At 52.9% G+C, this 142,139-nt stretch overlaps 2 protein-coding genes and 2 long non-coding RNA genes across 9 annotated transcripts; 3 read left to right on the top strand and 1 right to left on the bottom strand.

Annotated features, from left to right (window-relative positions):
- Positions 1 to 27,224: 27,224 nt before the first annotated feature.
- Positions 27,225 to 97,298, bottom strand: CSK (C-terminal Src kinase). Of its 6 annotated transcripts, none has more exons than XM_037910928.2 (13): positions 96,630 to 97,298; positions 42,460 to 42,534; positions 41,651 to 41,764; positions 39,777 to 39,889; positions 37,173 to 37,392; positions 34,423 to 34,516; positions 34,250 to 34,315; positions 33,579 to 33,678; positions 33,183 to 33,273; positions 32,153 to 32,226; positions 30,942 to 31,137; positions 30,173 to 30,259; positions 27,225 to 28,367 (listed from the first exon to the last, which is right to left on the bottom strand). In XM_037910928.2, exons 2-13 carry the CDS (start codon positions 42,472 to 42,474, stop codon positions 28,185 to 28,187), a joined length of 1,353 nt encoding a protein of 450 aa, XP_037766856.1. In that variant the 5' UTR covers positions 42,475 to 42,534; positions 96,630 to 97,298; the 3' UTR covers positions 27,225 to 28,184. The 6 variants fall into 6 exon arrangements, with proteins under 6 accessions (XP_037766856.1, XP_043380148.1, XP_043380147.1 ...); XM_043524213.1 differs by lacking the exon at positions 96,630 to 97,298 and adding an exon at positions 96,217 to 96,472; XM_043524212.1 differs by lacking the exon at positions 96,630 to 97,298 and adding an exon at positions 90,643 to 91,171.
- Positions 65,233 to 82,014, top strand: LOC122462088. Its single transcript, XR_006284434.1, has 3 exons — positions 65,233 to 65,352; positions 67,243 to 67,249; positions 82,004 to 82,014. It is a non-coding gene; the product is annotated as an uncharacterized LOC122462088 (long non-coding RNA).
- On the top strand, positions 97,128 to 99,720 carry LOC119567189. The gene is made up of 2 exons (XR_005227090.1): positions 97,128 to 97,263; positions 97,589 to 99,720. It is a non-coding gene; the product is annotated as an uncharacterized LOC119567189 (long non-coding RNA).
- Positions 99,721 to 109,081: 9,361 nt separating this feature from the next.
- LOC102936514 (collagen and calcium-binding EGF domain-containing protein 1) lies at positions 109,082 to 141,023 on the top strand. The gene is made up of 11 exons (XM_037911620.2): positions 109,082 to 109,408; positions 115,029 to 115,109; positions 130,557 to 130,609; positions 131,616 to 131,750; positions 132,130 to 132,267; positions 132,441 to 132,547; positions 133,396 to 133,516; positions 135,368 to 135,516; positions 135,987 to 136,022; positions 137,637 to 137,672; positions 138,697 to 141,023. Exons 1-11 carry the CDS (start codon positions 109,326 to 109,328, stop codon positions 138,904 to 138,906), a joined length of 1,149 nt encoding a protein of 382 aa, XP_037767548.1. The 5' UTR covers positions 109,082 to 109,325; the 3' UTR covers positions 138,907 to 141,023.
- The last annotated feature ends 1,116 nt before the right edge of the window (positions 141,024 to 142,139 follow it).

Raw genomic sequence — 142,139 nt, 5'->3', positions numbered from 1 at the left:
AAGGGAAAGAAGGAGGGAGAGCTGGGGAAAGTCAGCAAGGGGTGAGTCACTTTCCACTGATGTTTTCCCTCTCTGATGGAGTGAGTAAAGGTTCCACAATGCCCATGTTCCTTTCAGTGACAGCAAACACCTGGCCCCTGGGGCCAGTACATTAGCGAGCAGTGAGGATTGAGGACAGGAGTGATCCTCCTACTCAGGTGGGTGCCCGGGATTCCCAGATCTCACTCGCCGACACTGCTAAGTTGGCCGCAGAGCGGAGCGGCCTAACCTTGAGAACTCACAGGCTTGCAGACAGGTTGGTCTGCTTGGTAATACCATGCCTGTACTGTCCCACCCATGCTGGTCCCGTGTGCCATGCAATCCATACAAACCCCACATTGGCCTCTTTCCCCCAATCCTTGGAGCATGGACAGACTGGGGTGGAGGGTGAAGGGGACAGGGTGGACCACAAAGCGTGTGTGACATCTTCAATGTGGCTGGGACTTCTCAAAGTGAAATGTAGCCCAGGCTGCAGAAGCCCCTCCAGAAGGATGATCACTCCGGCATTTATTCTAAGTCACCACACAGGACCCCAGCGAGGCTCCCCTGAGCAAAGTTACTGAGCCACAGCGAACAAAGGAGCGAGGATTCTCCGGAAGCTCCAAGCCTTCTCCGGTGATGCCATGTCACGTAGACACCAGAAAGAAACAGGACACACCACCTTCTTGGGGCTCTCCCATCACCGCCACACACGTACCCTTGGCCACAGGAAGGCCCAAAGCTGAGCTCTGCTACAAAAGGAGATGCCAAGATAAAGCTAACTGTCGCTACAGGCATCGTCGCTGACCCGTGCTGACAAAGTTTTACCCCTTTCAATGTGAAGAAATTCATTTGAATTACAACAGCTGTCTGAGCAAGGACAAGCATGCACAGTAATCCGCACTGCAAACAGCCAAGTTGCCTTTTCGGCTTTCATGCGGCTGCCTGACCTGCACCCTTTGCAAACAGCATCCCCGGGGGCTCTTTGCAGGGCACTGGGCATGCTGTCAAAGGCTGAGCTCCAAGCGGGCAGGAATGAACTCAGGGACACGACACACACGAGGCATACGCATGCACAGCAAGTGACACAAACATGCATGGACAGACACATACAGCAGTGGATCGAGCCATGTAAACAGGCACATGGGGGAACATGTGCTCCCTGAATACCCAGTGGCAGCTAGCAGCTCCTGACCTCAGAGGAACATGAACACACACACACACACACACACACACACACACACCCCCCCCAGAGGTTTCTCCATAGGGGAGCTTTCCATAGTTCTAGTTTCACCTCTCTCTCTCCTAAGACTCAAAGAATGTGACCTACCGGGGATATGGATGTCTCTGTACATCACGGTAGGTAAAAATATCCTCACATGCTGTGGGGACATGTGGAGGTATGGGAGTGCACAGACGCACGCTCGATCTGAGAGGGTTTTGCAGCATGGGCACAGAGGACGTGACAGAACAAGTCGGACTCTTCGATTGGGCCTAATTAGAGCCAGCAGTATCTGCTGAACGGTGAATAAAAATAATTAGGCAGGCAGATTGCGAGGGAGCCCTGTGAAATTTACAAAATTCTTTTCTCTGGCAACTGTGACATACTTAACCCCGATCCACATCACAGGCATTTCCAATAGATGACTGGGATAGCACCTTAAGTGGACGCAGCACTTTATAAGAGAGGAGCAAATGGGCTGCATGCCCTCAATGGGTTCGCAAGTCTAAAAAAGGCAGGAGCTGGGGGGAAACAAGCAGGACAGAAGAAACAGAAAGCTGCGCACAGTCCTTACAGCTGGAATTTCTCACGGAACAGATGGGGTTTCAGACATTTTTTCAAAGAGGGAAAGGGAGGGAGCTCAGCATACATCACTCAGCAGGCTGTTCCAAGCATACGGGGGCAGCACGGAAAAAAGCAGGAATTCAGGAGTGAATAAAGAAGACAAAGGGGGCAGGTAGGAGATCAGTTGGGTTAGGGAGATAAGGAGTAGGAGGAGATAAAGGTAGAGATGGTGTCAGAAGTTGGGTCCAGGAGAGCCTGGAAGGGAAAGAGAAGAGGAGAATTTTAGAGTGGAAGCCAGTACCGAGATAGAAGAAGTGAGCAGCAGGGAAGAAAGAATTGGCATTCTGGGTGGAATGGGGAAGGATAGGAGATGGGCAGGCTGGAGAGAAGGAGGATGGAATAGTTGAGACAGGAAATTAGTAGAGTAAGAACTAGAGTCTTAGCAATGGGGGTGAAGAAGAGACAGAAAAAGAGATGGACTTCTGGCAAAAGCCAGGATGGAAGATGAGTCCCAGGCTCAAGCCAGGGGGCCTGAAAGGCTGATAATGATGCTGACAGTGATGGAGAACAGGGAAGTGAGAGCTTGGGTGGGAAGATGAGTAAGGGCAAGACATCCAAGAGGAGATGGCAGAGAAACAAGTGGAGATGCAGGTCCAGGCAGATGGTGGGAGGCTGAGGGGGTGTTTATCACATGCATTTAATTCATTCCTGATTTTATGCTGTCATCTGCGCCTGTCTCAAGGTGCAATATTGGTGCAGGATCCGAGGTGCTGGAGTGGCACATGCAAGTAATTTTAGAGGATCTAATATAAAAATAACTAAAATCATTGGTGTCTAGCGATTTCAGTACAGATTTGAAATTATTTCTGTTTGGAATCGCCATGACTTTTTGGTCAAGCCTTTCACCTACACTGTCCCTCGCTACCTGGGACTGAAGGCAAAGGTCACAGGGAGGGGAAGCTAATCCACCATGTGGTGGTCCATCTCCTGAGAAGGATAGTCTAACACTAGATATCCACCGCCTCCCCTGGCTTCCCACCCAGATGCTCCTCACCTATGGAGTCCTTAGTGGGCTAGGCCCAGGCTATAGAAGGTATCATCCTCTCTCTCCATGCTGTGCTGATACTACAGCTGATGGAGCCCAAGGCCAAGCTGGTGGCAGGTCTTTCACACACCAGAGACCTGCCTGCCAGACAGAAGGATCAGCCCCTCATCTTTATGGCCTCCCCTTACACCTCTCTGGCAGTGTGAAGGGACATTCAAGTGAGTGTCACTGTAATTTCCTCCCACCAGAGGGGTGTAAAGGGGCCATGGTGCAATGAGAATCAGGCCCATTTTTGTTCAGAGAGCTGATGCAAAACTCTCCACAACATGTAGGGCTCCCCGAATGACAGAGCTGAAGAGAAGCCCAGAAGCCCATTGGTACAGAGGGCTGCTTATACTGAGAAGAAGGGAAGGGCAGAGGTGTCTGGTCCTACTTCAAACAGACTCATCATGATTCTCAGGCCCTAGGTTCAATGGCGATAGGCACTTTAGAAATGCTGAAAAGGACGGGATGAGGGAGGTTCAAAACATAGCCAGCACATTGGTCCCTCATCTCCTGCATTGACTACTACCCTCCCCTCCCTTCCAGCCCCCTGGAAGCCACATTACTCCCCTCCAGCCTCACCGTGCATGTAGCTGCTAAAGTACAGTTCCTTTCCCATGGATCCCGTTAGTCCTTAAAGTAACACACTGAAACGCAGGGAAGCACCGAGTGAGTGCACGTGAAACACACGGTCAGCCCGTTCAACCTCACACCTATCTCTGAGTGATAACTGATGCTGCGTCATCACAAGCCATGGTGTTATCATCTCCAGATCCTGGACCACTGACTATGTGAGGAGGATAAAAGTGCATGCCCTTGGCTGTGCATTTAAAAGCAGCCAGACAGCTGAATGAACTGGAGTTTGCTATTTTTAAGACTCATCCTTTAAACAGGGGCTTTCCCCAGTGATGGAGTAGCAGGCCCAGAAATGATTGGGTGAGTTTCTCTGGTTTGTGTGATGCAGGAGGTCACAGTGGTCCCGACTGGCCTTAACATCACTGAACCTATGAAAACATTTCTTATGGAAAACCCACCTCTGAGATGAATCCCACTTGAGAACCCAGCTTCAAAAAGGGAGGAGAGCCCTGGTTCCATCTTCAGACACACATGACCGTGACCCTTAAATTTTTCTGTGGCAGCTCGACCCTGCAGTGATGGGTAGATAGATGAGCCGGGATAAAGGCTGTCTTCCTATTAAAGGGTTGGGTCAAAACCATAGGCTGAGCCTTGGAGCTGCGCACAGCAGGGAAATGAAAATGTTCCAAATCAAACGACAGCATCTCAGAGAGGCAAACTCTCTGCCTGGTGCCAAGGTGCATCGTTGGGGATTAATTTACCATCACTGCCTTGAGAGCCTTTCTTCTGCTGGGAGCTGCAAGCCAGGAGCCAACAGCAATTGCAGCACACTCACTGGACCCTACTTGGTCTCTATAAATCAGGACAACTGGACAAACCGGAGAGAGTCAAGAGGCGAGCAGCAAAAAGGATAAAAGGTTTAGAAAGCCCAACCTGTGAGAAAAGGTTAAAAAACCCGGGCATGTTTAGCCTTGAGTGAGGGGGGGACCTGAGAACCGTCCTCAAATAGATTATGGGCTGTGATAAAGAGGACGGGGATCAATTGTTCTGCACGGCCACTAAAAGTAGGACAAGAAGTAAAGGGCTTAATGTGCAGCAAGGGAGATTTAGGGTAGTGTAGCAGACTGTGGACTCACCAGTGCGGGCGCCTCCTGCTGGTTGCCTTGGGGATTAGCTCAATTCCAGCTCTCAGAGCGCCCTCTGTTGGCTGGTGTCTCACCTGCCTCAGGCCCTCGTGTCCCTCCTGAACCCCGGTGCCCTTTACCTCGGGGTTCTGCCCCCAGCAGTGCCCCCACACTCTGCGTCTCCCCTCCCAGGGGAACCCCTCATCCTCTATACCCACCTTGCCTCAGTGGCTACTGCCAGTCATCATCTAGCCCCCTTTCTCTGGAGCAGACTGCAGTCTCTACTGGCCACTCATCACTGGCAAGGGGTTTGGACCAGCTGCCTCTGCCTATCCCCGGGCTGCACCTCTGTAGCCACAGTACCTGCTTAGATCTTATAGTCAATTGTTTGACAACACTGGTTCTTTATGAAATGTATTCAAGAGACCTACGACTACACTACATACAAATAACCAGTGTCAGTCAGCTTTATTACTATGGTATAGGAAAAGGTTCTGTAAAACACCAGTCTCTGAGGAGCCGTCCAGTGCAGTAATGTTACATTCACCTTACGCGGAAGGTGGGCTCTCCACGTTACACATTTCAGCTGGTATCATTTGTACAATTTTACAAGTTACACATCTATTTACTGGTCACTAAATCCAGCCCATCCGTTTGCCCCAGTTCTCTAACTGTTCTTTCCTCATCTTTGGTTTGGATACCAGTATTCAAGGTACTGGTTCATGGAGGTACTTCCCTAGCTTGTACTTAGACATAGAACGAAAGTATCTCGAGTTTGACAGGTGTCCTATCTGCTTATGCCAAATGCTTACTTCAGCAAATGCAAGGAATTACGGGATACTTAGCTTATGTGACCAGGAAGATGGTATAAGCCAGTTTACGCTATATGACTGTTACAATATTCGTGCTTAATGTTATTGGTGCTTAATGTTTACTAACATAGATGGTGTGGATAATGCATATTATTACTAGGATATATATTTATATGCTAGCCAGCATATATTAGGGAATAAGTTTAATATGAGACTATACAGGGGGAAATTAGAGCCTGTGATATACAGGAGGTCAGACGAGGTGATCTAATGATGCCTTCTGGCCTTAAACTCTATGAAACAATGCAACCTGCCATATAGTTTGGGGTGGTTACCCTCGCTGGGTAATAAAGTCGCAGCCTCTTTATTTAAGCATACTATGGTACCTGCATCTCACTGTTTCTGTGGCCATTTCAACACTTACTTTAAATATTTTCTATTAAGAAAGATGCACTCCCCTGGTACAGTTGCTTTTTATCCCCCAAGGTCACTGGATCATGAGTTAATCAAAAACTTAGTGGGCAACTACATGAATGGCTTTTTAACTGACTCAATGGACGTCACAGCTGATGGCCAAATGGTGGAACCCTTCCCTGGAAACTCACAAACTAATTCACTCAGAGAGAACAGGGGCATGGTCAGAGAGCACTGGAAAAACTACACTAAAACATTAGGTCTTCACTAAGGGATGTGAAAAATCCATCCCGCTGAATGACGTAGTTAAGCCAACTTAACTTCTGGTCTAAACAGTGCTCGATCTACAGTAAAATGCTTCCATCAACCTAGCTACTGCTTCTCAGGGAGGTGGATTAGCTACAAGGATGGGAGAACCCTTTCCGTGGCTGCAGCAAAGCTTCCCGCTGCAGTGTTGCTAGTGAAGACATACCCCAAGCAAATAAAGTCCAATACATTTCATATGAGCAGCACCAAATTCAGCCCATACCTGTTGGCTGCAGGCAGATGACATTAGCTCGTAGTGAATAAACAAAATAGAGGAAAACTAAATGGATCCAAATGCGCTGGAGATTTGCCCGCGTACCTCTCTCTGCTGGTACTTGCTTAAGGAAGTGTGCTATTGCGTGTGGATGGAAAGGTGAGTGGGTAAACAGTGTTATGGGCTGGTTAAACCTCATTGAAATTGGGGGTGCAACAGCCCCTCTTCATTATTGACAAATATAAGAAAGAAAAAAAAAGAAAAAAAAAAGCTCTTTTAGTGAACCACATAGTTGAACTAACAGCAGCCTCCACCGAAAACATAGGCACAGACCGCCATCCAGAACACAGACCAAGCAAGGCACATGAAAGGTTTGGTGGGTATTATTTGGTTCAGGGGGTGAGAGAGAGAGAGAGAAGCTGGAGAAACAGCAGAGCAGCTGAGAGGAAAGCAGCAGAAAGCCAAGGACACAGGCAGAACAAGCACTGGGAACGTGCCCCTGAGAAAAGACCAGAGAAAGAGCTTTTGGGCTAAGTGCTAGATGGAAAGAGGCTTGGAATGGTGAGCAAAGAATTAGTCTCCTGCTGTGCTCAGGGAACCAGAACAGCCTATATTCTTTGTATGGAAACAGGATTGCATCAGAGATCCCTGACGCCATCATCAATTTCTCCTCCTAACTGAAACAGTCCACAGGAGTCCAAATTTTAGCTAATCAGCTGGGTCAAAAAAAGGGGTAACCACAGGATGCTGGGGACATGCAAGAACCGGTGTGCGCTCAGACACGCTGGAGGCAAAACGCTGTGGGGTGGGGTCTCCAGTGGGCCATCTGATACGCATTCCTGCGTTACGTGTAGTCTGGTCTACACGTAACGCTTCGGAGGAGATCTCTATGGCGCTCAGTGGCGCACTGCTCAGGGAAGTGGTGCTTCTACAAAGATGGGGAAAAAACCCCTTCCAACACTGTAGCCTGCATCTACTTGGTGGGGTTACAGTGGCATAGCTACAGCACTGAGGTTATGCCACTGTAGCACCCATTGCGTGGACGTGGCTTGGACCTGCATGTGAGTGTGTACGTAGACCAGAGAGCTATGTACATGTGCACAGTACATGTGCACAGTAAGTGTGCGGCAAAATTACACGCTAGACCAGAGGTGGGCAAACTACAGCCCGCGAGCCACATCCGGCCAGCGGGATCGTCCTGCCCGGCCCCTGAGCGCCCGGCTGGGGAGGATAGCCCCCGGCCCCTTCCCCCCGTCCTCCCTCCCCCGCAGGCATGCCCCTGCATGGGCAGCACAGTTTGCACCCGCCCACCTCCCAGGCTTTCCAATAAGCCTGTCCTGCCGCTCTCAGTGGCCTGGTCGGGGGTGGGGAGCAGGGGGGTCAGATAAGGGGCAGGAGGTCCTGGGGGGCAGTCAGGGGACAGGGGGCGGTTGGATGGGGCGGAGGTTCTGGTGGGGGGGGGGGTTGGATAGGTGTGGGAGTCCTGGGGGGCCTGTCAGGGGGTAGGGGGTGTGTGGATAGGGGTCAGGGCAGTCAGGGGACAAGAAGCAGGGTGGGAAGGTTGGATGGGTCGGAGATTCTCAGGGGGACAGTTGGGGGTGAGAAGTGGGAGGGGGTGGATAGGATGTGGGGGCCAGGCTGTTTGGGGAGGTACAACCTTCCCTACCCAGCCCTCCATGCAGTTTTGCAACCCTGATGTGGCCCTAGGGCCAAAAAGTTTGCCCACCCCTGCGCTAGACCCTGCCCTGTGGAGCGTGTACCTGATCAATACTGGGCATTACATTTGTGTTTGCAGATGTGTGTTACTGCCTCTGTGCCATGGTATCATCTGGAGCTAAGGGAATCCAGCATTCGCGGCCATTCAAGCAAACAAAAGTGGCCGTGCTTTGATGGTTCTCTATTTATTTGCTTTCTGGGACCATTTATACGAATGAACTTTTGTTGACAAGAACCTTCACAGAAGGAGAAAAGAGTCACAGTTCCTTGGTGAATATGTAGCTGCATAAAGATTCAAGCCAGAAGGCATCACCCACCCATCTGTGGATCTGGGAATCACCCACTCAGGGAGCAGAAACGAGACTGTGTGACCAATTGGCACCTTGCAAAGAGCAAATGCTCAAGCTGCAGTTGTGGGCAACAGTCTGAGAGCAAATTTAGGTTTGTAGGAACCACTGTGGACTATTTGGGCACAATGAACAAATTAGTTAAGCTCAAAATCTACGCCTGCATAACCGAGCAGAGCACAAAAAAAAAAAAAAAGAGGGAAACTAATGCCCATATGCGCACTGAACTTTGGGCACACACACATCTATGCAAGCAGGTCGGTTGAGGAGTACGGATCTAGAGGCGTGTCCACGTGCAGCGGAGTCTGGGAATACTTGGGGTAGATATTGCTGTGAGGAAATATTTCCTATAGCTCCGGGGAGGCCCCTTGAGCCTTCCTGCAAGTGAACATTGCCCACAGTGACACCCCCTGCTCCGAACCTCCCTGGGACCTTTCCACAGCTGCAGGAACAAAAGCTGGAGCCTGTCAGTGGAATGAGGGTGGAGGTTTCAGTTACCCGGGGGGGGGGGGGGGGGGAAACGGGACCCTCATCAGCATGGACCTGACACCTCAGAGCAGATTTGAGGGTTTTATGACCCATTCCCAGTTGAGGAGGGGATGAGTTACAAAACATGCTCCCCAATCCCCCCCACCCCATCTCCCCGACGCACCCCACAGGCCCAGGGAGTTAAGAATACATCCTCAGCCTTGCTGGTAAATGGCTTCTTGGCTTTAACCCAGACAGGTGAAGCAGCCGGGGGAGACCTCTACTGCACTAAACAGGTGGCACGTCCTCCATGGCCCCTGTGCTTGTAGCTTAGCCTACGGCCTGGTGCCTCAGCTGCTCCGCTCCTGCCCTCACCGTCCAGCTGAGAGTCTTAGTGCTCCTGTGAGCATCACGGTAACACCTAGATGCCTCAGCCGAGCCTGGGGCTCCATCATGCTCCACGCTGTACAAACACCTAGCGAGCAGCAGCCTGACGGTTGGTGGTTGCCACTGCTTGACGGGCTCCGCCCCGTGGAGCATAGCAGAAGGCAGAGCTAGAGCTGGGAGGAACAGCCAAGCACCCAGGACAGTCACAAGTGAGGAGGAGCAGCTGGAGAGAGATGGCAGCAAGGCGTCGGGAATCAGGGCAGGTAGCAGGTCTTCTTATGTGACTGGCATATTGGTGACATACCCAGTATATTGGCTACAGCTTGCACAGTTTGGAGTGGGCTCTGGAGTTCCAGCAAGCAAGACGGGGTTTGGATCCAGAGTCCCTTGTGTTCTCATTCCACCTTCTAGAGCCATGGCCAAGCTGTTTACAGTGGCTTGGGCGGTGCTGCATCACGACAGGGCACTTATAACGCCATGCTCCTAGGTGGGTTGTTGGCAGGAGAGATTGAACGTAGGACCTCTGCAGCTAACTGCCTGAGCTCTGCTACCTGTTAGCTGAGGCCATAGCAGGCTCCTCAACCGCTTTCTGTGGCCCTGCCACCACTAGGGGGAGACAGAGGGCCACACCAAGCGCGACACATACAATACGTTGCCTGGCAAATTGGCTGCCGAATAAGCCAACACAGACGTGTTTAAATGAGTCAGGGTCAAGCAGTAGATGCCCAAAGAGTTCTAGGCCCTTTTCCCTAAACGCTCCCTTCTGCTCCAGTGTCCATTGAGAATCTGATGGATTTGCGATCCCTTGGCCAAATCCTGCTTTTGTTTAGGGCTGTAGAACCGAATTGACATCAATGAGCCAATTCTGCTGTTACCCCAGTGTAACACTACTAGTGTCAGTGGGGGAAGCACAGGGTGTGAGCCAAGGCAGAACTGGTCTCAGTGGACTTGCATGATGTCACTGAGAGCAACAACGTGGCTCCCAGGGCTCTACAAGTTCTCAGTCTACCTTTCGTCAGGCACATCCAGAACATGGCACTTCACAGGCTTAGCACTGCAGCTTCTATTCTGTGGCCTGTACGTGTCTGGTAGTGGAGGTGCAGGTCCGATGTGACTAGAGCTGGGCAAATAACTGATTTTGAAGTCTGTTGTCAATTTTAAAAAAAAAATTAAAAAATATTTTGGTTTTGAACAAAAATTTTAGGAAAAAAGAAAAGCTTCAGGTCAATATTTGATTTCGAGTTTGATCATTTGGAAACATTTTTGAATGTTTAAAACAAAATTAAAAGGAAATTGACCCAAAAAGTCACTTTGAACCAACCTCCCCCAAAACATTTTATTACCTTCAGATTGTTGTTGTTTTTAAACTGATGAATGAGGCAGAATTGACGTGAATTTGCAAAACAATTCAGTGTCACCAAAAGAAGTTTTGGTAAAATTTTTTTGACCAGCTGTGATTGTGACTCCACTCATGGCTTGACAGTTTGTGCAGCAGAGACCTCTGGCTGTTGAGCAGAACACCTTAACAAGTCAGTGCCATAAGGAGAGTGTGGCACTCTGTGCTCCAAGCAGCACCCTGGCCCCCCCATATTCACCCCCTCATATAATTCTGATGTGCCTTGTGAGGTATCATTCTAAAGGTCTTGATCTGTTATACATTAATATGCTGTTGGATAGTATGTACTATCCTTGTATGTGAAGTTATGAAGTTTTGCTATGTATGTGTTACTGAAATATATTGTAAGATTGGGAACACCCACAACCAGCCTTTCAGGTGCAACAATGGAGCAGCCAGAGGATGTTGTGAAGGCCAAGACTATAACTGGGTTAAAATAAGAACTAGATAAGTTCATGGAGGATAGGTCCATCAATGGCTAGTAGCCAGGATGGGCAGGGATGGTGGCTCTAGCCACTGTTTGCCAGAAGCTGGGAATGGGCGACAGGGGATGATCATTTGGTGATTACCTGTTCTATTCATTCCCTCTGGGGCACCTGGCATTGGCCATTGTAGGAAGACAGGATACTGGGCTGGATGGACCTTTGGGTCTGACCCAGAATGGCCGTTCTTATGCTGGTGGTCCATTAAAGGGAGTTCACGCTCACACCCACTATCCCAGGAACCACATACAATGGAGACTTCTCAGAGATAGCACATAAACAATGAAGACTGCTTGACCCACCTCATAGCAAAGGCTTTTTCCAGCAAGCTGGAAGAAGCTATAAAAGAGGGGGAAGTGACATCATCAGTTGGCCTCACCCCCCACACAAGTCAGCTCCTCGAAACACATCTGGAGGACAAAGACTGAGCTGGGGAGGTTTACAGCTTGTCACAACATCACAATGTGAGAGGGAGCCCAGGTTGGTAAGCCAGAGGGTCCAGTGGTACCCCAGTTCCAGGCTGCACCCTAGGGAACCTGTCACAGAGAGAAAAAGGAAAGGCATGGACTTAGGCCCTGGCTACACTAGAAAGGGTTTGCTGGTAGAGCCATTCTGATGGAGATAAATTGGCAACCCTCTAAGTGAGGATGCAGTGTATACCAGCAGAAGAGTTCTAGCTAAACTGGTATAGCTTTTAGCAGCTCCCAGAATGAAAAGAGATGCAGCTATACTAGGGCTGTTGCCAGTCCACCTGTATCAGATAGGAGGTGTGACCGACAGCTACGCCAGCAAAAACTTAAATGTAGATGTGACCTTAGACTTGTAAACCCTTTGGCCCAGGGACTGTATGTGTGAGGTCCTGACCCTTGACTGGGGCACACCTACACTGCAATAAAAACCCCATGGCGCCAAGTCTCAGAGCCCGGGGCAATTGACTTGGGCTGTGGGGTTAAATGTAGCAGTGTAGACATTCAGGCTTGGGCTGGAGACTGGGTTCTGAGACCAGCTCCCTAGGATTTCAGAACCTGGGCTCCAGCCTGAACCCGAATGTCTACATCACAATTTTTAACCCTGAAACTTGAGCCTGAATCAGCTGACTTGGGCCAGCTGCATCTGGGCCATGGGTCTGTAATTGCAGTCAGTGGGCGTTGGACAAAACCCACGGCTATTGTTAAGTTACTTCCTTTCCCTTCTCCCAGCCTGAGAGGAGAGATTGCCCCACCCCCCCGTCTATTTCTCGTGCTGAGGCCCCAGCTGGGTTTCACTGGGAAGTGGAGAATGGCTGTAACCAGCAAAAAGGCACAGGCGGCCCCATCAGAGCAGGGTGTTGCACAGACAGCATCATCCTAATAAATAGTTACAGAGCAGCCAAGGGAAAGAGACACACAAAAAGGTGCAAGGAAGAGAGTGACCGAGGGTAGGTCTACATTGGAAACTTTAAAGCGCTGCTGTGGGAACGCTCCCGCGGCGGCGCTTTGAAACGTAAGTGTGGTCGCACACGAGCGAGCTCTCCCAGCGCTCCGGGTAGTCCACCTCCACGAGGGGATTAGTGCCGAGTGCTGGGAGAGCAGCTAGATAAAGCACTATAAAATGTAAGTGTAGACATACCCAGAGCTTTTCATACACAAGACGTGGTGGCTGATGGAGCAGATAGAGGCAGACCACATGGGCTGCACTGGAGAAGGCTCTTGCGCTGACAGAGGTGAGATTGTGGGGAGGGATTGAGCTGAAGGAGAGCAGTGGAAGACTGGGGCCCAGAGGTAGGTCAGAGCAGACCAAGGCCATAGACACGGCTAGGCACAATGGTAATTTGGAATCAGGTGCTAGAAGGCCTGATCTGTATTTGGGGGAGGCATGCGACTCCATATGCACCTACTGTTCAAGAGGGGGCAGCGGGGGAGGGAGACTGGAGCTAGCAAACGTAGAGGATTTATATTTGTCCTTAAATCTGTGACTTGTTCTCTCCCAGCTGACATATCTTCCTGTTACCTGCGCTAAATGAGATGATTAACGAGGATAAAGGCAGATGTAAAAATATTTTGAGAGAGAGACAGACTCACACACAAAGGAGAAAGGGAAAATATCTTATTTTTATCCACAGGGTGAAGCTGCCATTGAATATTTTGCATTTTAAATGTTTAAAGCATCACTCCTGTGGCTTTGACTTTAAATTATTTTAATCTTCATAAGCCCTAAAAGTAAGCAGCTTACGGACCTGCGGGCTGCTGGAGCGAAGAATGAATTTGTGGGATGGAGGGGACCTATGGGGGGCTGGAAGTAATGCCATGAGCAAATCAGACCCCCAAACCCCCTGGCCTAGACTCCTTTAGGTCTCAGGAAGGCTGGGAGGGAAAGGGAGCGGGGCCCACGGAATCAGTTGTTGTAACCTGGGCAGCACCTTAGCAGATTTCTTTCTGGACAGTAGAAAGGATTCTGGTTTCTCCTAGGAAGGTGCTTGATTTCAGAGGCTCATGGGAGCTGCGGGAGGAGGGAAATGTTCCACTGGCCTCCTAAGAGAGTGGGAATAGTGGTGGGAAATCTCTTTGTTAGCCAAGGAACACTCCCAGGAGCAGTGCTGGCAGCCTTAGGTCTGGACAGCCATCCAGCCCCCCTCCCCCCGGGGTCCTGCCCCCACACACCTGACCTACCCATGACACCACCAGGGGCTGGGAGATGGATGGAACCCCACACGTATTCTTTTCTGAGGAGCCCTGGGTCAGCCAGGATGATCAGGAGCTTCCTGGGGGTCCGCCTCGGTGCCCCATACTGTGGCTGGAGGGTACTGTGGCCACACAGTGAGTCTGTCCAATTGGGGGTGGATTTTCCTAACCCGCCCCCCACCCCTCTCCCAATGCCCCTGACTGAGCCTCCGAGTGGTGTCCACCCTGCTTGTGTCTCTCTGAGATAAGGCGACACATTCTACCGCCCGCCCCCGATCCACGTGAGGAACCGGTCGCTGGGCTGCCCATCTTGCTGACTGCCTCTTTCCAGGATGCCAGCTGCTGTCTCTCCTCATCAGCGAGAGCCAAGCCCTTTGGTGAACTGCTCCCCAGCTCACTCTGCAGCCAGGATCCCAGGAGCTTCCTCCCGCAGCACATGGGCAAATCAAAGCACCAAGCCCAGCAACAAGCTCCTGGGGGGACAGTGGAGGATGCTTAGGCCTGCTCCCTCTGGGGAGCGTGCCTGGGACATACCCCAGGCCTGGCTGGAAATGGTTTCATTAGCACCTCGTCATTCCCACTGGGATTTGCTGCTGCACAGCACAAGAGAAACCGTCGTCTCTACGAGCAGTGCCCTGGCACCGTCCCAGTTTGATAAGCTGTGAGGAGCAGTGGCATGAGTTCTGCTAGGAAAGTGTCCCATTGCTTAACAGCAGGGAAAGAGCCCTGAACCATCAGGACTGGAGTCCTGGCTGCTAAGGTTCAAACCCTGCCACCATCTGGGGGTCACTGCCTGCAGACCCAAAGCTGGGCGAGGCAGGATTATGGGAGCCACTGCACCTGCTACACAATGCAGAGGTCAAGGTCCTTCCGGATTCCAGCCCAGCAGGGCCTGGGAGCAAGTGCAGAATCAGGGATGGCTAGGATGCAGAGCCATGCACTGCCCCGGGGGGGTTGGAGCCGAGAGGGGGTTTCTGCAGCCGTAGCAGCCTTGCAGCTACTCTGTTTCTCTGTGAGGGTTGGACTCTCCTCCACCTTTCTCCCTATCCCTAAAGCTCCCTGCGCAGAACCCAGCCCAACTCTCCTAACACAGCTCTGCACTTGCACAAGCTAAACATACTTAAAATCCGGCCTGATTTCCCTTGCCCTGACAGTTCCGAGGCTGAACTCTGCTCTGAGTCGCTGGCGAAGCAGGCAGGATAGAAATAAGAGCTTTAGGCCACAGAATATTTGTTTAACACTGAATAATTCTCCCTGGCGGAACGGAACTATTTTAAACCTGCCGAGCTCCGTGTGAGAACAGGCTCCAGAATGCATGGCGCCCTCAAGCCGATTCCCTTAAGGAGACAGGCAGAGCTGCTAAAACCTCTGTGTCAAACCCTCTTCCATGTCAACCATTCTGAGCTAAGAACCCTCTACAGAGATAAACCTGCAGGGCTGGATTATGGAGCTTTATGGGGGTGGATGCTATCTGGTCTCAGCAGGCTGGATTCTCCCCTCTCAGTGGCAGGAGCTCAGTTCTAAAGGGTTCACAGCTCTGAGATGGTGTCCTTACCTTGGAAGAGGCTAGGAGCTGGAATGGACCTGGGCTCAAACTCTGATCCGAGACCATAAAGACGGGCCTCTTCTGAGCCAGACGATAGCATCACACTTGGGTAACGCCACCGGCTTCAGCGGAGGTGCTCTGGCTTTATGCGGACTCCAAGCAGCTGAGGGGTTTTATCCTTTACTCCCAGAGAGTCTCCAGCTCCCAGAGGAGTCAGCCTGAGGCTCTTCTCAGCTGGCTCAACTGTCGTTCCAGGGCGGTTGCCTCCTGAGAAGGTAATGGCAGCAGCTCCAAGACCCGCCCTTTAGAAGAGACGCAGGCCGTGTGACCGGGTGCAGAAATCTGGTAACGGGATCCCAATAGGAGATACCTGGGACTTGTACCACCAGCAAAAGGCACCGGAGCCTTCTCAGGATCTTCTCCCTGGAGAGCAGAGGGAGCGCATGGAGAGCTTTCTGTTCATAGCAGCACTTGCCACTGTAAAAACCAATCTCTACTTTGTGTGGGCAGGAAAGAAAGGGCACATGGAGATCGCTTATGCGGACAGCTGTGAAAGGTCCATATTCTCCAGCTATCCTGTTCCCAAGGGTTCCAACCCATTCCACAGCAGCAAGCCCAGCTAGCTGAGAAAGGCACAAGCTCCTGTGGGCTCTAAATACGGCCAGCTCAGTCACCTGGTTAACACTGCAAGACAGGAGTAGGTGTACAACGTGCTCAGTCCTTGCTCCTTATCTACCCATTATAGACAGGAGCAAAAGCAGAGTGGGCACCTCTGAAGGCAAGAAAGTTCGACTGACGGAAAAAGATTTGCCCCCCCCTTGAAATGTGGTTTCTCAGTGGGGAATCTTGTTTGCTAGTGGATAGAGCACTGGAACTCAGGAGATGTCGGTTCTATTCCCATCTCTGCCACGGTCCTGCTGGGTGCCTCAGTTTCCCCAGCTGTAAAACAGGGATAATGACACTGGCTTCCTTTGTAAAGCACTTGGAGATCTACTGATGGAAAGTGCTGTGTAAAAGCTCAGCAGCTCCCAGTTCGTTCACAGCAGCAAGGGGCACTTCTTGCTGGTAATAAAAGGTGAGATAGAATTGGAAAGCGTGTGAACAGCAGCCACCTTTGCATTGCTCCCTGGGTTCTTCCATAGCCCCATCACTGCAGTATTGGCATACCTCACAACCAGTAATGTATTTATCCTTGCTCTTCCCTGGGAGGGCAGGAAGAATTGTTATGTCTATTTTACAGATGGGAAACTGAGGCATGGAGAGATTACAAGAATTGCCCAAGGTCACACAGAAAGCTATGTTAGAGGCAGGATTAGAACCCAGATCACTTGAGTCCCAATCCTGGTGCTCTTATGGATGGAGTCTCTTAGGGGGCCTGTCAGGCATAGGTAGGTAGTATTGTCTCTCCATCCTTCTCTCTCTTGGCTTCTGATGAGACCTGGGCAATTCCAATGGGGTTTTTCTCTTTGCCTCATGGGTTGGGAAAGAAATTTGCATTCCTCAGTGCTTCTCAAGAGCGGAGGTCTCCATTCCTGATCTGCCTAGAATCAGTGGGACGTGGAGGCAGGGGCTGAAACACAGTTGCTCTCACACTACTGGAAGTCACCCGGTGGCGCTGTCACACGGAGTATTATACCTTCTGATCATCAAAATGTATGGGAGTTAGATCTTGAAGAAATGCTTACTGTACACTGTGATGCAGTTCTTTTTAGAAACTGAGCATCAACACCAGTGAAGTCTTACTTTCCTATCTTCCGAGTGAAAACACCCTTTCTTTTCAGCGTAGCGCTGTTGCCTACAGCTGTACCCATGCGAGCAAACAAATTACAGTGCAGGAACATGACCGTCTCATAACCACACGAAAATCTGCTGCCAACTTGCTTTCGGGTCTCAGCCACCAGGATGAGAATGACTGCTCTAGAGAAGCGTGGCTTTGGGACCGGACCTAAAAGCAGAGGCATATGAAGTAGACACATCATTTGCTAAGCAGCAGCTATTCCATTGCATTAAAATTTATTGCAGAATTAAGCACATACTTTGAAGTGTCATTTCCTCTCGCCACCAGATTAGAATTAAGTGATAACAACCTGGCAGAATAAGCCGGCTCCAGAGTGGATAAATATCCAGGCCACAGGCAGAGCAGTTTATCCACATGACAACCAGATTGTCGCCAAGTAACACATCATGGCAGCATTGTTATGACTGTTACATTACCTGGGCTTCAGCGAGTGGCTTTACCCTCTATGGGAAGCACTGGGGGCGAGGAGGCAATTGGAGGAGACAGTCTAATCATCCCATGTGCAAAAGGGCCCTGTGCCAGCAGTGGAAATGTTCTGAAATTAAAGATGGTCTCATTTGGGGCCCAAGTCCAAGTCCTGCCACGCTGATGGATAGTAGCAGCAGTTGCAATTGAAATCCACAGGAGTGGGTAGAAATTGAGTAGGGGCTTCACAACTGGGCTCCTCAGCTAGGGAGAACCGCAGTTGCTTTCATGCTAGGATAGCTAAAATAAAAATGACCATATAGAGGACCAGCTCCTCAGCTGCTGTGAATGGGAGCCATGCCGGTTTACGTCAGCTGAGGTGCTGGCTCATTATTTTAGCAATCTGAGATCGAAACCAGACTGGAGTCCTGGAAGTTGGCGATGGACGGGACTGCTTAGGGTCAATGCAGGATTGATCCCTGCAATACAGTCTGGAGTCCTTTGTCCTGCTCCAAGTGACAGAGCTCCAAATGCTGCCCTGGGGAAGCTGTTCCAATCAGACAGAGAGCGTAAGTAGAACTGGCTGTGATACGGATCTCCAGTTCTGTGACAAATTTTGAAAAAAAGTCCCAAATGGGGATGAAAATCCAAAAACTTGGATTTGGCGGGGGAGCGTGGGTGGAATTTTAACTCTGCAATATTTTACTGCAGGTAGGTTTTGGCATTTCCAAAATGAAATATACTCCCGGACTTCCCAGCCCGCCAGGCGGGGGGCCAAGGAGCCAGGCAGGCTTGCAGGAAACCAGGCAGGTTTCCAGCAACATCTTTGAAATCAACGTGTTCCCACAGTCCGTTTCAAGTCTGACGAAATTGGCATTTTCTGTTGGGAAAACCTTTCCACTGGAGAATTTTCCACCAGCTGGAATCTTAAATGCTGTCACTTTAGGAAATATTAATGAAAGAGGCTCACCCTTCCCCCTGCCAGCAACGCTCACAACACCATGCTGATGCCCTACGTAGGCTCCCAGTATCCTGTTCCCCACACCTATTGGGAATCGGGGGATGCGCCCGTGCTCACGGTTCTGTGAAGGAGCCGCCAGCTAATATCCCCAGTGGGCTGTGGGACCAGGGTGGAATACAGACTAGCCCACTGGGACTCCTCATCCTCCACAGGTGGTAAGAGGTCCTGCCACTTGGTGTCGGATGAATGGTGGGATGAATGGCGTGGAGCATGACCATGTAAGCTGTTTCCTGGGCGCAGTTCAGAAATGGACTAGCTGCAGGTCACACAGCCAGCTTGGGTTTTTTCGGGTGGGAGGGGGTGGAGCAGGGGCCCAATGACAATGTCCAGAGGGACAGGAGTGAGGGGTGGGTGGGGAGCACTCTCCCGCAGGACCCACTCAAGGAAGGCCCAAGAGGTGGGCGATAACAGCATGACCACCATGTGCAGCAGAATTGTGCCTTCCAAGCCTGGGGGGAAGGGCAAGGTTTGCTCTGTCTATGTGTACACATCTGTGTATATCCTGTCTTGCATACTGCACCAGCCTCCTCTTTGACTTCCCAGATGCACACAGCCCCCCCCACTCCATACATACCAAGTGCAGCTGCTAAACTAATTTTCATTGACTATCCATTGGAAATACTGCGGTACTGTTTTACAATGTACTTTCTTTCCAGGGGAGCAGTTGCAAACATGGGGGAGATTGTTCTCTGCCTCAGTCTCTCTAACTAGAGTTGTCTTGGGGTACAGTTGCTGCCTAGGAACCAGACACTGATCTTTGAGCTGAGCTTGTTTAACGAGGGGGCTGGCTGTGCACCGTTTGTGTCCACCTCTGTTCAGGGACTGGTGTAAATAAAGCAAGTCACACACAGGCAATACCTGAACTCGGCCTTAGTGATGTCTCCACCACTGGAAAACCAAGCTGCAGGATCCCAGCATTTGCTATCACGTGGCAGAGAGACAACACTAATAACGTGATGTGTATTGATTTGAATTTCATGCCTGCTGGATCATAAAGCACCATGCTGCACACCTAAATAATATTACACAATGCTATTAATGGGATTTACCCCTGCAGAAGAGATCAGATGAGTCTCTAGCGCACCCTGGCAAATACGTCCCAATAGTGAGTCAGAGAGGGGGATAAAAGGGGTGGGGTGAAAGAATGGCCGTTTTTTAGCCCCATCCAGCAGCTCTCACCCTGTGCCTCATGCCCCCCTAGTGCAATCCAGCCAGCACTGATCGCTGTTTCTAGTAGGGCAGGGCTGTGAATTCCTTTGCCACCTGACAGCACTCTCTCTTCTTTTTGACACCTGGTCCCTGATTTCGCTCCTTGATTAGTTTTGGCTTTCTACCTGATTTCTCTGCTGGCAGCTACATCACTGCACCGGCCTCTCCCCTCAGCCCCACCAGCTCTCCTCTTGCTGCCCTACGTCTTTGCTGGCCTCTGGCTGGCGGACACTGCTCTTATGTTGCACCGCAGAAATTCCCTAAGGCTCCTCGTTCACCTGGTGCCAGGGACGTGCACGGCTCTGCTACTTTGCTGCCATGCGCAGGATCTTCAGGGAGGGCTTCACCCACAGACCTTAGCTCCCCGCAGAGCTCGGCTCTCTGACAAGCCCAGCTCAGCCAGAAGGTAGGTGCTGAGCAAGACAGAGCCTGGACTTTGACTAGGCAATTGTCAGTAAGGGAGATGGATAAAGAGGCAGGAATCCCCTCCCTGGAATTTACTAAACTAGTTTAACAAGGGGAATAACCTTGCGAATTCAGGGCTGTTTGCCTCGTGAGCAAGACGGGGCCTGTGTGTGGCGGACACAGAAGAAGCGTGGGGACGCGCATATGTTGCCTTGGCATTTCTGCTGCACTAGAAAGCTACAGCAGCACCCCCAGCAGCCCACGCTCACTAACAGGCACTGCGTACGTTGTAGCTCTGTTTCGCTTGCAGGCCAGGCCCTTAGGCCAGCACCTGTTCTGCCTCCAATCATGCTTAGCGCCTCCCATCCCCAAAGAGCTGTGCAGACACTGATGGACTAACCCTCACAGCACCCCGGGATGGGAGTTGGGGGAGCAGTCTCAGCCCCCCTTTAGAGGGGGAAACTGAAGCATGGAGAGGTGAAAGCCCAGTCCTCAAAGGGCTTCAGGCTCCTAACTTCCATTGAAAGGGGGAGGGATAGCTCAGGGGTTTGAGCATTGGCCTGCTAAACCCAGGGTTGTGACTTCAATCCTTGAGGGGGCCATTTAGGGATCTGGAGCAAAAATTGGGGGTTGGTCCTGCTTTGAGCAGGGGGTTAGACTAGATGACCTCCTGAGGTCCCTTCCAACCCTGATATTCTATGATTCTATGTTAGGAGCCTAAATCCCTATGAGGATCTGGGGCTAAATGACTCGGCCAAGGCCATCCAGTGAGCCAGAACTCAGGAGCTACTCACGCCCCGCTCAGTGCTGCAGGGCTTCCGGGACGTGATGTGCGGAGCTTGGGCGGGATAGGCGTGAGCGGGAAGGCACAGTGTGCGCGCCACGGTACGCTGTGGGAGAGCGAATGAACCAGACGCAGCCCTTCTCCCACCATGCAAAAGGGATGGAGAGCCGGTTTGACCAGCCAGCGGGGGAGTGCCCTGGGGCAGGATCCCCAGCCCCAGCTCTGGGCTAAGGGGGCATCTGGGCACAGCCAGAGCCTGTGGAACAATCTCTAGGGGGCTGCGATGGCTGGAACAAGCTGGAGTAGCTCGGAGGCTGGAACTTGCAGCAGTTCCGCTTCTGGGTGCCCCCAGTGTTGTGTAGGTAGAAAGATGCTGCAGTCTCCCCAAAGGCCTGGCCCGGTGGGGGTAGGGATGGGGTGCATGCACACAAGAATGCACTGCAGCTGGGGGCATGGGCAACAGAGCCCGGTGGAGCAGTGGGTATGGAGAGCTGGGGTGTGTGTGCAGGGGGGTGTATTTGATGAGCATGTGGGGGTTTGCATGGGGCAGTGGGAACAGGACCTCCCCTCCCTCGAAAAGCAGCTTTCAAAAGACCCCCATCGTTTGATGCAATAACGGTGCTGGGCCAGTGTGCTGAGGCTGAGCCCACAGGCAGGTCACTATTAGTGCTAATTAGAGAAGGCCAAATTAGTCAGAGACTGGAGCCAGTGAGTCACTGAGCCAATGAGCCCATTCACAGGGAAGCTGGAGAAGAGGTCACGAGATGGCATGCATGGGGGGAAGAGACGGACTGAACCAGAAGACTAGGAAAACCTGGCCAAAAGGGTCCTCTGAGTAGACACCCTGCCCCCCTTTGGAGATACAGGGTGTAAAGGCATGGAGACGCTGCTCTGGATTGGCGGAGGGCGTAAAACCCTGTAAATAAACAACAGCGGGGTGTTTGCCAGCACAAGGGCTCAGAGCAGTCTGTGCTCCTGGAAGAGGTGGGGTGCAGCAAGGCCGGACACATCACAGGTGCACAGAGACAGGCTCCCTACCTGCAGCCAGCTCTGAGAGGACGGGAAAGTGCCCCATCATTCCTTAGGGCAGGAAAACCCTCAGCATCCTCTTAGGGCCAGGGTCGGCTTGCCGGCTGATGGAGTTCAAGCTCTGTCTGGGGAGGAAACGGCCCTGGCCCTGTCTGTTCTTACTGCAGCCGGGAGAATCAGCTCATCTCCTTCCACGAGCGATTCAGAATTGGGATCTAAAACAAACAGCTGCGAGGCCGGGGGCGGGAGCGAGGCGCATGTGGACAAGACAGGCCCACGGGCCTTCTGCATGGCTCACTTGCTGCAAGGATCCTACGGACGCCTAAGCGAAAGGGGATTACTTTGGTCTCATAAGCAGCAGAAGGCGGCCCTTCCCCCAGCATGCAGCCACAGAGACACCCAGTGGTCACGCTCATATTCCTCCCTTACTCCTTGCTGCCCTGCATGTTCTTCCAAAAGTGAAGAGGCCCAGCTCCCGGCACAGCATCCCTTGGAGGTTCCTCCTCCATTCTCTCAGCCCAGCCCTTTCTACAGGGATGTTTCTTCTGTTCTGGCCCCCCTGCTAGAACCTTGCCCCTATCTCAAGCGGAGGGCTGGATTTTGAAACGACTGCAGGAGGTTCCAGCTTCCCCAAGGCGGTGCCGGGGAATGGCTGGGACTGGTTACATTCACCAGGGACAGACCTCAGGAGGAAGCAGCAGTGTTGACTGTGGTAGGAACACGCTTGCTGGCAACTCGGCCAGCACCGGAGCAACCAGGCTGGCCTTCTCCAGCAGCCCCTAATGCCCTGAAGCATGAGCTGTGAGGAGAGCCCCAGGGCTTCTGAACCCCCTGTTGTAACCAGATGAAGATGCCAGTGTCAGCTCAGCACCCACCGATCCTAAAACGTGACAGCTGCTGGCATGCTGAGACCATTCGACTGCTCATGCTGACCAACAGCGTCTCATTGGGATCTACCATCTTCGGTCTCCACCCGCTGCCTTGTCTCCTACTGGAGCGGTCGCTCTTCGGGGCAGGGACCTGTTCTGTGTTTGTTCTGTCGTGACGGGGATGCGGAGGTGCTCCCACAATACAAATAAAGCAAGACACCAGCACATTCAAAAACAGAAATTCACCAAGCGTGGGAGCTGCTGCAGGGCGGACAGGGGTGACCCAGACCGTGGCTTTTTAAGGCAGAAACGTCTAAAAAAAAAAAAAAAAAAGTTTTGTCACAGCAGGCAAAGCTGTGACCCAGCATCCTGAGAACACCCGGGTGAGAACTGTTCCTGCCTTGTATTCCTCTGGCCCAAACAGATCTGTACCATTACCCTGCTATTATCTCACCCAAGGAGGGATCCACCTCAGCTCGGAGAGGACCCGCCCCATGGGTCCAGGGGGGGAACAGGGTTCCCTGCTTGATCTCCAAGCTGATACCCGTAAGCAAGCGGCCACTGGAGGCCCCACGGTACAGTGCCAGGTGCTACCACTGGGCTAGCAGCGTATGTCTGCTCAGCCAGGGGACTGAGCTGATTCCAGGCACCCACAAAGCCTCATGCCCTTAGAAACCTGGTAGTGTCTCCCACCATCCCTCACCAACATGGGCCCCAGGGGCGTCTGTGCCAGTCCATAAGGCACATGGATTCTGCAGCCCTGAGCCCTCAATCCTGCCTCCACACCAGCGCTGCTTCCTCTCAGCCCAGAGAGCCTCCCGGCAGCACAGCTGACCCACATTTTTTCACGAGCCCCCGACTCCAGCAGCTCCCGACGCTCCCCTCCATCTCTCCTGCAGCTTCTAACTGAAGCCAACATGGCCGCAAAAAACAAGTGCCTTAGCCCAGATTTCCTAGCCCGTCAGTGCATCTACACGGGACGATCCCCTGACCTTGCACAGTGTTCTCTCAGAACCCAGCTGCAGGTAGAGACCTGGCTTGGCCTAGCTTTGCGTTTCCCCTGGTTATAAGTTCAGCCTGAAGCATCAGGAAAATGAGAAGGGAGGGGGAAGATCATAGAGTAGAGGCTACTGGGAGAGTGCATAGGAGGCAGGGATGGGATTGGCTCAGGGTTTCAGCAAGGGGATATGGTGCTATTCACCTGCTTGGATCAGGCCTCTCCCCTTTGAGCTAAAGACCTTCCCTAGCTAGCACTAGTAGCTTCTTTGTTGATCAGCCACTAGAGGGCACCATGACACCACAAACCAGAGTATCACACTGGGTTCCTCCAGGCTGAGTTTGCAACATAGCTGAGGAAACACTGGGAAGGTGTTTATCGATTCATAGATACTAAGGTCAGAAGGGACCATCATGATCATCTAGTCCGACCTCCTGCACAACGCAGGCCACAGAATCTCGCCCACCCACTCCTGGGAAAAACCTCTCACCTATGTCTTAGTTTGTTATGTTATCCCTGCCCGGGCAGCGTTTCCCTTATGTATAAAGATGCCAGTTTCCAGGCGGGTTAGCTGTGTCCCTTTTATGATCCCTAATGTACTTCGTATTTAAAACATCATTCAAGTGAAAAGCTCCAAGGAGACAAGCTAAAACACGACCCAGGTGCAGGAGAGCCTAACATAAGGCAGCTGCAAAAATACAGGCTAGATGGTTAGCTTTCTCCAACCCCTCGAGCTAGCAGTCCACTGCCTCACGCTGCCGGCAGCCAGAAAGCTGCAGAGGCATCAGGTCAGGAATTTCCCAGCTAAACAATTTTCAGCAGAAAATGCCAATTTATACAAAACAGAACCCGCTCGGGAGAAAGGCGTGATGGTGCCAAATCTCCCCCTTCAAACACTTTTTGGAGGAAAAAAAACTGGTTTCGAAATTGACTGCCCCATTTTGACATCTTCAAACTGCTACGTTTGGTTTTTTTTGGTTTCAAAACTTTCGTTCACCATTTATACTAAAAAGGTTAAAAAAGTGTTAAAAGGTGAAAACTGAAAGGAAACATTTTGGTTGATCTGATCTGAATTCCCTCCCCCTGGTTTATCAATTTACAACACTTTTTGTGCTGGATTTCCCCCCATCCCCACGCCACCCGAGTCAGAATGGGAACAAATTTCAGAATCTTGAAAACTGGTGGAACGAGAAAACCTTTCCGCACCCTGCTGTAGCTGCTGTTAGTCACTGTACCACTGCCACAAGGAAGCAGGGAAACCACAAGCTGAGACGTGGCCGGGGAGATGTACATGGGTAATTCCTGCAGACACGAATGAGCAAAACTGGAGAGCTTAACCCGTCTTTAAACAGCCCCCTGTCTTGCACATGGGACTATGGGTACAAAGCCAGACCAGAAATAGGGGGGTTCAAACTCCCACAAGAATCTGGCTCAATCTCACTGCAGCCATGGACAGGTGGTGGAACAAGTTGGTCATAAAATGGCAAAGCTGTTTTGGTCGGTCCATTTACCTGGTGTGAGCAACGGGTGCAGCTGAGCTGGGGACAGACACATTTTCGCTGCTCCCCGCAGCTATCCCATTGCCCACACATGCAGCTAAACCACGTTCAGCCTTGATGCAATTGCACCTATTGCTCATGTATTGTAAACGACAGGTAACTTTATACCACAGACAAGGCTTGAAGGTTTAACTAAGAACAAGCGTGGCTCAGTGGCTAGTGCACTGGACTAGTGCCTCAAAGACACAAGAGTTCTAATCCCAGCTCTGCCTAGGACCTGGGGCACCCCGTGGAACAGCTGTGGTCCTTGTGCAAGGATATGGAGTTGTTATCCCTTGTGAAAACCCCACTTTTAATGCAAAGAACACAGGCACGTCTCTGGCTCACTTTGTTCAGCTGTGAAATGGGATTAATGACAACTCCTTGGGAAAATACTTTCAGATCTAGGGCTGAAGAGAGCAAAGTATTAATATTCATTCCCGTCGCACTTGCACTGGCCTATGCCAGGATTAACACCAATGAAGTCAGCACTTACCCTGGTGGGAGAGAGACCAGAATCAGGCCCCGGGGTCACAGAAAGGGGTGAGTGTAGCAGAAAAGCAACTAACCAGGGGTAAAAATAAAAGCAAGCAACACTTCCCCACACCCCCCTTCTTAATCCTACCCTCAATATACCTGCAATATGGCCATTCCATGGACAATCACCGTCACCGATGTGCCAGACAAGGGTAGATTTGCACAAACTTCTAACCATATAGAACTCAGAAGGGAAACTGGTCTGGCCTTGTCACCAGAGCTCAAGACACAGCCTTTTATCTGACTGTAGTTGAGGTGTCAGTGTTACCTACCTGGGAGACAGGGAGAGAAACACCATCCAGACGGCCAATACTTCTGCGATGTATAGTTTTCTTTAGAGCTAGAGCCCAAACAGGTGGACTTGCTCCTAACACAAGCCCCTACAGCTTGCCCACTCTGCTCCTAGATGGCGCAAGTAATGGCCTGATCCACCCATTGCCATCAGTTATCATCTTGACTAGCCAGCTTGATCATTTCCCGGTCCAAATGGAGTCCTTTGCCACCTCTGCGCCAGATTCCTTCAATGCTCATTCACTGGGGTTAGCTTCAGGGCTGCAGCAAGATGCCGGTTCCGTACACCCTGCTCGCTTCCTCTTCTGAACGTGTGGAGTATGTTACATTGCCGTGCGCTCTCTGCAATCCACGGCACTGCTGAAGAGCTAACCCACCCCAAGCAGCCTGGCCCCCCCACCTACGATGCCATCTCCCCCTTCCCAGACACCTGCCGGACCCCACTGGAGATTACATTACAAGTCATCAGGTCTGATCTTTCAGGAGCCATTTTGCTTCCCCTTGCAGGATCGTTCGGACCCGAGTCTGATGACCTCCCAGGGACAGTGCAACACCCAGCTGTTCACCCAGGATTTTGCTTCACAAAGGAATGGCCTTGTGGTCAAAGTACCGGATCGGCACTCTAGAGCACTGAGTTCAAGGGCCAGATCTGTCTCAGACTCCCTGAGCAAACAGGGCAAGTCAATCTCGCTGTGCCTCCATTCCCCATCTGTAACCCCCCCCCCGCCACCACCACTTGCAAAGCACAGAGTTTTGCCGCTGAAAGGGGCTATATAAGAGGTAGGTTTTCGTATGCCTGGAGGTTCGTTACAGGGAAAGATTCGGCAAGCCATGCAGATGGCGGTTGGGTCCCTAGGGTGGCAAAATACCAGACGTGGGACACATCCCCATCATGACTCACCGTCAATGTCTGGCAGTGCAGAGCCCTTCTCCCTCAGGCTGGCCTCTGGCTGAGCTGCGCCCCATAGTGGGGAGGCAGAGAAAGACACGCCTGGAGTTGTGTGTCCTTATGGAATGGTTTTATTACAGTTTAATCTCACAGTTGGCAGCATTACATGAGAATAAAGCACTGGACAGGACTGGAAAAGGCCTCTGGAGACGGCATGCAAAACACTGCAACAAGTTAAAGCGAAACAATTCAACAATCGCCCTTGGTTTCTCAGTTATTTCACCCAGTCAGTTAGCAGACTTGGGATTTTCCTTCCTTTCAGGTGGGTCGATTTGTTTCTTTCTTTTTTAAACCTTTTTTTTAATTTTTTTTTTCAATTACATTAAAAAATAAGAGATTCGTACTTTAGTAAAACCCCAGCACTCGGCTGGCCCGTTTCCATTTGAAATAATAAAAAATAACCCAACAAAACCCAGAGAAAACAACTGAATCGGAAGTTTTTAAGCAATCGCAGGAATCGTGTGAGGAGCGGGAAATACCCCCAGCAATAGGACACCCCCCATTTATCCTCTCTCCCCTCCCCCACCCCGGCTTCCCTCCTCGTGCTGCATCAGTTGTCCCCACCCTGTGCCCTGCTGTCGCGATCCTGTGAGCTGGAGAAACGGAGATGTGATCGCAGGGAGAAATCGAGGAGGAGAAATTCTGTGGGGAAGGATCAGTGGTGAGGAGCAGGGAGGGAGTGTGGGGGTAACAACATGCCGTTAAATTTCCCAGTTTGATTTCTACAGGGACCAGGTGGTGGGGGCAGCCTCGATCAATCCATCTCATTCCCGCATCTCCAGCCGGCCCAGCCTAAGGGACCCGGGGAGGGGGAGGCAGACCCAGGGCGGGGATATGCACAAGTCCAATATGTCTCTCTAGGATAGTTCCATGAGTGGAGCAGGTCCAGCAGCTCGCTCAGTCCTTCTCCCCTCCCCCATCTGGCCCCTCCCCCACCCCGCTACCTGCGCAGGGGGGTGGGGCGGGACCGAAGGCAGAAGGGGGGTGTCTTCAGGAAGCCCCGCCCCCCCGTCTCACAGGTAGAGCTCGTTGCCTTTGATATGCTCTAGCTGTTCCCGTAGTTGGTGGAAGGATGGCCGGATGACGGGGTCCAGGGTCCAGCAGTTTTTCATCACCTCGTAGACGACCTGGGGGCAGCCGTCAGGGGCGTCCATCTTGTACCCCTTCTCCACACGGGGAACGACGTCCTTCAGAGGCTGTGAGGGAGAGGGAGGCTGGGAAGATGGCTCCTTAAGCCCCCGGTCCCTCAGTCATACTGCAGTAGCCCCCAGGGACCCCCACCTACCAGGATCAGGCCCCCGAGCGCTACCGCTGAACACAGCCCACGTTCCCTGCCCTGGGAGCTCACACGCTTTCACCCCCTCCCCCCTTCGAGCCTCTCCACTGGCTCCCCTCTCACCAGCACAGACAGAGGGGTGAGGCCCCTCCTGGCTTAGCCCCCAGATCTACTCTCTTAGCCAGTCATCCTCCTCTGCCTTTGCCCGGCTAACACTTCCAGCCCATCAGTCTGCTTCTCCCTGGGCTCCTAGGGAGCTTAACCCTCCCTGCTTCAGCCCTAAGGGCAATCTCGACAAGAGGTCCGGATGGATCTCTGTGGGGGGCCGGTTCTGGCCCATCTCCTCCTGGGGGGGTCTGAGGCCTTCCTCTGCAGCAGTGGCAGAGATGGGACGCGTGCTAGATGGACCTCAGAGCCGAGCCCAGCTGGCCACGCCTAGGAAATCATCTCCCTGAAGCTACGTGTCAAGCCAACCCCTTTCTCCTCTTTCAGACACACCACGGCCATCCAGTAACAGCTCGGGGCTGGGGAACTACACCTAGTCAAGCTAGTCTATAGGAAAACGTGCTTGTGGGATAGACACCTTGGCCTCTCTCTCTCTCCCCAGGCCCTAATATTTGCGTTCTAGTAGCACCCAGAGATCCCCAGGCAGGGATCGGGGCCTCATTGTGCTGGGTGCTGTGCGGACACCCAGGGAGAGCGAAGAACTTGCAAGCAACAGATAAGGCTGAAAAGGGGCAGGAGAAACAGGGCTAGTCTCCTCACTCACGGCACCTAGCACAACAGGACCCCGATCAGGGCCTCTAGGAGCTCCTACCACAATCTCATTTCAAGCAAGACGTGGCCAGCCGCTGTACCAACCAAAAGGAGAGCAGGTAGCTGGGAGAGGCTGCGTGTCTCCCCAGACGCCTGCCCCCCAGGAAAGCTGGGAGCACCAAACCCTTGGTCTCCACACCGCTACTTGGCCGACGTCTTGTCGGCGCCTGAGGGGAGGGATCTGAAGAAGTGGTTCTGTGGACGGCGCTCCACGGGTACGAGGCAGAGCAGGAGGAGGGTGGATGGGCTGGGGCAGCAGTGGCCCGGTGAGTGGAGGCGGCTGGTGCTGCTGGTGGCGGTCAGGGAAAAGAGCAAAGCAGCAAGGAGGGGCAGCCTGGATCTGGAGGGGGCGCTGGGCCTGGAGGGCGATCTCAGCAGCACAGTTGGGGGCGGGGAGAGGTCGCAGTCACTGAGGAGGGGTTCCAACAGGGAGAACGAAGATGAAACAATGGGCAGGGCCTGGGCTGCCTGGATGGGCGGGGCAAGAAAAAGGGAGGAGCCAGAGACCTGAGTGACAGGTAGCTCTCCCACTCAAGCAGGTCTCCACCCCCACCCCACAGGCGGGACTCCCACCCCAAGAAGTGGCTTTCTCCACTCGCCAGGGCTCCCGTTAGCCCCCCACACAGAGGGGGCTGTCACCACCCCCGCAAACGCTGCACAGCCCCCGGACAGTGGGGGGCTGAGGGCTCACCCCCCTTCAGACCCTGTGCCTGGCTGCTTTCTGCACAGCGTGTCCAGCGGGTGACACCTGCACTTCCAGAGGGACAGACGCTGGGCAGATTGTGAAAACCCCAGAGCCTCCCCTCCGCCCGCCCCCCCAAGATCAGGCCCAAGGTGGCTCAAGCAGAGGGGCTGGGGGAAGGAGGGAGGGAGCGGGAAGCTGCCCCCTGGGGCTTTGCCCTCACTTACGATTCTCGGATAAGGCACTCGCCCGAAGGAGTAGATTTCCCAGAGGAGGATCCCGAAGCTCCACACGTCCGACTTGGTGGAGAATTTCTGCAGGGGAGAGAGCCGGCAGCAAAGGGGTCAGGGGGATGGCACAGGGGGTGGTGGGGCTAGCCAGCAGGGGAGGACCCACAACCAAAACGTCAAACCCTCCCGTTTAATTCAGCGCTGCGTTGCCTGCCCGCACACGCTGGCACGAGTGCCCTGTGCTGGGAGGAGAGGAGAATCCAGGCTCCACCCTGGCTTTCAGCTAACCGCCTTAATTGCAGCCAGCAGCGGTGCTTTAATCTCACCATCGCAGCTCTCCAAGCAGCCTGCGGCCTCCTGCAAACGCTCAAGCAGCTTCCCCAAAATCCACAGAGGAGGGGAATTAAGAGACTGAGCTCCCATCTCCCTCCCTGGGCAGCAGCGTCCATAACAAGGGAGGAATATTTCCTCCCATAGCCCTGGGGGCAGCTCTTCCATGGACCCCTGCGCTGCATAGGGGCAGGACTGTTCTGCCTTGCACAAGCCTGTCTGGCCCTGCAAGGGGAGGACACATCTCCCCAGCCAGGCACACCCAAGAAGGAGTAAGCCCATGGGCAAGGCAGGTGACCAGCTCTCCTAGTCACTATGGAAGGCAGAATCTAGCCACTTACATACAGAGCACAGGACTGTGGGCACTTGATCACTGGGGCAGCGCTTGGGGAAGGTAATGGGGGGCGTTGGGGAGCCTGCCCTGCCCTCCACTCACCTTTTCTCTAAGTGCTTCCGGAGCCGTCCATTTCACCGGCAGCTTCCCTGTGTCCTGAGTGGACGACGCCTCCTTCGTCAGCCCAAAGTCGCTGACCTTGGCGATGTTGTCCTCTGAGACCAGCACGTTCCTCGCCGCCAGGTCCCGGTGGACGAAGTTGTTGGCTTCCAGGTACTCCATGGCTTCACAGACATCTCTGGTGGGTGGGGGAGAGCGCGGCAGGCTTAGAACCCAGCGGGGTTCGGGGCTGATTGCTGGCTGGCTGTTTATCCACAGCAGTTACAGAGTGAGGGTGTCCCACCCCTGCTGGTGAGGCTGGAGGGACCCCTTTTGAGGAGGTTTGTCCCTAGTGATCATTCAATCCACAGCCCCCAAGGAAACAAGTTCATGCCAATGACCGTGGCGGTTTGGTGCCTTCTAGGAACTGGCCTGAGACCCACCTCACTCATTTCACAGAAGTCACTGACCAGACATCCAGTCATAACAACTAAGTCACTGGCTGGATTTGAACCTGTGACCTAAGGGAGAATGTACACCAGAATCCCATCAATGGTCCCCAGGTGGTACGGGCCCCCTGTTCGCTGTGAGCCCTCCCCCATCCCTGGGTCCGAGTCACTCTACATCACCGGAAACCCACCAGGCTGCTTGTGAAATACCCAGCCGGCGGGTGCGAGGGGGAGAAGCTACCAAGGAGCAGCAAGCCCTGGGCAGGACTGGGCTAGCGGTGGAAAGGCAGACCTGGAACGTGACTGCAACGTCACGAGCTATCCTGCTGATGGAGGAGATGGGACAGAATGGGGCTGTACTGACTCTGCGGGGCCAGGAGGAGGATACTGCAGGACAGAGATCAGACTCCAGGCATGCCCAGGGGGCAGATCTGCTGTGCGAGAAAGTGCCATTCACGCACGAGAGCGAGATCCTCACAGGGCAGAGTCAGGAGGGCTGGTTGGGATTCCCGGTGCTGCTACTGGATTCTTCACGTGGCTGTGGGTCACCTAATTCCTGTTTGCCTGAGCTGCCCCATCACCCCCCACAGGAGGCGGGCTCGGAGGCTAAGCTCATAACATCTGTAGAGCGCTTTGAGATCCTCACACGGGAGGTGTGAGGAGAAGCACAGTGTTACCATCACCAGAGGCTCTGATGTAAGAACCCCTGGCTACCCCACCATGCGCTCTGGGACCTGGGTCATGGAGGCCCAGCTGCGTACTTACAAGCAGAACTTCAGCAGGCAGTCGCCCCCCAACACAGACCTCCCTCGGGATCGTAGGTAATCGACTAGGCTTCCCTGGCGAGAGAGCGAGACAGGACCATCAGAGCCCACCTGCTAACCCCCGACGCTGCCTCGACAGCCCCCAGCCACCCTGGCGTCCTGCTAAGCAAAGCAGAGCCTGGTTGGATCCGGAGGAGGATGGGAGACTCCTCGGTGGTGCTGGGGGGAGCAGATGGCTCTCTTCTCCAGGTCAGTAATGGACCAACCCACACAAGGCACCAGGGGCGCTGAGTTACTGCAGGGGCCGTGTCAAACGGGCAATTGCCCACGGTGCCTGTCACAAGCCAGGGCCTCCCAGCTGAGCTCCCCCTGGGATGAAGGCATCCTGTATCGCACCTGGTGTAAGCAGCTGTGGGGACCAACCCCGAACCTGCCCCCAGTGGGTGCCCGTGCCGGGGCCTCCTGTTTGTGCCCAAGCACTAGAAACACCAGGCCCCATCTCTGAAGCGCCTGTGGAGAGACAATTGCAGCCAGCGCTCCAGGGGGTCCCACCCTCCCACTGCAGGGAGGCTGCCAGCTCCGTTCACAGGACCCATAATGCACCAGGAGGTGCCCAGGATCTGCCAGGAGTCTCCGAAGCATCTTTCCCAGTGCCGGGCAGAGACGCCCCCTGGGGTGTCCAGTGACTCACGGACGCGCTCGGCGTAGGGCGCAAGGGAAGCGGCTTGGTGGGGTGCTGTAGACGCAGGCATGGGCCAGGATCGAGTGACACTGACCTGGGGAAGGGGCAGCTAAAGGGGAGGGGGATTCCAAGCCTGGGCAGCTTTCTATTGGCTGCACTGCTTCCTGCATGCACTGGCAAACTTCTGGGGGCAGGAGCCGGGGCAGCCGGCGCTCAGCAGGCCAGTTCTACTCTCAATGCCTGGGAAGGGGGCTGTTGGATTTAGCATGGAGCCTGTTTGATCCCTGCTGCCAGGCCTCACACAGGGCCCCCAGGGACCGGCTGGCTCCCCCCGGCTGCAGAGCCTCACCTTTGCCATGTATTCGGTGACGATGTAGAGGCCGCTCTTCTCCTCCACGATCACCCCCAGCAGCTGCACCAGGTTGCTGTGTCGGAGCTGCCTGCAAAGCCATGGGGCACCAGCTCAGAGCCAGGCAGCAGCGGGCAGATCTGCGCTGGCCCCAGGGAACCGGGACACGGCTGCAGACACAGAGCTGGCGCCGGGCAGCTCGCCGTTCCCACGCACCATCCACCCCAAGCCCAGTCACACCAGTGGGTGCGCCTTCCCCCAGATCCACCCCACCCCACTGCCCTAGGCCTGCTCTCCTCACGCCCCTCCCCACCCCGGCAGTGCACGGAGCTCCCAGCCTCCCCTTGCCCCCCCTTCCGTCTTCCTGTCCCCTGCCCCCCCCGCCCCGACACTCACGTCATCACCGAGGCCTCCGCCAGAAAGGCCTGCGCCGTGGCGTCGTGTTTGATGCACTTCACGGCGACCTTGTTGCCGCGGTAACCGCCCAGCATCACGTCTGAAAGGAGGAGACATGGGCAGAGGGCGCCTCACAATGCCGCCACCCCCGCCCAGGGAGACCCCCCTCCCCCCGTCCCCTGCGGGTTTACTCGCTGGGGCGGGGAATCAGTTTGGGATTCAGGCGCAGATTGAGGAGTCCCGAGTTCTAAACCCAACTACGTGACCTCAGCCACGTCCCCTCTCTGCACCTCAGTCTCCCCCACCCCGTAACGTGGGGACAAGACCAGCCTACGATCTCGGGGCGGTGCGGGTGCAAGAGCTGAGCCAGCCTGCCGCACCGGTGGGTCAAGACACTGGGCTCTTCACGGCCCCGAAGAGCTTCGGGAGCCTCAGCTGGAGGTGCTGGGCATGGGCAAAGGGTCACTACAGCCAGAGCCAGGGAGCAGCCGGACACCCACTGGATTCCTGTTGCCCCCCAAGAGCATCACCCCCTCAGGGTGGGGAAGGAGCCGGAGGGAGCCCAGAGCTAGACTGGCCTGAGGCTGGATCCCTCCTCTAGGGGAGGGGCTCAGCCCCCAATTCCCCTCCCTACCCCTAACGACACAGCACAAGAGCCGAGCCCAACTGACCTCCGAACTCCCCTTTGCCGATGATCTGCAGAAGCTTCAGGTCCTTCATGTTGAGGGCCCAGCCGCCTGGAAGGGGAAGGGAGAGGTGAGCAGGCAAACAGACCAGCTGGGATGGATGGGGTGGGGGAGGGGAGTTGCTGACCGTGCCGCCCCCGGCTCGGGGATGCACTCACTTCTGGAGAACTCGTCCTGAGCCGCGATCGTCCCCTCCATGAGTTTGGGTTTGATGAGGCGTGTGCAGAGCCCGTCGGCGTCTGTGGTGTAATGCTGGCGGGAGGAGAAGGCAGGAGGTGAGACCCCTCACCCAGCAAGACCTCTGCAGGGGCAGGCGGGGCCCTGACTTAGGAGACCTGGGGTCTGATTCCGGCTCTGCCACCGACTGGCTGTGTGATCCCAGACACCTTTGCTCCACCTGATGCACGGTTTGAGGCCTGATGTAAGGCCCAGCTCCTGCCATCCCCACGCAGGGCTGAGGGGAGCGGATACCCCAGGGCACGTCTGTGGCTCCAGGGGAGAGTCCAAAATGGGGAGGGTGGGGGGAGGCCAAATGAACCAGAGAGATCTCCAATTCCCCTTCCTATGTAAAGGATGGGATGGGCCAGGCAGACTGATTCTCCAAGGGAAACAAACTGGGTTCCTTCCCCCCCGGCCAGGGCAGCAGCGCTGGGCTGCAGGGGCTCACTGAGGGAGGCCCCCCATTTAACCCAGCTCTGCCACCACAGGGTTTGTCTGATGTTCCTCCCCAGTGATTTTTAGTGCTCACAAAGGCAAAGGAGCGATAGTGGGGGGTCTGGCAGAGAGCACCATGGGGCAAATGCCTGATCCATCTCCTAGCTCCAAAATCCAGACTGACAGCCCCCGCCTGCGTCTGGTCCCGACCCCCAGCTCTGCCAACACCCCCCAGTCCTGATCCGCAGCCCCTCCCCTGCCCTGCCAACACCCCCCAGTCCTGATCCGCAGCCCCTCCCCTGCCCTGCCAACGCCCCCCTAGTCCTGATCTGCAGCCCCTCCCCTGCCCACGCCCCCCTGTCCTGATCCACAGCCCCTCCCCTGCCCTGCCAACGCCCCCCGTCCTGATCCGCAGCCCCTCCCCTGCCAACGCCCCCTCGTCCTAATCCGCTGCCCCTCCCCTGCCCTGCCAATGCCCCCCTGTCCTGATCCGCTGCCCCTCCCCTGCCCACGCCCCCCCGTCTTGATCCGCTGCCCCTCCCCTGCCCTGCCAACGCCCCCCTACTCCTGATCCGCTGCCCCTCCCCTGCCCACACCCCCCCAGTCCTGATCCGCAGCCCCTCCCCTTCCCTGCCAATGCCCCCCCCCATCCTGATCCGCAGCCCCTCCCCTGCCCTGCCAACATCCCCCAGTCTCACCCTGCAGCCCCCCAGTATAGATATTCCACCCCTTCCCCCAACAGTCGTGCAAATGGCTCCTCATTTCGGACCTGTGTTTCCCCTGGCTATTTGAGCCTTGCCGGTCTGTGCCAATTTCTGTGGCCGGGGGGGGGAAGGAATTGGCAGAGATACCAGAGGAAAAAATGTGGGTTCCAGTGTTGCTCAAACGGTGCAGTGGCACAGTCTGCCCACCAGGGGGTAGCACGAGGACAAGAACTGACCAGCTGGCCTTAGCGCAAGGGCCTGCAGAGGAGCTTGTCCTGCAGGCTCCTGTCTGAGCCCCGGAAACAAGGGTGAATTGGGGAACACACACACACACACACACACGCACATACTGGGCAGACGACCCCCTGCTCCCCACGTGCACCCAGCCCAGAGCTGCCTGCCTTCCTTTACAGCACCAGGTGTTGGCTACAGCAAGGATTCTGGGCTAGGCTGATCTGGAGGGTCTGCTCCAGCCAGGAGACGGCCACATCCTCTCCCCTCCACCCCCCAGGGCCATCTCTGCCCCAGGGAGTTCCAATGGGCACTCAGAACCAACACCAGCAGAGCCCAGCCCCCACCCCAGAGCTAACCAGCTGGACAGGGGATCACAGACAGATGGGACCCTACCAGCTCATGTCCCTTCACCCCCACGTGAGCCTAATGGAGCCCTGGTGACCTCAGATCTGCCATGTCCGCCCTAACCTGGAGAGCACAGAGTTGTTCCTGGCTGTGAAAGATCAGGGTGAGAAACCAATGCAAATCTCAAGAGAAACCAATGCAAATCTCCCTGGGCTACTCCACCCTCTGGCAGGCTCCCCACCCTCTTGGAGCCAGCCCCCTGCCCCAGTGCACTCGGCTCCCAGGAGAGGCACGAGACTTTCGGATTCCATCACACAGCGAGGAGCCTCTTCCTGCCCGGGCTGGGGGCGGGGCGGGCCCCTGAGAGGCAGGAAGTGCTCAGCAGGTTTGTCTGAATCATTATCAGGGCAGAACCAGGCTGAGCCTGGCTAACCGCAGCCTGCACCGAGCGCTTTGGGGGGGGGGGGGGGGGGGGGGGGAGGCTGGGCTCCTCAGCAGGGGGAGGGGAGGGCGCAGCTACTTGAGTGCAGATGGGAGGTATCTAGCCCAGCGCTGGAGAGACTGGTGGCCTGCGTTTGCCTCTAGGGCCGGTGCAGCGGGAACTTCCCCATGACCCACTGCCCTCCTGACACACCGCCACCCTGAGTGGCAGATGCCCTCTCTAGGGCTGAAAGACAGGAGTTGAGTCTCTGTGATCCCCTCTGCAGAGTCCTGCCAGCGCGGGGTGGTGGGTGTGCGTGAGACAGAGATCACCATGCGCCGCGGGGACAGAGCGGGGTGCCTGGAGAGCGACACATGGAGAACAAAGGATTTGGAAAGCAAATCTTTATGCAAACTCAGTGCTGCAAGGCAGGCAGCTTGGGGCGGTGACTGCACGGAGCGGGTGCTGGGAGTCCAAGGCCGTGGGCCATTTTCAGGGAGGACTGGGAGACCTGGCCAAGCTTTTGAGGAGCCTCTCCCCCACAGCTCACCTCCACCAGCTGCATGAGGTTCTCGAAGTAGACCTCCTCGTCGATGCTGAGCTTGCTGGAGGAGTAGATGATGCGGTAATGCTCCACCTTCCCCTCGCAGCTCACACACAGGGTGTAGTCCCCCGGGTAGTTGGTGCTCTCCCGCACCAGGAAGAGGCCCGTCTCTGGGGGGTACAGCAGCCGCTCCGCCTGCTCCCGCGTGATCTTCCCATGGAACCAGCTGGGGCAGGGGGAGAGACAGCAAAGGGGTAAATTCACTGCCCCAGTGTGTGAGGGACACAGCAAGGACAAGGGTTCTTACGCACAGCTCTGCCAGTGCCCCTCAATCCAGACCTGCAGCCCCCATGCTACCTCAGCCTGGCGCCCCCACAGCTCTGCCAGCCCCTCTGCGATCCCAGCCCGGTGCCTCCACAGCTCTGCCAGTGCCCCTCAATCCCAACCTGCAGCCCCCGTGATGTCCCAGTCCCAATCAGAAGCCATTGTCCAAGGGGGAATTGTTCAGCGGACATTGCCAGTGTGGGCGTCACTCAAGCCATGGGGAAGAGCTGGGGCTGAAAGGGGAGGGTCTGTAAGGAAAATGCAGGAGGGTGACAGCACAGCTGTTGAGAACAGAAACAGCTTCCTGGACACGCAGGGAAAATGGCCCCTTCCCCATCTGCTTTGGCCACGTCCCACCCTCGGTGCTGCCCGTGTGAACACGACTGACTGTGCCCCTCACACGTGATCAGGAACATGCAACTTCCTGTAAGGCCTCAGACCAGTTCAGCCACTGACACTGAGCCTCGGCTGCAGGACAGCAAGGTGCTGAGGTAGGCAGAATGTGCAAGCCAGACACAAGACAAGAGATGATAAGAAAGGCACGCACACAGGAAATCCTCTGAGAAAGTAGGAAAGGGACCTAGATAGCTGGCAGTGCAAGTTTCCTGCCGGGGTGCAGGGCATTGCCGGGGGCCAGAGCATGCACATGCTCCCAGGCAAGGAAGCAAGCAGATGCATGGAGCCCAACAAAGGCCTTAGGGTGCTAGCACAGTGTGGAGGAGCACCCGGAGGCAGAGAGACTGCTGGCACCCAGACTGCATGAGATGAGTACAGATCCAGGGGGAAAAACACCAGCAGAGAATTGTAAACCACACGGGCTCGGGGTGCTGCTGATCCGCACTCATCTAGTGCTGTGTAAAACCCCGCAAGTCCCAGGCCTGTGGGTGCTTCCTCCATCTCCAGAGACTTGTAACTGCCTTGAATGGCGGGACCAGCTGCTGAAAAGTGACCCCAGCTGTGGGGCATATATCTAACTTCACAGTGCTCCGATGGGAGGAGAGGTCAGCGTTCCTGGCTGGGAGACGTGTCTGCAGGACACTGGGAGAAGGAGACCCAGGCACCCCGAACAGACGTCCCAACCCCACATGCATTTCCCTCTGCGCGAGGTGCTCCCGATCGGCCACCCCCAGCGCCTGCAGCCCTTACAACCAGAGCCTCTTGTAACAATCAGCCAGGCCACACACAAGCATTCTTGTGCGTAGAGCCCCAGGAAATACACACACACACACACTCTGCTGAGACCGACCCAGCCCCAATAGGTGTGAGCACCAGGAAGTGCAGAAACGGAGTCACCAAAGCACGTGCAGATCTCCCGGCTTCAGCTTTCACTACTGACCCTCCCCTTACACAAGACACCGCCCCTCACTTCGCCCCCCAGGACTTCCTCTGTCCTGTGTTCCACACACTGCCCACTGCGCCCAGCGTGAGCTGGTCTGCGACAGCCATTTGATGCAGACACTATCACCACTACATCAGCTCCTCTGGATTTAAGCCCTCATTAATTGCTCTGGCTAACTGGCCTGAGCGCCCTCTACTGGTGAATGAGAGTATAATCCACCTGCACACTGCCCCCATATACCCAAAGGAACACAGTTAGGTGCAAGTCCCATACGAGAGTGGACTTGTATTTGGCAGCTATGAGTTAAGCAAGCCTAGGATGAGGCCACTGGACTGGTGACCCATGAAATGGGAGGTAGCAGGCATGAGGGGCAGCATCACAGGGGCGTTTTCCCCCACACGCTTGGAACATTAGGGGGATAAGGGCTCAAAAATCCCACGTGCCTTCTCTCTTCTGGCTGGTGGGAAGCCTTTATAGCTGCAAAAAAACCTTCCAAATGTGACCCGATGCTGCATCTGTCTTCCTTAGTCTGCAGACAGATAGCTCCAGTGCCTCTGTAGATGCTCATAGCTCTCGGAAGCAGCCACAGAACAAAGTTAACAAGATTCTGGTCAGTTTCTCTGCTGTTACTCAGAGCCCTAGCAGAGAAACTGACAGAAACCAGGTCAATTTCCCTCTGCAGCTGGGAAAGCCATGAACCCAGGTACTGATGCTGTTGCATCTTTTTGCTGGCTCTCTCTCTGGTACAGCAGCTTTAGCCCTCTGGTTTGCAGGTCTCCAGTAAGTTTTTCAAGCCCTGTGTTAGGCAGCACTCAAATCATCAGTCTAGCCTTGCTCCAGATCCACCGTCCTGCTGCCCATGGCCACCAAAACGCAGCACAGGATCTGAGTGGCAATTGGTAAGACAGGTCTTGTTCCTAGTTCTGCCCCTTCCTCTGGATACTCACGGCATCAGACTGAGTTTGGTTCCGGCTTTCACTCCTTCCCTCTTCTGAACGTAGTTGGCAGGGATGATCCCCTCACGGCCCACCTTGTTTTTGGCTTTGTACCAGTTGGGATCCTGGGAAGGGAAAGCAGAAGTGAGCAGAGCCCCCCGTGTGTCTATGCCACCCACAATACTATCCCCTTCTCTCCCACTGAGCAATGTACTGCCATAGAGAAACTTACAGCTACACAGTGCCTTTTATCTTGGGGAATCCTAAAGACATTATGCATGCAGCCACCTCTGAGCTGTCACATGGCAGTTGTTTAACAGCTCACAGTAACACTACACAACAGTTTAGCTCGGGCACTGAAGACGACAAGAGTCCATTTACATTTGCAGAACGTAATCCCCGGGGCTGGAATCCGATCAAGGCAACAGGGTTAACAAGCCTGTCCTTTTGCAAAACAGAAAGAAAAAAAATGCTCTGGCACCTCGAATGAGCTGCAGTGTTTAGTGCGTCAGCTTTTCACCCCATCTGTAGCAAGGCACTGCTAGTAGCCCAGCATCTCTTTGCACTCCAAGGCCCTGGCTTCCGACTGATGCAGGAAGAGACGTGCCTCCGCTCCGACTGAATGCCTGCGTCACTGCCTGCAGCACCTCTGGTTTTCCCGGAGGTCCCCCACCCAAGCACTCACCCAGCCCAACCCTGTTTAGCCGATGAGGCAAGACCAGAGAAGGCCTGGGCCTACACAACAAACCAACCAGCGCTGCCTGCTCACTACGTGCTCTAGCTCATGGCCAGACTGCCATCCCGCCAGCCTGTAGCTCTGAGCTTGGGAACACCTGAAATGCGACAGCGGCACGGCTGCACTTCAGCGTACACACAGCCTACACCGACGGGAGGGGGACGTAAGCCACCTCCCTGAGAGGCAGCAGCTAGGCCAGTGGAAGAGTTCATCCCTCGACATAGCACTGTCTGCACTGGGGGTTAGGTCGGCTTCACTACGTCGTTTGGGGCACGGATTTTTCAGAGTGACGTCGCTGGGTCGACCTAACTTTTTAGCGTAGACCGGACGTCTGCCTGCAAGGGACATGCTGGCCATGCCATAGCTCCACCGTATGACTATAGAGGCCCAGCTCGGGGGCAGCAGACACTGGTCAGCCCCACCTTCCCTCATGAAAAAGGCCCCATCAGATTTATCACCTGACTGCCATTAACTGCAGACCAACCCCCTGGTCTCCAGGTGTCACTGCTCAGACCCTGCCCATGGTAGGTCTAAAGGAGACACCCCGGCCATCTCTTGGGCATCTGATGGGTCGCAGCATTGTCCATGCACACAGAGTCACTCCTGGCAGAGTCTCACTTTAAACCCACGTGACTGCCTCCCTGGGACCCGCCTGAGCAACTTACATTTTGGAGAGGTTTAAATAACGATCACGTTAATTAAAAAGGCAGCCGGGTTTCCTGTCTCTTCTGCTCCCTTGGGGAGGGAATCCAGGCAGGGCTCCTGCATAATGAGCGTACCCCAGTGGGTACTGGCGGCATAGCATCTCTCTGCAGTGGGCCCCCCTCTGACCCCAAAGCCAGCAAGGGGGTCTCCCTGTTTTTCAATCTGCGGATCACTTTCTGATCAAATTAAATCACCCTCCCTCCCCTACCTCCTACTATTTGGGTTCCCAAAACTTTCTGTCCAGCAGCTCACACCCCTCCTCTGGGTGTCTGATGGCGGGGTGGCTATTCCACCCCTCCTTTCTGAACCGTAAGCTGAGAACCAGCGCTGTGAGGGCACTCCAAAATGGGATGCAGAGATGCAATCCCTCCAGCTGCCTTAGGGGTTGCCCCAGGGAGGGCAGGGAATTGCCAGCACCCCTGAAGCGAAGGGCAGGGCGGGTTACCTTGGTGACGGCGACGATGGTGAGCACATCCCCTTTACTGAACGGAAGGTCCTGCTCGGCGGTGCCTTGGAAGTTATACTTGGCGATACATTCCGTACCGGACGGCCAAACGGCCTGCAAGAGGGACAGAAAAACAGGGCCTCAGATGCTGACTGTACTCGGCTCCCACCACCAGAAGGAGCCAAACCTCAGATTCCACCCCCGGGGGTGGAAAGTCACACATGTGGGATCCCATGTGCCCAGTGAGTGTGCAAGAAATGCTAGCGGAGGGATGGGGGTTATGGGCTGGGTATACGTGCTGGTTAATACATACAGCCATCCTTAGCTGTGGGCTGACCCTAGCCCCATCGCTTGGCTTGAGAACTCCCAAGGGCCCTCGGCTACTGGCCAGGAGGTTTCATTAGCAAAGCCTTTCAGAGCCAGGGGAGGTGCCATGGCTGAGCGGCCTCTGGTCTCTAGAGCCTCATGTGGAGCTCAGGGCTTCTGCCCCATGGAGGGCACAAAAGGAAGGGGGAAAAGTCCTGATTTAACCCTTCGGCTCCTGAGGCTGGGAGGACAGAACACACCATGCTAGTGCCCTTGGGGGTGTGCAGGCATACTGGTGCCAAGCAATTTACACTGGGTTCCAGAAACCAGTGAGCGCTGCAGAAAGGAGTGGCCTGCACCTGACCCCCAGACATGGGCCCCGCCAGCCAAAACAGGGCTCCAGCCTTTGCCTGTCTCTCCTCCCACCCCACACAGGCCTCAAGCAACTCTGGCCTTTCCCTGTCCCCAACCCCCACCAAAGCACTGGTGACTCTGGCTGTTACCTGCATTCCTGACATCGTCTCAGGCGGGTCTGGGGATCAAATCTCACAGGAGGGACACGTCACTTGGCATGAGATCTAGAGAAGTGAATGAGAGAGGATGTGCTGAGAACGAGCTATGTCACGCACCCAGCCCCATGGGCAGCTCCAGAGGCCCCCGCCCACCCCAGGAATATCCATCTTATTCTTCAACACACAAAGCAGGGCTTGAAAAATGTTGCCAGACACCTACTACCCTGAGGCAAGGCGGGAGCGGCATCCCCAGGGAGGTTGCAGAGCAACACCCTGGCGGAGAAGGCCAGTCCCCACCCTCCGGCTGTGGGGAAGGTAGTATCTACACTCCCTGCATGGGGAGCTCCTTGTTTGGATCAGTCTCTGCCTAGTGGGTGCCTGATGAATTCAAAGGCCTGACCCTCCGGCTCCTGGGTTATTAGAAGGAAGGATCTTGTACTCTCTCCCTTCCCCCAGCCATCTCACACCCATAGCCCTGACTGCTGTACGCACAGAAGCTTTCTGCTGTCCTACCCTGACACTGCCTCCTGCACGCTCTGTGGGGATAGCTATTCTGCCCTTGTTTCATGAGTCCTTCCCCTAGAGACAGCTCTAGGGCCTGTCTCTGCACCTAGGAGCTGCAGCAGAGTGAAACTGACACAATTCTTCCAGGCTTCCCCCAGGAATGGGACAGCAGTCCTGAAACTGACCAGGCACGTCAATTACATGCTTCTGCCTCTTGTTGGAAGGGCAGGGCTGCATCAGGACAGATTCTGACCGTGGCAAAGATCAAGAAGGGCTGGTTAAGTTCGTTAGGAATGGTGGCTTAGCCCTGCCTCCCTCTTTTCCACACATGCCAGGAAAGCACCTTGCTCACCGCCAGGGAGCAGGTGAACGGATTTCCCAAACAGCTTCTCCCACTGCGGTGACACTGGGGGGGAAGCAAGGGCAGAAGCCGTAGCTTCATGCAGGCGGCTGAAGTCTCGGAAGCCAGCCGCTAGCATCGAGCCCTCCCCTCACCCAGTCTCCGTGCTGTCGGTGGCAGGAGATGTGATGCTGTGAGTACCCCAGGGCACCAGTGTAATTTGACAGAACAAACAGGAAGCGGTTGGGGTAGGCGGATGAGGCTGCTGAGCGCCATTCAGAAATGCAGAGGCCCAATCTGCACCCAAGCAAGCTGCGACTGCTGGGAAGAAGCCTCCCTTGTGTGCTAGCTGTGAAACAAACCGGGTTCTTTGGCGCACAAGCTGCCTGGTGGAGGTTTCTCCCCACTCTTTGGGATGCTGCGGGGGGACAGACAGGGTGGGGATCATGCACATTTCACTGCCCCTCCCCCCGATCTAGGTCTCAGCCAGGCCAGGGAGGGGAGGGCCGCGTGTCTGTGGGAATTAGCCCTGTCCCCTGGCTCAGCCTTTCAGACCATTGCTGGCCTGATGGAGCTCTGGGAAGGGGCATGGCATGGCCTGTCTCAGCCCAGCTCTGCTGCAGCAACTTCCTCTGGTGGGGGGAGGATCCAAACCTGAGTGAGGATTTTAGTTTCATCCACTTTCAGCTGCTGCAGGTCTGGGGGAAAAGGGACGTGGTTTCAGTCCCTGACCTCCCTGGCTATCCATTGGGGGGTGGGGCCAAGACCAGCATAGGCAGTAGAGGGTCTCAGCTCAGCTTAACCCACTTCCCATTCAGCTCTTGGGCCAATGAGAGGAACAACTGTCCCCATCTGGCGGGGAGGAAGGAATACGGCCTCCACCTGCTCCCCACAATAGTGCTCCAGTAGGTCACTGTGCCAGAGCCTCGATACAGCAATGATGGGCACGTTAAGAGTGGCAATGGATGCCAGGTACGTTGGCAGGGCAGAGCCCAAGATGGCAGGAGCTGACCGATAAAACAGGTTAGTGTTCTCCAACTTTCCATGGGGGTGGGAGGTGTAAAGGAAGGAGATGGGAGAAAACAGTTTAATTTGAGGGTAGGTGTTGTATCTGAGTTTGGCTGGCTACGGATCCACTTCACTGGTTAGACTGGAAGCCCATGAACTCGGACTCAGGGCTGAAAGATTCCCCCCCTCACCCCCCAGAGAGATTCCTCCCCCAAAGCTGGGCAAAACTAACTGATCCAAGTGTACCCAGCTCCCGCACTAGGAGCGGGCTACAGAGCACACTTTAAGGCAGGTCAGGAAGGGGAAGGACACCCCCCGTCCCACAAGGGGACACCACTTACACACTCATAAGAGATCAGAAAGTAGCAAAACGCATTTTTAACCAAGCCAGATACATCAATTAAATTCCAAAGCATCCAAACAGTCTATGAACTGCCACCTCCAGCTGACAGGTTCCTAGTCACTGAACCATAGATATGAAGGCTAAAGGGATTACTGAGATCCTCACTTTTCTGCACGGCACAGGCCAGAGAACCTCGCCTAGCAATTTCTGCACCAAGCCCATAACTTCAGCACTTCTGGAGGAGCCAACAACCCAATTCACAGCCCTCCCCTCTATGGATGGCGGTGATCAGCATTCCCAGTTTGGGCATGGAGGGGATGTCCACGCTGCATTGTACCCACGGCACTCAAGCCCCTGCTTGACCATCCCACTCTGCATTTACAGTTGCTGGACCCAGGTCTCACAGCCGTGCTAATGCGTCCATATTGCACTACACTGACCTTCTGACTCGCATCTGCAGCTTGACCTGCCTCCACACGGCAAAATGACAGGGCTTGGGCAGGACTTGAGCTTGGCCCCCATCCCCCCCGGCGAGTCCTAGGACCCCCGTGCTGAGTGCTTGCAGACCCGAGTCAGAAAGATGTGTGTGTGGACAGTGGGAAGGGGGTTTGGGCTCAAACCGGAGTCTCGGGGCGTGGCTACGTTGGAAACTTCAAAGCGCCGTTGCGGGAACGCTCCCGCGGCAGCGCTTTGAAGTGCGAGTGTGGTCGCCCGCGAGCGCTCCCAGCGCTCCAGGTACTCCACCTCCACGAGCCAGCAATCACACTCCTGAGCCAGCAAGTTAGAGCACTACAAAATGTAAGTGCAGACAAGCCCTCAGCCTTGGTTTACAATGCAGTGTAGACAATCCCTTAAAGTAACAAGGTCACTCCTATGGGAAAACCACGCTGGGGGAACTTCTTAGTGACGTTGCCCGCAGTGGTGCACCTTGGGAGGTATTTTTGCAGGTAGCTGGGTGTAAACAGCAGTTCGTTCTACTGTTTTGAGTGCAGCGCAGCACAGCACACAGCCCCATCTCCTGCTTCCTGGCAGCAACGGATCCCTGGATTCCCCCAGAGTAGTGGTTCTCAACCCGTGGCCCGCTTGCGGCCCAATCAGCACACAGCTGCGGCCCACGTGACATCCTCAGGGCCATACAGGTAGCATTGTTATGCAGCCCACAGTGGTAAATAGATTGAGAACCACTGCCCCAGAGGATACACGCTCACGTCCCCCCCACTTCCCCCTACAATTACCAAGTGTAGCCAATCCTCTGTGCTACAACTGATGTTGCTGATTAGCAACAACCAGCCACCATGTGGGCTTGGATCCTTCAGAAGCTAAAGGCTGGCTCTTCCTTCCCAGGGAGGAGGGATAAAGCTGGCTGTGTGTCCTCCCTTCTCCCTGTTCCTGGCTCGGGGAAAGTTATTACAGCAGGGAAGGGCTGTTCTGGGGACCTTTCTCCCCAATCCCCACCTCAGTTATGTCCAAGGAGTTGGGGTTGTTGGCGCAGTATCTAAGCCCCAGTACACGTCTTCCTGCTGTTTGCCAATTCCATTACTTCTTGGGTGTGTGGGTGGCTGAGTGATGACCAGTTATGTAGCATTAAAGCATCATCCAGGCATCAAATCATCCTGCAAGGCAAGGAGGTATCAGCCCCACTGTTCACAAGGGGAAACTGAGGCACAGAGCGGGAGCCCTGCTCGAGTCAGTGGCAGAGTCGGGATCAGAACTCGGAAGCTCCCAGTTCCTTACCCAATCCACTAGGTCACAACACCCCCTGGCCCACATCACACGCCAATCAATGGAGCTGGACTCCAAGCACAGCCCCTCATGCACTGTCAGCAGCGCCAACCAGGAAACTGCTCGCATGCACACGCTCCAGACACACTAATGCTATCCACTAGCTAAAGGCTCAGCTGACACAGGTACCTGTGCGGGCAAGAGGCATAGGCAGCTACTGAAAGGTGTGTAACTGGAGACCAGACAGGAGAACATTTCTCGGCAGGCCCTGCTCCAGAGCGGCAGGAGGTTGGTTGAGAATCATCAGACTGGGACAGGGAGGGCTTCTATTAGAATGAAGGAAACTGAGGGCACAGGCAGCCTTGGGGGGCTGAGAGCCACCTTCGGTTCATGGGGGCTCTGTTGCCAGCCTGTTCTGTTTTTCATCAGCATTTGCAGAGGATGTGCTGTTCTAAGCAATCACTCCCAGTTCACCAATTCACGGAGCCACAGATGGTACCTGTTAGGCAACCCCCTTCCGTTCCATTGCCAATTGTTCACACTGCAGCACTACCTAGGGACTCCCTGATTGAGATCAGCGCCCCACGGTGCCAGGCACCGTATGGACGCACAGGAAGAGACACATAGAAAGGGGAAGTGGCCTGCACACACCCATCAGTGGCAGAGCCCTGGTCTCCCGAGCAACAGACCAGTGCCTCATCCACAGGATCAGTGCAAGATAGAACCCAGGAGTCCTAACTCCCAAATCCCATCTCCCACCCCACTGGTGCTCTAACCACTAGATCCCACTTCCCTCATGAAGCCAGGAACAGAACCCAGGACCATGCTGCCTTCACGAAATATCAGGTAGGTTTCCTGGGCTCCCTTTTTCACCATGCCTGCCTACTAGGGATGTACATCTATACTAATATCTCTGTCCTGTATGTCCCAAACTCCCCCGTCCTGCCCAATTGACGGATGCTGTAAGCCAGCCTGGGTGGGGTTGCCATTTGGCTTAAAAAAAATAAAGGAGACATTTGCTTTGGAAACGCAGTGCCTGCTTCTGGACGCTCCCCCGACATACACTTTATTTTATGATGCCCCGAATGGTGTTCCTGTTTACAGATCAGCCCCTTTGGGGAGCACTGAGGCTCGGCAAAAGCATCAGTGATCCCGGTGAAAGCCAGAGAGAGGAATACTGTAAGTTGCTGCACCCTTGGTGAGAAGTGCAATTCCACAAGCTTTGCAGAGCAACATCTCTACAGAGGTGCAGCTGGAGTCCACCACCAGCCAGCAAAGGATGGGAAAAGGAAAAAAGAGAAGACTTGAAACACCCTATTGTTCTGGTCAGATGCTCATTCATTCCAACACCAAGTGGAAAAGAGAGGGGAATGATGGTCCAGTGGTTAGAACACTAGCCTAGGAGACCTAGGTTCAAGTCAGTGCTCTGCCACAGACTTCTTGTGTGACCTTGGGAAAATCGCTTAGTCTCTATCCGTCAGTTCCCCATCTGCTCAATGGCCCACAGGGATGTTGCGAAAACAAACACGTTAAAGATCAGGATGGGCTCAGATAAGCATTACAACAAAGGGCGTAGCAGGGCTTTCGATTCAATGCCTTGGGCTCCAGTCACCCAGGCCAGTTCTCCATCCCAAGAGGAAGCACTGAATTCAGTTTCACCAGTCCAGGCCTTCACAATCACCACAGTTTGTCTGATATCTAAGCAAGAGTAGGACAGGGCACTTCTCATACCTTAACCGGGGACCTTCACCTAAGCAAAGTCTGGCTAATGAATATTTCATTTATTAAAGCTTTTCTAAAACCCCAGAGATCACACTTCTTTTTAACTCACGACCAGCCACTGAAAAAGTTCACTGTCCTCAAACCACATGTACTGATTCCAACACTATTTTTAGTCCTAACAGGTCACCATTGTTAAATGTATCTATCTGTACGTTGCTAGCAGCTTGATTAACAGATCTAGATGCGATGGTGCGAGGCACTGTACAAACATATCACAAGAGACAGTCCCTGCCCAAAGAGCTCACAGTGCAAACAGACATCACAGACACATGGCCGGAGAAAAGCACTATCCTCGTTTTCCAGATGGGGCTCTGAAGCACAGAGAGAGGACGATTCTGAGGGCTGAAAACTTGGGCATTATCTTAATTTATTAAAGCTTTATTACATGCTGACGTGTGACTGTGATAATGCCCTTTTGTGATTCAAGGGTTGTTTTCTCTCTAACTGCACAGCTTGGTTCCTTCTAAGTGCCAGCCCCACACAGTTAACTTGGGTCAGGCTGGCATCTTCCATGCTCACGCGTCGCCAAGGATCCAGATTCTACAACTGGCATTTAGTGAACAATGTTGCAGCCGATGCAACAGAATCCAGAATTCTGCAACAGAAGAGAATTCTGGTGCCAGCATAGAACCCAGCTCCCCTCCCACTGCTGTGTCCGCTCTATGCTTGGCACCAACATCATTCGTCACTCAAGTCAGCAGAGGGTGATTCTGAGTTCACCCAGAAAGCAGATCTGGAGAGTGACAAATAAAGGGAGACAATTCTACTGTTAAAATCATGTCCTTCTGGCTGCCATCTTGCTTCGCCAACTCACACTTCAAGGCTGGCATCATTTTGGCAGCTAGTATCTTGTGACCACTTGAGCTGGAGATTGGAATTTAATACCATTTGAAAGCTATGAATCCCAGCTGCTTTCAGATGACATAAAACACCAATTTCTAGTGCTACTTGTTCCCTAGATAACAGTTCCCAAATTCAAGCTGGAATTAAACTGGTGGAGAGATAACAGACAAGAAGATAACCCAGGGTTTGTCTACATTACCTGCAGGATCGAGGGGCAGTGATCGAGCCAGCAGGGCTCGATTTATCGCGTCTAGTCTAGACGCGATAAATCGACCGCCGAACGCTCTCCCGTGGACTCTGGTACTCCACGGGAGTGGGAGGCGCAGGCGGAATCGACGGGGGAGCGTCAGCTGAAGACGCCGCGGTGAGTAGATCTAAGTACATCAACTTCAGCTACATTATTGACGTAGCTGAAGTTGCGTAACTTAGATCAATTCCCGCCCCCCTCAGCGTAGTCCAGGCCCCAGAGACCATTTAAGATCTCGTGTCTTACAGTATTACAAGGGCTGCACCACTGAAAAGATACGAATCCCAGATCTTCAATGCTGTACGGCATTTGTTTCCAGCACGGGAGGGTGGGAGGATTCACAAGGTATCAGAGCTTGAACTGTCACTGGTCCCTCAGAAGTAGCAGTGCTATTTGAAACCAGTCCAGGACTTTTCATAACAAGTCCCAGAACTCCGAGCCCCACCACCGTAATCCCGGCTAGAACTGATAAGTAGAAATCTTTTCGTTATTAACACGACACAAACCAAACCAAAATAAAAACAGGAGTTTACTCAGTTCCTACAATGTCTGCAAAGATGGAGATCATCCCTCCTTCCTCCCATCCTTTGTCTTGTCTATTTAGATTGCAAGCTCATCAAGGCAAGGACTGTCTCTTACTAGGTGTCTGTACAGCACCCAGCCTAGGTAGGGCACCGATCTCATTCCAGCCTTGAGGTGCTACAGTGCTAATAAGTCATCATCATCAACCCAAACCCTGCAGCACACAGCTAGTCCACAGAACCGGGAAGCGTGAAACTGACCAGCTGGATGTCAGTACTTGGAATGACTCAAGGGCAAAGACTAAAGGAGCTAAGTGATTAACTGCTCAGTAAATGTTTTAAACCCTTCCGTTTAAACCATCTCCGGTGTTGCCGGGGCCAAAGCACATTAGGGTTTCTAAATACGATTTTACACCTGGCAGCGACACTTTACGAACATTTCTGAGCCTTTTACTTTCCGTTCAGATGCCGCCAACGGCTCTGTTTAACCTTTAATGACTCAGGCTAATGCTGAGGGGCCAGATCCACAGCTGCTGCAAATGGGGAGCTACGGTGATGTACACATGCTGAGAATACAGCCCGTGGTGTTTAACACTCTGGGAGCTAAGCCATTTCCAGTTTGGGGGCAGCCGCTGGAGGACGCTGAACTGGAGCGGAAGGACTGACAGAGCCCCATCTGCCCATGCTCTTGGCATGACTGCTTCCATCTGGCCATGGAGCAGCAGGGTGGGAAGAGGCTTCCACGGGGAGCAGGACCCAGAGCACAGAGGAAGCAGCCTCTGCTGGCAGCAGAGCAGAGGCAGACAAGGAAGACAAGCATAATGTAGGTGGTGGAGTGAGGCAGTGGGCTTCAGCCTCTGCAGGCAAGCGTGTTTAACAGAGGTGTCAAAGGGGAAGCAGACTCACAGATGGCGTGGAAGCAGGGCAGCGGGGTTTGTAAAGATCACAGGGGAAGGTAACCCAAATACACACAGTTCAAGGGTTCATGCTACAGCCTGCTGAAGTGAAAGCTGGCAGGGGGCCTCCGGCAGCATGGGGACATGGATCTCTTCTGGCCATGGGAGCTGGGGCCTGCAGAAAGGTCTCTTGGCAAAGAGCAGGGGCGTGTTTTCCCATCACTTGGTGGGGGTGGAAAAGCGCACACACAAGCCTGCGTGCTCCCACGCCAGCATCACTGCGGCAGACACAGGCAGTTCAAGCAGCATGCGGGAGGCCAGTGTTTCAACAAGCTCAGGGGGTTGGATCCGTTTCTCCTCCTCCTCCATTTGTTGCAAAGAAGGCGGCAACAAGGCAGAGAATAACGCCGCCCGCTCTTGCGGAGCGCTTGTGCCTCCATAGATCGCAGAGCACCTCACAGACGAGGTCAGCGTCATTTGGCACATGGGGGCATGGGACGCTGAAGCGACTTGCCTGAGGTCGCCCAGCAGGCCAGTGGCAGAGCCAGAAACAGAACCCAGGTCTCCTGAGTCCCAGTCCAGCTCTCTCCTCACCAGGCCACACTGCCTGTACTGCTCACTCAACGGAGGGCTTGAACCCAGCAGCCTGAGAGTGAGTCTCATGCTCGACTGACAGAGCTAGTCAGGTGGAAAGTGAAATAGGCCAACAAAGCCCAGGCAGAAGTCTCTTCCGAGTTCTACCCACATAGTCTTACTCCACCCTCACGTGCAAGGGGTGCTCTGTTCCAGCTGGGGGAACCCCTGGCACTCTATCTGTTGGCGCATTTCCCTTCCCTCCCGAGAGTGGCACGTTATTGGTATTTCCCTCCCTCGCAGCTTCAGCTGGAGCATGAAGGTTGCCTGAGAGTTTCCATTATAACCCCCATTTCTCAGTCACTCTTAACTAACCCAAATTCTAATCTTTTGGGCTGAAATTTTCCAGGCCTGGTCTCTGACTGAGGGGGAATGGTCTTGGGAAATTTGAGTCAAAACCTATCTGGCTTTTTGTGAGATCTAGACATAGGTGACAACTCCAAGAGTCGTCCAGAAAAAAATTAGCAGGTGCTTAGCATCATCTGCAGCCAGCTCCCGCCTTGCCCACAACGACTCCCGCCTGCGGCCCTGCTGATCAACTCCTCCCCCTCCCTCCCAGCGCCTCCTGCACACCACAGAACAGCTGTCAGCGGTGTGCAGGAGGCGCTGGGAGGGAGAGGAAAGAGCAGGGACGGGGTGCGCTCAGGGGAGGGAGGAGGTAGGGAGGGGGTGGAAAGAGGCGGGGCAGGGGTGGGGCTTGGATGAAAGGGGGAGTGGGGGCAGGGCCTGCGGTGAAGGAAGTTGGCACCTATGGATCTAGATGAGCTGGGATGGGGATGGTGGGAGACACTAGTTTTCCCACAATAAAGAAATGATCATCAGCTTTATAGGGCAGAGACTGGTCTTTTTGTTCTGTGATGTACAGCGCCTAGCACAACAGGGGTCTGGGTCCATGTCTGGGGCTCCTGGGTGCTGCAGGAACACAAATAATAAATTCTAATAAACGATGGCAGCTCTGTCTATCCAGCCCTACGCACATGCTCAGGGAGCGACTGCTGTAACCGACGTGGCTCAAGGCTTTGTGGCCCTGACTCTCCACTCCTTGGATCCGCAGTGGATGCCCGCATGGCAGGAGAGCTCCGTCACAGTGGGGGGGGCTCTATCCTGGGAAGCAGCGACTACGATTTGGGGGTCGTGGTGGATAATCGGCTGAAATGAGCTCCCAGTGCGACACTATGACCAAAAGGGCAACTGCAATCCTGGGATGTGTAAACAGAGAATCTCGGGAAGCAATAGGGAGGTTATTTTACCACTTGTAAATTGTGGTGTGACCGTTGCTGGGATACTCTGTCCGGGTCTGGTGCCCACAATTCAAGAAGTGATAAACTGGAGAGGGGGTCAGAGAAGAGCCATGGGAACGATGAAAGGATTAGAAAACCTGCCTCACAGTGATAGACTCCAGGAGCTCAATCGGTTTAGCTTAACAAAGAGGTTAAGGGGTGACTTCGTTACAGTCTAAGTATCTACATGGGGAACTAATATTTAAACAAAGGGCTCTTCCATCTAGCAGAGAAAGGTCTAACACGACCCCATGGCTGGAAGCTGAAGCTAGACAAATTCAGACTAGAAATAAGGTATGTTTTTAACAGTGAGAGTCATTAACCATTGGAACAACTTGCCAAGGGTCACGGTGGATTTTCCATCACTGACCATTTTTAAATCAAGACCGGCTGTTCTGCTAAAACCCTGCACTCGGGATTATTGTGGGGCAGGTCTCTGGCCTGTGCTGTACAGGTCAGAGTAGATGGTTCCTTCTGGCCTTGGAATTCGTGACTATGAATCTTGCTGTGTCTCAGCTAACCAGCACCCTCCTCCCCCTTCAAACCTCCTTATCCTGGAGAGAGCGGGGCTCCACTGTTGTGAGAGGCCGGTGCAGGATTTCAGTGTAATTGGAAAGGGCTCCCCAGGGCACGGCAGTTAGTGCGTGCAGGGGAGAGATGTTAATGACAGCAGCATATGGTCCGTTAGAACAAAGGGAGGCAACCACGCCACTCCCTGGGGAAGGGCTCAGTGAGGGGAGAGGTAACGCACCACCCCCATGGAGAGGGGCTGAGGCAGGATCTGGACCCCTTTCCATGGCCACTGGGGACTAGAGCTAGGATCTCCCTTTGTCCTGGGCTGCAGCAAGCCACTTGTAAACAGGCAGCTGGGGGTGGGGTGGGGCGGGGCTGGACAGGGGATTGGAAACTCATGCCCCCAGTCCAGCCACATTAACGTTACCCTCCCATCACTATGTAGCACACCTCACTGCCTGCAGCATGGGAGAACCCTCCCTCATAATCAGCTCAGTCCAGTCCCAAACCCACACAGGCCTGGCAGGTCCCCTCACATGTCAGGGCAGACACTCACCCCCAGCAGACCAGAGCTCACGCTGCCCGGCTGGAGGGAGCCATCAGCTGCTGCATGGGGAAAATAAGAGACTACCCCCTGCTGGTAGCAGCCAGAACTACAGCCTCCATCTTATACCTTGATTCCACCATTGTCCACTCAGCACAATGGGGAGAAACAGCCACCTCCTTCCAAAAAGAACAGGAGGACTTGTGGCACCTTAGAGACTAACAAATTTATTTGAGCACAAGCTTTCGTGAGCTACAGCTCACTTCATCGGATGCATTCAGTGGAAAATACAGTGGGGAGATTTATATACACAGAGAACATGAAACAATGGGTGTTACCATACACACTGTAACCAGAGTGATCACTTAAGATGAGCTAATACCAGCGGGGGGGGGGTGGGGGGGGACCTTTTGTAGTGATAATCAAGGTGGGCCATTTCCAGCAGTTGACAAGAACATCTGAGGAACAGTTGGGGGGGGGGGGAGAGGAATAAACATGGGGAAATAGTTTTACTTTGTGTAATGACCCATCCATTCCCAGTTTCTATTCAAGCCTAAGTTAATTCTATCCAGTTTGCAAATTAATTCCAATTCAGCAGTCTCTCCTTGGAGTCTGTTTTTGAAGTTTTTTTGTTGAAGAATTGCCACTTTTAGGTCTCTAATTGAGTGACCAGAGAGATTGAAGTGTTCTCCGACTGGTTTTTGAATGTTCTAATTCTTGACGTCTGATTTGTGTCCATTTATTCTTTTACATAGAGACTGTCCAGTTTGGCCAATGTACGTAGCAGAGGGGCATTGCTGGCACATGATGGCATATATCACATTGGTAGATGTGCAGGTGAACGAGCCTCTGATACTGTGGCTGATGTGATTAGGCCCGATGATGGTGTCCCCTGAATAGATATGTGGACACAGTTGTCACCTCCTTCCACTATCCTGCCTGAACCAAGGCAACTCAAGAACTAAACCTGGAAACAGAACCTGCCACCGATCAGGGCAGCTTCGGTGGTTCCCCCAGCTCCCAGCTATTAACCCTAGCCTATCTAGCCCTGAGCCATGCTAGAGAGATCGCGCCCTGCTGGCACCTGGAATTCTTTGAGCTCTGCGATCACTTTGTCCAATGGTATCATCCTCCACCCACTGCCTCTCCACTGTCACAGACTGGTGTACGGGCGCGTGTGCACGGAGAAGCAGCAGGTTTCAGAGTAGCAGCCATGTTAGTCTGTATTCACAAAAAGAAAAGGAGTATTTGTGGCACCTTAGAGACTAACAAATTTATTTGAGCATAAGCTTTCGTGAGCTACAGCTCACTTCATCGCTACGGAAGAGAAGAAAGGACAGACCAGAGCAGAAAGGGTTTTCCCTCGCAAGCCCCAAGAGCAAGGATGGCCCAGCAACTTGGCCTGGGGCGAGCGCGCTGGCCAGGTGACCATCAGAAACCACAGCAATGGGCTGAGATTATACTGGGGTGTGTACGTGGGTGGGGGAAGAATGGGGATCTCTCAGAGAGATTCCTTCACACAGAACTCTGGGAGACTCAGCAGGTGCGGGAACAGCCACGCAAACCGATTGGTTCCTGTAAGGATCCCTCTCCCAGCCCCTTACACTCTGACTCCATGCCCTGGGAAGCCCACCTGCCCCCTCAGCCTCCCAGACACCCCTATACGGACCCTTCCACGGCAAAGCCCAGCACATAGCAGAATCCCGAGACTCCAGTTTGCTGGGTGTCAACTGTGCAGGGGTTGAAACCAAACAAGTTGGGGTGCCAGCCGGCTCGGGATCCCTTCTCCCACCCCCAGAGATCTGTGCACATGAGAGATGCTACAGGCCTCACACCCTTAGAGCTCCAGGGTAAACGGCCCTCGGACCCAACCTCACCTAGAAACGCACCCAGCAGCCTGGCTGTGGGAGGCCAAGGGGACGGTGACGTCAGCTATACTCTGGCAAGCCTGAGGCTATCGCCTGCCAAATACAGCTGGAGAAAAATCCGCTCCTCGTAATAGAAGAAACAGCTGCAGGAACTGGAGGGGGGGCGGGAGGGGGTGGGCTGATCCATCAGGGGAGGAGGCCACTCCCTATAACCCCTCCCCCCAAAGCCTACTGGGGAGAGGAGGGTGAATCCATAAAGCATAACTCCCTTAGGCAAGAATTTTCCAGTCTCCTGAGCCCCCCACCTCACTGACTGCCACCACTGCACCAAAGAGATGCCCCATAGATTCAATAACCAAAGCTCACAACACCCCAGGAAGGGGGTGGGCTATCACAGATCAATGCCATTACTCCCACCCCCATCTTCCAGACAGGGAAACTGAGTCACGCCTTGTCAGACTGACATCCTCTGCACGACCAATCGCACAACTGGAAATAGAATCCAGGTGCCCCAACTCCTAGCTCCCAAATGCAAAGCAATACTACGGGCCAGTCCCCTTTATGATGCCTAGAGGCAGCCTCAGGGGGGTCCCCCCAGCTCCGCTGCTTCATTTTTAACCTCAGACTACCTAGTCCTAGTGGCCCTCCTCTCTTGGTCCTGGGGGACCCCGGAGGCAAGCACAGAGCCACCAGTAGTTTGAAATCCCCTAGGTCACTGGGGGATCTCCTGAGACGGGGACCGGGAGAGCCACGTCTCAGGTGTCAGCTGCTGGCCCCCCATCACTGCCGCATCTGAGCGCCTCAGATCTTTGACGCGTTTCCCCGCACACAGCCCTGGGAGGCAGGGCACTTCCAGTCCCCCCCATCGTACAGATGGGGAGCTGAACCGCAGGGAGCCAGTACGCTGGCTCACCTTGAACTCCCACACTGGCTGCTGGGGCAACTTCCCCTTCCCTCCTCTGCTTGGGCATATCCCATGGCACCTGCCCTCCTTCTGCATCTCTGAACCCAGAAGGTAGATCAAGCTTACCCTGCCGCTGGCTGAAAGCCACCTGACCAGAAGGCACAACAGACTTGCCAGCTGCTTCTTCCCATCCCACCCACGACACCTGTCCCTCTGCCCCCAGTGGCTATACTTAGCGTCTCTGCAGCACGTGTGCCGCTCATCGAGGGGAGGTCCCCGGCACAGCGGAGCTAGAACCTGCTATAAATAAGCCTGGTGCTAGCAGGCATCTGCTTCATCCCCCAGACAGCTGGGAGGAGAGCTCCCCACTGCGGCAGGTGCGTCGGCCCAGGGGCTGGACGCCGGGTGCTACTGACAATCAAACAGCAGAGCAATTGGCATCTCGAGCGCGTGGAGCCACCGAGCTTCCCGAGTGAAACGGTACGCACATGGAAATGCGGCTTCGTGCCTGGGAGACGAGGTGACTGCGGTTCGCAATGCCATGGACAGCAACAGATGGGGCACCATCTTAGGCTAAATCAGCTCCTGGGCTGGACGCCGGCTTGCTGTATTCGACTGCACTGAGCCAATGCACAGCTAAGGAAGAGGGGCCGCTGGGCCAGGAGATTAAATAGTCTATGCTACCCAGCATGCACCAGACAGGGACTCCTCACCATGTGGGATTTCTCCCTAAGCCAGAGTGAGCAGGCAGCCCTTCAGGGGGTCCTGATTCTGCATGGCGGCATCGGCTGAGAGAGGCCCCGCACTAGGATAAGTCCCCTACTGCGTGGGACTCGTAACAATCCTCGCTTTGTTCTTGCCGTCTTGACCCCCTGGAGATGCATGATGTCATTGGCCAAAGCATCAAATGAGCCTTTCTCGCCCAGGCCCATATGCTCAGGGCGGGCGAAGCGTGGGTGCCGAGCAGCAGACTATTGATTTAACACAGCCAATGGCCCTGGAGCAGGGAGGAACAGAAGACAGACCCTCTCTGAAATCTCATTCCCAGGCTACAAAGGGCACAGAAATTACGAGTTTTAAGGATCTACTTTAATATGAATCCTGCTAATTAACGACATACGCACACACCCCTCTTGCCGTTTCATATTTTTGAAGCATTTAGAGGCAGTGCCTTTGAAATTCTTGGCTCCAGGATTCACGCCAACTCCCACAGCTGGCCACAGCATGCCAGGAACTTTGCCACAAAGAGGGGCAGCAGGCAGGCGGCCTGCCTGGCTTGAGGGCTGGGCCTAATTTGCAAGTGCAAACAGAGGAGTTTTAAGCAAAAAAAACCAAAACCCTCAACATTTGCTTGTGCTCCTATCTTCCTGGAGAGAAGACCAGGGATCAGCCTTTAGAACCAGGTGCAAAAGACTCTGGGGCATTCTCACAGCCATGGCTAGGAACAGCAACAAGCAGGACTGAAGGCAGAGGAGAAGGCGGAGAGACAGTGTGGACCAGTGGTTAGGGCACTGGACCGTGCGTCAGGGGTCGTGGGTTCTAAACCCAGCTCTGGCTTGCTGGTGAGTCACTCCTTTCTGAATGCATCCGATGAAGTGAGCTGTAGCTCACGAAAGCTTATGCTCAAATAAATTGGTTAGTCTCTACGGTGCCACAAGTCCTCCTGTTCATTTTACTCCTTTCTGTGCGTCTTCTGCCCCCTCGCCCTTTGTCTGGGGACACTGACACACAATACGCTGCAGCTGCATTGCTGTAGCATTTCAGCATAGACACTACCTATGCCAAAGGAAGGGGTTCTCCCATCATCATAGGTAATCCAGCTCCCTGAGAGGTGGTAATTAGGTCTCTATAGCTCGGGGTGCAGATTTTTCACACCCCCGAGAGGTGTAGCTATGCTGAGGTAAATTCCTAGTGTAGACTAGCCCTCGGCCTTGTCTAGATTGTAAACTCTTTGGGCCGGGGATTCTCTCTCATTATATACATTGCCTAACATGATGGGGCCCTGACCTCAGATGGGGCTCCTGGAATACACCTAACAACAGGGTTGTGGCAGGAGAAAGGAACAGGGGAAGGAGAGGGACGAATATCGAAAACCCCTCGGTGGCAGCGGGGCTGGAGGAATATTAGACCGCTGGCCTTTCTGGGTTTTGAACTCTGCCACACTTAGATACCATAGTGAGGGGGCAACCTACAAACCCGGCAAGAGAGTGTGTGTGTCCCCCTGGGCCTTGCCTGCACTAAATACAGCTCTGAAAGCCTAGACAAAGCCTGGTCTTTAGACAAACACCTCTCAGGGCTGGTCTAGGTCCACTCAGTCCTGCCTCAGTGCAGGGGGCTGGACTAGATGACCTCTGGAGGTCCCTCCCAGCTGTACATTCCTATGAGTCAGAGTCTGTGGTCATCAGCTTCAGTGCCCCCATCCAGCAAAGCACCTCTGGATGGCCACTAGCCACGGTTCACCTCCAGGGGGCAACAAACCCATCACCATAAAGGAGATGTCACTATCCAGAGAAAGGCGGTGAGGAGAAGGACCCACCTGGGCCCAGAGAAAGAGAACCAGCAGCACCCAGGGAGCAGCCAGATGGAAGCCAGCTACTGAGCACTACTATCAGAGGGGAAGAGGAAGCTTCCAGACAAATAAGGCAGAGGGGCACTCACTGTAGACTCAGGCGTCACTTCCCCTCGGTGAGTCAGTTTCCCCCATCTATAAAACAGAGACGACTCTGCAAGCTGCTTTGAGATCTAGGGTGAAGAGTGCTACGCGGGTGCCATGCAGAGCTATATTCCGAACTGGACCCCCAGCTTTACGGGACCCCCATTGCATCAATCATCCCAACAGGTGTCTTGTTACACGCTAGAAGAACACTGTGCAGTGCCAAAACCACTCAAAAGCCTGGCTCGTTCCCTAGTGCGTTACATGCACACAGCATACCTCGCAGGTTGTGATCCTGGAACACACATGCCCAAGGGGCAGGACTGAGACAGGTGCTTTAACAGCACTTTGCCCTCCTGCCCCCCTTCATCAGCAGCTCTCCAAACACTGTCACAGATACTCACTACGGGTTTTTGCGCTTGGGAATATCGACTGGCTCTAGGAGAAGAACTGTCTGTGAGCAGAGAAATTATTCCAGAATAGTGTGTCTACCCAGGAAGTTAGTTCTCTATAGCTAGAAAGTTAATGACACTGACCTTTCACATGCCAGACTAGAGAATCATAATGGTCTCTTCTGGCCTTAATCCATGGATAGTTATTCTAGTACATGTAAATCAGTCAGTTTCCCTCTGTAGACAAGCCCTAGTTCTCACAGCAGCCTGGGGACGTTGGTAGATAGCACCCTTCATTTTACAAACAGGGAAACTGAGGCTAAGAGATTTGCCCATGGTCACACAGCGAGTGGGTATCAAAGCTGGAAATAGAATCCAGGAGTCCTGGCTCCTCTGTCTCTGCATTAGCCGGACAACACCCCCTTCTCCGTCGTTTGGCTTGAATTAAATGGAGTTTTTTGAATAAAAGAGCTGAGAATTTAAAGATGGTTTTTATTGGGAACTAAAGTGGAGACGGATGGGGAAACGTGGATTCAGACAGCCCTGCCTGGGTGTCACATGCTCACGTGGCTCAAGGTGCTCACACCAGACCGACATGGAGAGCAGAGAGGTGTCAGGCTCTTGGGCAGTGTAGGGAATGGGGTGTGGAATTACCCCGGGGTTAAATACAAGCTAATGCCCTCTTCCCGGATTCTGGTGACCTCAGTGGGGCAAAGCTCAGGCCACACATCTTTCCATGGAATGACAGGATAACCCCAGGCTCCAGAGGGGACAGGACACGACAACCCCAACTGCCCCAGAAATGCAGACACCCCCGTTCTCTTCATGCTGCCTGCTGTGGGACAGTCCCCGCCCCCGCCCCCCGATTGCTCTGGCAGCCAGCGAGGTGGGGAACAAAGGGCAGCGGCTGCACAAAAATAGAAAAGTCTTTATTAATTTATAGGGCAGATTTAGGGCAGTTTGAAGCCTCCATGCAGCAGCTCCTCCTCACGGCCCCGACAACAGCTGCTCTTGAGGACTAAAAATACTAGGGAAAGGGGAACTGAGACAAGAGTTGTGTGTTGGGGGTGGGGGGGGCTGCACCGCAGGGAGGAAGAGCCTGGAGCCAAGATGCAGGCGTGTTACATAAGAGCCCGGTGCCCAGCAGAGACACTGCTTCATTGCTCGCCCTGCTCCCATGCAAGCACCCCGCAGGGCCAAGACGGGGCCCCCTCATGGCAAGGCACCCCGGAGCCAGCTGCACCCAGACACGGTTTCTTCCTGCTCTGGCACCCCGCCGCACCGAGATGCAAACCCATCCCGCACACCACCTCCCACGCTGCGTCACAGCACGGCACCCAGGAACTGGCAGTGCCAAGAGGCGGCTCCGTCACCCCGGCAACCGCAGCACGCAGACCCGGCGGCATCGTCTGTGTGGCAGCTCAGCGCGCTCCCCAGGACTGCAGCCTTCCGATCCGGCCGCACCGCCTGCTAGGAACATAGGAGCAAGCACAGCGCGGAGACGCCAGCCCGGCGCAGGAGCAGCATGGGAGGGAGAGGCCTGGAGGTGGTGGCCAGGCTCCAGCAGGGAGAGATGGAGCAGCAAGAGACGGAGCAGTGAGAAGTGTGGCGGGGGGCACGCTCTCCCTCCCTTCCCAGTGCCTCCTCTGCGGCAGGCGGCCCAGGCTGGCCCAGCCCATCAGATGCTGGTCAGGTGAAACAACCCCTCCCCATTCCAGTGGCTGTTCTAAGGCTGTGGGCATGTCTCGGAGCCGGCCTGGGGGAAGGGCTGTGTACACAACTCCGGACTGAGAACCAGGCGCCACAAGGCTTCCCAAGGGGGACCAGATTCTCAATGGTGGGTCGATCCCCAGGAAATGCTCCTGCCCTCCTAGTACCAGTTTGGAGCCTGCAATTACTGCCATAACACTCAAGAGCTGGTGCAGCATCAAAGCACTTAAATTAACCAGCCTTTCCCCAACTTTGCAGTGCCCCTATGCGGGGGGGCAAAGTGTAATTATCCCCACCCTACAGGCATGGAAACCAACGCACAGAGGAAGAAGCGAAACCTCCTCAAGGCCCCAGGATCCTCGCACCCAATGCTGTTCTCTCACCATTGTTCAACACTGCCCTTCTGGTGAACAGCCATTTTGGCCACTTCCAATGTGCCTCCTGCCTTGGTCTCCAAGTGCCGAATGCAGGCAGCGTGGTCCGCCCACACCCCACGAGCTGGAAGGCTCCAGCCCAGCTGCCGCCGCCAGACTCTGGGTGCATTTTGTGCTGACGGGACCATTTTCGCCCAGCGCTCTCCTCTGGAGATACAAATCGCGCCCGCCAGCCCTCACAGAGTCTGCGTTCAGAGCCGGGGCAAGGAGCCAGGCAGCAGCTTCACACCCACTCCCCCAGCCAAGCTCTCATCCCAGCCACACGTCTCTGCCACGGTTTAATGCATCAGCCAGCAGCTCTCCCCCTCCCCCACTCCACGGCTATCCTGGGCAGCCTGGCGTGCTAACCTGGGCTCGTTTAACCCCAAGGTTGGATTTTTTCTGGGGGCAGGGGGGTGGGAGAGGAAATGGGAGAGGCTGAAATTTCTGCAGCTGAGCAGTGAAGTTCTCAAGCTCCTCACCTCCCCAGAGCAGGGCAGGCTCTTCTCAGACACCAGTTCCCAGTGGATCTCTCCCCCCCTAAGGCCTAGAACCCCCAAGAGACAGCAGGTTTGGGAGTCTGGAGAGGGAGGGCAGAGGGGCGTCAATGTGGGGGCACAACCCTGGTCTTGGCATGTGGAGGAGTCACCGCTCACAACCCTTCGCACAGGTGAGACGATTTCCCTCCATCCCAAGCCCTCTATGCATTTCTCCTCTCCCCAGCAGCGAGGAGCAGGCTCAAAGCTACATGCTACCGACCCACAGCAACTGATGCTACCTGAGGCAAGCTTTCCCTGCCGTGCGATGGAGGAAGCAGGGAGCTCAGAGTCTGGGGGAGAGCAAGCAGGTTTCTGAAGGGAAACAGAGCACAGGGAAGGCGGCAAAGACCTCTTAGTGGTGGGTGTCCAAAAGAAATCCAGGAACAGAAGCAGCAGAAGATGCGAAGAGGAAAGAGATCAGCTGGAGGAAGAAAGGTCACAGTTGCTGGGTGGGATGGGAAGGTCTAATGCTGAGGCCCAATGAAGCTTGTCAGACAAAATGGCAGAGTCAAGCAAGATGTGACAGCCTGACTGGGGGAATGTGGGGAGCCATTAATCACAGCTGGGAGGGATCACGACCTGACCCGAAGAGGAGGAGAGATTGCGCTTAACTAGCCAGGGAGAGGCAGGCAGAGAATGCGCCGTTCACAGGCACCTCCAGCTGGAGTCTCATGGATCTGGAGAGCCCGTGACACGAGCCACGAGGGGCCAAAGGGCTCCTGCGCCAAAAGGCCCATGGAACACGTGCCCCAAAGCAAGGAAAGAGCACAGCAGGGAACCCGACTGCTTCCTGGAGGGAGAATGGCAAGGGACGCGATGGGGACTGGGGGGGATTTATCAGAGAAGATTAAAAGAGCTGAACGTCTTAGCTGCATGCTGCAGCTAAGTGTGTGTGTGTGCGGGGGGGAATCATTTAGTGGGCTACGTTGGCGTGTTACTTAGGTGCAATGGGATGGAATTTGTTGACTCTTGGGGCGGGGACGACTTGCTAGCTGCTGTGATGTGGAAGCCCCGTTGCTTGGGACTTCAAGCCCAGAACATACCCGGAGGGGGACGATCCCACACTGGCCCGGAGACATGGTCTGGCTGATCTGATGTCTCTTCTCTATAGGAAAGTCATGAGGATTTCAGCCCCCTTTCCCCATGCGGGCACAGTACAGCTGCTGCTAATCCTCTGGGAGATTTCCCAAGCATTGCTCGTAAGGCTTTGCGTCTACCCTCCTTCCTGTCCAGTCTCTCGGTATGGGCCAATATCAGCACAGAGAGACCAACAGGACCATTAACCCACCGCTAACCTCCTCCTGAGGCTGGGGTCATTGCGAGGCATCTGCTGCAGCTGGAAGGCAAGCAGGCAGCTCTGGGGACTCGCTGGAGCCACCAGCTGCTAGGTGCAGCAGCCGATAGACAAAGGAGCCATTTGCCCCTCCCGCTGGCTGCTGGCTGGGCAGTTACGCTACAGCCAGGCAAAGGATGGGACAGTGGGAAACGCCCAAGGATGACGGAGCAGGTCTCGGTCCCTTTCCAGACTGATCTGCGTGGGTGGGGACAGGATGGGGAGAAAGGAAGATCTCATACTAGATAGAAAGAGAACATAAAAATGCTTCATTGAGCAACGAGTGCCTGGGAAACCAGACACCGCCTGGGAGGGGCCATACCTCAGCCAGATCAGGAGACCCATTGCGCTCGGTGCTGTACAGACATACAGGAAGAAATACCCTTACTTCAAAGAATTTGCAAGCTAAGGCCCCCCATCCTACAACCAGGTCCAGGCCTCGCACCTGGGCAGAGCTCCAGTGAATTCAGTGGGGCTCTGCAGAGGCTCACCTCGGGGATCTGTGCACAGGTGCATGGCCTACGCTTGTCAATATAATGTATAAACCCCGAGGCCATGTTTACACAAAAAGGTGCATTAGTTAACCTGCGTTAAAACCTCACCATAGATGGGCAAGTTGTAGTTTTAACACATTAGCTAGTCAAGGAAAACCTTAGGCTCCCCTCTAGCACTGGCCGCTAACTGCTAACAAGTGCTAAAATACAGATCGTCCTGTCTACACTGCTAGCGAACACATGTTAAAAAATCCACCATTTTTCCTAATGCAGACAAGCCCTAAGACTTGAAGAACCCGGAGGCTGCGAGTTTGGCAGGAATCTCTGTCACTTAATGAGTCTAGAGGAAATTCCCTCTGCACTTCAGCAAGTGGGAGAAGACAGAGACTAAGAAGAGGTTGTTTTTAGTGTGTATTTAAATCTCTCTCCCCGCCCACAAAAAATGACAGCCACTGTCAGAGACAATCTGTGCCTGCCAATGGGGAGGTGGGGGGCAGAGAGAGGGCAGCCGGCTTCAGCAGTGTTACGGAGCATGCTCAATCTGTGTGAGCATGCTCAGTCCAAGCCAAGCAGCAAATTGGTGTGTGGGGGGGGAGAACACGTGACCCTGCATGCCCCCCTCCCCATGCATCACCTCTGGCCACTGGCACTGTATAAATGGGAAATATTGCTTTTCTTTGCAGCCTGTGGACAGGATTTTTCAGCTCGAATTCACGGACTAAAAGCCCTTTGTTAACAAAGGGGTAAAGTTGCCCTATCACAGCATCCAGCTCAAACTTCAGAAAACAAGGAAATGAAGAGTTACAGTACACGCCCACACAACCTTACCTCTGCCCCACTGGAGCTGGCAGTGCCACTGGGAATTATTTGCATGCACTGCAGCTGCGACGGCTACGTTAGGTGTAGCTAGACTGCGTGACGGAGGAATTAGCTGGAGCATCTTGGAAGAGCTGTGGCAGTGATCTGAAGGGCTGTGCCCCTCTAGGGGCAAGTGAAAACCCCTCTCCCTGACACCTGTGTGTGTGATCATGGAGATGCACCTGTACCTTGAGAAATGCAGACGGCCTCTTTTCAGCACTGTGCTCTGGAGTAGGTTGAAGGCTGCAGAGTGCAGTGGTTTGAGGAAGTCACTGCAGGCTTGGTAACTTAACAGGGTGCTAACTGAGTGACAGCTGTAGATAAACAGGGAGCACAAATGGTCTACCTTTTCCTATGTATTGAAAGCAAGCAGTGACAGAAGAGCAGTGAATGTGACACTCAGAGCGTCCTGCCATTAGGGTACTACCAGCCAGTTAGTAATATAAATGATTGCCAGTTACTATCTTTGTACACAGCCATATTGGTCCCAAGATACTAGAGAGACAAAGTGGGGGAGGCAGTATCTTTTATTGGGCCAACTTCTGTGGGTGGACGTGACAAGCTTTCGAGCCACACAGACCTACTATTCTGGGAGAGAGCAACAGGGTGTGGAAATCTGTGGAATCAGACAGAAGTGAATTTCAGCCCTTCCGGCTCACTGGTGCCGTTTACATTAACGATAGCTGAACTCATCTCGTACTCCTAACGTCAATCATTTTCCTGAAGTTTCGTCTACGTCTTCCACCTGTTTAACTTTCAGTTAGTTTAAAACCAGATTTTAGTTAAACCAGCCCCCAAACTCTATTGTAAACACTTAACTTTAACTGGACTTGTGCCGAGTTAAATCAATAAGGAATCCATTTAACCTAAATCGATATATGCCAGGTTTAAATCAGAGTGTCCCCAAAGGTCTTGCACTGGTTTAAAATTAACTGGTTTAAAACCTTGCCTTTAATTAAACTGGTGCAACTAAAGGCAGGTCTTACTTGCCTCTATACTTCAAACATGGGTGTAAAGGAAATTAACTGCCCCAAAACTGCAGTAGACTCAGATCTACACACTACTTTGGAAATATGCAGATTGCAACCAGCTGTTCTCCAAAAAATGCTATTTAAGGAGTTAAAAAAAAATAACCCACAGAAAATCTAAATATAAGTCACTGGAGTTTCTCTATTTTAGTGTATCCCTGCAGCTATAGCAACCCAAACATTACAACACGATGAGATGCAGGAAGGAAAATTGACCAGTCTAGCGTCCCCACCCAGGCAGCAGCATGAATGCAAAAACCACCACATTATCACCAGTGCAAACACTAAGGGCTTGTCTATGGTCTGGTCTACACCTAAAACTTAGGTTGATCTAGCTACATCGCTCAGGGCTGTGAAAAATTTAAAGCCCTGTGCAACCTAGTTACGTCGACTTAACCCCCGTGTCTGTAGACGCAGCTAGGTTGATGGAGGGATTTTTCCGTTGACCGAGCTATCACTTCTTCAATAGCTGGATTAACTGCATTGATGGAGAAACCCTTCCGTCGATGGAGGAGCTGTGCTGCTGTATTACAGACAAGGCCTCAACTTAAAATGTTTCACGACAACAGCAATGTCAGTAAAGGGTGTGGGGTTTTGCCAACAGAGCAATGCCAGTAAAAGCCCCACTGTAGAGACAGTTATACTGGGATCAAAGCACTTTTGCTGATCTAGTTTATGTCACTCACCAAACTGGTAAAAGCTACACTAGCAAAAGCACCGATATGCTGGTACCACTGCAATGTTTAAAACTTATCACCAATTTATAAAAACACCACCACCACCACACCCCTGAGTCAACAAAGCGATGCTGGCAAAACCCCCAGTGCAGACGCAGCTACGCCAACAGAAGAGCGTTTGTGGCATAGTTAATGTCATTTGGAGAGGTGGGGTTAGAAACTCCCGCGGCATATGCTGCGTCTATCCCAGGGGCCATACTGGCACAGGCTGCAGGGCAGACCTGGCCTGCGTCTACACTGGGAAGGTTTGCCCCGTATAGTTATACGTGCAGAACTCAAGTGTAGACAAGGCCTTAGAGTCAGAGTCTAAGGACAGAAGGGAACAGCAGACGATTCTATCTCACCTGTCTATCACAGGCCACCAACGCCAGACCCAGCACCTGCACACAAAACCCAACAACGGAAACTAGACCAACAGGAGACTAGACCAGGGGTCAGCAACCTATGGCACACGTGCCAAAGACGGCACGCGAGCCGATTTTTAATGGCACGCTGCTGCCTGCCGGGTCCCAGCCACCGGCCCCGCTCAGCCCGCTGCCAAACCCAGGCTGGCAGTCGGCTGAGCGGGGCCAGCGGCCGGGACCCCGGCAGGCAGCAGCGTGCCATTAAAAATCCTGCCCTCCCCGGCCCGCTCTTCTCCGCCCCCCTCACTGTGGGGGCAGTGTGAAGAAGCTTGGTCCTGCCGGCTGCTGCTGCAGGGCAGGCAAGCTCCCCCTCCCCCGCCTCTTCCCCCAGCATGCTGGGTTCCTGCCCCTCCTCCTCTCCCTCCCTGCCGCTGAGCCGCAGCACACTCGCTGCTCCAGGGTGGAGGCGGAGAAGCGGGGTGGAACCAGGGCATATCCCCTCCAGCCCCCTGCCGTGAGCCACTCTGGGCAGGGGGCTGGGAGCACCCCCATGACCCTAGCCCACACCCCCAGTCCTCTGCCCTGACCCCTACACGCCCCAGCCCTGACCCCTGCACCCTCCACACACACTCCCAGGCCTCTGCCCTGACCCCTACACCCCCCTTCACACACCCCCAGCCCTGTGCCCTGACCCCTGCACCCTCCTCACAGACCTCCAGCCCTGTGCCCTGATCCCTGCACCCCCCACAACCCCAGCCCTGACTCCAGCACCCCCCACACATACCCAGCCCCCACACATCCCATGCCCTGACTCCTGCACCCCCTCACATGCCCCCAGCCCTCTGCCCTGACTCCTGCACCCCCCACACATACCCAGCCCCCCACACCCCATGCCCTGACTCCTGCACCCCCCACATTCCCACCCCCACCCTGAGCACCAAACGGGAGCTCCTGCACACACACCCCACATTCCCACCTGCACCCCTCGCACCAAATGGGAGCTGCCCAGGTAAGCACTCCGCACCCAAACCTCCTGCCCCAACCCTGAGCCCCCCTCCCTCATTCTAGCTCCTGGCCAGACCCTGCACCCCAACCCCCAGCCTGCTCCTTCACCCCCAGCCCTGTGCTCAGTGCACTCCCACCCTCAGCTCAGTGCAAAGAGAGAGAGAGGAAGAGAATGGGCTAGAACCAGGGAAAAGGTAGGTACCCACTCTGTGTGGGCAGGGCCGGGATCCCAGACCGGCAGCGGGCTAAGCGAGGCCGGCAGCCAGGACCCTGGCTGGCAGGAGCCAGCGGATGGAACCCCAGACCGGCAGCGGGCTGAGTGGCAGTGGGCTGAGATGCTCAGCGCACTGCAGGTCTGGGGTCTCGGCTGCCGGCCCCGCTCAGCCTGCTGCCGGCCTAGGTGAACGGAACCCCAGGCTGGCAGCGGGCTGGCGGCCTAAGATCAGCATTTTAATTAAATTAAGCTTCTTAAACATTTTGAAAACCTTGTTTACTTTACATACGACAATAGTTTAGTTATATAATATAGAGACTTATAGCGAGAGACCTTCTAAAAAACGTTAAAATGTATTACTGGCACGCAAAACCTTGAATTAAAGTGAATAAATGAAGACTCGGCACACCACTTCTGAAAGGTTGCTGACCCCTGGACTAGACTATTATGTACCACAGGCAGAGAGTAGGAGGGATCCGGGTACACCAGTCCCCGCAATGGCAATGATTATGTGAGAGACACTCAGATAATTCTGGCAAGTGACTAGCACCCACATGCTGCAGAAAAAGGCAAAAATCCCCCCGTCACTGCCATTCTGGCCCCCGGAGGGGGAAGGGGGGGGAGATTCTCCAGTTTTAATCACTGCAGACATCAGGCATTACCCCACAGGGTCCCTAGAACTACCCCTGGGGCCTGCCCGCAGCAAGAGGATCACACAGTTCGACTTCCCTCTTATTATTTGCACTGCAGCAGCACCTACCAGCCCCAGCCATGGATCGGGATCGCATGGCGCTAGGCACTGTCCAAATACAGAACAAAAAGTCCCTACGCCAAAGAGTTTACAATCTCTGAGGTTTTGTTCTTTCCATTACCAGTGCTTAAATAATGTTGCCATTTAAATGCTCCCCCATCAGGTGTGGGCATTAACACCCGTAGTAGGAGCTGTATGCCCTCGACTCCTGCAGGGGTTGGGCACTCAGCACCTTGCAGGATAAGGCCCTGCAGTGAGTGAGGAAAGAAGAACACAGAGCATGCACGTCTTTTGCTGCTCATGTTTGGAGACAGTCTTCTACACGGCCATCTCACCAAGCAACGGTTACAACAGCCAGCTTTAGGGGAGACCAGCTCCTCGGCTAACAGATCCACAAACATTTGGGTGGCATTTACAGAAAGATTCATTCTGTCAGAAGCAGGAAAAAAAAAATGCAAAACATTTGGAATTTCTCCCCTCCCCATATCCAGGACATTCCAACCACCAGGCTCCTCGGCAGGTTTTCAGAATAGCTGCGCAGTGTTTGATTGCATAGCATCTTCTCTACTGCTCTCATTCAGCTCCCATAAGCCCTTGCATCTGCAGTATCTGAGATCATGGCATGGAGCAGGCCAAGAACTGTCACTATTAAACGGTCCAGTCCCATGACTTTTAAACTGTGCTCATGGACAGCAAGGTGATGGTGTAAAACCAGCATCTTTACTGAACAGGTCTGCTCCTTGTCCGTATTCAAGGTTACATCCAGTTACTGCTGTGCCCAGAGTAATTTTTAACAGCAAGCTGGACTGTCGACAAGCTTCTGTCTGCAGCATCTTTCTAACTAGAGACAGTGCACAAGCTATAAAGATCACAACTTGAATTTGCAAGTTAAAAAAAAAAAGTTTGTCTAACTGCAAGCCCTGCAAACTCAACCTGAGACCTCAAACTGAGCAAGCTTAATCTAAAATCACGTAGGCACGATCATTGCGGAAGCCCATGGTGCCTTTTGCACAGAGCAGAATGGCTCTTTGAATGCAAACATCTACGTTGAGTTTACAAATCTGACCACACAGGCATCAGGAAATGAAAAGTTAAGTCTCCCATAACAGCACTAACCTCACCCACGCTGCAAGTACTAAATATATTCAGGGTGTCCTGTTTGCAAGGGTTTCCCCCGGATTTTAGGCTAATTATGGCTCATTTTTATGAGTTAAAAAAAGCTGTTAATTTTTTTAAAAGTTGGTTTCTTTAAAAGATTCCAAATCTGTCACTCAGCCCCCTCTGAAGACATGAATTCCCCCAGATGATCTCCTGGTGAAGGTGATTACAGGAGCATTACTATGGCTTGGTCTACACTACGGGGTTAGGCTGATGTAAGGCATCTTACATTGACTTAATTACGTCAAAAGAAAAGGAGGACTTGTGGCACCTTAGAGACTAACCAATTTATTTGAGCATAAGCTTTCGTGAGCTACAGCTCACTTCATCGGATAATTATGTCAGCGTCTACACCAGAATGCTGCTTCTGCCAAAGTCAATGGCCTGCTACGCTGACATAACAACTCCGCCTGCACTTATGTCGGTGTAGTAAGGGCGATGTGTGGTTGTGTAGAGTCTGTGTTGCTTACATGGCTGTTGGCTGTCATTCTTGTCAGTTTCACAGCTGCCTCTGGCTCAGAGCAGCAGGTGGGGCTCACAGCTGGAGCTGTGAAACTCACAGGAATGTTAATTTCACTACTGGTAGGCTACCTGATGGGGAAATGGAGCTGGGGCTGGGCTCACAGCTATCCCTCCCAGCTGTCAGCTAGGCACTGGGCTCACCCCCACCCCGGGATCAGAGCCCAAGCTCAAGAACTTACACAGAATAGATTCATAGATTCATAGATATTTAGGTCAGAAGGGACCATTATGATCATCTAGTCTGACCTCCTGCACAACGCAGGCCACAGAATTTCACCCACCACTCCCACAAAAAAACCTCACACCTATATCTGTGCTATTGAAGTCCTCAAATTGTAGTTTAAAGACCTCAAGAAGCAGAGAATCCTCCAGCAAGTGATCCGTGCCCCATGCTACAGAGGAAGGCGAAAAACCTCCAGGGCCTTCCAATCTGCCCTGGAGGAAAATTCCTTCCCGACCCCAAATATGGCGATCAGCTAAACCCTGAGCATATGGGCAAGATTCATCAGCCAGATACTACAGAAAATTCTTTCCCGGGTAACTTGGATCTTGCCCCATCTAAAACCCATCACAGGCCATTGGGCCTATTTACCATGAATATTTAATTACCAAAGCCATGTTATCCCATCATACCATCTCCTCCATAAACTTATCGAGTTTAATCTTAAAGCAAGATAGATCTTTTGCCCCCACTACTTCCCTCGGAAGGCTATTCCAAAACTTCACTCCTCTGATGGTTAGAAACCTTCGTCTAATTTCTAATCTAAATTTCCTAGTGGCCAGTTTATATCCATTTGTTCTTGTGTCCACATTGGTACTGAGTTTAAATAATTCCTCTCCCTCTCTGGAATAGAATCAGGTCACGAGTGAGTCGGAGTCTCCTCAAACACAAAATAAAAGGCTAGCCAAACCACCAAGCCACCAGCCCCACCACAAAAAAACAAAACCAAAAAACAACAATTTGTCCACACAGCAAAAAGATTGGAGATGTTGGGTATTTGACAAAAACCTTCTCTTATTTTTTTGGCTGCAGGCGGGGAGGTATCCCTGTTTTAACATCAGAGTGAAAATCCTGGCTTGGGCTTTTCAAAAGCAATCAGCAATTTTTGGGTGCACCGCTTCGGACACCTCGAAGAGGCCCGATTTTCAGGAAGCACTGAGCAGCTGTGGTCTGAAGTTCAAATTAGAAACCAGGCACAGAGTTTGGAAAGGGAGAGTGATTAACCAGCGGAACTGACTCCCAAGGAAAGTGGTGGATTCTTTCTCTCTTGATGCCTTCAGATCAAGACTGAATGCCTTTCCACCAGATAGGCTTCAGCCAAACACAAGGTATTAGGCTCAATAGGGGGTGAAATTCGATAGCATGTTTTAGGCCAGATGAGATGATCTAATGGTCCCTTCTGGCCTAGTAATCTATGAAATTATAAATCTATGAAAATCAGGCTCTCAAAATCACTGGTCACAGTGGGGACAATCTCGACCTCTGCACCCATTAAAGCAATACCCTTAAGATGAGAGTTTCAAAAGCGCTTGGCACTGTGGGTTAACGGGGGGTTTACCACAGACTTCAACGGGAGCACAGTCTGGCCAGGCTCGAGCACCTCTGAGAATCTAGTAATCTAACATTCACAGAGCACACATGGCTACAAGAACGTTCACTTTTGTACAGGTGCTCAAGTGTGGAAGCGTAATTCATCACAGACTATGCTTTGGGCATTTAATTTCCTTGTATTTTGTTGCAACTGAAAGGACAAGCAGAAAAAACCCTGTGATAACTGCAGGAACCCGATGCTGTGGGATTGTGTCTCACCCATCACTGCAGCTTTCAAAGCACTCTGCTCCTTAGAAAGGCGCACAAACCCTCACTGTGACTCACATCAAAAACAGGGAAGCAGAATACAAATCTAAAAGCTTAACTATTGCCAAAACTTTGCTATACCCACTCCACATTCAGGTTTAGACCTAGGCACGCAAACATCACTAACCTTTCATGGCAGTGGTTTTTAAACTTTTTTCTGGCGACCCAGCTGAAGAAAATTGTTGATGCCCATGACCCAACGGAGCTGGGGATGAGGGGTTCAGGGTAAGGGAGGGTGCTCAGGGCTGGGGAAGAGAGTTGGGGTACAGGGGTGAGGGCTGCAAGGTGGGGCCAGGAATGAGTGGTTCAGGGTGTGGGAGGGGGTTCTGGGCTAGGTCAGGGGTGTGGGAGGGGTTCAGGGCTCTGGGCTGGGGATGAGTGGTTTGGGGTGCAGGAGCGGGCTCTAGGTTTCGGGGGGGGCTGAGGACTGGGCTGTGGGAGGGGGGTCAGGGCTCTGTGCTGGGGGAGCGGGCTCTGCGCTGGGGGAGCGGGCTCTGCGCTGGGGCCAGGGATGAGGGGGTCGGGGTGCAGGAAGGGGCTCTGGGTTTGGGGGAGCTCAGGGCTGGGGGATGGGATAAGGGCATGGGGTTGGGGCGTGGGCTTACCTCCGGCGGCTCCCAGTCAGCAGCACAGCGGGGGTGCTAAGGCAGGCTTCCCACCTGTCCTGGCACCACGGACCACGCTGTGCCCCGGAAGCAGCCAGGAGGTGCGGCTCCTAGGCGGAGGTGCGCAAGTGGCTCCGCACAGCTCTTGCCCGCAGGCACCACCCCCACCCCAGCTCCCATTGGCTGGGAACCGGCCAATGGGAGTGTGGAGCTGGTGCTCAGGGTGGGGGCAGTGCCTACAAGCCAGACCTGCTGTTGGCTGCTTCCGGGTAGGGATTACTAGTTTTACTACTAGTTTTTACTGGCCAGCTGCCAGGATCCCTGAGTGCTGAGCAAGGCAACCCAGTGCCTTCCATTCCGCGACCCAGTACTGGGTTGCGACCCAAACTTTGAGAGCCACTGTCTTAGGGTATGTCTACATTGCAATTAGACATCCACGGCTGGCCCGGGCCAGCTGACTCTGGCTAAGGGGCTCGGGCTAAGGGGCTGTTTAATTGCAGTGTAGCCATTTCAGCTCAGTCTGCAGCCCAAGCTCTGGGACCTTCCCATCCGAGCCTGAACTTCTGCACTGCAATTAAACAGCCCTTAGCCCAAGCCCCAGTAGCCTGAGTCAGTCGTCACACGCCAGTCACAGGTTTAATTGCAGTGTAGACAGACCCTTTGTAGGATATGCCAAGGGACTGTATTTCCCTTCCTTGCCCCACTCCTGCCGCTTTGAAGGCTGTAGCAGATGAGTGCACTGAAAACAGCTAGGATAGCTGGAAGTAACACAATCTGCCCAGATCCCCCGAGATTCTGAGTGCTTTCAACTTTTGGATCTAATCTAATTTACTCCGCTATTTTCTGACATCCCTTCCCCCCAAAGCAGACTCTCTTCTCATCCCACTCACTGTGATCCACAAAGCAGCAGCTGTTTATAGCTACTGCTAGGAAAAGGATAACCTATGCAGGATGGGGGGGGGGGGGGGTGGAATGGACACAGAGGGCAGAGTAGTTGGATTACCAGCTTGATTAAAATTGAGACTAGCAACCCTGCAGCCCTTCTGCCCAAGCTGTGAGCTAAGCAGGATCAGAGACCAAAATGCTGCTGGAAGTGCTACTGATGATTTGTAGATAGGGTCCTGCTTTCTGAATAAGCACAGAAGCCAGAACACTAGGGGGGTGCTGTGCTGTGGGAGGTAATATCTTCTGAAGACTTAAATCTGCACTTCCTTTTGACTGTTAAGATCCCAGAGCGCTTTGTAGAAGAGTTCATCCATTTTGCCTGCTTAAAATTCCCATTACTGAGGAAGAGGAGGAGGAAGTAAAAATGTTTTCAACAGAAACCCCCAGTGCTGCATGCTTTTGTTGGTGCAAAACGACAGCTGCATGACAGTGGCAGGTGATGTCGTACAGGGTCTTCAGATCGATCCTCTGGAATGAAAGTTATTACTGACAGCAAGTGAGACCTCCTCCCAGCCCGTCCTGATTCCCATCAGTTCTCTCTGCTCTAGTCTCAATGCAGGTTGGGGGGGGGGGGGGGCCTACAGATGGAGCAGGCTCAGAATGATCCAATAGCCATCTTCTGTTGTGCGTAGGGTGGGGCGGGGGGGTGTGGAGAAGAGAAACCCTGGAAGAAGCTGCTGCCAGAGGATCAGGGCTCAGCTAATTTGGGTGAACAGGGGGCATTAACTTGATCTGTGCTTTCTTAATAACGGGACCCTAAAAGATAACAGAGGGATTTGGTGCGGGCAGGACAAAGAATGCAGTTAAAACACCTGCACAAATTCAAGGCAAGTGGCCTTAACCAACATCATCTTGTGACTAAGGCACTGGACTAGGTGTTGGGAGATCTGGCTTTGTTTCCTGCTCTGTCACATCCCTAGGCAAGTCACTTAGCCCTGGTCTACACTAGGAGTTGAGGTCGAATTTAGCAGTGTTAAATCGATTTAACCCTGCACCCGTCCACACGACAAAGCCCTTTTTTCCCGACTTAAAGGGCTCTTAAAATCGATTTCCTTACTCCACCCCCGACAAGGGGATTAGCGCTGAAATCGGTCTTCCCGGGTCAAATCTGGGGTACCGTGGACGCAATTAGACGGTATCGGCCTCCGGGAGCTATCCCAGAGTGCTCCATTGTGACCGCTCTGGACAGCACTCTCAACTCAGATGCACTGGCCAGGTAGACAGGACAAGGCCCACAAACTTTTGAATTTCAATTTCCTGTTTCGCCAGTGTGGCAAGCTGCAGGTGACCATGCAGAGCTCATCAGCAGAGGTGACCATGATGGAGTCCCAGAATCGCAAAAGAGCTCCAGCATGGACCGAACGGGAGGTACGGGATCTGATCGCTGTATGGGGAGAGGAATCCGTGCTATCAGAACTCCGTTCCAGTTTTCAAAATGCCAAAACATTTGTCAAAATCTCCCAGGGCAGGAAGGACTGAGTCCATAACAGGGACCCGAAGCAGTGCCGCGTGAAACTTAAGGAGCTGAGGCAAGCCTACCAGAAAACCAGAGAGGCAAACGGCCGCTCCGGGTCAGAGCCCAAAACATGCCACTTCTATGATGAGCTGCATGCCATTTTAGGGGGTTCAGCCACCACTAACCCAACCATGTTGTTTGACTCCTTCAATGGAGATGGAGGCAACACGGAAGCAGGTTTTGGGGACGAGGAAGATGATGAGGTTGTAGATAGCTCACAGCAAGCAAGCGGAGAAACCAGTTTTTCCGACAGCCAGGAACTGTTTCTCACCCTGGACCTAGAGCCAGTACCCCCGGAACCCACCCAAGGCTGCCTCCCGGACCCGCCAGGCAGAGAAGGGACCTCTGGTGAGTGTACCTTTTTAAATAGAATACACGGTTTAAAAGCAAGCGTGTTTAATGATTAATTTGCCCTGGCATTCGCGGCCAGTACAGCTACTGGAAAAGTCTGTTAATGTGTCTGGGGATGGAGTGGAAATCCTCCAGGGACCTCTCCATAAAGCTCTCCTGGATGTACTCCCAAAGCCTTTGCAAAAGGTTTCTGGGGAGGGCAGCCTTATTCCGTCCACCATGGTAGGACACTTTACCACGCCAGACCAGTAGCACGTAGTCGGGAATCATTGCAGAACAAAGCATTGCCGTGTATGTTTGCTGGCATTCAAACAACATCTGTTCTTTATCTCTCTGTGTTATCCTCAGGAGAGTGATATCATTCATGGTCACCTGGTTGAAACAGGGTGCTTTTCTTAAGGGGACATTCCTGCTGGGCTGTTTGCCTGTGGCTGAACAGAAATGTTCCCTGCTGTTAGCCACGGGGAGGGGGAAGGGGCTAGCCACGGGGTGGTGGGAGGCAGAATGCGACCTTGTAACGAAAGCACATGTGCTATGTATGTAATGTTAACAGCAAGGTTTACCGTGAAAGAATGTACCCATTGTTCTATAAAATGTGTCTTTTTAAATACCACTGTCCCTTTTTTTTTCTCCACCAGCTATATGTGTTTCAAGGATCACAGGATCATCTCCTTCCTAGAGGCTAGCGAAGATTAGAAGGCGAAAAAAACGCACTCGCGATGAAATGTTCTCTGAGCTCATGCTGTCCTCCCACACTGACAGAGCACAGACGAATGCGTGGAGGCAGACAATGTCAGAGTGCAGGAAAGCACAAAATGACCGGGAGGAGAGGTGGTGGGCTGAAGAGAGTAAGTGGCGGGCTGAAGAGACGACTGAAGCTGAAAGGTGGCGGCAGCATGATGAGAGGAGACAGGATTCAATGCTGTGGCTGTTGGAGGATCAAATTAATATGCTCCAGTGTATGGCTGAGCTGCAGGAAAGGCAGCAGGAGCACAGACCGCCGCTACAGCCCCTGTGTAACCAACCGCCCTCCTCCCCAAGTTCCATAGCCTCCGGCCACCCAGCCACTCCACCCCAGAGGATTGCCCAAGCAACAGAAGGCTGGCATTCAATAAGTTTTAAATTTTTAAAGTGCTGTGTGGCCTTGTCCTTCCCTCCTCCACCACCACCCCTCCCCGGCTACCTTGGCAGTTATCCCCTTATTTGTGTGATGAATTAATAAACAATGCATGAACGTGAAGCAACAATGACTTTATTGCCTCTGCAAGCGGTGATCGAAGGGAGGAGGGGAGGGTGGTTAGCTTACAGGAAAGTAGAGTGAACCCGGCGGGGGAGGGGGGGTTCAATCAAGGAGAAACAAACAGAACTTTCACACTGTAGCCTAGCCAGTCATGAATCTGGTTTTCAAAGCTTCTCTGATGCGCACCGCACCCTCCTGTGCTCTTCTAATCACCCTGGTGTCTGGCTGCACATAACCAGCAGCCAGGCGATTTGCCTCAACCTCCCACCCCGCCATAAACATCTCCCCCTTACTCTCATAGATATTGTGGAGCGCACAGCAAGCAGTAATAACAGTGGGAATACTGGTTTCGCTGAGGTCTAACCGAGTCAGTAAACTGCGCCAGCGCGCTTTTAAACATCCAAATGCACATTCTACCACCATTCTGCACTTGCTCAGCCTGTAGTTGAACGGCTCCTGACTACTGCCCAGGCTGCCTGTGTATGGCTTCATGAGCCATGGCATTAAGGGGTAGGCTGGGTCCACAAGGATAATTATAAGCATTTCAACATCCCCAACAGTTATTTTCTGGTCTGGGAATGAAGTCCCTTCCTGCAGCTTTTGAAACAGACCAGAGTTCCTGAAGATGCGAGCATCATGTACCTTTCCCGGCCATTCCACGTTGATGATGGTGAAATGTCCCTTGTGATCCACCAGTGCTTGCAGCACTATTGAAAAGTACCCCTTGCGGTTTATGTACTCGCCGGGTTGGTGCTCCAGTGCCAAGATAGGGATATGGGTTCCGTCTATGGCCCCACCACAGTTAGGGAATCCCACTGCAGCAAAGCCATCCACTATGACCTGCACATTTCCCAGGTCACTACCCTTGATATCAGCAGATCTTTGACTGCGTTGGCTACTTGCATCACAGCACGCCCCACAGTAGATTTGCTCCAAATTGATTCCCGACTGACCGGTAGCTGTCTGGCGTTGCAAGCTTCCACAGGGCTATTGCTACTCGCTTCTCAACTGTGAGGGCTGCTCTCATCTTGGTATTCTTGGGCCTCAGGGCAGGGGAAAGCAAGTCACAAAGTTCCATGAAAGTGCCCTTACGCATGCGAAAGTTTCGCAGCCACTGGGAATTGTCCCAGATCTGCAACACTATGCGATCCCACCAGTCTGTGCTGGTTTCCCAGGCCCAGAATCGGCGTTCCACCGCATGAACCTGCCCCATTAGCACCATGATGCCCACGTTGCCAGGGCCCGTGCTTTGAGAGAAATCTGTGTCCATGTCCTCATCACTCTCGTCACCGCGCTGATGTCGCCTACTCGCCCAATTTCGCTTTGCAAGGTTCTGGTGATGCATATACTGCTGGATAATGCGCACGGTGTTTAATGTGCTCCTAATTGCCGAAGTGATCTGAGCGGGCTCCATGCTTGCCATGGTATGGCGTCTGCACAGAAAAAAGGCGCGGAACGATTGTCCACCGTTGCTCTGACGGAGGGAGGGGCGACTGATGACATGGCTTACAGGGAATTAAAATCAACAAAGGGGATGGCTTTACATCAAGGAGAAACAAAAACAACCATCACACAGAATGGCCCCCTCAAGGATTGAACTCAAAACCCTGGGTTTAGCAGGCCAATGCTCAACCCAATGCTCAACCCACTGAGCTATCCCTCCCCCTGGTATTTCAGGCAGGACTGAATCACCATTAAACTTTTAAAGGTGCCCCTGACAGACCTCACCGAAACGATTGTCGGCCATTTATTTCACAGAGGGAGGGAGGGAGGGAGTAAATGAATACAAAACAAATCTGGTGTATTTCTTGTTTTGATCCACTCCATCTATCTTTTACATCTTTGGCTGGCAGCAGACGGTGCAATAGGACTGCTAGCCATCCTCATCTCCTGCCTGCTCGCCAGAAGACGGTGTAATAGGACTGCCGGCAGGGCTAAAGAGAATGACCTGGTCGAGTCACTCCTATTTTAGTCCCTGCGCCCATGTCTGCCCAGGTGCTCCTGACCGACCTTACCGAGGCGGCCAGGAGTACCTCGGACACGATGACGATGGCTATCAGGCCTATAGCACCATCTGCTGCCAAAAGGCAATGGGTTGCTGCTGTGTAGCAATGCAGTACCGCGTCTGCCAGCACCGAGGAGACGTACGGTGACAGTGAGCTGAGCAGGCTCCATGCTTGCCGTGCTATGGCGTCTGCACAGGAAACTCAGGAAAAAAGGCGCGAAATGATTATCTGCCGTTGCTTTTATGGAGGGAGAGAGGGAGGGCCTGACGACATGTACCCAGAACCATCCGTGACAATGTTTTTGCCCCATTAGGCATTGGGATCTCAACCCAGAATTCCAATGGGCGGCGGAAACTGCGGGAACTGTGGGATAGCTACCCACAGTGCAACGCTCCGGAAGTCGATGCTAGCCTCGGTATTGTGGAAGCACTCCGCCGAGTTAATGCACTTAGAACATTTTGTGTGGGGACACACAGAATCGACTAAATAAAAACGATTTCTAAAAAACTGACTTCTATAAATTCGACCTAATTTTGTAGTGTAGACATACCCTTACTTTCTCTCTGCACCACTCCCTTTCTCCCACCCTTTGTCTGTCTTGTCTATTCAGACCGTAAGCTCACTGGGGCAAGGACGTGCTGCAGGTCTGGACAGCACCTTGTACAATGAGGCCCTGACCTCAGCTGGAGCTTTCAGGCATTACCCTACCTACTGCAGATAAACAACAGGGTGGAAAAAATTTAACTCACTTGATTTATTTATTTTTAAATCATTGATCTGAGTCAGGTCAAGGCCTTGTAAAACCAGTTTGAAAATCTGTGTCACCGCAATTATTTTACTGCAAATTTATAATGAACTCACTGATAAATGCTTTATTTTTATATTTTTTTACCACCACTACTGTTAGGGTATCTTAACTGAATTTTACAAAAGCAGCTTAGGTGGCATGTGGACCGTCGGCTGGGGGAGCCTAGCCATCAGCCCCTTCCCTTCCGTCCGAAGTCCCGCCCCCTTCTGCACCCGCCCCCCACTTCACACCCCCCGCCCCGGAGCCCAGAGCTCCCCCAACCGCAGCCACTGGCTCCCGCCCCAGGCTAGTGCCCCAGCCCTGGAGCACCCCCAGCCCCTGAGGGCCAGAAGGGCAGACAGCGCAGTTCGAACCAGGGCCACCCCCAGGGAAACTGGACTCACTGGAGCCGCGCCAAGCAGGGGGGAGGGGAACCTGGGGGTGGAGTGTGGGCGGGGCCACACCTGGCTGTTTGGGGAGACATAGCCTCCCCCAGCCTATGATACCCGCCGCCCATGAAAAGCAATATAATTATGTTACTGACATGACCCCCACTACCATAGTAGGTGAACACCTCTCAACCTAACGTATTTATCCTCACACACCCCTGGTCAGCAGGCCAGTGCTATTGCCCCCCATTATACAGATGTGGGAAACTGAGGCACGGGCAGATTGAGGGTATGTCTATATTGCAAGTGAAGGTGTGGACTGCAGCACAAGTAGGCACATCTGTGCTAGCTTTCATCTAGCTAGCACCAGTGACAACAGTAGTGACAATGTGGCAGCCTGGGCTAGAAATCATAGCACATACCCCTTGTCCCCAGTGGGTTTGTGCTCTGAGCATGCTCACTTGTGCTACAAGCATACCTTCACTTGCAGTGTAGACATATCCTAAGGGATTCAGGCCCAATTTCTTAACAAGGGAGGATGATTAACCACTGCAACAGACTACTCAGGGAAGGTGGATTCTCCAGCTCTAGAGGTCTCCAAATCCAGACTGGATGCTTTACTGGAAGAGACAGTTTAGCCAAACACAAGTTACTGGGCTCAGTTCAGGGGTATCGGGGTGAATTCTCTGGCCTGTGTGTTATACAGAGGTCAGAGTAGATCTAATGGTCCCTCTGGCCTTAATCTCTATGAATCTGAGTCACTCAGTTTGTGGAGTAGCAGGGAAAAGAACCTGGGTCTTCCCAACAAAATCTTGACAGTAACGGCCCTGATCCTCTGAACACTTCAGCCTTTAGTCATGTGAATTATCCCACTGATTTCAAAGGGAATACGCGGGTGCTTAAAATAAAGCATGTGTATAAACACTGGAAGCATTAGGGGCTAAAACTGTATTTGTATTAACAGCCTCTCACAGCAACATAAAATCTTTGTCATTTTCAAAACAAAATTGAGCTATTTAGACTTTCCGTTGGCACAGTTCCTGGGAACTTTTTTATACACACAGGCTGAAATTTCAAAACCAAGAGCCTGAAGTTAGGATGTTATGCTCATATTTAGGTTACCTATGTGCTTATGAAAATGCCACCTTATGTAGCGTGTAGGAACAAGAGGCCCATTGACTTCAGACCGCAAACCCTACTGGAGGAGCACAGTGCAATCAGAGCATTTCACCTTTCGCGGCTTGGGGAAATTCAGTGTCTCAGAAGATGATCTTGGTTACAAATATAGCACGGGCTATTTGCTTCTCCATTTTGTGCTTGCATTTATGTAGTTCTCACACTAAGGTGGCTAATGAGGCTCTGGGCTTGTCTTTTTCAGCACAGTTGAGCATGTAAAGTGTGAAACTTCATAGTAGAAAGAAAAACCTATGTAAAATCAAAAATCCCCACCCGTGGTTAGGAAACTAATTAAAGAATCAAATACAAAACATCCCCTGCAGCCATTTAAGACTATAAAATGGGAAGAAAGCAAAGACTTAGCAAGATATACATTTGAAAAAATCTGATTAAAAAAAAAAAAATCAAATCACATTTTTTTCAAGAATCACTTTAAAAAAATTTAAATATCATCAATTATTTGTACCCACCCTGATCAACAGCAGCAACACCTTACCGCAGAGTGGGGACTGTCACTTTTAGAGCTAGCTAAATACCAGCTAATATACTGGTGCCTGATCAAGTCTCTCTCACCGTTGCCGCAAGAACTCTAAACCTGTCTTCTTATTCACACCACAAGTTACTCCTTTGCTTGGGCTACGAGTGTCGCTAGCTTGCTCCCCCCTAAAGGCTGAGGTGTTTGTAGAGGTGTTACAAAAGGGTTCAGCAGCTTTTTTTTTATTTTAAACTACTAATTTACATCAGTTGTGCTTGCATTCCCCTTTGCATTTGCTTTCCGTTATCATGGCTGGGACTGAGTTTTACAAGCACAAATCCTTGAAGAAAGTGAATTTTAAGCTCACCTGCTCGGAGGCAACTGTAAAAATCACATTCTGTCCAGCATTTACATCAGAAGCCTGATTATAAGAATTACGCGGCCAGTGATTGATCAAGAACTATACAGCTCGAATAGCAAGCCAGAGAATCAACGAAATTCATTACACATTTGGAATCTTTTCTAATACCGGTGAGAAAAATCATGACCTGCTCATTGATATTCTGTGACCGGAATAGGTGGCAAAACTGAATAAGCTCCTCATTATGAATTATTTGCTCGATTCAAGCTATTTTAACACATCATAACTCTCCTCACATGTGCCCCTCACAGTGCCGGCTCCCAAAGCGCTTTACACTTGGGATCACCTCATCCGTAGTGAAATGCAGCCACCTCAGAAGGAATTACGGATGCTGTTTATAAGGACACACTAGCACCGAGTGAACAGTTCAAGAGAAGGGGGGAATACAGTGTCCAACAAAATGGGGAATTTTAGCAGGCAGAGTTTAATTACCCATTTTCTTACAGAAGTGCCATAGGAACTCTTAGGGTATGTCTACATTGCAAAAACAAATAAACCCCCATGCTCTGAGCGTCCCTAGCCTCTGCTGGCCAGAAGCTGGGTGTGGACGACAGGGGATGGATCATTAGATGATAGCCTGTTCTGTTCATTCCCTCTGAAGCACCTGGCATTGGCCACTGTCGGAAGACAGGCTACTGGGCTAGATGGACCTTTGGTCTGACCCAGTATGGCCGTTCTTCTGTTCTAACCCCAGGGCAGTGAGATTCAGAATCCAGGTCTACAGACTCAGGCTCAGGGGCTCATTGCAGCAATGTAGACATTTCGGCTCAAACGGGAGCTCGACCTCTGAGACCCGCCCCCGCTTCCTGGGATTCAGAGCCCAAGCGGGAACATCTACCCTGCTATTTTTAGCCCTGGGGCGGGACCCAAGCCTGGAGACCTAGGATCTGAGCAAGACTTGCTGCACTGGGGATTTTGGGAGGTTTTTCTGCAGTGGAGACAGCCTTGATGGGCAGAACGTGGCTTTTCTGGCTCATCTCTAAGATGGTGCCTCTAGCTGCACATCACCCCCTGACAAAAATGCTAGGGAACTGCTTCTATACGGACAAAGAAAAGAGAGCCACCCGACTGACTGACTGCAGCAGCTCTGTTTTCCACCAATGTCTCCCCTGCAAGCAGCCCCCATAAATGATCCCATTTAGCTTAAAAGCACTGATGTGATCACAACTTGGCTGCAGGCAGATGCACCTTCCGCTGTGTCTCCAGCAGTTCTCTTTTCTTTTCTCTTCCAATTTTTATAACTGTTCTTCTTTCATCCCTGCATTTATTTTCAGGATGCACTGTGGCTCTTATCATTACTTAGCAATTTCATTTTCAACCCTGCAGCTCAGAATTTCAGGAGGGCAAAAGAGGGAAACAGCAATTTAACCCTAAGATCAGAAAAGGTCGCAGCTCTGGGAGGGGTTAAATTGAAAGATCAGCCAACCATCAGCACCCTCTATGAAAACTGAAGCCTCCCCAAGACACTGGAGCACAGACAGAATTCATAGGATAAAGGATCAGAGATGGAAAGAGAATCCAGTTCAGTTCCACCGCCGCTCTACAAGGTATATGTCCCAGACAGACCTGCAACCATGGTTCTGAATTCCCCTGCTGCTAATGCGGCAGTGCCACTTGCAAGCACCATGTCACCCACTCTCCGCACCGAATCCCCATGCGGTCCTGCCGGTAAAACCCCCCAGTAAAATTAGACGTAACCCATTCTGCACTGAAGCTGTGAGAGCCACTTCCCCAAATGTAGAAATTGCAGTAAAAAAGCCATGACTGGCTCAACCGCTCCTGTCTAGTGCGGTTGTGTCAGCTTTGGATAAAATTTCCCCCACATATCTGGCCCTACTATTCTTGGGCCTGCCTCAGTGGGAGAGTCCAGAGCTGTGGATTCCATCTGAGCTCATGTTGGAAACTCCTCTCCACTGAAACACAGCTCTGCTGGATTCAGAGGAGGGGAACTCAACCTACAAGGCACTGCTGCAGAAGGAAGCAAAAATATAGCCAGGGCATGAAGAGGAAGTTATCGACCTTTTATCTTGCTGTGCCAAGGCTCAGCGCCAGTTGCCTTCTCTCACCCACCCTGGGAGAACATGACAGGTATTTCGATCCCAGAGGGAACAGTCCTGTCAAATCTGTTGCATCCTGGCATTGGGGAGCAATTCACTCTATAGCAAAGCAAACGAATTATCTGCCAGGCAGCTCAGCAGCCTAAAAAGGTTCCTTAAAACTCATTGGAAGTGGATTCCCTGCTAGCGAAAGGTTGACAGCCCTGGAGGGCAAGTCCCAAGAACAGGTGCAGCATGGAGATTGGCAGAGCAAGCATCCCCCCCAAACCATTCCCTGCCTATATCCCTCACAGTCCTGACCTGTAGAGGGGAGCTCGGTCTCCATAGCCCATTCAAGTTCTTGGCCTGTATGAGACAGCTAGGCAGGAGGCCAATTGTGACCTGGACACCATAGCTGGCTTTGATAGAGAGACAAGACACATCTCTTGCACATGGGTGGCAATCAGGTTTAGAGTGGGAAGCTAGCGCCATCCTTAACATGGAGAGACGATCCATCTCCATGACAAAGGGGATTCTGTTTAGAGGCTGAAGGACAGTGGTTAGCACCTGTGATTGTCCCTAGCTCCTTTGCTGTCTGCTCTCACCAGATGGAGCCTAGGCAGTCGTGGAGCCAATAGGAACTGGACTTCAACTCACCAAGTATCCCCACAGCCTCTCTAGCGGATCGGAACTGCCAGCTGGTAATCGATGCTGGCAGGACTGCCAAACGGTATTCTCTGTACTGCACGATGGGCCCAGTCCAAGGCCCAGTTAACAGAAAGCCCCCCACTGATTTCAATGGGCATTGGATAAGGCCCTCTGAGAGCAGAAGGAAACGTGGGACTCCCATCAACACGGCTGAACTGAACAGAACTAGCTGCTCTTCCAGACTTGAAGCATCCCCCAGGGGCACCCAAATTCAACCCAACTTGCTTTGGGAGCTAAATCCCTCAGCACTGCACCCCAGCACCTTCCCCTCTTTAGGGCCCGCTCACCCATGTGGGAGAACCCAATAGGATCACCAGGTAGCAGACTGGGGCATTTTTCCTCGCAGCAATTTGAAACTGACAGGACTCAAGGAACCCTTGTCAGTTTCACACCCTCACTCCCCTTCTCCCCCAACCCCACCCCAGCAGCTCCCCTAGAAGAGCAAGAAGGCAGAAGAGCACAGACCCAATCGCACAGTACAGTCATTTGGACATAAAGGAGAGAGAGAGACACAGGGAAGTTGAGGACGGGGGGAGAGAGGATGAGCAAAAACAGCTACTGGTGATAGAACTGGTAGCTGGAGGGAAAACGCCCTTCAAAAATACAACCACCAGCAATTATTTTGGAGTCTCTATGCCCCCATTAGGAAAGGGGATCTGTCAGACCAAAGGGGAAGGGGGAAAAAAACAACAACCCAAAGAACAAAACCAACAGACACTGTCAAGATGAAAAAAAGGCAGCAGGCAGCATGAGCTAATGCACAGAGCACTGGACTGGAACTCAGGACACCTGGCTCTTATGCCTGGCTCTGCAACTGATTTGCTGTTTGGACACTGGGCAAGTCACTTCCCCTCTCTGTGTCTGTTTCCTCACCCATCCTTTGTTTTGTCTATATAGGTTGCACGATCACTGGGAAAGGGACTGTTTCTCACTGTGCATCTGTACAGCAACGGGCACAACAGAGGCCCAACCACTACTGTAGTATGAATATAATAAACCATTTAAAAAACTAACCCTTCCTTTTAATTCTGCACCACAACCCAAGATTATTAAGATGGAATATTCAGGGAGGATTTGATTTAAATCAGTAGTCAGGAAGACTCGATTTAATCATGGATTTCTACATAAAAGTGCATTCTTGTTGGTTGTTTTAACCTTTATACATATTCTTCACAACTCAGAGATCGATGTAGGTTTCATTTTTAGAAGGTACACACTGTACATTTTTAAAGTGATTTATTTTGAAAACTTTTCAGATTAGTTTTACAGCTATATCAGAAAAGGAATGATTGTTTGGTTATTTCATTTACCAAAGGTAATTGAAGCAGATATTTATGAACTCATTGGGAGGTAAACTATCTCCATTTCAACAAGTTAATCATTAATATTTGGAGGATTTTCTTGCCATGCTATATTAGGAGGAGATCACCACCAGACAGACATTTAAATTGTTTTATTTAACTAAAACAACAATGTTCTGTATTCTGGATTTTTTTTCTTCAACAGCAAACATAGAATATTTTAACAAAACAAGCACATGAATTTTTTAATTTAGTTAAACATTTAAGTTTTTTAAAATCAGGTTTGTTTTTGTTAAAATTGTTTTTAACTAAAATAGGTAAAAAGATTTTTTTTAAAAACAAAAATTAAATTGACTAAGTCAGCAGGTCAACATGAGAAACTTAAAATATTGGCTTCTGCAGCCAACTCTGTCGTCTTCACCTTCGTTTTCCTGTTTGTTCATAATCTGGAAAAGAAAAACAAGCTTTCCTGCTTTTTCAGGTCCCAAACGATTTCTCAATTTGGAATGAATTAGTCCAAAGGAAGAAAATATTCTTTCTACACCGGCAGAAGAAGCTACTGCTGTTAAAAGTGAGATTGTCACTTCAACAGTCTCTGAATCCAAGCGCTTAAGTGACTTCCACCAGTTCACTGGTGTGACTTTCTTTAAAACATCATCAGCAAACATATATTTTGTGAATGGTTCTTATTCCCAAACTGGGTCTCTTTTATGGCCTGCTGCCATTATAGATTTTCCCTTCTAGTGAGAAAATGGTATGGTAGATCTCAAATCAATGAAGGCTACACTCAGAAAGACCTCAAGACTTCTGAAATATGCTGCTCAAACAGTTTCACTTTTGTTTCTACGACCAGTCACTCCCTTCTCACATTCATCTCCAGACTTCTTCTCCTTGTCCAGATCTATTCCACCCCCAACAATCTTCTAGCCATTGAACTTTTTGAAACTTTGCACTTTTAGAGAGAGGTAAGGGATTGACTCTGTGTATATGAATTTTCAGAGGGACAACAGGGTTGAGGTCTGTTTTTTCTCACCTCTCATTATTATTTATTTATTTATTTAAAAACATTTTTGCTGTTAACCAGCATGTTATCTCTGGAGACACAAATCCACAGTTTGAGAACTGCAAAACTAAGCATCTCTGATGGTATCTTCTAGGCTGAGCACTGCATCCCATTGGGTAGATAGAAAGAGTAACCTAAATAATCTATACAGAAGCCCCTGGAACCCCATAAGATTGGGTCCCTAATCCATGAACTATTGGATCTAATTTACAAAACTTTTCTTAAACATTACATGAATATATGGTCTCATATTACAGAATTAGAATTTATAATCCCTAGTCCATAATGAGATATCTTTGAGCTATAATGTATCTATCTTTAGATAGGTTTTTTCCTCAAAAAGCATTTTATCAAAAAAATCCAATTTAAATAAAAAAATCAATTTTTTTAAATCATTGATTTTTATCCACTCTGGGAATATTTCAGCTTTAACTTTTCACCTTTGGTGTTATTGGTTTACTGCTTGCGGTGGCTTGGAGACAGAGTAGGGCCGTGCCTATTTCACTGCCGGGTTCTCACGCATTGGCTCAACACTGTCTACTCAAATCTGGCCCAAAGCTTTGATCTTTGTCCTCTGCAGAGTTTGCACCGCAAACAGTGCCGAGCTGAGAACCTGACTATAAACAAGGGTGAAACTGATGGCACTGATTGGCTTTCTCAAGGTTGCCCACCGTCCCTTTCCATTCCTCAGTTTCCCCACCTGTAAAATAATGATACTGACCTCCTTTGCAAAGTGCTTTGAAAGTGGCTGATTAAAAGTGCTGTATCAGAGCAAGGCATTATTATGTGTTGTCCAACCGTTGGGAAATGCAAACAAACTGCACAGAGTGCAACACTCACCGAGTTCTAAAAGCGTTGGCCGTTTTAATAGTCTCAAGAGCCTTCAATAACACAGGAAATATGGTTATTTCTATTATTTTTATTAATATTTGGAGAGGCATGAAGACTTCCTGCCAGGGTAGATTTTACTACTCTCCTCTCCCCCACTTTAAACCAAACCGTTCTAAAGCCTAAACTCAGTAGACAGTGCTCTGTAACGTCTTGGGTCCCGATTCTCTTCCCACTTACACCGGTATAAAGCAGAAATGGTACCACTGAAGTCAGTGAATTGCACGGGTGTAACAGAGGAGGACGAGGCCCATGGTGTAAGACCAGCACACCGCTGACACCAGGACGCTCCATAGACCAGTCACACCAGCTGCATCAGGAATTTATTGTGCATGTCCCAGGCCATCCTTTGCCCTCCCCTACACCTTATCAAGGTTCTTATACCACATCCACGACTGGGATCTGCACATCTCCACCTTCAATTTTGTCTCAAACATTAGCAGCAGCTTTGTTTACATTTCCAGACTTTTCAGAGTTCTCACTGCACAGTCACGATTTATAATTATGTGACATTCATGCAGACAACACAAGCCTCCTTTGGAGCGGTAAAGGTGGCTTTAAGCCACCTTTCTGCCATCTCGATTCTGGGCTGCTGTGCGGGCCCAGCTAGCCCCAGCCTCCTCATAGTTGCCTATGGATTGCATTTCAGCCCAGAGTCCCCAGAGCACTGAGTGGGACATCCCCTATGCTGGGGCAGCAGAGAGCTGCTTACATCAGGTCTACGCTGCTCCAATGCTAAGGGAATTCTGCCCTGGCATGCCCTTATATGCCACTGCAACAGCATGCCAAGGTTGGGGCATGGCCCCAAATCAGCCCCGCCATACACACATCTGGACAACTTGGAGATCACATTGGGGGGTTCGGAGAAGTAGAGGGAAGAGTTGACTGAATTTAGATCACAGCCCGAGACAGTCATTTGTAACACAGGTGTCTCTAGATCCTTGGCTATTCCTAGGTGCCCAGGTAGCAGCTGCGGCCAAGAGCACATTTCCCACTTGCATCAAGGTGCAACCTCTTCTCTCCAATGCAGGGACCTTGCCACCATGACCTACGTCTACGCCACCTCAAGATTCAATTGCCGCTAGGTACGCTACATGGGCCTGCATGCTGAGGCCACCCTAACTCTGTGGCAGGCGCACGGTGCCACTGCAGCCCTCTCGAGAGACGCTGCGTGTCAGGACCACGTTACCGCAGCGCTCCGGGAGCCGCACTGCCTGCCACCGGACGTCCACGTGGAACTCAAGGCAGTGGCACTAAGCTATAAACCTCCGAACAATTTGGCACCTGTGAGATCTCCTCTCTCCACATGCCCTGCGGCAGAGTGCAACAGACTGAGCCGGAGTGCCAAGCTGGCAGGACATTCCAAGAGTGGATCCTCAATCCACCCCATCCCTCAAGCCTAGCGCTGCCCTTTCTCCAGCATACGCAGCCTCTTCCCCACCTCCCCAGTTCTGAGCTACTTGCCCCAGCACCAAGGGATCTCCCTCGGGTGGCTAGGTAGGCATTACAATCGCAGCCTCGCCAGGCTTACACCTCGAGAACGGTGGGGCTGGTAGAATTTATGGGGCCTCCCGAGCAAGCGGGCTGCCCCGGTGAAACGCCATCAGCGGCTCCTTAACGCATTGCCCTGTTGCCAGGTGAAGGGATAGAGCCGAGGCTGTAAGGCCAGGAGCGTTTGGTCTCCATTCAGTGCTGAGTCTCTGCAGCATGGGGCCCAGCCAGCAGCTCAACAAGCGTCAATTATTTATGAATTTTAAAGGTGAGAAAGGGAGAGGAAGAGAGAGAGTGTGTGTGTGTGTGTGTGTGTTTGTGTGCGCGCCGGGGTGGGGGAGGGGACCCACAAGACCAGAGCAGAAGCAGAGAAGCATCTTTCCTTACATAACAGAAGAGGAGCAAAGAATCAGTGAAACGGTGGCTGGGGCTTTGCTTACAGACACCCTCGCCCGCCCGCCCGCCCAGCCCCTTCTCGCTTATCCTCTCATCTCATCTCATGCGGTTCTTCCAGCCAGATGGGGGAGGGGACCCAAAAGGTGAAGAGGAGCACAGTGCCTGCTGCAAGGGGAAATCCTGCAACAGCAGCCAAGGCTGCAGCAGAGGAGACAGCAATCGCGTTCTCCTCAGTACATCAGCTTGTGCGCTTGGCAGTCGGAGGCTATCAATTCCAAGCCCCACCGCAAGGACAGTGAGCACGGAGGAAGGGGCGGGGGGGGGGGGAAAAGGAGAACGGCGCATTCAGATTTCAAACCCAATTAGCAACTTCGTTGCACACAGAAGGGAATTTGCTCCAACCACAAACGGCGCAGCCTTTACCGAATCCACGGCCCCCTGTTTGTAGAGACCTCCATTCAAGCTGATCCCCGATTCCAGCGGAGGACAAAGTGCCAGCTTCTTCCATGTCAGGATGGATGGGGAAAGGTGGCATTGCTTCTCGCAGAACTCTGTCCAATCACTGAAATTACAGTTAGATGAATCCTGGGGAATTATCCACAATCTACCCCCTTTGGCTGAAACAGGGTTATACCCTACAATCTTTTGTCCAGCAATCTCTGCTACGTTAAAAGAGAGTCTACTTCTAAGTATCCCATTTAACAGGAGCTTCCTCCCAGCTCCACTGGGAGACTATTCCACAGCCAGATACACGGCTTGGAACAGTCAGTAGAGATCTGTTAGCCAAAAAACCCACAGGCCAACGAAGAACATGAAGGGCAGCACTGCCAAGAAGTCCTAGGGTGATAAATCAAGTCCTCCAGCACCATCAGTCACTCCCAACTGCTCGGAAGAGGGAAAGTGCTGGGATTCTTACTCAGGTGCGGTCCATGGACCCTGTTCAGCAGTGGATAAAACGGGAGAGGGCGCCAAGGAGAAGGGAGTGATGCTTACCCAAGCCAGGGGGAGAGAACAGCGGATGCTTTGAACAGAGGAGGCGGAGCTATGCTCTCTCCCATTTACTTAACCCATTACACAGGAACCCATCTATTGTATCGGCCTCTGGCTAATGGGAGTCGGATACATTTGATGTTCCCCCTGCCCAGGGCTCCTGGAATTAAGGAGCTCTCTCTCCCCCTTAGGCTACAGCCTCCTGGCACTTTGAATGGAGGGTTATCTGCTGCTCTATCCCTTGGCTGCTGCGAGGGGAGTGGTTCGCACCTCTACTCATCTTCCAGTACCCAGTTCTGAGTCCTTCCCCGTCACAAATCGCTCCCGCGCCTGCCTCTGCTGCTGCACACAGGCTTTCCCCATGAATCAGCAACGTGAAATTGACCTGACTGTCCACTGTGGCTTTCACCACCTCTCACAAGGCCCTGAATAGCAAGGGGTAAAACTGACCAGAGTCTTGTCCATTTCAGACTGCCATTGGGCAAAGCTAGGAGCAGCAGCAGCAGATGCACAAGAGCTGTCTTCCTGAGTCTACAGACAGACAACATTGTATTGTCTCACATTGGGAAGATCCTTCCTAAGAGAAAGAAACTTTTTTCTTTGAATGAACATTTAAATTGCCGTAGGAAGTGATGGCTAGCCCCCTCTCCCCCCACATCTAGACAATGCATCCTACTTATCATGGACCATTGAGTTTGTCCACCCTGGAATCAACAGACTTCAGCATCAGAAACTCTTCCTAACAGTCAACCTAAATTTCCCCTTTCTTAAAGAGAGACTTAACTCTTAATAAAAATAAAAACCAACCAAGGAATCACATCCGCTCTGAAAGATTTTATCTACCTCTGTTACAGAAACCGCCTACAATTACCATAACTGAAAGATCAGAGTGAAAAATATGTTTTCCCTTGATCTCGTCAATGGATTGGCTGTGTGCACTTAACAGCACTTTGGGTATATAGCCAGTTTCAATGCTTCTCTCCTATTTAATCAGCTTGGGAGGGCCTTTCACAAACCAACTAGCGTGAGAAGAAACATTTTAAAAAATGTTATTGTAAAACCACAAAAATCCGCACTCAGGGACAGGTGGAGGACCTGAAACATCTGAAACTTGGTTTTAGGTCCTCCTTGTACTGTTTGGACGTTTGCACCAGCGTAACATGACCAGTGTGGATGCCCCTACACCTTAATCTAGAAGCACACTGGAATAAATTGGACCTGCATAGCCACATTTTTCACTCTGTCTCTACATTAGGGCTTAGCACCAGTTTAACCACACAAACCCAGGGCATAATGCCCTAAGCTACCCTCCATGTACCACTCCAATTCCTCCACCTCGGATATTTGTAGGTGGTCATGTCCCCAGTTCTTTAGGACTGGTTTACACACAGTTTGCGTGCTAGTTTAACAACATGGATTAACCCCTAGTGTGCGCACTCTTAAGTCAGTTTAAAAGCTGAAGTGTCATTGGTTTAGCATAAATTCATTATTTAGTTAAGTGAAAGCACAAACGGTAGGACACAGACCAACCTTGAGGTTTAGAACTTAAAAAAACAAACAAACAACACATAGCTACAAAAGCCAGGACACAGAACTGAAACTGCACCTTTAACTCACCCTGGGGATTGCAGCTCATACATGATCTCTAGCTCTGCCAAACACTATCCCGATCCGCAATACAACAGAGGCAGATCACAGCAGGAGTGGCTCTGTTTTATACAGTTAGCTAACCCATCAAGTTCCAAACAGGTTTTTTGTTTAATTTTCCTTTATTTCCAGCTTAACGCTTAACAGTAACCAGGACTCCTGTGTGCTAGGCCAGCAAGTCAACCTCCCAAAGCGGGAGCACGGTATGCCTGACAGTTGACACAGGTTAGAAAAGCATCCACCATCTCCCACTGTTTAAACTACATTTTTCCAGCGAAGCTTCCTACCATCAAAGGAACTGCCCAAGAGTCAGTAACTGTAGAAGCGCTAGTATAGACAAGGCATCCGCTGGAGTTTTACCCACCTACACCTGCTCTGACTAGTTCCAGGCAAAATGCTCCTGTAATTAGACAATGGTGGCCAGTTGCAGCCAGGTCTCTGCTAGTGCTCCCAGCACTGCTATAGGTTGGGGGAGCTGAACCGGTGGGAAACTTCTGAGGGAAAGGCCAGAATAGACACGGCCTCCGACCATACACAAAGCATTCTTGTGCAATGATTGCACAGGGAAGCACGCCCCATGAAATGAATAGGATTCATACGCAGACTCCAATTCAGCCCTGGGGTAAGCGGGTGCCGCTCTGTCCAAGTCAGACACTGAATTAGCAGCCACCGAAGGCCTCTATTCATCTGCAGAATAGGCAGCAATGCAAGCTTCCCCTGTGCAACCCCACCAACATGCCTTCCCGCTGCTTCTTTAGGGGCGTGATCCGGCTCCGTGGCCCATTTGATCTTTCACTGTTTAGGGTCCATCTACTCTGCAATATAAGCCCCTGCTCACATTCAGGCTCAAGCTTAAACCCCCCTTCTGTGTACAGGCATTTCTGTCTGATTCAGGCCTGGGTCCCAGGACCTTGAAGGGGTGGAGGGTTTGAGCTTGAGTCCTGGGGCAGCTTGGGTTCATACTCCATCATTTTGCAGTGTGGACGCAGCTCAAGCCCAGCCCCCGCACCCCAGACTCAGGTCCTGAGAACCCGCCAACACTATGCCACAATCCCATGGGACAGTGTCCTTTGTCCTTTCTATCCCAAGACTGGCCAATCAACATCCAGGAAAGAGAAGCAACACCCTCCCCCCGCCGTTCAAGTACAGCTGCTCGGTGTTTAACCCAACAAAGGGGGCAGCAGCGAGCGATTTTGCACCTGCCCCTCGGAATTGGACTCACGCCATCTAGTCCTGTCTCTCTCTTTCAGCTGCTCAACAATTTTACAGATCAAGGGTCTTCTTTTTTAAATTCAGGGAAAAGAACAGCCAATGGGAAAACCAATCTTAATTATATTCAATTAGTTCCTTCAGCATCCTATCCCGTTACACACTTGAGAGCTATGAACACTTGCAGAAAGGTTGTATAGCACTCAAAGGCTTTGAACAGGTGGGCCACAGATGTACTATACAACCACAGGAGGCCTGTGGTTGTGATCCTGCAATCGGAGCTGCATGGACACACACATGCATCTGAGTGGGGTCCTGCTGACTTCTGTAGGGTCCCTGATTCCTGTCCTGAGTGGGGTCTGCACAAGTGGAAGGATCCACTCACGTGGATCCAACTGCAGGACTGGGACCATCGCAAGATGCCTAAGAGACAACAAAGAGATTATTGAATCAAAACAAGTAACCCTGCACTGGGGTCAAAAATCCATATACCAAAGCTCCATCCCGATATAATTTGAATGAGCCAAGAGATAAGCCTTCCACAAACAGAGTTAATGATGGAAAAATGTGACAAGAGGAACATGCTGAATCTAAACACTGGTTCCACTGAGTCTGGTATCCTGCCTGCAGCATACAACATGCTTCTGGGGAGCCCCTCTTGAGGAACACAGATACAAGTGCAACTGTGTATATGTGTGGAGCAAGGAAAAATTCCTTCCTGACCCCTGAAGTAACCAGTTTATGCCCTAGAGCATGAGATTTGATTCCTGTTCTATTACCTGGCAGAACTCCCAATGATAAATGGCCAGACAACTATCCAGACTGGTTTGAATCCCAACCACGCCATTTGGCTTTTTGATCTCCCACTGACAGCCTCGAATTCCATTGGCCGACTTCACTGTGCAAGGAAACAGTTCCTTTTATGTATTCTCAATTCACTTGGCCATCGCTCTCAGTGCCCCTTGTACCCATTTTGTAATGTGATATTAAAGTTTTCACCGGCCCCTTCATAACCTTAAATACCTCAATCAAGTCTGCCTTCCACTCACCACCAATGCAAGTTAAATAACACTAGATATCTGAAGAAATCTCATCATACCTCGAGTCCCATGAAACCTATGCTCAGAGCATCAACAAAGGCAGCACTGCTGTGCTCGCCCATCAGGGTGACATACGATAATGGCTGTTAGGGGGATGGGAGAGAGTAATAACACAGACCCGCTGCTTGTCCTACAGACAGACCGCTCAGTTTGCAACAATATGACTCGCTTATTGTTCTGGGGGCAGAGAGGGGAGCGAAAAAAACCCCAAACTCTCCGCATTCAATACCTTTGCTGGTTTCCACCATGTGGCTCTGAAAGGCTAAGACTGGCGAGCGCTGTCTACAAGGAAATGGACATTAGGTGACAGCAGCAGCCTACCATTCATACTGAGTCAACATGTATTTCAACAGAGCCAGGAGTTCTAGGGCCCTTGATCCTTGGACTTAGAGAAACCTCAGTGAATGGAATCAAACCAGCCTAGGGGCCCCGAATCCCCATCCACAGCCCTGAGCACATGCATCTTGGGTTAGAATGAGCTCTGTATATGCAACCCCATTCTCTGGGCTCCCAGGCTCACCATAGGAAGGAAGAAACGGTCAGTGTGGGGAGGAGAGAGTCCCCATTGTCTCAGCTGCTGTCATCTCGGGCACTGCCAGAATGGCTGTGAGAACCGAGCGCGCGATTGTTGCCCTGAGCAGCTACAGACAGGGATGGGCGGCCGTGGAAGGGTCAAGGTTTTATCCAGCGAATCTCTCCCTTCCCACCCGTGCAGTTAGAAGCCTCCTAGGGCTGCAGAGGAAACTTGCAGTTTGACCCTCCATTTGTTTGGGAGGGAGGAGTAAACTGGTAATCCAACCATTCAAATCCACTTCAGCCACAAGCTTTCAGCCACAACAGATTTCCAAACCCAGCGTACTGGGGTAACAAATGGATACATCTTATTCATGCGGAAATCACCTATGCAAACACACCTTGGTCTGATTATGAGAAGAAAGGAGATTTTATTTTGGAAAGGAGGGGAAGAGATCACAGGCCTAGTCCAAATGGGAGAGCGACTGAAGCCCTCCAAAGATCCACATTCAATCTGAAAAGTCATTTCTCTCCCTACCTCCCCATTCCGCAACCGGTGACAAACTGGGTCTAGGTGCCACAGCGGGTACTGCCCCAGGCAGATCACTCCAGGGGGCATGGCCAGGAAATCGTCCATCTGTGCCTGCACAGGGGTTACAGGCCTCCTGCAAAGTCCCTGATGGCTCACTATATGGCTGGGCTGGAGTCAGACGACGGGACTACAATCACATCTGAGCATGGGGTGCACCCTGAGCGACAAGAGCTCCCAGGATTATTCAGACCCACCAGAGGAATGGAAGCTGGGGGAAACTATGATCCTGGGGTACATCCACCTAGGTGCAGCCTGGGGGGCTGTGGAACAGCGAGGGGGAGGGTGCAGCCTCGGTCCCTGTAGTAACCACTCCCATCCCTCCCCAAAGTGTGAGAGTGGTGGGGGTCTCGGGTACTCACCTCTCTGCAGGCTCCGAGCTGCCTCCGGCTCCGCTTCCCCGTCGGGGAGCCGGCTTCTCAGCGTGGGGCTCAGCCAGCTGCCGGATATTCCATGCGGCGGGGGTGCTCCCCGGGCGCTGCTGGGCCGGGGACGGAGGTGAGGGGAAGCGGGAGAGGTACAAAGGGGTGGGGTCGGGGTGGGTGTTCGGATAGCAGTGGGGCCGGGGGAAAGAGGGATCGGGGAGAGGGGGTGGGGAAGAGGAAACAATGTAGCAGCGGCCGACAGGAGGATTCCAATTTCGAACGCTGCCGGCTTTCTTGGAACGCGTCGAGCGTTCGATCCCGGAACGCCGCAGCTCTGGGGATTCGGAGAGCGCCGGGAGCAGCGCAGAGGGGCACGGGAAGGAGGCGGTTCAGCCCACTACCGGCCTGGAGGGAGCGGGGAGGCCCTGCGCGATCCCGGGGGAGGGAGGCGGTGCGGTCGGTGCGGGGCTCGCTCTCTCCCCCACCCCGCTCCCTCTCGGACTCAGTTGGACGGGAGCTCGCAGGGCCTGGTGAAAGGAAACGGAGCCCGGTCCCGGATCCGTCCGCCTCGAGCACCGCGCCTGCGCCGCCGGGGCTCGCCCAGCTCCTCGGCGAGGCGTGGGCAAGGACGGTGCGCCGCCTGCTGGGCATCCCGGCGCATTGATTCGGGGTGGTGTGGGGGAGGAAGGGGACTTACACATGGGACCGGGACCGGGACCGGGACCGGGCGGGAGGGAGAGGCGGGAGATAACTGAGTTAGCAAATAGGGGAGGGCAACAGGTTTGAGACTCCTAACTGGTGGTGGATGGAGTGGTCATGTTTTGTCCTGCAGGCTGCGAAAAACTTGCTCAGTGGCCTGATGCTTGTGCGGAGCATGGTGACATGATGCTAAGTCACGTTTGCACTGGGCTTACACGATCCCACATTGACTCTGGATCCATTTAATATTTCCCCAGGTACATCCAAATCCATCTCGGAGGGTCCAAACGTGCCCGTCGCTGTGGTATCTAGGCACCTTATACACACGTTTTAAACCACATTGGGTCCATCTGAAAGGACTGTATTCTTCGTGGGTGATGCTGCTTCTTGAAGTGTGGTGTTCTCCTTTTGTCTCCACGTGGGAGATCAGCTATTCTACAGCCCTTGTCAGCGACAGGCGGCTTGCCCAGAGGGCGTGTCCTGATGGTGGCTCACACTGATCTTTGGTGGTTGGGAATGCCACAGTCCGACTCCAAGGCCTTCATTCTGGACTCCTTCAACTGCAGCACCTCTGCTGACCACAGCTGTCACGGGAGCAGCAAGAGACAGGCTCCCCATAACTTTTTTAGGGCTTTGAAGAATAATACCACGTCTTAGAGGCCAATACCGGGAACTGGCGAGGGAGCCAATACGGAGTTCGGAGCGCTGGTGTGATGTGCTTTCCTCAATCTAGTGCGGTCCTGCAAAGCCGACCACGGTTGCTGGATTTACTGATGCTTCTGCTCAGCCTGGATGGTGACAAAGACATGGATCAGAGTGGCTAGGTCTGAGACTGGGAGGAAGAAATGCAGCCTTTTAGCTAACCGAAGGTGGAAACAGGCATTTCTGGCTACCTGCTATTTGAGCGTCAAGGATTCTTTATTATTATTATTATTTTATTTTATTTTATTATTATTTATTATTACTGTAGCCACTGGAATGGGAGCCGCATTGTGTTAAGCTCTCTCCAAAAATAGCAAAACAGAGTCCAAGCTCCAAAGAGCTTAATAAACAGACCAGGGAGAGAAGGGGAGGGTACTAGTAATCTATGAGTACCTTAGCTACCAGGTGTTTGTACCACAGTGGGGCCCTGTTCTTGACTGGGGACTCTAGGTGCTACTGCAAATACAAATAAATAATAATAGGATATTATTGTGCACCACCTTGGCAATCAGGTCAGTCAGAGAGTAAATACCTACCTCCACATCAGATGTCATAGCTGCTTCTATTTCCTCAAAGAACTTCTCCCTTCCTACCAGTATCATTTCTGTTTTCCCTACACTGAGCCTGAGCCAGCTCCACTTCTCACCCACAAACTTCCGTCACTCAGGCACTGTGATGTCTGAGAAACATCACTGTCCGCAGCTGATGCACATGCTACAGGGATGGATGTCATCCGTGCATGGTTGGCAGAGGAGCCTACTGGCATTTCCATAGCACCTTTCACCTTCAAAGCACTGTACTAGCATGGACTCATGCATGATCCCTGGGGTTGCCACATCATGTCGTGATATAGTGTCTCAATGAATTGCACCATCCCATAATACATTTCAGGGCACTTTAAAAGGTTTCTAAGCCCAACTTGAAGGTCATGGGACTGCCACCTCAAAATCAGGAGAATCTCCTCAACATCAGGACAGTCCAACAGACAACCTTGGCTCTCAACCCCAGAGACCCTCCATAAGAAGCCACAAAATCCAAAGAGCTACATGCACATTTAATCCAATTTCCCAGAGAGTCATTTGATTCTGAAAAGAGCAAAGCCTGAAGCCGTCCCATCTTGTGCTGCATGCTCTCATAAGCAACATAGGATCAGGCCAGGTCAGCATTTGGGATGTGAAACTCCCAATAAAAAGCTAAGATGCTGCACACAGTGGTGCTGGCAATTCAGTCATGGGGAACCCATCCCTTTGATTCAGTACTGAACAAAAGCCCCAGCCTGGTGCTAACGGGCATTGTCCTTTGAGAGGCTTCATGTTCTGATGAGATATAAAACTGAGCTTTGGACCCCATGTAATCAGTAAGGTCCCACAGAGCCCTTTGTAAAATTAGACCTGTTATCCCGTTTGTCCTGGCCAAGCTGCACCTCAGATAAGTACATTGTGACACCCTAAATCATCTACAGATTCAATGCAGGAAAGTAAAGGGATTTGTCGCTTCTTGTCCTAAATTGCAACATACTGTTGCTGTGTGCTATGGAACATGAAATCACATGTGCATTGTTGGCAGATTGGTTTTTAAATTGCTTTGGACACATGCTGGGTTAAAGGCATTGTATATGTATAAAATGATTATTATGTGCAGAATTGTTGTACTGATGTGATCAGAAATAAACATGGTGTGGCTGCAACCTGGGAATTTAGATGAAATGGTTAAAGAAAATAACCTAGATTTGTCATAAGGTCAGGTTAAAAATGATGAACCGAGCACTGGAATAAATTGCCTAGGGAGATTGTGACCAGATTTTAAGAGCAGGTTAGACAAACATCTGTTGGGGATGGTCTAGATCAGGGGTTCTGAGCCCCCTTCCCCCAACGTGCTATAAAAACTCCATGGCCCACCTGTGCCACAACAATTGTTCTGCATAGTCAGTAGATTAAAAGCCAGGGCTGGGGTTAGTGGGTAGCAAGCAGGGCAACTGCCCAAGCACAAGGCCACAGGGGTCCCCGGCCCCCGCGAAGCAAAGATGCTCAGGCTTTGGCTTCAGCCCCACATGGCAGGGGTTGGGCTTGGGCTTTCTGCCCTGAACCCCAGCAACTCTAACACCAGCCCTGCTCTCTGGTTTATTTTGGTGGACCCCTGAAACCTCCTCACGGACCCCCTTGAGGCCTCGGATCCCTGCTTGAGAACCAATGGGCCATGAGTGCAGGGGACTGGACTAGATGACCTCTCGAGGTCCCTTCCAGTCCTACAATTCTATGATTTACACTGAGGACCCTTTACACTCTGCTTTTGATTTGTGTTTGTACAGCGCAAGCACTGTGGAGTCCTGGACCAAGACTAGGGCTCCTACGTGCTACCACAATAGTAATAATAATACTGGCAGAATAAAGAATCTAAAGTGGAAGTAAATTACAGTTCAGTGAGAATCTGGCCCAATTAGCCCAGTCCTGGGCTCGGATATGAACACACGGTCTTCCAAGGGAGTGACACACGTTTGTCTCGGGTATATCAGAAGACAGGATTGGGGCCGCAGCGCCTCAAAGCAGTACAAGAACTCACTGTTTGGGGTTTTACCATACACCACTTGCTGGAAGGTCCACGAACAGCTGGCTAGTCACATGATGCTGGCTTCAACTCTTTGTTTCCAGCTGCTATGTTGCATTACCAGGAGCACTTGTACGTTAACTACCTTCTTAATGTTACATGTTCATCGTTGTAGTGGCCACCATGTGTTATGTAACCATGAGTAGGAAAGGAAGTGGTCTGTGCAACTGGGAAGGGGGGGGGAGCGGGGTTCGTCCGATTGGGGATGAGCAGGTGTGTGATCTGTGTGCTAGTGAATGGGAAGGGAGGTGTTCGGTTAGGGGCAACACTATGAAACAATTTGAGGGCTTCTCCTTTCTGCCTGACGCAGAAATTACTGGGTGAGGTTCCCTGGCCTGCGTTATGCAGTTCAGGCTAGATTATTGTAATGGTCCCTTCTGGCCTCAGAGTCTCTGAGCTATACAACTGCCTGGAAAAAAATTGTTTCCGGACTTCCCCGCATCAACTCAGACCCACTCAACAGAACTAGCATTTCAGCTAATCCACGCTGGCGTCATTGGGGCTTCTTGCTCCTTGGGCAAGCAGGGGAGGAGGGAGAGGTGCTGCAAAGTCCAAGGGCTGGGGAAGGGAACACCTCCTGCCACTCACTAGTGACCTCCCCTGGCCAATGAAGACATTCCATTAATGGGCTCTGAGGAAGTTCTATCTGATCCATCACATATAGGAGGATGGAGGCGATGATGACTTGTTTTGTGGGGCTGTTTGACAGTGAGAGGTTCTGATGGCTCCAGACAGGAGGTGGAGATCCTCATCCTATAGCAGGTAGTTTCTAGCTATTATTTTTACGGTATTTATTATTAATTATTATTATTATTATTAATTATTATTATTATATCTCTAGTGTGCATTACAGTAGCTCCTGGAGACCCCAATTAGGATCAAATCACTGTGCTAGGTGCCCTACCAACATACAATCATACAATCCCTGCTGCAAAGAGTGGTCAGTATAAATAGAGACAAGGTACAACAGGGTGGTGTAGAATGCAAGGGATGACAACAAAGGTAACTAATAGGAACCATTGTTGGTTGCATATGCTATAAGCTAAGGGCCAAATTGTAAAGCCCTGATTCATCCTGCTGAGCAGTTGCTCACTCAAGCAGGCCCACTGAAGTCAGAGGATTACTCACATGAGTAAGTGCTCGCCAGTGTGAGTACAGACTCCACAAGCTGGAACTAAGCGTTTAACTAGAAGCTTCATTGGTTTGGTTCTTTTAAATAAGCGAACAAGGGATATTGATGAGTCACAAACAATCCAATCCAAGGCCTGCGCCGGCTCCCATTAAAGACAGTGGGAGTCAGATCAGGCCCTGATTGAATAGGCAAACACATTCCAGACTTCCTGGATGTGGCATAATTAGGACACATTGAGGCACCAGTCAGTTGACTCTGTTTCCCAAGATGTATTATCAGGGAGTGGCGAAGGGCAATAGAAATATCAGCAACCTGCTGCTCATCCTGCAACCGGCAACAGCACACAGCAGCCAAAAGAAGAAGTAAAACCAGTACATGAGTCTATATATATGCTTACACATGCATGCGCACACATGGGCGGAATTGTGATTCAGTGATTGGGTGATCAGTCAGTCAGGCTTTCGTCAGTGCTAGAGCAAAGGGAAGCTGAAATAACTCCAGCGGAAATGAAAACTACAAGCTTCTGGTTTTTACTCTGTAACCATTGGCTTCCTCTGTGGCAGATGTTCACGCCCTTCACAGAAGGAAACAGCCAAAAATGCTGTCTCCGCTGTCACTGAACAAAATGTTTATGAATTGTCCACTCCCTGACACTCCCCCAAAGGCCCCGTTCTCCATTTGAACGACCCCTGCATTGTGTGGGTTGTGACATTGTGATTTGGAGGCAGATCACAAAGCAAAAGCGCACCGAGATCATTTAATAGATGAGACAATGGGACTTCCACACCTGCAGCGGGGACAAAGTCTTACACAGGACAGGCACTGTAGAACAGCAGGTACAGTTAAGCATTACAGGGATTGAAAATGGCACTGATCCGAGGTTTAGGGATTGTTGTATTAAATCCTGGACCATAGCTCAACAGCAGTCTTGGTCCAAGGCAGGGCAGGATAAAGACATAAGCTCTGTAACCTGGTGTCTAGGGCACCAGCTCCTGGAATCATGTGATAGTCAGAATTTTAGCTTTCATTCCAAATAAGAGGACGTGTCTAGCCATCATGGTTTTGAAGAAAAGCTCAAAAACACCTGAGTGTCACTGATGCAGCAGTATCTGCCTGAGTATTCAGACAGCCTCAAACAATAGCTCTGAGAAGGGTGAGCTGTCCTGTGCATCTCAGTAGGCTGTTATCTCCCATATTAACTGCTGGGGGCCCCACCAACAGCCCCGCCCATCAGAGGACTCTGTGGCAGGAGCTGAGGAGTGCAGCAGGTCCAATCATCTAAGCAGAGAGAGCCCAATTCCTAGGGTAAGTACTGGGTCTTTCCTACTCCATCCCCTCTCACCTGGGCGCTACCACACCTGCCTCACTGGGTGGGGAGGGAACTCTTGATTCTTCCCAGGGCAGAGGGTCCCTGCTGCCAACCTTCCACCTCCCAGACTCCCGAGATTTGAAAGAGAAAGCAAAACAGGAGACACTACTGACAAGGATCTTCAGCTTTCTCCTTTCCTCCCTGGGCCTCTCCAGGACCCAGTGCTTCTCCCCTCCCCTTTGACCTGTACACACTATGGACTGGGACAGGAACAATGTGGTGGAACTGACAAGGGTCCAGCTGGATCTTCTCCCCACCCCACAGCTTCCCTCAAGGAACCAGGCCAGTCCCGGTTCCATCTCAGGAACAAAAAGAGAGCAAGAGAAGAAACCTGTTAGGTGAAAAGCAAAAAGGAAACAACCAGGCAACAAGATATTCAGTCGTCAAAAGCAGCGCAGTCAGAAGCACACCAGCGTCTTCCCTCCCTGAGCTAGCATATGTCACAGACTACCAGCCCAGAGTTGACCTGGCAGTGGCTGCAGGACAGGACAGTCACCCCCACATCACAACATTTGCAACATGAGGGTGAGGGCATAGCACAGCATGATCCCCACCCTCCTGCAGCCTTCATGCCTCCTCATGCACGGTGGATCCATTCAAAGCCGGTGATGGAACAAGCCCAAAACCTGGACAGGTGCAAATAGACATTATGGCCCCCAGGAGTTATAGAGGCCAATAGGGTGGGAACATGGGCTAGATGTGACTCCCCATAGGGCCTGCCACATTTGCAGGGAATGTGATGGCCGGCCTGGATGCTCTAGTTCCTTTGCAGCTTGTGCTTGATCAGTCCTAGCGGGGCAACTGGGAACAGTGCCATTCTAGAGACCAGATGAGACAGGAAAGGCCATTTGCATTCCAAGTTTTGTTGCTGATCACTTTCAAATGGAACCACAATGGCCCAGGGAAGATAAACTGAGAAAGTGGGGGCGAGAATCTGTAACTGACGTCGCATTCTGTGGCATGATTGAAGTTTCATGGTCCAGATTCTGAGCTGTCAATTATTATTATCATTACGATTTATTATTTGTATTGTGGTAGAACCTCAGAGCCCCAGTCACGGACCAGTACCCCATTGTGCCAGGCAGTGTACAGAACAAACAGACAGTTCCTGCCCCAAAGAACTTACAACCTAAGTATAAGACAAGCAACAGATGGAGACAGGCAGACAGACGGGGGAGTACAAGGAAACAATGAGACAGTATGATAGGCAGTAGTCTCAGCACATCAGCAGCTTAACCACTGTCAAGTTTCTTGTAGGTACTGGCGTTATGGCAAAGGAGGGATTTGGAGGAAGACAATGCATGACGGGCAGCAGGAGAGAAAGTGATAGAGATGGAGGGGCTGGGGGAGGGATGCCAAGAGAGGGGAGACACACACAAAGTGGCAAGCTAGGGAAATGATCCTTGCAGCAGCATGCTGACTGCTTTTGTCAAGGCCAGAGAACAGGATGTTGCAGGAACTGAGACATGCGATGATAAGCACCTGGACGGGAGTTTTAGCTGTACTGATGGGAAGACCACAAGGTCGTATCTTAGAGATGCTATGCAGAAAAAATCGACAAGATGCAGGCACCTCCTGGTTGTGAGGATTGAGAGAAAGGGCCAAGTTGAGGATGACACCCAGCTTACGGAGGTAAGTGGCAGGCAGGGTGGTGATGTTGTCTACATTAGTGATCGAGAAAGAAGGAAGAGGGGAGAAGTTGGGGGGAAAGATTCGGAGCTCTGTTTTGGTTGTGTTTGAACTAAGCTGATGGCTCAACCTCCATGAGAAGTCAGAGAGACAGGTTGAGATTTTTGTTGGGACCGAAGAAGGCAGGTCTGGAGTAAAGAAGTAGATCTGGGAGTTGTCAGCATGGATATGATAGCTGAATGTGTGTTTGCAGATGAGATTACAAGGTGTCGAGATGCCCAATGGCTGCTCTAATTTACACTAACTTTGACTGACCCTTTATGGATTATTTCACCTGCCCAGGATGGCTGAAATTTTGAGCGCTGCATGCCCACACCCTGCCCTAGCAAGATCCACCCTCCTTCCTTTCCTTGGGCAGAACCTCATCATGCCCCTACACCAGAGAACAGCATAGAACCCTTATATTGTCTATATGCTGACTTGAGAAATGCCCTGCACTGGGGGGGTGGGAGGGGGTGTGAAATTCCACAATGGCAGTTATAGGTTTAAAAAGAAGCAGGAATCCTGAAAAGGAACTGGGCAAGAACCATGCTGCAAACACAAATATTTTGCAGCTCATGAGGCCTGGAAACATTTTTTGCAGGCTCAGTAAAAATACTTGCAGGATGTCCGTTGTTCTGAGCACTGGGTTTGGACAAGCAATCAGAAATCAATTCCTTTACCTCCAGCTCTGTCAACAATGTACAATGAAAAGAACCATCTGGATCATTTTAGACTTAAGAACTCATTCACCCACATGCACCAGCCATCACCTGACCAGCTAAAGGCTGGACTTTCCAGGGTGTCTCTGCAGCATCTCTAGCTGGTTATTACATGATTGATAAAGACCTCTGGATAGCTAATGGGTGCTTAGAAATCAGCTCTTCCTCAGAAGGAAATGGGACAGCAGTGCCACCTGAAGTTAAGTTGAGAATTGCAGTCTCTAAGGTGCCACAAGTCCGCTTTTTCTTTTTGAGGATACAGACTAACACCACTGCTACTCTGAAACCTGATCTCTGCTCTGGTATCCTGCCTCCAAGGCTGCATCACATCCCAGAAAGAAGGGACAGTGGCTGTGTGTGACAGCCAGCCTGCTGTGCCAGGCCGCTCTCTGATCACTCTCTGGTACGGAACACTCTCCAGAAACCCGTGGTCGGGAGGAGGGGGGGGAACATAAGCAGGAGAATTCTGCTGGAGCGGTTTGAGTAGGGAGTGGAAAGCAGGGATCCCAGGAGTTAGGGGTCGGGGGGAACAGCACTGATCAGGGTATCACATGAACTATCCTCTCTCTTTCTTTTAGAACTGTGGCTCTGATTAAGAGGTTGGTAAAACCAGAACCTCAAATCCCAGCCCTCTTCAAACTTCAGGGATGCAGGATTCACATGCCAGGATCCAAATCTGTCCCTACAGTTTTGGCTCCAAATCCAGAAAGGCCCTTTTTTCCCTGTGAAGAGGGTGGGATTTTCAAAGGGGCCTAGCACTGGCCGAACTCTGCCAACCGTCTCTGGGTGTTTCACCGTTGACTCAGCGGAAGCAGAGTTTGAAAAAACAGGGTTATTGATCTTCAGGAGAGCCCAACGGGAGGGAAGTGAGAGGCTCCCACCCACTCTTCACATGGCTCTGTGAAGCTGCTCTCCTGGTCCCTGCCCCGGTTTAAATTTCACATGCCTACCTCAGAGTTGCCTAGAGCTGACGAGACCCAGCTTTAGCCCACAGACATGCAGGGGTTTGATGGAGCTACTACACCAGTTTACACCAGCTCAGGATCTGGCCCCAGACAGCATTCCTGCCACCTGTGCTGCATCCAGTGCTGCAACTGAACCCCCCTCCCACACACACACACCGCTCAGCCATCTGTTCCCCCCACCCTCCTTCACACCTCACATGCCCCTGTCTGACATATGAACCTGGCACAGGCTTTGAGGTTTGTTTTTTAAGACCTGCATTGATTCCAAGATTCAAAGTCCCAGGGCTCCTGGGCACCCAATCCTGCTTTGACTGACAGCCATTGACTGCAACTGGAGCAGGGTTTAGGGTTTACAAACAGCGCTTTCCCTCAGCACGGACACAAGGTCCCCAGAGTCCTGGGTTACCTGCCTTAGCTATCTCATTCTTGGGGGCTGCGGCTGCATGGGGTCACAAAGACGTATTGGGGGGGCATGATCTCCTCCCATGCTTTATGGCTGGATGGGGTAAGGAATTTTATGGAAGGGAAGTCTTGTAACTTTTTTCTGATGTCATCTGAGTGCATGGTATAGAAACAGTTGAGAACGACTGATTCATAACCATCTCTTACTGGCATTTATCCTATGTCCAAATTTCTCGAATCTGGGAAAGCATCCCGAGGCTCCTGGCTTAGATTTCTCACTCATGAGATGAGTTTCATTTGTCTCAATCTAGAGACTCCCATGGTGTTCCTTTGGTGGAGTGATATCTTTCATCCTACAAAATCCTTGGGGATGAATGAACTGGCTTGTGACTAGGGACGGAGGAGGTCCTTTTGCCTAATTTCAAAGCCAAGCAGATACCATGGGCGTGTAGGTTTGATTTGATCACAAACTTTATCAGGCTCACATCCTACTTAGGCTAGACAATGAGAAAAAGCGAAGGGAGGAAAAAACACAGACAAGAGTGGGCAGAGTGAGAAGCAAATATGGGGAAGGGGGTGGGGTGGGGGTGGAAGGTGCAGAGCAAGGGCAAGAGAAAAATACCAATGACTCAACCAATGCAGCCCCTCTGTTGCAGGCATCACTCCTATGCATTGGGTGGCAGAATGTGTCCTAAATAGACAGCACAGGTTACTCCTTAGCTAGCAAAACAAGTTAGTTGGGTTTTTAAATGGAATCACCCTTTAAAGATCCCTGGGTTTAAGTTACAGGGGAAGGGTTCATGAACTCAACACACCTATGCCAAAGCCAGCAGCTCAGGTCAACAAGCACTTTCTCCGATGCCAAGAGCTTTCCCATTGCTCTTTGTAAGGTTTATGACCTTGAAATAGCTTCAGGTGTAAACTCCACTTATGTCACAATCAGCCTCCAGAAGGGGAGAGACCAGGGCCAGCGTCTGATATACTGGTGTAACTGGCATCAGAAGCTGGCCCATAAAAGCTCAGGGGTCAGATCCTCAATTGGTGTAAATTGGCATCACACCATTGAAGTTTATGGAGCGAAGCTGAGTTACACCTGCTGTCAGTCTGGCCTGTGGACCGAAGATCGTTCAGTCGATCTCCCTTCCAGCACAGGATTCTTCTCAATGTTTTGTTCAGACCTATTTTAAATTCCTCCAGAGAGGAAACTTCCCCCACTTCTTTTAGGAGACTGATGCTTAGAGGTGACGGTGGGGTGGCAGCTGGCAGGGCATTCTCCATGAGGGCCCCAGGGGCTCTGGAATTCCCTCCGGTCCCTAGTCCAAAATAGCCCAGACTGGCCAAGGGCAGGGCCCATTTGATTCAGCTGGCCTTTGCAGAGAGGGGACGAGGGGACGGAGGCTGGGCCATGGAGGTGTTGGTGTTTGATTGCGTGCCCCTGGCTGGTGGAAGGAGTGAGCTGATGTTTGCCATCCTGGTCTCCTAGTTTCAAATGATGGGCAAGGTGCTCCGAGCTGAGCTTGGCAGTTTTGTACCCCCCTCCCCCTCGCATGCCCAGACAGGGGTGGAATTCCACCAACTCCAGGGGAGTGTGGCCTGATTTACACCCCTGGGAAAGGAGAACCAGGCCCTTCATAGTCCATTCCTCTCCATAGCGCCATGTCCAATGCCTGTGCTGGGTAAATAAACAGGGCCTGACTCCCAGTTCCCCAAAGATCCCTTTACACTGCTCTGGCAAGGGGCCCTAAAGGGGGTGAAAAGGTGCTACCCTTCCTCCCTCAGTGCTCTTCTCTACTCCCACTCTACGTGGCTTTGGCCCCGTGTTAACTGTACATGCCCTGTTGGGGCCCATAACCTCTGGGCAGTTCCCTGTTTAGCTGCCCATCATCGGTCTCCCGCACGGGGAGAGGGTTAGGTTGTAGCAAGATCCAGGCACGACTTCGGAGAGCTCCTGGAGATTCAACAAGATCTGGGCTGGGCTGGCAGAAGAAGGATGCTCCAGGGAGAGCTGGCGGCCCTGGGCAAGAAGCTGCGGGCGCTGGGCAGGTCTTGGTGGGAAGGGACGCAGGCTTTGGCACCAGGAGAGGGGGCTCTCGGCCAGGACACAAAAGGCGAGGGCGAAGCGACGAGCGGAGGGAAGGGGCAGGGATCCGAGGAGGGGCTGAACTCTGTCTTCGGGCCAGGGAGCCTCGCTGCAGGGCGGCGGAGTCAGAGGGGCAGATCGAGGAGGAGAGAGCGGAGCTGCGGGCACCCTGCGCAGGGACGGGGAGCCGCGTCTGGGCGCCGGGCTGCCGGGCAGGGGAGCCCGGCCCGGGGGAGCAGCGGGAGAGGCCGAGCTGTCCCAGAGCCGCCAGCCCCTTGCGGGGTCCCGCATGGCCCGGCTCTGAGGGGCTGCGCTCGGGAGGAGCCCGGACGGGACGGGAGTCCAGGGCGATGCTGCGCCTGCTGGAAGCCGAGCTGCTCTTCGCTTCCCTGCTCTCCGGACCCTTCCCGCCGCTCTCCGGGGATCAGAAGAGGTGAGATGCGGGGCGCTTGGGGGCTGTCACCGCACCAGCGCGGCTGGGGGCTGCGGGGCGAGGGCCGGGCGCAGAGGCAAGCCCGGGGCTCCCGCCGGGGAGGAGGGCGCCCAGGAGGAGATCGGGGGCGCAGTGCGGGAGCCGCCCGCCCCACAGCAGCCGAGCCTGCTCCCTGCTCCGCCTGGCGACCGCCCCCGCAGGTCTGCGCTCGGGCCCGGCGTGGGAAGCTCGAACGGCTCCTTCCCGTAAGCAGCGCGACGGGCCGGGCGCCGCGTCTCTGCCACTAGCCGGCACCCCCGCCTTTCCCCTCCGCCGGCTCCCGGCGCCCAGCAGCCCGCCCTTGGCGAGCCCCGCGGGACTCTGCCTGCACAGGTCTCTGACGCCTGGCGCTTGCCACTTGTCCTCAGAGCCACTGAGCTCCTGGAGCTGAGCCAGCACCTGCTATTCCAGTCCCGGAGCCCCCCCCCCCAGCTCTGCCAGTGCCCCCATCCTCACCTGCAGCCCCCCCCCCCCCCGCTATTCCAGTCCTGGGCTCCCCCCAGCTCTGCCAGTGCCCCCATCCTCACCTGCAGCCCCCCCCCGCTATTCCAGTCCTGGGCTCCCCCCAGCTCTGCCAGTGCCCCCATCCTCACCTGCAGCCCCCCACCCCTCTATTCCAGTCCCGGAGCCTCCCCCCCAGCATTGCCAGTGCCCCCATCCTCACCTGCAGCCCCCCCCCCCGCTATTCCAGTCCTGGGCTCCCCCCAGCTCTGCCAGTGACCCCCATCCTCACCTGCAGCCCCCCCCCCCCCCCCCCCCCCCGCTATTCCAGTCCTGGGCTCCCCCAGCTCTGCCAGTGACCCCCATCCTCACCTGCAGCCCCCCCGCTAGTCCAGTTCCAGACTCCCCCCCAGTTCTGCCAGTGCCTCCATCCCCACCTGCAGCCCCCCCCCCCCCCGCTATTCCAGTCCTGGGCTCCCCCCAGTTCTGCCAGTGCCCCCATCCTCACCTGCAAGCCCCTCTGCTATTCCAGGCCTGGGCCATATTGCAGCTCTTTCACTGTAGGTCAATCCTTTGTGTGTTTTTGTTTAAAGGTGCATTTCGTGCTGGGCTGACAATAGCCCTGTAGATGACAGTCCTCTGTGGATTTGTCTGCAGGGCAGGCACAGCATGGGTCCTGGCAGCAAGAGCTTCCCCACCTCTTGGGTGAGGAGAGAAGAAAGAGTTCAATCTCCATGGTGCATTCAATCCCTAGCCTCTCTTCTGAGAGGGCCACCAAGGGCTTGCGAATTAGCATTAATTGCATTTGGCAGTTGTGCCCAAGGAACTGGACCCATTTCGCACAAGCCACCGAGCAGCCCTCAGCTGGTAAATGACTTTCAGCGCTCGCAACCTGGGCCAGCGCTGAACTAATGATCTGGCAGTGAAGGGATCCATTCCCTGTTACTAATCCCCAGACCCCCTCTGCAGCTCAGAGCCCCAGACCCCCTCTGGAGCTCAGAGCCCCAGACCCCCTCTGCAACTCAGAGCCCCAGAACCCCTCTGCAGCTCAGTCTGGCCTGACAGCATGAGAGTGTGTGCCAAGGTGTCTGGTTGCTCTGTAATGTGGACAAATGGGGGACTGGAATAAACTGAGCTCAGTGTGGCCCCATTGTGTTAAGGGCTGTACAGACATGTCTGAAGACAGCCCTTGCCCCAAAGAGTTTATAATCAAAACCTACTGCAGCCTCCAGTGTCTGGATTACCACATGCCTTTGCCCATCCGGTGGAGGAAGAATCCTGGGGCAATGTGGTTCTTGTCCCCCTGAAGGCATGCTTGGAACAGGCTTCGCACACAGACACCTTTACTTACCCCTTCAGCATTTGTAACTGAGGTCAGGGAGCTGAGTTCCAGCCTGGTTTAAGAAGGACTAACTCTATTGACCCCACTGACACTGCAGCTGCTTCCATCGGGTCTGAATCTGACCCCGTGGGAATTCTGAGGGAGGAAGGACTTCAGGTTTGGGCTTTGATTCTCTTCTCACTTACAGGGGGGTAAACCAGGCATAACTCCCTTACAGTCAGTGGGACTACACCAGTGTCAACCTGGGGATAAGAGTCAGGCCCCAGATCAGGCCCATCTGTTTTGTTAACATGTTCGGTGCTGCAGAAGGAGAGAGAGAGAGAAAGATCTGACTCACCTTCAAGACAGACAGACAGCCTGTCTGAGCAGAATGATTTATAGCTAAGGACATAAGCACCAAAGTATTTTCCAAGGGCCAGATCCTCCCCTGGCGTAAATGGGCACGCTCGCTCTGTTGACGTCAGTGGAACTGTGCCGATGTTCAGCAGCTGAGGCGCCGACCTTAAATCCCCTCCCGCACGTTTTGTGGAGCCTCCAAGTAAATTGTTTTTCCTGGTGTTGCACAATGGACTAACTGGAAGCAATGACACATCACCTTATGCCTGTCAAAAAAATATCTGCAAAAGATGTTTCAGATACGCCAGTTGTGTTGATGGGGCCAGTGCTGCCAAAGCTCCTACCCACAGCCGCAGGACAACTTCCTCTCCTCCCCCTGACACAGGAGCACTCCGCCTCACCCAGCTCCCAAACCACCACATGGCATGAGTCTGTGTGGTTTTCCAGGCCATTAGACCGCCCTCCCCCCCCCCAGGGTTGTTACTGCTGCAGCTGGCTCAGATGTTACCAAGGAGTCCAGCCAAAGGGTCTACCAGTTGCCTGGGAGGGGGAATTTAGTGACTTTCATAATAGAAGGACGAAATGGGTTGGATGGAGTTTAGAGAGCGTTTCCGGGAGGTCCCTGTGCTCTGCGGAGGAAGTATCACCGCAATGGAGTGACGCCAGGGATGACTCTGGGCCAGTGCAGCATTGCCAACTCTCGCAATATTGGATGGTTTGTTTAAAGCCCTGCTTCCCCAAGTCACGTGATCAGGTGAGAATCTCAGCTTTCTTTTTTAAAAAAGTAAGCTTGTAGCCCAGAAAAGTTTGGAAACGTGACTTGAGGGCACCCCCAGGCTGAGAAACCAGAAGGCAGATATAAAGAGCCCCACATTTATTACTTCAAAAAATACACTTATGATATTTAAACCTCTCATGAATTTTGGGGGACTGACTCCTGCTTGTTTAATATTTGGGGCTGGCAACACCACTGGTGTATCTGCTACACACACAGCTGCACACACTCACAAAGACACACACACGCACACTCAGATTGTACAGCCTCCTGCTCTCTCTCTCTCTCTCTCTCTCTCTCTCTCTCACACACACACACACACACACACACACACACACAAAGCCACCTTGAAACTCATGAGCGCTCAAAGTCTTTCCCGACCTGCTCTTAGACACAATCCATACACAGGGGAATCAAAACTCCCCCATGCCCTGGGGGTTAGGTTTCTTTAACAAAAAAACTGACAAGATAACATAACGAACAACTACCACTTCACTTCCCCAGAGCAGCAGCCAGTTGCTGCTCCAGGCTTAGTGCTGGCGGCCCATAGCAATAATTCACTTTCATTGTTTACTAGCCAGTGTAGCAACATCTCCATGGTCTGGTGATCACTAGCTATAACAAGCATGATGTTAGCTACAGCTCGCTTACTATCAAAGGCAGGCATGTGGCTAGATCACCAGACAAAGCAGGTATGATAGTACCTAGGGCTAGAAGATCACTAAGCACTGAAGGGATGCCATTAGCTAGGGCTAGAAGGCTCTAGCTAAGGCTAGAAGGCTCTGGCTTGAGCGCTAGAATGTAACTTCCCAGCCCGAGCATGTTGCTAGCAGATCATGGCTATGGGTAAAGGTAAGATTATGTCACGGAGGTCACAGATTCCGTGACTTTCAGAGACCTCCATGACATTTTCCCCCAGCCCTGGGGTGGAGGGCCAGAGCTGTCAGCTAGCTGGGGCTCTGGAGTTCTGAGCTGCTGTGGGCAGTGGGGGGACCCCAGAGCTCCCAGCCCCTGCAGGCCCCACAGCCCCCGCAGCTCCGAGCTGCCATGGGGGGACCCCGGAGCTCCGAACCACCGTGGGTGGTGGGGGGACACTGGAACTCCCAGCCTCTGTGGGGACTCCAGCAACTCCCAAGCTTCCTGGGTGGCAGGTGCTGGAACACCCACACACTTCTACAGTGGGGCTTGGGCTCCCATCCCCCCACCACCTGGGCTTCAGTCCTTCCACCATCAGTCCCATTTTGTCATAGTTATTTTTAGTAAAAATGACAGGGACAGGTCACACGCTTCCATGATTTTTTGTTTATTGCTCATGACCTGTCCCTGACTTTTACTAAAAATAACCTTGACAAAACCTTAACCTTAACTATGGGCTAAAAGCAAGGTAAAGGCAGGCATGCCACTGGCTAGGAGCCCTGGCCAAGAGCAGCATATTGTTATAAACTGGGTGAAACCTAATCATGGGTTGGGTTAAAAGCTCATTGAGGTTGGTAGGTGTGAACTCATCCTTCTGTTAACATAACTGTAAACATAAATGCCACCTAAGACAAAAGCTGTGTGTGAAGCCATCCAGGCGCTTCTGGGCTGAGTATTGTTTGGGATAGGTTTGTATGGGTGTGCAAGAGAACACACTGAAACTGAGGACAGAGCCAAGAACAGAGAGGGAAAAAACAAGAAAGCCTAGGGCCTGGTCTGCACTACAGAGATGGGTCACCATAAGGCAGTTTACGTCAACTTAACGCTGCAAGTGTCTACAACATTTCTCCCGCCGATGTAAGATGCCCAGTACACCCACCTAATCGCTCCACCTCCGCGAGAGGCATAGCGCTTAGGTCAACGCAGTCAGGGCGAAGCAGTGTCCGTGTACACACTGCACTGCTCACATCGCCTGTTGCTGCCTTTTGCCTCATGTGGGGCTGAGAGCTCAGGCTGTCAAAGGCAGCAACAGGCGATGTGAGCATAGAGTTGACAGCCCGAGCCGCCCTGCCACCAGGGCTGACAGCCGGATTCCCGCCAAGCAGGGGCTGGCAGCTCAGTGGCAGGGCTCCAGCTGTCAGCCCAGCAGGGGGAGCTCCAGCTGTCAGCCCCGGCAGGGGTCTCCGGGCAGTCAGTGCCGCGCAATGCCCCACACTGTCAGTTAAATCGGTGGAAGCGCTCCTGGTGAGGACATGCACCACCAACAGAGGGGGCATAGTGTGGACATAAATCACGGCAGTAATTACTGTGGTGGCTGTACATTGACCTAACTTAGGTCGACCTCTCTTTGTAGTGTAGACAAGACCTCAGTGTGGCCTCTGAGTACAGTTTGACCCTGGAAAAAGTTGGAGATTTGAGAGAAATGCATCAAAGAAAATACCAGGCTCCATCAAGTCCTACTTCCGACTGGAACATCCCCAGGGCACCAAAATTTGACTAGCTTCTCAGGTCACAAGTATCCAAGGGCACTTGCCTGTGATGTGGTCTGTTTGGAGGGACGGTTAATTCTGACAAATACAACCTTAAGGCCCTGATGTCACTCCAGACCCGAGACGAGTGAGCAAAAACCACCAGACCATGTCTACTGGTCTGACACGTGCCTATGACACTCAGGTGGGACGGGCTGAGATGGCTTTAGGAACCAAGGCAGCCTGCAATCTGATCTGGAAGGAACAAACTAGACTTAAACTCTTCCTTCATCTTTCCTGCAGCAAATCTTGTCCCGAGAATAAAATCCTGACCATGGAATACTCCTGCACAGGAGCAGGTGGGACGCCGGCCACATGCTTACGGTAAGTCATGTGCCTATTTGGAAGCTCAGGGTGGGAAAGGGGAGGCATGTGCAGCACCCCTAGGATTTTGAAATTGGGGGGCATCTAGAAGGCTTTGTCTTTCCTATAATGAGGATAAACAAACAGGTCACAGCTCTCAGGATAGATTGACTGTGTCTAATGGTTAAATCCGGGGAAGCAGGAGCCAGGATGCCTGGGTTCTATTTCTGGTTCTTCCACTCTCGTACCAAGGGCAAGTCCCTTCTGCTCTCTATGCCTCAGTTCCCATAGCTGTACAATGGGGATAATAACTACACCACAGGGGGTCTGATCCTGCATTGCTTGCACAATCACAACGCCCAGGAGGAGCCCCAGCTGGTGTAAATCAGCGATGCTCCAAGGACTCCGGTAGAGCTATGCTGGGAGTCCAGCCCAGTGACTGTGAAGAGTGTGAATGTGTGAGGAATGCAGGAGCGGGCCTGAGGGTGTTCCGGGGCTTAATGAGTTAATATCTGTAAAGTGCTTTGAGACTCACAAATAAAAGACCCCCTAAACACTCACAGTATTAGTGCTATTACCCAGAGCTTCTCCAGTGAAATCCTCCCGGAACTCTTCCACAGTCAGGGCTTTGTGCACTGAGGTGCCATGTGTGATCTATAGCTCTACTGAGATCACGAATCCTGCACCAGAAAAAGGAGGTCTGAAGTGTCCAAACCCAAACCATGTGTCTCTCCGAGGCAGCCCAGCTGAGCACCAGATGTGGCCAGCTTCCCTTGGACCGGCATCATCTTCAGTCGAAAACGAGGAGAGCAGGGCTTGGCAGGCTCCAATCATTGCAAAGGCATTTTTTAAATGCACACTCCAGCATTTTTTGTGCATCGCCAAGGGAATTCTTGAGCCTTTGGAGACTGGAGAAATAGAGCAGCGTGGAGTTTTGGGAGAGAGCTGAATAGACCCAGCCACTCGCTGAAAGAGAGATCGCAGACGCACATGGCAACTCTGTGCCCGTTGCGGTGAACCCTTGGGTCTCTCTTTGGCTATGTCCACACTTACGGTGGCGTGTCGAGTACCATCGTGCCGCAGTGAAAGGCGGGCTGCATCCCCACTTGTCACTGCAGCATGTGACTACACATCGCAGTGAAAGGCTCTGGCAGGGGTGGGAGGCAGTGGGACACTGCACCGCTAAACACAGCAGTGTAGACGGGAGTCGCTGCTTGGGTGTGCAGAGAGCCATGTAGGGTATGTACCCTGAGGGATTCAGGCGTGTAGGGCGCTCAATCTGCCTAAGCTAGGGGTGGGCAAACTTTTTGGCCCGAGGGCCACATTGGGGTTCTGAAATTGTATGGAGGGCCAGGTAGGGAAGGCTGTGCCTCCCCAAACAGCCTGGACCCCACCCCCTCCCACTTCCCGCCCCCTGACTGCCCCCCTCAGAACCCCCGACCAATCCAACCCCCCCTGCTCCTTGTCCCCTGACTGTCCCCTCCCGGGACCCCCTGCCCCTAACTGCCCCCCCAGGACCCCACCCCCTAACCAATCCCCCCTGCTCCCTGTCCCCGACTGCCCTGACCCCTGTCCACACCCTTTCCCCCTGACAGGCCCCCCCAGGACTCCCACGCCTATCCAACCCCCCCCCGTTCCCCATCCCCTGACCGCCTCCCCCAGAACCTCCCCCACATCCAACTGCCCCCTGCTTCCTGTCCCCTGACTGCTCCCTGGACCTCCTGCCCCTTATCCAACAATCCTGCTCCCCGCCCCCTTACCACGCCACTCAGAGCAGCAGGACTGACAGCTGCGCCAGCCGGCCGGAGCCAGCCATGCCACCGCACTGCCCAGCAGGAGCTCGCAGCCCCGCTGCGCAGAGCGCTGGTGACACGGCGAGCTGAGGCTGCGGGGGAGGGAGGACAGCAGTGGAGGGGCCAGGGGCTAGCCACCCTGGCCGGGAGCTCAAGGGCCGGGCAGGACGATCCCGTGGCCAGATGTGGCCCGTGGGCTGTAGTTTGCTGACCTCTGGCCTAAGCCGTGCCACACCATCTACACGCTATATACACCCATGCTAGCTGGGTGTGCAGTGTCTGTACTCTACACGCTGCCGTAGACGTACCTTTTGATCCAGCAGATTTGTAGTCACGTAGCCCCTGCAATACGCTAGGTGCTATCCACACACACACACATAGAGATAGTATATTTTCAAAGGCATCTGAGTGGTTTAGGAGCCTAAGTCCCATTTCAAAAGTGACAGTGCCAGATTTTAAAAGGTATTTAGGTGCCTAACTCCCACGGAAATCAATGAAGTTAGGAGCTTAAATACCCTTGAGGATCTGGCCTTCAGTACTCTGAGTCTTACTGAAAGTCAGCCGTTCTCTCGGCTTGTCTACACTTATACGCTGCAGTAGTGCCTCAGTGTAGACGCAATCTACACTGACGGGAAGGATACTGCCACCAGCATAGGTAATCCACCTCCCCGAGAGGTGGTTTCCAGGTCGATGGAAGAATTCGTCCATTGACCTAGTGCTGCCTACACACCAGGTTAGGTCGCCTTAACTACGCTGCTGTGGATTTTTCATTAGTTCGACCTAATTTTCTGGTGTAGACCGGGCCTTAGGCTCTTAAATCACGTGTGTAAAAGGGACTTGGCCGCTCGGTCACGCAGGGCTGATCTGCACCGGGAACTGACATCAGCACAGCTACATCTCTCAGGGGTGTAAAAAGCCGCAACGCCGAGTGATGTAGTTAAGCTGATGTAACCAAGAATTCTTCCATTGACCTAGCTACTGCCTCTCGGGGGTGTGTGAATTAACTACAGCAGAGGTTCTCAAACTGTGGGTCAGGACCCCAAAGTGGGTCACGACCCCATTTTAATGGGGTCACCAGGGCTGGTGTTTAGACTTGCTGGGGCCCAGGGCCAAAGCCCAAGCCCTGCCACTTGGGGCCAAAGCCCGAGCCACACTGCCCGGGGCTGAAGCCCAAAGGCTTCATCCCTGGGGAGTAAGGCTTCGGTTTTGGCTTCAGCCCTTGGCAGCAGAGCTCAGGTTACAGGCCCCCCGCCTGGGGCCAAAGCCCTTGGGCTTGGGCATTGGCCCCCTCTCCCAGGGTGGCGGGGCTCCGGTGGGCTCAGGCTTCAGTCCCCCTTCCTGGGGTCATGTCGTCATTTTTGTTGTCAGAAGGGGGTCACGGTGCAATGAAGTTTGAGAATCCCTGAACTACAGTGACAGGAGAACCCCTCCCCTCGCTGCAGTGAGTGTCGACACTGAAACATTACAGCAGTGCAGCGGCAGCCATGAAGATGTTACCCCTTGCTTTAGTAAAACTGCAAGTTATTGGGCTCAGTGTAGGAATCACTAGGTCAATTTCTATACTCTGTGCTGTGTAGGTCAGAGAACATATCCAAACAGTCCCTTCCGGCCTTACAAAAAATTGTATAAATCTATATCCGAGGCTGCGTTAGGGACGGGGATAGCAGATACAGTCAAAATAGGTAGATTTCAGATCAATAAATGAAACCAATAACTACCATCCCCAAGTAGCCCTGTGCCAAAATCGGTAATATTATCCAGAGGAAGAAGCAGCATGTTTGGGACACCCCACAATGGTGGGTGGGGCAAAGGAGAGGGGGAGGAGTCAAAGAGGACCCCAAGGCCTGAGTGTTGGGGGCTGGGGGTGTGATCAGTAAGGACAGGGGGAGCAGGGAAGGTTAGGGAGGGAAGCTGGGGAGATCAGTTTCAGTCTCAGCGAGAGGGCGAGATGCGGATTGGCTGGAGAGAGGCAGGTCAGGAGAGGGGAGGTAGAGTTCTGAGTCACCGGCATAAAGATAGTGGCTGAAGCCATATCAGTGGATGAGATCCCCCAGAGGCAAGGGGTCAAGAGAGAAGAGGAGGACAGACCCTTGCAGGACACCCAGGCTGAGGGAGGAGAAGAGCCACTGAAGGAAGGGGAGGTAAGAGGAGAGTGAGGGGAGAAGAGAAGCACAAACAGTGAGTGATTATGTGGAGAGGTTGGGATGCCTGTTGTAACTAACTAGCCCCCTGGCAGAAGGAGAGGCTGAGAAGTTACTATTGCAAAGCACAAGGGTGTGCAAACTCCCCCACCCGCGGAGCTGGAGTGGGGTAGAGTTGCCTTTCCCAAGCCAGTGTTCTGATCTGGGAGGGCAGCCCCCAGACCGGACCGTGTCTTGCTACCTGCTCTGTTGGGCAGACCCCCAAGACTTCTGCACGCTGTCACCAGGGCTGGAGAGGAAATTGGAAGCACACTGGCTGGCTGAACCTTTGCCCAAACTGCCTGCTGAGTCAGCGATGATTACAGGACTGGCTGGGAGCAGGGCCAAATACCTTGCAGGGCCCTGCCGAGCCGAGCTTCCCCTGAACTCTTTCATTACTGCAGCAGCTGGGCTCCAGCATTTTAATTAGTGAAATTGTGCAGAGAAGCAGAGGGGGAGCGAGGGTGGGGGGGTTATTCCATTGGGCATTTGCTGCTCCTCTCAGCATGGGCTTCCTAGCCACAGGCAGGTCTGGGCTTGGCTGGGGCTCCCCCCGAACGCTAACTCGGGGGAAGCTGAATCAGCACTGTCTATGCCGCCCCAGCTGACATGCATCACATATCCTCGCAGTCCCCTCTTCAGCTCCAGCTTGACTGGCCTCAGCAGCCCCAATGCTGCAATCTGGAGAGCTGCTGGGCCAGGTCCTTGGGACCAGCCCTGCAGTACCCGGTGTAGCTGGGAGCGAGCGGCTGGAGAGGGATCTTTCTGCCAGTCCAGTCCCAACTCAGGACAGCCTCACGGCTGGTTCAAGGTGAGCTCATGCAGTGACTGCATTGCACACAACAGCTCAGGCCTTTGTCCTTCTACCTCAGCCACACCCCGGTGCTGCGGTGGGCAGGAGGGGTAGCACAGAGCTGGCTATACTGGCTCTTGCCCACACAGCGGTTTCCCCTGTGCCAGGAAAATCTCCAGTAATTGGCGAAACAGGCCTGGAGGCTGCTTTGTGCCACCAGACTGGTGCCAAGCTGGCTCAGTGGGGACCAAGATCTGGTGTTCCGCTAGGGCCTGATCCTGAGAAGAGCTAAGCATCCACATCTCCCATTGCCATGTCCCCAGGTCAGACCTTTTCTTCTGAGCCTCCCCACTTTGAGCCACCAGTAGCTCCCAGCCCTGCCTTAGAGAGATTATTCCTCTCCTTGAGCCAGAGGGCACTTCAGCCTCCTCGTTCAAACAAGCGTTGACTGTCGCCAGCTCTGAGTGATGGGAGGCCTTGGTCCAGAGGGTTTATCCAGGAGTCTCTTCACAGCTGGATTGCGCATGTAGCTGAGAAGGGCGTCCGGCGAAGGGTGAGCTCTGCCTGACGCTATACCCAAAAGTAAGGCTTTGAGCATCCTCCCCTTCAGTCCTGGGAAAAAGTGGGGCGGGGATTGGAATCCAGCCCAAATGCAGCCGACGTGCACTACTCACAGATGCACGAGAGTTTCCATAGTCATGGTGGTCTCTGTGCCCAGCTGGAGTGACTTCTTCGCTCCTCCTGGCGCAGAGTCAGCTGACCCCAGCCCAGATCTCAGTACATCACCCAAAGGAGGAGGAGGAGGAGTAGGGAGATTGTGGCAGAGGGCAACTTACCTAGGTACCGTGCAGCCTCAGCAGCAGTACAGTCTTACTGAGATCGGACCTTGCCATGTGATTACAGAATGGGTGGAGGAGGGGGATACAATGGATCTACCCTCCCTCGTTTGGTATGACATTGTGTGATGATATCCCAGGCGAGACAGTGAGAGCTTCCAGAGCCAACACTGAGGTAGTCACAGCATGAGCTCCGTGTGATGCTTCCATCCCAGAGGACAATGTCTGAAAAGGAGCCATCCCAATTCTAGGTGGAAAGTACAGCTCCAGGGAGGGGGAAGTACCGAATGACCGAGTCCAAAGGCAGAAAGTTATGGTTGGCTGGTGATCTGGGCTGGCCTGCACTGGAAAATTAGCTTGGTCCAGTGTCATCACTCAGGGGTGGGAAAAACCCTAAGGGCTTGGCTACACTTGCGAATTAGAGCACATTAAAACAGCCCCGGGCGCCCTAGCTCACTACCTGTCCACACTGGCAAGCCACGTAGAGCGCTCTGACTCCACGGCTAGAGCGCTCCTGGTACTCCACCTCGGCAAGTGGAATAACGTTTGATGAGCCTTGGCTGCATCGCCCGGGCGTCAGTGTGAACGAGGTGTTGCATTACTGCACACTGATCAGCCTCCGGAAACGTCCCATAATCCCTTAAGTCAAGTGGACACTCTTCTAATTGTTTTGTAATCGCTGCACGAATGTGGAAATGCCCTTTCAAAGCTCCGTTTCTGACAGCCAGCTGCTTATCTGCTCCGAGACAAAGCAACCATTACTGTGGCATGCTGTGTGTGAGAGAGAGAGGCGGGGGAGGAAGGGGGGTCTGCTGCTGTCTGAACTTACAAGACAGCATGCTGACATGCTCTCAGCCCCCCCAAAACCCACTCTCTCTTCCCCCACATACACACAACACACTCCCTGTCACACTCCACCCTACCCCCCATTTGAAAAGCAAGTTGCCCATAATGCACTGCTCCCAATGCCGCTGCAAGTGCTGCAAATGTGCCAGTGTGCTTGCAGCTATCAGTGTGGACAGACTGCAGCGCTTTCCCTACTGCACTCTCCGAAGGCTGGTTTAACTCAAAGCACTCTACATCTGTAAGTGTAGCCATGCCCTAAGTCCCTGCGTAGACAGCACTAGGTTGACGGAAGAATTCTTCTTCCATCAGCCTAGCTACTGCCTCTCAGGGTGCGTCTACACTGAACTGCTACAGTGGGAAGTGGGAACTGCTGCAGCTGTAGCGTTTCAAGTGTAGATGCGCTCTAGGTGTGGAGCAATGGGTGGGCTCTGGCATGCATTCGTGTCGGGTGATGTTTCATTTAGCCTTCCAATGACCAACCTGGAGTGGGCAACTCGCTCTATTTGCAGCTGATTCTGAACAGGGGGCGGGGGGTAAACAGTGAAGGCCAAAATCCGTTCTCAGTGTGGACCCACGGTACTGGGGGTGGAGAAGGAAGGAGCTGGGAAGGCTGCTTAGAGCCCAGTTTTATGGGCCTCTCTGCCTGGTAGCGCACAGATGGGATCTGGAGAGAGGTCTGCTGCAGTCCTCTCTCCCCCGCCAGCCTGGAGGGGGCGCCATGGCTGCAGGACCCGACCCTGAGGGAAGGCTCCGTGTTCCCCTTGCTCTGGGAGCTGGGCAGTAGATTTACACTGGAGCCTTCCCAGTGATGTCAATCAGGTTGCCCTCCAGGGTGTCAGCAGAATTCTTTTGCTTGGCAGAGAATGCAGAAGAATGATCCTGTGGTTAAGGTGCTAGATTTGGACTGAGGGTTCCTAGCTCTGCCACAAGACTCCCTGTGTGACTCTGGTTCCATTACTTAGCCTCACTGTGCCTCAGTTTCCCCAGATGTAAAGTGAGGATAATCATGCTGCCCTATCTTTGAAGTGTACTGTGAGGCTAATGGCGCAAACTTTCAGGAGGTGCCTAGAGTCTTTGGGGATGAGGGCTGTAGCCTAGACAGACAGACAAGCCGATCAGGAGCTCACACCTTGCTATCTGGCTAAATGAGACCATGCTGTAATAGGGGGATTGGGGTTAGAGAGCGGAAAGGCTGTGGAAGGCCATGGCGTATCAGCAGATAAACGCTGGGTGAAGTGCCCTTCTCTGGCCTGCACAGCTGCTCTCAGGAACTTGGCATCTGTGTGGACAGCAGAACGCTGGAGTCCAGGTCTGCCCAGAGGAGGATCTTTGGGCAGGAACTGGGAGGAGCGACTGGGAGGGGCTAGGCCAGCGAGGCGAGATGCTCAGGGCCCAGGCTGTGCAGGCACGAAGGGTTAAAGCCGTGCGTAGGCACTGGTGCCAGACCTCAAGGTGCATTGTGAGGCTGCGGGATGGGGGGACTGGAAGGTCATTTTAATTAAAGTGTCTACACAGAGGGTTTGAGAAAACAAACCACAGGCTCCTCCCTGCCCTCGACTCTGCGGGAACCTGGCTTTTGCTTTTAATTGAATTACGCCGCAGACATCTCCCCTCTGCTGGGCTGGACCCTGCCTGGAGTGACACACCACGGCTAGGCAGCAGCAGCCCAGGCAGGGCAAGGACCCAGCCCAGCAGGAGACACAGAGAACTTAAAGCCATAGCAGGGAGCAGTGCAAGGGCTTGGCATTGGGCAGTGGATCATTCCACCTACATGTTGCTGGCACTAATCCAGACCAGGCTGATAGTGATAGCAGTGGGACCGGTCCAGGGTTCTTTGCTCGCGGTCCCCAGCCAAGGTTCATTTTGACCCTCTCACCTGCACCCTGGTTTTCATTCTGTGTCCCCCAGGAATTCGTTGATTTCTGTGATCTGTGGCCATGTCCTTCCCCTAGTGGGCTCTGCACATCTGCCCAGAATTCAGATCGGCTGGCAACGCCACCACCAGCATAAACCTCACCCGGACAGAGCCTGCGCAGCTCAGCAGCTAGGGTGGTGTCTCTGGCACGGGTGCTAGATCGCTGCCTCCCCAGAGATGGGCATGGCCATTTCCGGCCCCTCTCCGCATTCGGCTACGTGGGCACATGCACCCGACCGTGTCGCAGACCCAGCTCCCGAGGGGCTGCTGGGGGAGCCTCAGCCCTACCAGGCTCTCGCCTGCCCCATGGTACACCGGGGGAGGGAGAGCAGGGTGCCAAGGGGATGGGTGTATCAGAACAGGACCTCCTGCCTCTTCAGCAGCGTTTGCCGACCATCTCCCACCACGGACTCGGCCCTGAAGCTGCAACCCCTGCCCCGCCGGCTCCTTTGCCGAGCTCTTTGCCGCTGACCCACCAACCAGCCATCAGGGCGCTGGGCGGGGAGTCTTGGGTTCTGGTCCAGGCCCTGCCACTGGTCTCCCGGGTGACCTCGGTGAGTCACTTCCCCTCGCTGCAGCTCTTTCTTCTCCCCGCCTTTGTCAGTCTCGTTTATTTTGACTGGCAGCTCTTTGAGGCAGTGATCTCTCTGTCCAGCACCTCTCGGCACCACTGCAAGAGCAATCACAATGGTGCCCACGCCGATGCGTTCTCTCCTGAATGGCATCTCATAGACTTTGAGATTTTAAGGCCAGAAGGGACCATCAGGATCATCTAGTCTGACCTCCCGCCACGTCCCAGGCCACAGAGCCTCACCCACCCGCTCCTGAAGTAGGCCCCTAACCTCTGGCTGAGTGACTGAAGTCCTCACCTCATGATTTAAAGACTTCAAGTTAGAGAATCCACCATCTCCTCCATGCTACTGGTTGAGTGCGGCCGCTTCTGGGCTTCTACGAGGCTTCTCCCTTCCAGTGAACCTTTCCCCTGCAGGTCCCCAGTGCTCGCAGCTGTCTCAGATTTCATCAGCCCCCTTTGTCCCACTGTGCTTCATGCCATTGCCATGTGTAATGGCCCAGCGGAGGCAGAGGCCAGGAACGTCTCTAACAGCGCCCCCCCGCCCCACCCCTTGAGGGTTCAAGTGGCTTTACAAAACATATTTCAGCAAGATCCCTTTGCTTTCCCTGTAACAGTCCATGTCACTGCTGCAGCTCTGCGGCCCGGATGCTTTGCATGGAGCTTACGCCCTCATCAAACTCATCTCCGCCTGCCGCTGCGCCCCAGGCCTGCAGCTAGATTAACTTCCCTGTGTCCCTGAGACGAACTGCAGCCCTCACCCCTTTGCACTGACTGTCACTGGGGGCAGGGAAGACTGGGTTTGCAAGATGTTTGCAGCAGGATTTGCACTGGGCACCTTCTGAGGACAGCAGCCAGGCCGCTGGTACATTGGTGACTTGGTCCCATGATTAGCCAATTGCAGTATCAGCAGGTTTGTTTGGGGTTTTTTGGGGGTGAGGCACAGGATCTAGTGCTCACTGGTTCCAGAGCCAGCAATTTAACTGGGCACCTTGCTAGTCTAACTGGTTTCTGCGCCAGCTGGTGGAGCTAGGCAAGGATCATCCCATGCTTCTGTTCAGCATTTTTAAAGTGCCCATCACCCTTGAATGGCGGCACACAGGGCCAAATTCATCCTGGCACTGGAGGGGCGCTCAGCACACAGACCAGGAGGGGTTGGGGGGGGAAGGTGCTAAGGTGCCTCCCCTATACTGAAGTTGCTAGGGGGTCAGTTTGGCTCTGGCCCAGGGCAGACCAGCCCCAAAACCTGCCCTCACTTGTGTCTGGCCTCTAAGGACCACTGCAACAGCTGGGAATAGCCCAGTGCACAGGAATACGCTGGCCATGACCCCTCTCTCCTCCAACATGCCCTGCTACCAGAGACTCTTGTGGGGGTATGGCCTAGACCCCCCATGATATGGACTCTGCCGAGATTCCACCTATAAAGGTGGAATTCCCCAGAGCAACAGATCCAGCTGGTTTAAGGGCCCTGTCGCAGGGTGGGCTGGACTCTTATCCCCCCTGCATGGGGATTCAATTGACTTTATTAACCAGATTCTCCCACCCTTGTTCTGTTCCCAGGGATGCATCTCCCCCTTCCCGTCTGGAGCGCTAAGCTGACATTGGCTGGTGTTCTCTGCTCTGCTTCCCTGCTCTCTCCCTAGAGGGCCGGGATCGCTCTGTCTCATCTCTGAGCCCCGGCTCCCCAGCAGTTCCCAGGCAGCAGCAGCTGCCTCTGTGCCAATCTGTTCCCATGAGGTCACCGCTGCCCTGCTTCTAGCATCAGACAGATGAAACTTACATACCCCTGGGCTCGCTCTCTCTCTCATTAGAAGCATCCACCCGCCGTGCAGATGTGGGATGATGGATGTACTTCCCACCCCCCCTGCCACTGAGTGCCCATTCCCTTTCACCCAGCCCACTGTGAAATAGACATCAGGAGAGAAATTGCACTGGGGGTGATGCTACTGCCTGTACCAGCAGCAAGGGAAACCGCCAAGCTGGGATTTTTTTAGCCTGCACATCAGCCCAGATGAATAAGGCCTACCAAAGTGGGTGGTGCAGAGGAAAGCAAAGCCCTGGAATTGTGTGTGGCAGGGGAAGGGGGGTATGGAGTGAAGATCTAAGATACTCCAGGACAAACCTTTGCTAGACTGAGCAGTGGTGGACTAAATAAGTAGGAGGGTTGAAATTGTTGTTGTTAGTCTCCAGCATCAAGCCCCCCCTCTCTCAGAGCCAGGTAGCCTAAATCTGACCTAACTCCCACTGGCTTTACAGCAGTGTGGTGCCATTGACTTCCCTGGAACCGAGCTTACATGCAGACGAGTGGGAGCAGAACGCAGCCCAGAGTTTGGCTGGCTGCAGACTCAGGCAGGCAGCACCACACCCCAAAAGGTTGTCTCTGCAAGCAGAGGGGCAGGAAACTTTGTTTTAAACTAAAGCTTAAATAATGGAGAGAAGGAGCCAAGTGAGAAGGTGGCTGACTGTCCTCCCTCCTCTAAAGCGGTAAATGGGGGGTATGGAGTGGGCAGCGGAGGGATGGGGGATCTAGGCTCTCAGCCCACATATCCTGGCCAGCTCTCCCTTTGTGCAGCCCTAGAGACCCAACCAGGCCCAGTAGCTAGACGGCCATTGCTCCCCAGCCGAGGGGCAGGGAGGCAGAACATACAGCAGGAGCTAGTGTTGTTTCAGGCTCTGGGGGTGTTGCTCCCCCCAGCTCCTCCCCCTCCCACGCCTGGCTTAGTTTGCTTTAGATCTGAAAGCGTTTTACAAAGATGGGAGGTGTTATCCCCTTTTAAAGACTGGGAAACTGAGGCACAGAGAGGGGAAGGGGGATTTTGCGTAAGGTTACAGAGTGAGTCAGTAGCAGAGCCAGGAATGGAGGAACCCAAAGGGCTTGGCTCTCAGGCCTGTGCTCTAACCTCTGGCACACACTGCCTCCGACTGCAATGGCCCCCCTTCTGTACGCTACAAACTGTACTCCCACATGTCTCCTCTGCCCTCTGCTCTTTCACCAGCTGCTGTACGTCCTTTGTCACTCTAAGAGTCCCGCTTCAGCCCCCAGCAGTTCTGGGACCTGGCTAGGAGAGGAGAGGAGATCCAGTAACTTTACCAAGCATGGGGCAGAAGACTCATTGAGAGGTTAATTAAGCTTAGAAAGGAAAATGACGCACCGCAACAGGGGCAGATACGAGTGTAAAACAAGCAAACCAGAGCACAGGGCCCCCCCAGCACCCCGCTCCAGCAAGAAAACGAACTGCTCAGATACAGCCCGAGGAAGAAGTTGGCAGCTCCAAGCCCAACTACCTTTCTCCAGGGAAATCCCACCTGGGAGCAGGAAAGTGATGGCTCTCCCTGGTGGGCAGCACAGGAAGCTAAACCCACTGCAGTCCCAGTCTCTCCCAGCAGGAGGTGCTGCAGGACAATGGTGCAGAGGTGAAATCAGGGGGACTCCAGTCCCAGTCTCTCCCAGCAGGAGGCGCTGCAGAGAATGGTATAGCAGCTAACCCAGCTATTCTCCTCTCAGCGGGAAAGGCTACATGAAACAGAGGCCAATGATCATGCAAATCATGCTCGGACTCTGGTCTGGGGATTGCAGTGCTGAAAACCAAGCGGGGAAAGGAGGGCAAGTGGGTGGAGAGCACTAATGCTAGAGAGCTGAATGCCGGGCAGCTCTCTGCTGCCCCTGCTCTGGTCTCCAACACCAGCTCCAGCCAGCCTGCCGCCTGTCCAAATCCCAGAGCAGGACACAGCGTAGAGCCCTGCAACCTGACCCAAAGGCAACAGGACCCAGCTACAAGTGTCGGAGCCACACCGGCTGGGAGAACAACCAGACCCTTTCAAGGCTAGGCCACCTCTCGTCCTCCTGCCCCTGGGGTCAGTGTGGCTGTGCCGACTCAGGTTTGAGGGGGAAGGGTCAAGGTGAGATGAGTCAAAACAATACAACGGAAGCATTTTGACTTTATCAAAATGTTTCGTGTTGATAAAGATCCAAATGAGAAACATTTCTACCTTATCGAAACAGCGTTTCATTAATTTCCCCTTGAAAATTTGCCCAAAATGAGACATTCCCAGGAAACGTTTTGATTTAGTCAAATCAGCTTTTGCCAGACGGGGACAGACGTTCCCACAGAAGCTTTTCGACTGGCTCTAGTCCTAGCGCTGGCTCCGTTCTCAGCTCGCTCTCTCCTGTGGCTGAACTCTTCCTTCGGCGCTGAGAGCACAGTGAAAGCAGGCGGCCTCATTCCAAACCTTGCCGGCGTGCAGGCCATCAGGACGCCGCTCCACACAGGCATGTCTCGTGTTGACAGCCTGCCCTGGCTTTAATGAAAGCACCGAGGGCAGTGGACAGGTTTCCCTACTCAGCACATGGCTTCTGTAGACATCAACATTAAATTCAGCTAGAGCCTGGGGTACCATCCGCTCTTGCTTATTCCCTCCAGCCAACCCATTCTACCCCTGTGGGAGCAGTGCCCCATCACTAAAAGGCCCAGTCTTCTGAGAAATCAGCTTCTTCAGAGCAGCATGCTTGTGGCAGGTTGGACTCCAGCTTCAACACCCTGCCAGGACTAGCTGGGAATCCATCTTTACTCTCCACAGTGCTCTGTTACACTCAATGCGTTCTTGTACGCCCGTCCCTTCTAGGGCTTGAGACATGGCTTTGGGAGACTAGGGGCTCAGTCTGCAGGGGAAGGTTTTTAAACTGTCAGTGAATCCCTTATTGCTGCCTAACAATCCACCGCTGAGTGCGTGGGAAGGGGAGTCGGACTCCTGGGTTCTTATTCTTGACTCTGCGACTGATCGCCTGTGTGACTATAGGCAGGTCACGTCACTGTTCCAGTCCTCGTTTCCTAGGGGCTGGGGTCATGGGATCAAAGCCGGAAGAGGCCCAGACTCACAGTGGGTCAACAGCCTTCCTTGGGAGCCTCACAATGCCAGAAGTAACGTAGAGGGTGGCCTCAGAGGAGACCCAGGTTTGGAGAAGTGCGCCGGGCCGGGCCGAGACAGAGCAGGGGAGGGGAAGGAAGAGAGACGGTAGATGTCCCGCTGGATGCTCCTCCATGCTGTTTTTATTAACTAGAGTGCAGCAGAGCTGAAGGGGACAGCAGGCATCAGAGGTGGCTTCCAGCATGCTCCATTTCCTGGTTCCAGCACAATTGCCAGGGGTCAGGCGGGTGGCTTGAAAGAAAGGGCAGTGCTTTGGGCACCTGGCTGATCCCGCCTCCCGCGCCCCTTCAACAAGGCCTCTGCTGAGGCCAGTCAGCCGATTCCACCCTCCTGGTTTTGATTCAAACCCAGAGATTGGGTTCTTTTCTGCCATAAAGTAGATCCAGGAGACACCCTGGTGGTACTGCCCCCTTGTGGTACAGTGTGCGACTGCCGCCCCCATTGGGGGCACAAAGGGGAGGGAACAATCAGTCCAGCTTTGAATACATTTGGAAAGGTCCAGAAAAAAAAAGTCCTGTACCGGGGCTCATCAGAAACAGTTGTGGTGCCGGTAGACAACCAAGTGGCTCGATTTCATCCTCAGGCTCCAGCATCAGCAAAAGTTGAGGCTGGAGAAAGGTGAAGGCACAGGGGACGAGTGGGCCCAATGCTGCAGAGCGCTTCAGGGCCGAAGCTGTTCTCTAGCTACTAGAGAGGTAGCATGCTCCAGTGGATAATGCACTGGACTGGGACTCAGGAGAGCTGGGTTCTAATTCCAGCTCTGGCACTGCCCTGCTGTGTGACCTTGTCCCCTTGGTCTGGCTTGTCTATTTGGATTGTAGGTTCTTTGTGTCTCAGTTCCTAGCACAATGGGTCCCTGATTTTAGCTGCTGGGGTACAAATAATAAACAACATAAGGAATTCTAGGTTATAATCTCACAGAAATGCAAATGATAGAATCAGGCCCAAATCCTAAAGTCCTCATTTCAGGCTTGTAAATTGCAGGGCCTGAATAAGGTCCTCAGCATTCAGCCAAGACCGCTAATGCATGGCCCTGAGTCACTCCTTTCATTGGTGCATCTCCATTGATTTCAGCAGAGCGACCCTGGCCTCACGCTGGAGCAATGCAGTGAGGAATCTGGCCCTGCTTGTTTCTGCGATGTCTCCCAGTTGCTTGTGACAGAAGCTAACTGCTTTTGGGCAGATGTGTGTTCGTCGCTCATTCGTTCTCAAGCTGGCAAGTGGTCCACAATGCAGCCTCCAGCGCTCACATGGTGCATTTTCAAACAAGCCCCTCTGCGTTTTCCCCCAGGCTGCCCCTCACGTGCAGGAGGACCTCCTCATAAAGCCACCTCGGCCTCCTCCCGGGCTCTCCTCTGCCACAAGGCCTACAAGAAACTACTGGTGTTCAGAGGCCTGGAGGCCAAGAATATCCGAGTGTTCCCTTGTGCTCACCCGTCTGTCTGTATCCATCTGTTGTCTCCTGTCTTGTACTTAGATTGGCAGCTCCTGTCTGTTTGTTCTGTGCCTGTACAGCTCCTAGCACAATGTGGCCTTGGGCCATGACTAGGGCTCCTAGGTGATACAATTAAATAAATAATTGTCTGATTCTCGCTCTCTCTCCCCCAGGAGGAAGTGCTGTGAGGGCTATAGGTTTGTGATGGGCCAGTGTATCCCGGAAAGTAAGTATAAAAAGGAGCTCTCTCCCATCCTGCTCACTCTGTCCACACTTATTCTCAGGTGGCACTAAAGCCACGGATCATGTCACCTGTGAGTGGATCGTCTAGTCAGATAAATGCCAGGATGATGACATCCGCCTGGAAAGGCTCTGGGAGACTTTGCTGCAAAATTTGGGCAGCCTTCTCCACTGCCTGCTCCAAGGGCAAAAGCTCTTGAGATGTTGGCTCATGACAGGGCTGCTTCTTGCACCACGTGATGCCAGTTCTCTGTTTTCACACATCACACCTTCAGCACCCAGCATATGGTATTTCAGCAGACGAGGCTTTCTGCATTCTGCTCTGTGTTGGGTGGGAAAGGGTCCATCGCTTTCATTCTGGAGGTGGGTCCAGGTCACAAAGTTCTGATCCAGATCTTCCCCAGAGTTCCGGGATGTTTGGAACCACGGTTTGCTCCAGGCTCATTTCCAGTCTCTGTTGAATGTGGGCCCCTCCAGCTTCTCTGCAGAGTCCAGCGCATGATGGGTCTGGAGTCTGCACTCTCGCTAGACACCTGGGGTGCTGCTAGACAGAGGGTGGAGTGGGTCCATTATGGGATGGGGCAGGTCTGACACAGTTAGGTTGGGAGGCTTGGGAGAGGAATTGGGTCACCTGCCAGTTACAGCTGGGGAGAGGGTTTGGCAGCTGGGAGAGGGAAGTGGGGAGGATGCCTGGTGGAAGGGAGAGATTGGGTTGAGGATGCTAGTTACTGGGGAGTGCCCAGCCATGAATTACGTACGCATGCAGAGGACATATGGGGCCGGATCCTCCACTGGTGTAAATCTACATCTTTACAGAGAAGTCAGAGCCAGGCTGAAGATTTGGCCCAGGGCAAGGCACTGTGATGTGTGTGGGGGGGTCACCCTTAGTTGCAAGGCTGCGGTCCAACCCACCCTGCTTGACACCCAGGGTGAGGCGCATGGGAGGGGTGGTCCGTATAGCAGCGCACAACTCCATCTGCCCCTCTTTGCAGGCATGGATGTGTGCGCCAACTTCCCGTGCGAGCAGCAGTGCACGGACAACTTTGGTCGCGTCCTGTGCACGTGCTTCCCCGGCTATCGCTTCGACAGAGAGCGCCACAAGACTCACCTGCACCCTTACTGCCTCGGTGAGTGCCCCCAAGGGTACCCGCCCTTGGCCTGGGCTGGTGGCAATGGCCTGGCTCCGGAATAGCTCCTGCGTCATAAATGGACACATGCGGCATCTTTCAGTGGCCTGGGGTCGGTTGGAGGACTCTGTTGCAGGAGAGGCTGCTGCAGATAACAGCCATCCCTAGGCTCCAGCGTCCAATGTAGGAGCCTAGGGGAAGGTTCCCAGAGACCCATCGCAGGGTTGCCATCCCCAAGGGATGTGTGTATCTCCTGTCCTGGGCTGTAGGATGATAGGAATCTCCCTTCTGCTGCGTCCGTTCCCCTGGCAAGGCCTCCGTGGCCCCTGGCGCTCCCCTGGCTGAGCTGTGGCTGATGTTTCTCTGTGTTCAACCCCAGACATCGATGAGTGTGTGGAAAGCGGAGGTGCCGTCTGCGACCAGCTGTGTACGAACACCCCAGGCAGCTACCGGTGCCATTGCCAGCGTGGCTATTACATAGCATCTGACGGGACAACCTGTCTGAAATCCAGCAACGGTGAGTCCGTGGACCAGGAGAAGAATCATGACCTAGCACTGTCCGACCCTGGGGCCACGCTCAGCCCTGGCTCAAGCAGATGTAGCTCCTCTGACCCGTGGCTGCAGGTCCACCCCCCACCCCCCACCCCCATTCCTGCTGCTGACTGGCACAGATGCATCATTCTCTTCCAGGCACCACAGTGGTCAAGTCGGAGACCCTGATGGGCACCAGGTCCTGCTCCGTCACCTGCGAGGAGTTCACCAGCATGAAACAGACAGTCTCCCAGCTGAGACAGAAGGTGGGACAATAACCCCTGAGCCTCTCCTGGTCACACACAGCTGGCAGCGCTCCGACAGACAGTTGTCTGGGGCAAACCTGCAGAAGCAGCCCTCAACGGGACCCTGGGGCTGTCACCCCGCCACCGAGTCTCACCAAGTCAGAGCTGAAAAGAAATAGGTAGTCCAGGAAGCGGTCGCCCCGATCACACAGGCGTGCTCAGTCAGACCCGGGGCGGAAATGGATCCAAGGGCCGCATTCAGACCTGTGCGAAGTGGGCACAAGTCCATGGGAGTCAGAGCGGTTGCATCCACTTGTACCTGTGGTGAATACGGCCCACACGGCTTTTTTTAAAGGATGTGCTGGGAGGGGTGCCTCTCTGGCCACTCCCATTATGGGAGGGGCATGCAGGGGGCAGGACCTTCTCTCCAGAGGTCCTCCCTCTCTTGGCTAATCTGCATACTCTTTGCAGCAGGTTCCCATTCCCTCCTAAACCTGCTAGGCGTAGGCCATGGAGCCAGGGGGGACCACCCGGGCCATGGCCCAACCACTATTTGGCTGGACCAGACCTGAGCAGCTCTGTGACCCCGTGTGCCAGGTTGCAGTGCGGCTCACGCAGATTTGGAAGGGGTGGGTCTAGGTGCTCATGGGCCAGAGGTCAGGCTGCTGGGGAGGCTGCGAGAGGAAGAGGAAGGTCAGGTGTGGGGGGGACAAATCTAGGCCCCCCCCCACTTTCAATGATGCTCTCCAGCCCCTGCCACTGGGAATCACTCTGTTGACACTCTGTCCCTGGGGCATGAGGCTGCAGAAGTTGCGTGACCATCCCTCCTTACAGGGCTTGTCTGCACTTCTTTTCCTTCCCCTCCCCAGCTGCTGCTTCCCGTCTTGGATAACAAGAGTAGGAAGTCCTGGATGAGGATTAACCGCAAACCAGCAGACTCCTCACACCGTCCTCCTGCCCTAGGGCCCCCAGGCCCCCCGGGGCCTCCAGGTACATCTTGGGATGCTGGAGATTGCTGGGGTGGGAGACCCTGGATGCCTGTGAGGATCTGACCCAGCACTGCTTTTCATTAGACCAAGCAAGAATCCTGTTTGTCAGAGGGAAGCGACAGGGCCGGGTTGGTGCAATCAGCCCACTAGTGCAGGAGTAACACCTACAGTGGGCAAGCAATGGACACTCTACGTCCCATGGCACCTTTGCCAAGAGCTGGGCTGGGGTTACCCTCTTGGCCGGGCTAATTTCTCAAGCCTGGATCCCCACTACCCTGGAAATACCAGGCTGCATTAGCTCTCTGGGCTTGGCATGGGATGATACACATCTCCTGTGGCTAAAGCCACGGCTCGCCCCTTTCCTGGGGAGACTAGCAGGGCCTAGGGCAGTGTAGGTGGTGCAGTGGAAGACACTGACCGTAATGCTCCAAGGATGATAGCAGAGGCCCATGCAAAGCTAATCCTAGGGGGATAATGCTGCCCCCCATCAGAGTGTTACATCCTGCTCCCCTAAATTCGCCCTGTGGGTGGGGATGTTCTTTATCCTCTCCCTAAAAACAGCAGCATCACTTGGGCAGGAGGACTGCTTCATTCCACCCCAGAGGTGGCTGCATTTCAGCAGTAAATTATCGCCTCCCAATACTTTGGCACATTTCAGGATGGAAGGTGGCTTAGGCTGCGTCTACACCACAGGTGCCGCAGCTGTGCTGTTGCACTGTAGATGCTTCCTACAGTGACAGGAGGAGTTTTCCCATTGATGTAGGTCAGTGGATCTCAACCAGGGGTACATGTACCCTTGGGGGCACGCAGAGGTCTTCCAGGGGGTCCATCAACTCACCTAGAGATTTGCCTAGTTTTATAGCAGGCTACATAACAAGCACTAGCGAAGTCAGTACAAACTAAAATTTCATACAGACAATGGATTGTTTACACTGCTCTAAATAGTATACACTGAAAAGTAAGGACAATATTTATAGTCCCATGGATTTAGTTTAGAATTATATGGTAAAAAGGAGAAAGGAAGCAATTTGTCAGTGATAGTGTCAGTGACACTTTTGCATTTTTAGGTCTGATTTTGTAAGTAAGTTGGTTTTAAGTGAGGTGAAACTTGGGGGTACGCAAGACAGATCAGACTCCTGAAAGGAGTACGGACAGTAGTCTGGAAAGGTTGAGAGCCACTGGTGTAGGTGATCCACCTCTCTGAGAGGTGATAACTAGCTGCATCTACACTAGGAGTTAGGTCAGCTTAATTACGTTGCTCCGGGGGTGTGGATTTTTCACACCCCAAGTGACATAGCTGGCTTGATCTACATTTTAAGTGTACACCAGGCCTTAGCTGCCACCTATCATGTGGCAGCCTTTTTAGGTGGCCTCTCTAGCCAGCAGGAGCACTTCCCTGAGTGCTGCCTGTTTGGCAGGTAACCTAGTGGTGGTTGGGGACAGTGGGGGTTAGACACACCTCTCTTAACAAGAAATGGGCAAACCAGCCCAGACTGCCTCAAACCTGCAGCCTTCGGTTACCAGCCTTCTTGTCCTGGCACTCTCTGTGGTGGGCACACAGCTCTAGGGCTTCCCAGGGAAGAGGCGGGTGGGGGTGCTGGGCTGACATCCAAGTTGGATACGAAGCGGAGATGGATCCAAGCAGAGATTTCCGCTCAGGATCTAGATTAGAAATGCTCCCTGATCTGGGAGCAGTGGGCTCTGGGGTTTGGGCTAGGCCCTCTGTAAAGATTGGATCCAAACCCCTCTGGCCGAGGGTCCTGGGCCAGGGCCTTCTCTGGTATTAATGCTGTCAGTTGCTCTGCTTCTTTAAGACCCAGTTCAGAAATCAAACATCCTTTTCTATGTTAAGGTGACCTGGGAGCAACAGGGGAGAAAGGGAGTCCAGGGGCAGTTGGACCTCCAGGGCCTCCAGGAACCCCAGGGCCCCGTGGGGACATGGGGCCAATGGGACCGTATCCTGACTTTGCGCATATCAAAATCGGACAAAGGGGACCAGTGGTGAGTAGCAAAAGCCCCATTCGCTGGGTCATGCATCCTGGCCCCACCCCCAGAGCGCTGGAGTCCAGCCCACCATCCCCATCGGCCAATGGCTTCTTCCCCTGCCCACACCTGGCAAATGGGCCAGTCCCACACACACAACCCAACCCTGCCCAGTCAGGTTCAGTGCCTTCCCCCTCTCCTGCAGAGACCCACTGCCCCCAGCGCTTCCTGCCCTGCCCCTTCTCTCCAAGAGACCCACAGCCAGCAGCATTTCCCCATCACCAGATCCACTTGCTGGACCTCCAACCACCAGCATCCTTCCCCTGTCCACGCCACCAGAGCTGGCTCCCCGCCCCACAGCTAGCAGGCACTCAGCCCCACCCAGTGCCACACATGCTCTCCACCCTCCGGATGCACTTGCTGTAGACCCAGAGTCGCAATGATCTTGTTTACTCCTGCACTAAGCTCTGTGTTTGTGCTTCTCCTAGGGCGCTCCTGGGGCACCGGGAAGGAATGGCCAGAAGGTACCACGGCTTCCATTATTATCTGTATTTCCTTTGAGGCCCCCAGTGGGGCTCCACGGTGCTAGGCGCTGTATACATACACACAGTGGTTCCTACTGCAAAGAGGCTCTCCCGCAGTTCTGATTCCCAGTCTCGTGTCTCAGTTCCCAGTGAAAGTAACGTAATTCCTTTAGTGGCCCACAGCCAGGAGAAAATGAGTCTGATTCTCCAGTGCCTTGCCTCTCTGGCCATTATCTACACCAGGGCAAACCAATCCTGATCCATCTACACTAGGAAAATTAGGACCCAGGGTTCTCTGCTGGGGTAACACACCCTAGTGGTAGCAAACATGCACTTTTCTGACTGGTCCATTCTAGTCTCAAAACCAACTGCAGGGGGCGTGACGCATGGGGGGCAAGTACACGCCCCCATTCTAGCTACAGCAAAACTTTCCGCACGAGCGGTGTTGTGGCCCCATTGTAACCTGAGTGGTTACATCTTGTCAACCTGCTGTTGCTTGTGCAGAACAGGTGAGGCGCTCCGTCCCAGAAGTGGCTGCATTTCAGTGGTAGGTGAGCGATCCCTGTGTCTGTACAGTTTGTTAAAACCCTTTGGGAGTCTGCAGCATGCAAGGTGCTACAGGAATAGGCGTTGAGTTTGATTCACCTTTGCTCAGATGGCTTTATGTGTTTGAGGAGTCACGGGGCCAACCTCTCTGCTTCCCCCTTGTGGCCCAGTCGGACATTACTCACCCTGTCAGAGCGTCTCTGACAGTCAGTCACTGCCTCTTGCAGGGTCCAGTGCAATGGGCGTCAGCCCTCCAGCTCAGCCATGTCTGAGTCCCGAAGTCCCTTCTGGGTATCGAAGCTATGAGCTCGCAACAGGGTCATCTGAGGAGTCTTCATCAGGACTCCAGGCTTCTGCTCTGGGGCTGTCTTCAAACAGCCCCTCCTTTGGTCAACCCCCGGATCAGCCATCCCATCCACTGGGAGACTCAGCCAAGCTGCCAGCTGTCCCCGACTCCTGGCTGTAACCAGGCTTCTCATCCCAAGAGAGCAGAACTCTGATCTTCTGCATGCTCAGCCCCGCGCTAAGCTGGGCCTTCTCCTTTGAACTCCCCTCTCCACACCTGACATTGGCTGCAGGTGTAGCAGGGTGGGACTCATTGGAGCCACAGAGCCTCATGAAACTCCTCCCAGCCAGAGTGGGGCCTGTATGCCCCAGCACGGAGGTCATTTTATTCTCAGCGAGTACGAAAATATCTTTGGTGCAAGTTGGTTTTGGGGGTGAACTCTAGCCAGCAACACAGCTTGTTCTGAGGACAAACAAGACGCCAGACTCTCAGCAGGTGGCAATCAGCCTGGTACAGGTCAGTGTGCAGACGCTAGGCACCCTGATAACAGTTACGTACAAAAGCACAGAATATCCCCTGGCAGCAGAATCCAGGAAAACATTAACTTCTCAGCCTGTCGCTGAGAAATCCCGCAGCAGCTTTATCCCCACCTGAAAGACCCTGCCTTCAGCGCCCTTGTCAAATAGATGGGTTTTGACAGTGATTTAAATCCCATCCCCCTGCTCTGCCACAGAAATCATTTTGCTGCTAGTCCCCGCTCTGACCTTTGCTTTCTGTTTTAGGGCGAACGAGGATACCCCGGTCCCCGAGGGCCACCGGTAAGAATGGAAAAACAATTAGCAGCACAGAGCATCAGGCAAAGCCAGGGTCAGAAACCTCAGCTTGGGCCCCAAGTCCCCACTGCCTTGCTCCTTGGGCAAGTGAGTGTGAAATTCAACGAGTCTGATTCGTTAGCACTTGGTCCCCACTGTGTTTGGGTGTAAATGGCCGCACAAGGTTCAAGGCAGTGGAGCATCAGGCCCCAGGGGTCTGAGAAAGTATCTAAGGTTAGCCTGATTCTGGGTGTGTCTCACAAGTGTGTGCTCCCCTCCACACACACACACCCTCCCCACAATTCATCTATCTTATTTTAGTAGGTGTCAAGCCCAGACAACATGCTCTGCCCTGGACAAGACACAAAATAAAGACATTCCCTGCCCCAGTGGCTTACAATCCAATAGACACAATGGGAGAAGATGGGAAGCCTAGAGGAAGGAGTAATTTGTACACATATGGTCAGATCCCACTCTGGTGTAAACTGACGCAGCACTATGGACATCAATGGGCCCTCCCCTGCTAGTATAAATCAGCGTAGCTCCATTGACTTTAATGGCTAACAAAGACCCCTCTGACCAGGGAACTTTCTGTTCACGAGCAAGGCCGGGCCCACAGAATCCAACCAACTTGAGCCCACCCTTGTGCATTGTAGCGATGGTGCAATGCTACCTCACAAGAGCCTGTTCTCCGCAAATCCATCCCTGAGGTGAGGAGGTACCTAGCAGCACCCAGCCTTGCATTCCTGGCTCTGCTCCCTGGGAGCATGGAGAACGCCAGCCTCTCCTACATGCAACCAGCCCTTTCCTGCCACTCTCCTGCCTTCCCCGAACACAACCTCCGTCAGGCTGGCATTGATCAGCTGGGACATGGTGTCATTGTATCATCGTGAGTCAGGGTCTGGGGTATGCTGAAACGAAACCCTGGACATCTTTATGTTTGGCCAGCATGGGAGCCTGGCCAGTCCTGTCTGAGCCACTGGGCCAGAGCTCTGAGCTCAAAGCGAGCCTCTCTATTCTCTCCTCACAGGGCCCTCCGGGCTCCTTTGACTTCCTGCTCCTGATGATGGCTGACATCAGGAATGACATCCGTGAACTACAGGAGAAAGTGTTTGGCCAGCACCGGAGGATGGAGTTTGAGACGCCGTCTGCCGACAGCAGGGACTCTGAGGTGCACGAATGGGGATCCGGCCAGGAGGAGCTGCTGTGGGGGCCTAGACCCGCGCGCTCAGCCACATGACCAGGTGGCAAACACCTGCTCCCCTGCAGCTGGACGCAGGAATCGCCCACACTCCAGAGACGTTGCTTGGACACAAGATGCTCCAGGGATGTTCCGTGGTTGCCGGACACTGCAGCTGATTCGTCCCCTCGGGCCAATTTGAGCCCCCCATCACAGTCGCTGTCCAGAGCAGGGAGTCTATTTATTATGAGTGTTAAATGTTATATTTTTACACTAGAAAGAATGGAAAAGGGGTATTTTTATAAAGGTGCTTTTCTGTCTCTTTGAAGAAGATGGGACATTCTCTAGATGCAGGGAGGAAGCCCTGGATTTGCTTCTCCACAGCAGCTCAGCCTCTGCCAGCAGTTTATATCCAGGGGAAATGTAGGGCAAATGAGCTGGAAGGAAGGAGTAAAACACCGAGGGACTGATTCTCTTCTCACTCCAGTTTTACACCAGGGTCACTGTGTTGATTTCCCTGAGGTTGCTCCCGGTTTACGCTAGTGTGAGTGGAAAATCAGGTGTGGATAATCTCAGATCCCTGCTGATGTGTCCAAGGGAGAATTCTTTACTGGCTTCAGATCTGACCCTCTGTGTAACCTTGCTCCAGAAAGCTCAGTGTAACACCTACTCTGTATGATGCTCTGGGCCTCGCTCATGATGGCAGATTGATGAGGCTGCTATGGCTGGGTCTTGTAACTCAGACAACAGAAGCTTATGGTTTCAGATCCCCGCTGCCAATAACCCACATGGTAGAAAGAGAGAGACAGAACACTAAGGGCCATTGATAAAAGCTCACTGTGCATGCAGGGCCCTCCTCGCCTGGGGAGATGGTGTCACTCTTAGCCCTGGGCTTTCATCCTAAGGAACTGTGAGCCCAGGTTACGTCCAGAAATACCAAGGGCCAAATGCAGCTGTGAATCTAAGCTGCTGTCATTTTTGCACCTCTCCTCTTGTAAATGACACGAATCTGGTCTGGCATGCCTTTACCCTCACTTCTGACTTTGGTCTCTGTAACAGGAGAGACGGCAATGCAAATAACTGCAAACAGAGGAAAGTGAACAGGTTCCTTCTCCAGCTCTCTGGACCTGGGGAGAATGTCATCAGAACATGAGCAAGGGAATGAGCCCCCCATACTCTCTAATAAAGGCCCACTAATGGGTTGCAGTCTAAGCAAATTCAGGGGTTCCAGAGAACTCCATAGACAAAACTCTCCAGTAGGTGGCAGCTGGTGTTTTGAAATCCACCCTCAATTTTAGCACAGAGGCACTGGAGACATGAACGCCTGTAATTTCTGCATAAGCGAAACTCTTGTCAGGCTGCACTGGCTCCTACAGAGCAAAGGCATGTGAAGGAAACCGTAGTGCATTCATTATGTGCAAACAGGAGTCTAGGCTCCTACACAAACACACTGCTGCTCTAAGAGGGACGGAGGCTGCCTTAAGATGTGTTCTGCTAAGGATCTGTTATGCCTCTAACAGAGGAGTAGAGAAGCCAGTGGTGAGCTTGGCCGGAGAGTGAGGAGTGCGGTGGAGTAAGTGGCAAAAGCCCAACTCTCACACTACGTCTACACTGTTATTCTCAATAGCACCAAAAGGGCCCAAAAGAGATCCGGGCTTCTTCAGGCTAAGTGCTGCATAGTCACAGAGATACAGCCTGTACCTTGAGAGCTTCCCAGCCGCAGAGAAATGCAACTGCGAGGGGAACCAAGGGGAGGGCGTGATTGTCCAACCATCACACAGCAGAGCTGGGACTGCAACCCACTTCTCCCGATGCCTAACGTGGTCTCCTATCCACTGGACTATGCTGCCTCCCAGTGGGATTTCATCCACTAGTGCACAGTAGCTGCAAAACCCTACCATAGACACTGTTTATACCAGTGCAGTGTGGCTGCAGGAGGGGATTGCACTGAGCCAGCTACGTAGGTGTAATTACACAGGGGGCTAAAAATCCTACTGTAGGCCTGGTTTTAGGGTACAGATGGAATTTCCTGGAAAGTTGAAAATAAATGCATTTAATAGGTTAGGAGTTTAAAATTGTGGGTCAGAGCCTCAGATGGTGTGAACAGAAGACAATGGAGCTCTGCTGATTCCTATGGCTCTGTCTATCCAAGGCTTAAATGGTCCTTATCCATCTTAATTTCTTTCCCTGGTTTTATCTATCCTCGATACTATTATGGCCCCCATTACTTCACAGTCTGTAATGTATTCATCCTAACAACACCCCATGAGGCTGGGCAGTGCTGTCACCCCTTCTGTACCGCTGGGGAAACTGAAGCAGACGGGCTAAGGATGTGTCGTCACTGGAGCGTTAACTCAGGCTCTGACTCTGGCACTTAGGACGGAAGACTCCCATGCACTGCTACAGGCTGGGGACCGACTGGCTAAGCAGCAGTTCTGCAGAAAAGGACCTGGGGATTACAGTGGACGAGAAGCTGGATATGAGTCAGCAGTGTGCCCTTGTTGCCAAGAAGGCCAATGGCATTTTGGGCTGTATTAGTAGGAGCGTTGCCAGCAGATCGAGGGAAGTGATTATTCCCCTCTCTTCGGCACTGGTGAGGCCACACCTGGAGTATTGCGTCCAGTTTTGGTCCCCCCACTACAGAAGGGATGTGGACAAATTGGAGCGAGTCCAGTGGAGGGCAACGAAAATGATTAGGGGGCTGAGGCACATGACTTATGAGGAGAGGCTGAGGGAACTGGGCTTATTTAGTCTGCAGAAGAGGAGAGTGGGGGGGAATTTGATAGCAGCCTTCTACTACCTGAAGGGGGGTTCCAAAGAGGATGGAGCTCGGCTGTTCTCAGTGGTGGCAGATGATAGAACAAGGAGCAACGGTCTCAAGTTGCAGTGAGGGAGGTCTAGATTGGATATTAGGAAACACTATTTCACTAGGAGAGTGGTGAAGCACTGGAATGGGTTACCTAGGGAGGTGGTGGAATCTCCATCCTTCGCGGTTTTTAAGGCCCAGCCTGACAAAGCCCTGGCTGGGATGATTTAATTGGGGTTGGTCCTGCTTTGGGCAGGGGATTGGACTAGATGACCTCCTGAGGTCTCTTCCAACCCTAATATTTTATGATTCCCCCACCCCTCCTCGTGTTCACACACAAAACCCTCTCAGATGCATATGGTGGTGCTTTCAAGCCAGGCAAGCTGGCCCTGCTGTGAGTGTAGTCTGATGCCCTGGAGGGGGTGGGGGTGGGGGGTTACTTTCACTGGGGTTGGCAACCCATGCACTTTGCAGCAAGGATGCAGGC

Source organism: Chelonia mydas, chromosome 10 (assembly GCF_015237465.2).
Source record: "Chelonia mydas isolate rCheMyd1 chromosome 10, rCheMyd1.pri.v2, whole genome shotgun sequence".
Taxonomy (NCBI): Eukaryota; Metazoa; Chordata; order Testudines; family Cheloniidae; genus Chelonia; species Chelonia mydas.
This window is presented reverse-complemented; position numbering and strand designations above follow the sequence as displayed.

Bases quoted from the DNA above. Each gene is read 5' to 3' on its own strand.
- CSK (XM_037910928.2), bottom strand. The intron at 39,890-41,650 runs GTAACCCGCCCT...TTCCCTTCCCAG, and splicing joins CCATCGTCGCCGTCACCAAG to GATCCCAACTGGTACAAAGC. The intron at 37,393-39,776 runs GTGAGTATCCAG...CCCCTGCCCCAG, and splicing joins ACCAAACTCAGTCTGATGCC to CTGGTTCCATGGGAAGATCA.
- LOC102936514 (XM_037911620.2), top strand. From the start codon at position 109,326: ATGCTGCGCCTGCTGGAAGCCGAGCTGCTCTTCGCTTCCCTGCTCTCC. The intron at 135,517-135,986 runs GTGAGTAGCAAA...TGCTTCTCCTAG, and splicing joins TCGGACAAAGGGGACCAGTG to GGCGCTCCTGGGGCACCGGG. The intron at 137,673-138,696 runs GTAAGAATGGAA...CTCTCCTCACAG, and splicing joins CCGGTCCCCGAGGGCCACCG to GGCCCTCCGGGCTCCTTTGA.